Below are 143,719 nucleotides of genomic sequence, written 5' to 3'. Positions count from 1 at the left end.
TCATTGAAACTCCACGAGGTGAGATCTTGCATGGAGCCCCAGACCAAGTGAGACTGACAGTTATTTTGTGTTTCTTCACCTTCTCACCAAGCTGCTTGGCGATGGTCTTCTAGCCCATTCCAGCCTTGTGTAGGTCTACAATCTTGTCCCTGACATCCTTGGACAGCTCTTTGGTCTTGGCCATGGTGGAGAGTTTGGAATCTGATTGATTGATTGCTTCTGTGGACAGGTGTCTTTTATACAGGTAACGAGCTGAGATTAGGAGCACTCCCTTTAAGAGAGTGCTCCTAATCTCAGATTGTTACCTGTATAAAAGACACCTGGAAGCCAGAAATCTTGCTGATTGATAGGGGATCAAATACTTATTTCCCTCATTAACATGTAAATCAATTTATAACTTTTTTGAAATGCGTTTTTCTGGATTTTTTTGTTGTTATTCTGTTTCTCACTGTTAAAATACACCTACCATTAAAATTATAGACTGATCATTTCTTTGTCAGTGGGCAAACGTACAAAATCAGCAGGGGATCAAATACTTTTTTCCCTCACTGTATAAATATATATATATATACACACACACACACACACACACATACACAGCTCTGGAAAAAATTAAGAGACCACTCCAAGTTCAGAAATCAATGTGAAGTGGTCTCTTAATTTTTTCCAGGGCTGTATATACACTCACCTACACACCCCTGCTATTGATAGGATAGCATCTTGCAGTTGATGGAGATTTGTGGGATGCACATCCAGGGCACGAAGCTCCCGTTCCACCACATCCCAAAGATGCTCTATTGGGTTGAGATCTGGTGACTGTGGGGGCCAGTTTAGTACAGTGAACTCATTGTCATGTTCAAGAAACCAATTTGAAATGATTCGACCTTTGTGACATGGTGCATTATCCTGCTGGAAGTAGCCATCAGCTGGATGGGTACATGGTGGTCATAAAGGGATGGACATGGTCAGAAACAATGCTCAGGTAGGCCGTGGCATTTAAACGATGCCCAATTGGCACTAAGGGGCCTAAAGTGTGCCAAGAAAACATCCCCCACACCATTACACCACCACCACCAGCCTGCACAGTGGTAACAAGGCATGATGGATCCATGTTCTCATTCTGTTTACGCCAAATTCTGACTCTACCATCTGAATGTCTCAACAGAAATCGAGACTCATCAGACCAGGCAACATTTTTCCTGTCTTCAACTGTCCAATTTTGGTGAGCTTGTGCAAATTGTAGCCTCTTTTTCCTATTTGTAGTGGAGATGAGTGGTACCCGGTGGGGTCTTCTGCTGTTGTAGCCCATCCGCCTCAAGGTTGTACGTGTTGTGGCTTCACAAATGCTTTGCTGCATACCTCGGTTGTAACGAGTGGTTATTTCAGTCAAAGTTGCTCTTCTATCAGCTTGAATCAGTCGGCCCATTCTCCTCTGACCTCTAGCATCAACAAGGCATTTTCGCCCACAGGACTGCCGCATACTGGATGTTTTTCCCTTTTCACACCATTCTTTGTAAACCCTATAAATGGTCAGGGCCAGAATACAACTGGATTGAGATACAAAACGATTTTTGCAATATTTCAAGAATAACTTTACACAAAGACACAAAATATTAATCCAAACACTATAATAAAAGAAGAATCTGAAATATTAAGACTTCATGGATGAGTAAACATAAACAATAGATGATTTAATAAATATGATTTAACAATTAGGCTACTATTTATCCCGTTACTTTCAATGTTAATTATTTGGATAGATAGGTTGGCATATGTGGCATGTTTACCTGCTGGTTTGCCACTGTGAACCATGTTGGGCCGGGCTAAATACACTGGGACCTGGTTGAGACATTACCCCTCATCAGGAAAACGCAGAGACATCAGTGGCCCAAAGCGAATTAACCCATTAATTAAATTGCTAAATTTTAAACTTGTATAAATAGGTTGGCATATGTGGCTACCTGCTGCTTTGCCAATGAAAGCCACATTGGACCGGGCTCAATACATCTGAATCTGATGGAGAACATGCCCCTCATCAAGAATCCACAGAGACATCATCTTATTGTTTATTGTAGCATATATAAAAGTCCTTATGGTAATGTAATGTCTAAATAAAATGTTGTCCATACACGTTTATCTCTTCGTAATATTTCTTAAAATAAACATATTTCCTTGTACAACCCGGAGTCCCCTTTTTAAAAGACTCATCTTCCCATGCAGATGTGAACAGGAGGACCAATAGACAAGAAGTGCGTCGGGTCTCCAGAGCACTAGATGATCATCCCCAATCTTGTATGGAAAACAAGACATGCTGTCAATTATGCAGCCAGGGAGATCAATAACAGATCAAAGCAGTCAGGAAAGAACCAAACAATATCCTTGTTACATTGTTAATGTAACAAATAGTAATAATAGTAATCATCATAATAATCTGTTACTTTTGCCATGCATCAACTTGGTTTTGTGAAACCGATCACATGATGTGGCTACCGTTGAATGATTGGAAGACCTTTCCCGCGCTGGTGGTGTGTATCGTCATTCCGCGCAGCTGTCAGTTGATGCTGTTTCACTCTGAGATACATTGTAGCCTGACATCTTTAGCTACCACCAAAATACCTACTAATGTGAAGAGGTAAGTTAACAAACAATAACAACATTACTTGTTTGTAAAAATGACACCGTAATCTGTTTAATCAAAACAGATTGTTACGGACTTGTGAGGTAAATATAACCGTAGCCTCGTTAGCCAAGCTGTAGTTCACTTTACCTCAGCTGTTCAGCTTGACATAATCTTCGCAAACTATCTTAAATGGTTAATTCTCACTAAAAATGTGCTTGTTAGCTACATAGTTAGGAAGATCTAAACTAACCCTGAAATACAAATGAAGGTCATTTCAGGATAACTTTCCCAGCAGGCACTCGACATCATTTCAACGTTGTTTCGTGGATGAAATCTAGTTGCGACGTGGATCAACAAGAATACAACTGCTATTCAACCTGGTTTTGGCAACGATTCATCAGTCGCAATATCCTCTCAAACAAATGTATTTCCCCAGTCTGTACTTTTTTCATGGGTGTATTTTGAACCTCCATTTTAATTTAAGCTGGGTGTAAGGAGGAAGGATTTCTCAAGTAAGAGCATATATATTATAGCGATCCTGGCAGGTGTCTGTGTATATGTGCCAGTAGGGCAGCCCAAAGGTGTGGGGGAAGTTGTAAAAGTGTGTATGGAGGGTGGGTGAGTCAGTTTGGGGACTCTGTCTATTTGTATGTGTGCATGAGTGTGAATGTGTGTTACGTGTGGGGCATTGTTGTGTAGGGTTAGGGAGGGATATTTGTGGGTAAGTGTGTCTGTGTGGCTCCCCCTGTCTCGGGGTGGTACAGCCGGAGAGCGGTAATTGGACGGAAGGGAGTCACCAGCTAGGGGAATATATAAGGGCCTGGTGGCGGGTTAGAGTTCGAGGAGAGCGGGAGTTTAATGGAGAGAAACATCTGTGTGTTTAGAGAGAATCTGAGGGGAAAGGGGGAAAGAGAAGTACCTTTGTGCCAGATTAATAAATCACAGTTTTTGTTTTGGAAAAACTCTGTCTCGAGCGCTTTATTTCATTAGCAACCTTTAAAAAGGCGAGGTCGCTACAATATTTTTTGTGTAGGCTATTGAAAGGGTCTTTGCTGCTTGAATGTTTAACTGCTATATACTGTAGAAATTGATGAAGGTATATAATTAGAATTAAGCACATTCCTCTAAAGGAAAAATATTTGTGAGAGCTCATAATTTATATTGCGAACATCGAGGTCGTGTGGCGGCTGTTTGGGTCAGAGTTATGGCCGCAAAAACTGCGCAAAATCACATTTCTTAAGTCAGAGACACCCTTCACACATCCTGTTAATAATTATTATTATTAATATGTTGTGTGAATGGTGTTTCTAAAGATATGACATTTCGCGCAGTTTGTATTATAAATCACAGACATAAGAATTCGACACAAAAATATATTTACAGTGGAATACATTTTTTTAACAATCAACACCCCTTCTCCCCCTCTAAAAATTGTTTGGTCCAGGATCCACTGTCACTACATACACAGTAGCCTATCTTTTTTGTGTTTTAATGCAAGTCTAAAGTAAAGAAACTATGAAAAAGTACATCCTGTAAAACTTGCACCACTAGCACTCAACTGTACTGACTTAGGCGGTATAACAAGTTGAAACAGTTGCTCAGATGTGTTGCAGGATGGTATTAGTATGGCTGTCACAGCGGGGGAGGGGGCTTTTACATGAAGACTTGCGTGAAGAAATGTATTTAACTCCTCCTGTGTGCAGACACTGAAATAACAAACCTGTCTTCAACTCCAGCATCACTTCACACTTGACAACAAGTGGCACAAACTTGATTGTGCACGTTGTGGAGAGAGCAGCTTCTTCTGAGATTTTTCTCTTCAAATTGGCAATAAACGCTCACCGAGATGACTCTTCCCATACCAGATGTCATGATATTATTTTCCGTGAAGTTAAAAAGCCTTGGGTGTTCTGGGTGAAGTTTGGAAACATACAACTTAAAGCTTTTTACGGGTCAATTTTCAAAATCTGTCTATGAGTGCATTCGTACATCAGTGACATTGGGGCTGTCTTTAGACCACCTTGGTGATTTGTGGTCTGTAATGCTGATGTTTGTGTGTCATATACAGGGCCAGTGCCATCAGTAAGTACAACAAAGTTATATTTTAATTTTCTCTTCTACACAATAAAAAATGGATCTCAAATCATATACTATAGAGCAGGGGTTCCCAATGTCTGGTGATAGAGGGCCAATTTCCAGAGGTTACATGGGATGGGGGGACACAGTAGAAAATTAACTACAGATGAAAACTAAATATGTCCCAAATCATACCTTTTTATTTCCTATACATTTCTGTTATGGAACATTTATGAATTTTAATTGTTTTATTATTTCCCCCCAAATTACATTACAGAAAATGTTCAGAAAGTGTAAAAATACAGTAAAGGTTCAGAAAAGGGGTGGATGAAGGTTGGCTTTGGGGGGCCGGACCAAACATGCTCGAAGGCCGCATTTGGCCCCTGTGCCGCACTTTGGGAACCCCTGTTATAGAGTAACTTTGTAGCCATTTTATTAATCAAGGTTTTATATAGTTTCTTCGGATACTTTTGAAATCAGCTTTTTGTACATAATTTAAGCCACTACAAGCTGTATGTGTAGCTTGTAGATGTAGGTGTTTATTTGCCTGACAGCAAAACATGTTGCTGAAAATAACGGTTAATGCCACTTCTAAGATTTATGAGACTGCCCAGCTTGTTTTCTCAAAACATAAATCTTTTTAAAATTTAACAGCCCTCGTTTGTTGATATTTTGTCATTTATTATTGTTGTCAAACCCTCTAGTAATGCCATATTTTCTTAAGAAATGCAGAATTTATGCTGGTTGTATTTGTATTCTTAAGGGAACAGATAAATCCCCTTAAAAAAATAATGTAGGACATGGAGAGAAAATACAGCGAGAGAGTAAATACAAACGATGTGTGTGGCCGTGGATCAGTGGGGGGCAGCAGCTCAAGCCAAAAAAAAGGGCACCCTGTCTGTGGGGGGGGGTTGGGGTTGTAGAAACTGCCAAAGCGCAGTCCAGGGGGCAGGTGCTCGGGAAAAAGGGCATTTTGGAAGTCTTACGGAAAAACGGCATGTGCTCTGCACAGGTTGAGCCTTACCTGTGCACGTGCTTGCAGTGGATATAGGGTAACGCTCCCAAAAGCAACTGTAACAGAATCTGAAAATGAGGAGAATAAGGTACGTTTAATTGTACATTTATTGGTAATTGTTGTAGATACTTTCTTGGGCCTATAGCCAATTTTGATTATTTCAAATGCACTGGACCTGTTGCTAGTATGTCATGGGCCAAGATGACCACTGGCTTAGATGGCTAAGAATCGGTTGAAAGCAGATATGCCATTAGGGTTTACATGTGGGCACCATCCAATTTAATTATTTTGTTGATTTTATCACATAGAAAATGTAGAAGACTCAACAGTAAATTCTGGCATACAGAAAGCACCCCCTTCTTTATTATTTTCCTGCACATTTACCATTAATACAACTTGGTACAACATCTGTAATCAACTTCTATTGGGACAACTGACAACTGTTTGTTTTAAAAGGCCTGCTTAACAGTTCAGATACCGTAAAGTTGACACATCTTTGAGGTCACAGAATGTAACATTGTGGCTTTTTACACTTATATAATTTGTCTCACAGGAGGAATTTATGCCAAAATTGAACCCCCCCAAAAAAAAAAAAATTGCAAAAGATGCATCGAAGTCCATTTGAGTAGAAGTCCAAGTAGAAAGGTTGTTTTTTAAACATGAATTATACATTTGTTAGTGTGTTTCTAACTGCAACACATATGTGCTGCCAATCATCATAAGCCCTGGTTTTCATTATTGCTTTAATGACAAGCATCTACACATTTATTTGTTTTTGTATTACAGAATTCATCCCAGGTGTACACAGATGATGCTGTGTCTAAACAATTGGTGGAAATGCAGGAATTCCTGTTGGAAATTAAAAAGAAAATAGACAATACTGAGAGAAAGTTGTCAGTAGGAAGAAGAGGTAGTGATCCATATTATAAAACAGTCTATTAGCCAGTCGTGTTAAGTTTAGTATACCAAGTCTCATAATTATTTAACTATGAATTTGAAATTTTAATCTGTAATTAAATTAATACATATAATTTAAATTGACATGGTAGTTATTCAAAACAATTTTCCATTGTTGTTCCATCATACTCCTTCATAATGCCACAGATCCAGCACCAACAACAGCAGAGCTTGTGGAAAGATCACCAATGCCAGGGGCTGCAAAGGAAGCACACACCAACTCATCACCCAGCCAGGTAACAAGCTATCAACTTACTCTGTCATTCAATCCAAAAGTTGAATGTGTGTGCAGTCACATTTAAACCAATTCTCCTCCATAAAGAAGAATTGTAGAAACCATCGCCCATAAAGGAGAAAATAGTGTCCAAATCTTTCTGATGGAGTAATAAGAAAATAATAATAGAGAGAACAATTAGTTGTTTATTTCAAACTAACTTATTTTGTTTGTGTGCAATGCTACTGTAGAGCGCAGCTTTTAATGTGCATTAATGAAATGAAAGGTGACAGTCTTTACTGATATCTAATACTAATTGTTTGAGTTAATAATGTCCAAATACTTGCTTTGTATTTTGAATATTCACTGCATCTCACTGTGTGTTGTGATGATAGACAGTTTATAATACTGGGTGAAGTTGAGGATACAGTGTAGGTAGGAGTGTCAAACAAAGGTTCATGGTCAAACCTGACCATAATTAATTTTTCCATTACTGTTTAGGTGACAATTGGACCAGTCACAGCTGAGCAATATGCTCATGTCAATTGGACAGAGCCCAAGGAGGCTACAAAATATCTCCTCCTAGCAGTTTTTGGCAGAAAGACAATTGACATCACATGGCTACACTAGGAAATAAAATGCTTTTGAGGGAAGAGAGGCCAACCCCAATTAGAGCCTGAGAAAGTGTGTGACATCATAAGTGAGTAAACTGGTTTCTAATGGTTGTAAATACACTGACAGGTAACAGCAACCAGGCACAAAGCAAAGCAGTTTTACCACAAACAGCCTAACAATTGTTTCTTGATAACAAACAAATGTGTTAATGTTTGTTCTTCATTATTTCTACATCTCACAGGTTACATCAGAAGTAAATTCAATGCAGACCCAAGCATAATCAACCAAGCCAAAAGTGTTCTGATGAATGCAAAATGGCGAAGAGGACAATAAAATATTACAATGTTGTACAGGCATCTACTGTATATATGTATGTATGTGTGTGTATGTATTTGAACCAAAATTCATGTTTGTTTGTAATACATTTTAGTGTATTTAATTAGAGTCTGGTCTGTTTTGTGCTGCAGCTTGTTTTTCTCAATTAGAGTCTGCGCAAAGTATGACAATACAGAAACAGTTGTTAAATGTTAAATAGTTATATTATGTTACATATTATATACAATTATGTAGTTCGTAAGGTGTTAATGCTTAGTTAATTGCATTCTACAACTGGTCCCATAGGATTGGTTCCACAATTTCAATAGTATTTTTTCGCATCAATATCATATAAGAATTTCCAATAGGAATCTTACAAGAATTTCCAATTACCCACAAGCTAGCTAACTTAGCACCTTGATTTGCTGCTGCTGAAATACATGCTAGGCTACCCTTATATAAAATCTTAACCTTAAATGCAAATGCTAAGAATACTTTTGGAATTGAATTATGATTTATTTGAATAGGGATATGTACCAGACCTAAGCTTAATCATTAAATGTGTTTAACCATCATAATTATATTGAACAAATCCACCTTGCATCGATTAAGAATGGCCCCCCTAAATTGGGTCTGTGCCCTCTCTTGACCACCCCATTCAAAATGTTCTGGACAAGCCACTGTCTGTAGCTGCTGGCCTTAATCTGCACAGCTTTGACAACACTGCTAATATGTCATGGCAATAAAGCATTTTAGTGGAAAAAAATGAACTGAAGGAGAAAGAGGGGGCGAAATGGCATGGAGAGACAGAGTGAAAGATAAAGGGAGAGTGGGATGGGAGAGGGTGACAGGGAGAAAGAGCGCCGCTGCTCCTTTAAAACCCTGAAGGTTAGGCGCAGGCGCGCTGCCTGGGGAAAGTTAGTGGGAAAGTTTTGCGGCAGCGCCGGGCGCAGTGCGCTCAGAGAGAGGGGGCGCAGTGCGGAGGGCGCAGTGTCTGACTGCGGGACCTGCGGATGCAAAACCACTGAAGGATTACAGTATCTCTCGACACCGGAATATAACACACCTGTTGGCAACGCGCACCCAAACCTATTCAAATTCGCTGTAAGTATGGGGGTTATTTTATTATTCAGGGTTGACGATTTTTTTTTTCTGAAACCTCTTCAATGTGTGGTAATTGCGAGAAGAACCTCCAGTACCGATTGAATTGGGTTCGCAGTGTTTAGACTGGGAGTTCTGGGAGGAGGAGCAGGTAGATTCCGACAGAGCCCAGTGCCAGTAATTAGTCATTAAAGGAGAGAAGAGGATAGTTTATGAAAGGTAACACAATTCGCTTAAACCAAAGCACGTCAAAGCACAAACCTCAAATTCAGTTTCGGGAATTTACAATTCCGTGAGTGACCTCCCCTTCTCGCACCCACCCCCACACAAACACAACTATCCATCCAGCTCCTTGTTAAAACGACACCCGGCTATTAAACCCAAAAGATAAAATAGTGTTTGAACCATGGCAAAACTAACTGATCAATTGGCGACTTTTGTTTTGAATACTTCATTTGTAGGATATCTGCACCGTTGTGTGCATTGGGGAAACTAGCCACGGTGCCCTCTGGCGGCTGAGGAGGGGAGAGCGCCGTACGGACTGAACCCCTGGAGCGCAGTGGTAATTAGACCAGGGACAGAAACTGTACTAAATATTAAAACAATAAGTAAATATGTTCCGTAAATATTACTATTACAAAAACATATTACAACAGTCCACATTTGAAAAGATTCGTTAAATGAAATGCGTCGCTTTGCAGCAGCCGGTGTGTTTGACCTGCTGCCGGCGCGGTGGGTAGCCTGCCCGCTGTCACTGCCCGTGTGCTCCTGTGTGTCGACAGGAATAGGTGCGAGCCTCCGTGCTGTGCCTGTACCAACAAGAGCAAAACAGTTTTCTTTCATGCAACTGTAGCAAACCTTATCATCCCGAATGTATAGCAGGCTGCGTTTTTTTCTTATTCCCAAACAAAGTGCTTACTCATGCAATTGCAATTTTATTAACACAGAACGGATCTCGGCTGACTGGAGCAACCCTCCTAATACACGCACACACGTCTCTCTGAACTCTAGCAGCATTGCCCACCTGAACTAACCGCAACCGTCGCCCCTATTTAAGTCCTCGTACCCCGTGACCTCGGCACTGATCCCTGCTAACTATAACACACCCACGCACAACCCCCCCAGTCCCAGATCGCTGGAGTGCAATGTATTAGCAAACAGAAAAGACAGGATGACGGGATGGGGACGGAGAACAGCCACTGTTGGCACTGAGAGCTGTGATCGGGCATGTAGGCTCACTGTTCACTCACACTCAGTGTCGCACAAGTATGGAGCATTATAAGGGTCAAAATTAAATCTTCAATTCATAAATGAATTCGTCAATTAATTCATAAATGAATTCGTCAATTTGTAAATTAATTCGTCAATTCATAAATCAATTCATTAATTTATTGCGCTGTTTGCCAAATGATCTTTCAATTGTTTTGTCCTTCTGGAGGCACCAATCGCACGCAGGGGGCGGGTCCGATCGATGACGCGGTGGTTGTGGGCGTGGCTGCGGGGCTGCTGGACGACTGGTGTTGACCGTATTTAACAGAGTCCGTTTTGACCCGTGATAAGTGCTTTAAAGTTAATGTCCAAAAAGCATATGTAATATAGTGCTGTAACCCCATACACACATTGTTTTATCAATTTATACATTTATTTTAAATGAATTCCAATAATTCAGTCATATAGACTACACCTAATTAGGAAAGTTGTCTGTGTTAGGAGGGTCTTTACTGGTGTAGTGGTTAAGAAACACAGCTGAACCTGAGGTTGTGGGTTCGATTCCACATAGAGGAGAAGTTTTTTACTATGTAGGTGTTGGATGTATATACGTATACAGCTCTAGAAAAAATTAAGAGATCACTCCTAGTTCAGAAATCAATTTTAAGCGGTCTCTTAATTTTTTCCAGAGCTGTATATTTTTTCTTCCAGGAGTTAAATAGAACGAACAATTATAAGGCCATTAATAAGGCTTTTACACAGCTTCTCTTACTTAGAATTGCGTTTCAATAAGAACAACGCTTCAGGCAACATGAATAATAGCGCACAGTGGCGCATTTAGGGGGGTGACACGATGCCATGTTAGTTCACATGTGCATAAATATGGACCTCAAACTCATGTCTGTTGATGTTATTGATCAATTCGGGTGTCACAGCAGGAGACTTGCATTCACTTAGAAACTCCTACATCAGCGGCGCAAACAGCTGATCTCCAGTGCAGACGCGCATGCGCAGCTCCAGTCACAGCGCCACCGGAGTATATTGACCAGCACCAGAAACCGCGTCTAGTTCGCTGCATAATGTTGGTTGATTCGCCAGATTTGTCCCATAGTGATATGTGGTTGTGAAGCAAAGATATATTTGAATCTTCCTAATTTCATGCATTTAATTTTCACAATGTTATGGGGGAGACCCCCGTCATGTCCCCCCCGCCATGTCCTGCCTGCGCCACTGGTAGGAAATGTAATGTAACTTGCTTCATATCACGAGTTAGAGTGGATCAAATTAAATGTTCGAAATCAAAAACAATACATTATTATCATCATTATTATTATGCTGTGTTCAAGCCTTATTAAATTACTTAATATGTAGGTATTTTGTTTTTTTTAAATATCATAATTATATTTAAAAATAAAATCATTACATAAGAAATAATCCCTCCTCTATGTGGAATCGAACCCACAACCTCAGGTTCAGCTGTGTTTCTTAACCACTACACCAGTAAAGACCCTCCTAACACAGACAACTGTCCTAATTAGGTGTAGTCTATATGACTGAATTATTGGAATTCATTTAAAATAAATGTATAAATTGATAAAACAATGTGTGTATGGGGTTACAGCACTATATTACATATGCTTTTTGGACATTAACTTTAAAGCACTTATCACGGGTCAAAACGGACTCTGTTAAATACGGTCAACACCAGTCGTCCAGCAGCCCCGCAGCCACGCCCACAACCACCGCGTCATCGATCGGACCCGCCCCCTGCGTGCGATTGGTGCCTCCAGAAGGACAAAATACGCCCCCTCGAGTGATTGACAAGCATTAAAAAGAAGCTCGTTTGTCAAATGAAATTGAAAGATCATTTGGCAAACAGCGCAATAAATTAATGAATTGATTTATGAATTGATTAATTAATTTACGAATTGACTAATTGATTCATGAATTAATTTACGAATTGATTAATTCTCCATAAGTACGGGCTGTCACCCGGGCAAAAGTGGGGTATGGAGTGCCGTTTGTGCCAAGTGTTCGTCCGTCAATTTGGTAGTTAATTTGGGAAATTCATTCGGAAATTCGTCAATTTGGCCATTCAGCCGGCAGTTTGCCCAGAAATCTGTCAAGTAGTTTATTACTTTGTCCGATTCGTGTGTCAGTTAATCCGTAATTACATTGATCAAATGTGTAATTAATGTGGCTATTAATTAATATAACGGACAAACTTACAAACCAATGAACTTCCAGACGAACAGACTGTCAATCATGCACTGTGCCAAACCCACTTCAGTCTATTAGACACGCCTATTTTAACAATTAAAATTCACAATAACCCAGCGTTCACATCATGTGGGAATTACAGTAGAAACTACTTACTTGGTCGGAGCAACAAGTTGAGAGTGTTCACGCAATGACCTCGAATGAACCCGTTCAGGGTTTTTCACAGACTTTGTTTTGTTTTCGTAATAGGAAAACATATGCACACACATTATAGGATATCATCAGTAGTCATTAGGCATTGAAATAGCTTTGTTAAAAAAAAAAAAATTCACACCTTGTCAGATTACTGTTTTTCTTTAACACACACACACACATGCACAAACTTAAATTAATGAGAAATCCCTTAGAAGAAAACACTTAATGTTTTAATAACACCTTCTTTTTAACAGTGTCAAGTTTTTACACATTTCTGTTAATAACAGTTTGACCGGTTTATTACCGCTGAGGTAGTGAAGAATAGAAATCGTACTTTTTTCTGTAACATATGAAACACCAGTTGTGAATGTTAAACAGTAGTATTAAGCAACAGATTTTCTGTTAAGAGTTTGACTTTTTTAAACTTAGGTACTGAAGAACAAGTCACATTTCTTGTCCTTTTGTTGTCTGTAAAAAGTGAAAAACAGCTCTATTACCATACAGATGTTAAAAAGGCAAATAAAGTATACCCACATCCATCACAATTCACAGTTCTTAAAGTGCAACAAAATATAATTTTGTGCTGTAGGTGATATAATTGTTATTCACTTCTATGTACATTGCAGTCTACACAGACAGGGATTTGAATCTGTTTTTGGATTGGGCAAGGTCGCAGCCAATTATATCACCTACAGCACAAACAGGCTAAACGATACTGCAAATGTTAATTAATATCCAGAGAGAATATTGTAGAATCCCATACCGATATGTTAAACAGCTGTGCTTGCTAAGCAATGTTGCGTTTTGTGATTAACCCGTGTGCTTACAGACCTGTCTCTGCAAGCATAACGGGTTTTGTTATCATACCATGAAGGAAATTTGACTCAACGATAATTTTAATAGCTTAAAATTGTCTGAAGACGATTGTTTACATTTACGGTGTACACAACCGTGTGTGCCACCATGTTTACTTGACGTCATACAACCTCCTCAAAAGGAGAATGAAAACATACAGAAAGATTTTGGTTTTAAACTTTACTGAGTGCAAATTATTGATGCAACACAGCAACTAAACTAAACTAAACTTCTAAATCAAACTCCTGTGTCATTTTTAAGGCAGGCTGGAGAACTCGACTAGAGCTGACTACAGCAGGTGGGGGTTGGCAAGTGTGGATTTGTGAGTGAATGAAAAGTTTGTTATATACAAGAAAAAAACAAGCCAACACAGGAACCTGCAGGCCTGACACTCAGAGAGGGGGGCTGGGTGGGGGACAGGACAGGACAGGATGGGGATGGGGGGGGCAGTGGTGCAGCTTACGGTGTCTGTGTGCCCCATCCCGTCCCCCAGTCTCTGGGAACACAGTGGAGCCACAGCCTGTTCTGACAGGTCCCACACTGTGAGTACTGCAGCATGAATGAAGGGAGGAGCAGCAGGATGCAGACTGGCAGCTGCTGTCACAACACAGACTCTTATCACTCGGACAACAGTAGCTGAGAGAGAGAGAGAGAGAGAGAGAGAGAGAGAGAGAGAGAGAGAGAGAGAGAGAGAGAGAGAGAGAGATACTGTCCAGCTTCTGTGCAGTTACTAGAAACTGATTCCGTTTTTCTGTCCTTTACAGAGACAAGCACTGGGATCTCACAACAAGAGCCAGGTAGAGGACTGACGTTGAGAGACAGGAGCAGAGAGATTGAGAGACGGATACCAGAGAGATACAGACGCACAGATAACGACAGAGATTCAAAGATCAAAAGAAAAGTGAAAGAAAGTGAAAGACACTGTGAGGGAGAGAGAAACTGCGAGAGGAACTGCGGCAGTGGTGGCACTGTGATCAGGAGGATGAGTGCTTTTGGGCACCTCGGCCCTTCGGCATGCTGATCAACGTCACTTTGGGCGCCAAGGACGGCCGCCCATATGGACCTCCTCCTGCCAGCCTGTGCACCAATACCCCCGGCACCATGATCACCATGAACACCCCTCCACACCCCTCGCCCCCGCCCCCGCCACCACCGCCCCCTCTCACTGCCCCGCCCCCACCACCCCCACCACCCCCACCACCTGGGACCCCTCTGTCCCGGCTGGAGGTGAGGCAGCGCTCCAAACTGCGCAGCCTGAACTGGGAGCTGATCCCGCGGGAGCGAGTGGAGGGCCGTCGCAGCGTGTGGAGCGGCCGCGAGGACTGTGCCCTGGACTTGCGCTCGTTGGACGAGCTGTTTGCCCGCACTGACCACCCCCCCCTGGAACGCAGGGCCAGCCTCCACCGCAGCTTGCAAAGCACCACCCTCCTCGAAAACGGGCTGGACAAGGTAATGGCCCCTCTCAGTGAATGGTGGGGTGTATGAGTATGTCTGTGGGCTGCTTATGTTTGTGTGCATGTGTAATTAAGTGTGCATGTGTCATTGTGAAGTAATTGTTTACAAGTCAGACAGAGTGCTATAGTCAGCTTTTCTGTGCATTCCTCTGGGAGCAGAGAACTGGAGTATGTGTGAGATTTTTACAATGTAGTTAGAGAGAGAGAGAGAGAGAGAGAGACGATGGAGGCAAGTCTAGGCCTGACCCGTGAGTAAATGGCAGCAGTCACACAGACATTGGGACAGGGGGTGGGAGTGTGAGTTGCTGGGATGCAATTAACCCCTGCACTGCCACAGAGGATGGAGAGAGGGAGAGGATGTATAATTGTATATTTGCTGTATGTATTGTTCCAGATTGGCCTTTTGATGAGCACTGGACCTGACTATTAATACTTTAGCAACACTGATGTAATTTTATTCATGTCTATAATTGGAATTTAATTTGAGAGAGACTCACTCCATCACCACCCACACTTCTGCCACCAGTTTGAAGTTCTTGCACACCCCTCCTCCCCTGACTCACTTCAGTCAACAGGAGTCTCTCTTTCTCCTCCTCTCTCTTTCTCTCTCCCCATCTGTACCCCCCCCCTCACTAAAAAGGCTGGGGATCACAGGAGGGGGGGTTTTGCACATGGCTGTTGTTTTCCGTTCTACCATGGTGGCTCGGACCCCGGCCGGGTCACACACCTGTTCCTTATCTGTTGGGTAAAGTTCACCAGGAGCAAAACAGTGGGTAAACTGGCCAATTTCCTGCAAGGCGGGGGAAGTGAGCCGCCATGGGAACACTGATGCAATGAGAGTGGATGCCGTGTGCAGTGTAGAATAAATCTGGACTTTTGTTACTATTGGCTGATGCAGGATATGTCTGGTTTAGAGGAGGGGTGGGGGCCAGTGAGGCCCTGTGTTTCAGCCTATGAGCTGTGACAAGCGTCTCTGCAGTGAGAGTCAGACAGGTGAGAGAATTGGGGGGGGGGGGTATTCTCCCATGAGAGCGTGGGGGAGGTTTCCCATTTGGCAATTGCCTAGGATGCCTACCCCCTGCTGATCAGTAAGGGATTCTGGTAAAAAAATATAATAAGTTATAAAATAAAATAAATACAAGTTTCTCTCTGTCTGTAGGTCTCACTTCTGGATGCAAAGCGTAGTATGAATGTGGGAATCTTCCTGCGACAGTTTAAGAGGTAAGAGCTCTGGGTTGAGGGGAAGGAGGGGAGAGATTTGATTTTTAACGAAGCCTTTATTAAACCAAAAACAATTAGTACTAGCTAACATGACAAAACGGAAAACAAGAACCTTAAACCCCACTAGGGGTGGGCGATCTGACGATTTTATATCGTGATTGATCTTGAAGACGTCCACGATCTACTTTTCAAGCGAATCGTAGAGATCGCGATCTTTTATGTCCTCATAATAATGTTAAAACTATAACAACGACTGCCTACTAGATGGCTGTGCTGATTGGCCAAATTATACCACGTGTTTCAATCAGGTGACATATTAGAAAAAAAAATCAACATGAACTAGCAGCATGGCGTATGAGGAGCTGGTGCTCAACATCAGTTGTGTGGCAGTGATTTGGCTATGCACAGTCAGACATTTCTCAGAGAAAAGTTATCTGTAAATTTTGTCGGGTAACGGTCAGCTCTTCCGGAAGTAATACGACAAATCTTTCCAACCACCTGAAAAGGAAACATCCGAAGGAACATGCCGAGAGTGTTTCCCTCAGGTCAGTACAACCCCACTTATCTGTATCTTACGAGGTCCCGAAACAAACAGTAATTGCTGACAGACACATTAGAGCAGTCGAAAACATACGACACAAGCAGCAAATGATGGAAAGAGGTGACGGAGGCGGTCACATTCTACTTATATCATTTGTATCATATTATCTATTGGCTGTAATTGCCACTTGAAGTTGTAACAGAATGTTTATTTTTCAGAATTTGAAAAGTGCACACCTTTGTGTTTATATTTTATTACTGCAATTTCTGAGTACTTTAAGATCTTGTGTTATTTAATGTTTATCTATTGACTGCTGATTGCAACTTTAATACTTAAAATAAAGTTAAACTCAGGCCATTTAATGACCATTTTGACAACTGATTCTTTAATTAATGTTGTGTTTTAAATTGTACAAATAGATAAATCCATAGGAGTGTTCCATTCTGGATAGTACATCTCAAAATTGGGAAGATCGTGATTCAGATCGTGGATCATGATTATGTGTTATAAGATCGTGATATGATTTTTTGGGAAGATCGCCCACCCCTAAACCCCACCCACACACACTTCTCAACCGGACTCCATTATAGTGGCAAAACACAACTCTCCATTAACAATATCACACTGTTCCCCCAACACACCACTGCATCTCAAAACCCCCCAGGTTATTCATCATTTAATAAAATCTCAAATCAGTCCTCACTCGGCACCAGATTAACACCCTAAACACTCCCACTATGTCCTGTTCTGCCCTCCCCTCAACCTTATTTCTCCTGCACAAGTAGATGGCCATCTTAGCCTTCCCATTCAAAACATTTGCCAAATGGCATATGACCGGTTGTTGTCTGTTAAAAGGAAAACCTAAAATAAACCCCTTGATGTTAAAATCCAAATTAAGAGCAGTAAAAACCTGTTTTAAAATGTTAAAAAGAGGAGCGAGTTGAGGGTAGTCACTAAAGCAGTGGAACGCATTTCCTTGCAGCTCGCAGAAAGAACAGAGCGCCGTCACCCCCAGGTTCAGAATTGAGACGAAAGAATTAATGGCCAGGATGGTGTGCATCAGGCACCACTGCAGGTCCCCTGCCACTTGTCTAACGGTGGTTTGTACAGTGCTCTCCAGGCAGGGGCTCGATGGTCAGGGAATAGAGCATCCCTGACAGACAGCAGCAGCCCTGCCTGACCCCACAGCCCACCCTGAAAGGAGCACTCAAGCCACCTTCAGGACACTCTGGATGTCACTGTACAGCACCCGAATCAGAGCTGTATAACCAGGGCTGAACCCAAAGGCCTTCTGTGTGTGCCATAAATAATGGTGCTCAACCTAGTCAAAAGCTTTCTCCTGGTCCAGTGAAATCAGACCAGTATCTAAACCCAATAGTCTAGAGACGCTCAAAACATCCTGAATCAGAGAGAGATTGTAAACTATCGACCTGCCAGGCACACTGGTCAGATTGTATCACTGTCCCCATGACCCCCCGTAGCCAGACCGCCAGAGCCTTGGAGAAAATCTTATGGTCGGCACAGAGCAAGGCCACTGGCCTCCAGTTCTTGATCTCACACAAATCGCCTTTCTTGGGCAGTAAAGCTACCACTGCACTCCTGCAGCTCAGGGGCAGTTCCACCCTCGCCAGGCTCTCCTGCCACACGGTCCGTAGGTTAACCCCCAGCAGAGAACAGAAGCTTTTAAAAAAAACTAAACGTGGAGGCCATCAATGCAGAGTGCAGTTCCTGCAGGGAGAGCTTTCTCTCCAAACTGGCCCTGTCTTCCTCAGAGACCTGTGGCAGCCCAGTGTAAAAAGCCTCTGCCTTGCCTGTGCCCTCTTGCAGCCCACTGGTAAAGAGCTGGGAATAAAACTCCCATGATCTCCTCCTGATGTCCACAGGGCAACGCAGCTCCTATAACCTGTCTCCGAGCGCAAGCAGTAGATCAACTTGCTCTGGACACTTTTCCTCTCCAGGCCAAAGAAAAACTGTGTGAGGGCATCCCTCTGTGACACACCCTGAAACCGTGACCTCACCAATGCCCCCTGTGCCCTTACGCCCAGCAGGTCAGCTAGTGACACCTGTTTTGCCTTGAGAGTCTCAATCCGCTTTCAATCTCCTGTGTATTCCAGTGTGTGCTAGAGCTCCATGATTTCAATCTCCAGATCTCTCACTGACTGGGTGCTGTTCGTAGTGGCATTCAGAGTGTATTGTTGGCAGAACTGACAAATCTACGCCAAAGAGCTAAAACTCCCTTTCTGTGCTTTCCAACTCTGCCAAAAACTCTCCAAGCACTTAATAAAAAGGGACTCTTTTAATAAAACTGTATTAAAACACCAATAAGCACAGTGAGATCTAACTGACTGAATAAAAACATTACATTAAACTAAGTAATGATCAGAGAAGCCAACTGGGACAATAAAACAGGACCTAAAAACACTAAAATGGTGTTTAAAACAATAAATCCTATCCAGCCTTGCAAGAGAGAGGGAGTTACCTCTGACCTGTGCCCATGTGTCGCGCATTAGTGAAACTCTCTCCACACGTCACACAGGTCATATTTTCCAATCAAGCCTCTCAGCAGCATTTTAGACCAGGCATGTGGCTCTATATGCTTCTGATCAAAATTGTCTTCTGCTGTACAGTTAAAATCCCCTCCTAAAAACAAATACTCATCATCAGGGCAACTCTCAGTTGTTGATCTAAGAGTTTTAGAAACGCCATTCTCTCTCTTGCATCTGTAGGTGCATATACATTAATAAAAGTCAAGCATGTACCCTAAGTGTTTGCTCCGACTGTAATCTCCCTGTAAAAACTTCCACTGTTTCACAGGACAGTGGTTTAACATTTTTACTAAATAAAATAGCTACACCACCACTCACAGAAGACTTGTTACTAAAATAAATATCACCATCCCATTCTTTTCTCTAATCTACCTCATTGTCTACAGTGCTGTGCGTTTCCTGAAGAAACATGATGTTCAGGTGCTTCTGTCTGGCCATTTCATAAAAAGCAGCCCTCTTAGCTCCCTGCCGCCCTCCGTTTAAATTCAGACTCCTGAATTTAAAACACACCATTGAAAATATAATAAAACAACAAAAAACAAACCGATAAAATGCAGATGCTACATTAAGGCTGTTACACATTGTTAGGCTCTAGGTGGTTCTTTGCACTGTCCCTGAGTTTTGCAAGTACGTTCTTCAGACTCCACCTCTCCTGATCCGTGAAGCCCTCCTGCCCCGAGCCCTTTCTACTCAGGAACTGCATGGAGCTCATGAACAGCTTCACGTCAGGGAAGGACTCCTCCACAGCCACCCACTTCTTCCCCTCTGTACCCCTGGTCAGCCCTGTCGCTCTGCACCGTGTCTCCCTCTACCACACCAGCCACCAGACTCTCACTCCCCTCTGCTACTGCACCCTCTACCTGTTAGCTCCTTCCCGCAGGGTCAATCGGCTTGCCCTGCCCCACTCCTGGCGAGCTGCCCTGGACACATCCTGGTCTCTCACGGCACTCGGCCCTGCTTCCTGCGAGCTCGTCTGAGCTGCCGCTCCGCCTTATCTCCCTGCACAGTCTCTGCGGTCTGCCTCCTCTGCCAAATGGGCATCTTGCTCTCTCTGCTCTGGGCAGTTCTTAATAACATGCCCCTTGCTCCCGCAGCGAAAACACTTTATCCCCTCAGTGTTAACAAAAATCACATAATCATGATTGTCAATTTTACACTTGAGGGTGATGTTAAGCTCCTCATTCATGTCCTTTAATACCATGTGCACCTGCCTCCGGAAGGTGACAATGTGCCTGAGCTGTGGGTTCCGAGACCCCAGGGCAATCCTGTGGATGGGCGACATTAGCTGCCCAAACCAGGAGAGCTCTCTGTGCAGCAGCTCATTCCACATGAACGGGGGGGCACATTGGAGATGGTAACTCAACGTACCGGCCGGGCCAGCAGTAACACCGGAGTAAACATGTAATTTACTACCACTCCCTGCTCTACAATCTTATTTACCATGTCAGTCTCGGCCAGAGACAGCACAAGGGCTAGACTCATCTGGGACGCCGATCTTACATTCTTACACCCAACCACTTCTCCCACCGCCAACACACACAGCTCTAGCAGACAGAATACGTCAGGAGTAAACTTGACTCCATGATGCCAAGTCAGTTTTTCAAAATGCGATCCCGGCCATAACGGCCCCAGCAAAAAACCCAGACTCGCCTTAAACTCAGCATAAACAAAAGCAATGAAACAGATACAAACAGTGTAAAAAACATGAAAAGAGAACAGAGAGAAAACAGGCCTGCAGCCACCCGCACTCACTCACTCACAAGCTCCGCCCACTCACTCCCAGCATGCGCTCAGACAGAGATGCCCTTCCTCCTGCAATGCAATAAATATACCCAGATAAGGGACAAATTATTTAATAAAATAATAAATGCCCACTCAATCTTTGATTAAAAAATAAATAAAAATAAATGAAAACTGTCAAGTCCTCCTCAGGGATGGACACACAGCCCCCCTGGCTGCCCAATATGTAGCCACCTGCCACAGCCTGAGGGGCAGAGTGACACACGAACACCAGCTGTAGAGGAAGTTTAAATACTTGTTTGTAATGTATGTCCTTGTATTTCTGTGTTTGAAAACAAATCAAAAAGTAATCTGTAAATAGTAAATCTATTTTCTTTCTTTCTATTAATTTAGTTTTTCTGTAATTTAATACATCTTATAAGGTATTGTGATTTATAATTAATTATTTATTTTCCTTATATGTATGCATGTTCAATTGCTTTGACATTACAAATTTGTTTGTAATGTCAATAAAGCACCTTGAATTTAATTTGAATTGAGAGAGAAAGAGATTAGTCTGTTTCCCTGGAATCTGAGAATCATGCAGGCAGGGGGTGTGGGGGATGCTATTGCTATACAAGTCTGGGTGTTAATATAGGTGAGGGACACAGGTGCTGTTTTTTCTGATCTCTGCATTCCTGTTTGAGCAGCTGCAGCAGGGTTTACAGGGGTCAGAGGTGACAGGTCAGACCTGCTTTGATCCCTGACCTTTCATAGACTGAGGGAGAAGACAGAGATGTCTGTAAATCCCTTAAAGGTTCCCTGTTTAATTTTCTCCATTGCCCTGTTCATGAGCCCTGCTTTGGCAACACTGGTGTAACTTGGTGCAGAGAGGGATAGAAGGGTGGGTGTTGAAGATCTGTTTTTTCTTTTTCTTAAGCCCGACACACCAGCACGTCACATCGTCGTGCCGCTTCAAATTTGATGCGTCATGGATAGTGCCACACCAACGCATCTCACAAGCGTCAATTCCCCTTTCCCTGTGAAAAAAATATCAGTATTCTGAATAAACAATCCAGCTCACTGACCATCGCCTCGGGTAATAGAACATGAGAGAGATAGATATAGATAGATATAGATAGAGATATATAGATATAGCGATTTAGATAGATAAGATATACATAGATATAGATAGATAGATAATGTCTGTGTTTTGGGAAAACAATGAATTGTCAACACATGAGGAGGAGGAAGGGGTGGAGGAGGAAGAAGGAGAAGCACTTTTATTAATCAGCCCTTTATCAAAAAAAAGAAAGAAGATTGTGGGTTCACGAAACGCTGAAAAAGAGAGGAGCTAGTAGAGTATCGCAAACTGATACAAGAACTGAAGTTCGATGACAAAAGTTTTCGGTAGTACTTCAGGATGTCAAAACACCTTTGAGTTACTGCTGGATTTGGTGAAAGAAGACCTGGTGATGCAGTACATGACATACAGGCAGCCTATTGGTCCCAGAGAGACTGGCTATATTGTTTCAGGTAAGAACCTAAAGTACACCGAAATACTTTATCTGTATTTAAAGGTGTTAGATATTTCGTTTATCACTGCATTGTGTGTTCGCCATGAAAATGTGCTTCTAAATTAAGGTTCATTGTCATCATAAAGAGAAAATACAACAAAATCCATTCTTCAACCATGTACTTTCTTTCTATTCTTAAATGATTAACCAAACAAACCAATTGTACAGTGTTGTTAAACATTTTATTTGAGTACCAGTACTTTAAATTAAATCAGAATGTAAAGCAATTTGCATTGTATTATATATTCATTGAATAATAAATAAGTTATACATTAAATTGGCATGGATAATCCTCAGTATAATAATTGTGCTTGCTTTTGTAATGCCTACATTTAATAAAGTTTAGCACTTTTTTTTTGTTATTGAAAAAAATTATAAAAAAAACAGTTTTAAACTTTACAAAAAGTTTACAATGGCAATCCTGGTAATATTCCTCGGAGGATTATCCATGCCCATTTAAAAATAACGTATAACATTTAGTTAATGTATAATAATTAATTAATGTTATGATTAATGTATAACAGTTAGGAAAAGATATACAGTTTATTTATAGGCTATAAGGTATAAACTCTGGCTGGTGGGCAGATTGGTTCTGACCAGGAGATGGATTCTGGAAGCGGGTGATATTGGGATAATCTTTCTTTCCTAATATTAGACGTTGGATACACAACCCATAGGCAACTACGAAAAACAGGTGATTATTAATATTTTCTGGAATATTATTTTTTGGCGGTGGGAGCGGGGACTCAAACTTGGACCTCCCGCACGACAGCAAAGATCTTACCACATAAATAAATTGTCTATTTATTTATATTTAAATTATTATAATAAACTATTTAATACATTTCTCCCACAGTGTACAACATGATACGATAGAAACATAATGCCTGCCGGCGTTTTAAAGTTTTAAAGCGGGAATATTCAGATAAGTCATAAGTGGTCACATCTTAACATTAAAATAAAGTCAACTCACCTGGTATATTAATCTCTGAAGTGATCAGTCTCCAAATATTTTCTCTTTGCTCTGTGTCTGTAAATTGTAGAGGAAGGGTCATATAAAACAGGGAATCTCTGAACACTGTATTATTTTTTCTTCCATTTTTCGAGTCTGACGTCACTCAGGAATGGACTGCCATTGGTCGAGAGCTCAAGCGTCTCTCCAGCGTTGCGTCAAAAATTGCTCTGGGAGAATTTTTGACGCGACCCCTGATGACGCGACACGACGCGCTGGTGTGTCTGGGTCCATAGACATGCATTATATTAAAAATTGAGGCGACGCGACGTGCTGGTGTGTCCCAGGCTTTAGTCTCTCCTGTCAGTGAGTCAGTCACTGTATGAGAAATGGGGAGATGGCGGCAAAAAGTTTTATGAGGAATAATTAGAGAATAGGATTAAATAATAGTGGAAAGTACAGAATATGAGAAGAGGGTGGGAGAGATGTAAGGACTGAGCCCCCACCTGTCTATCTCTCTCTCCCTCCCTCTCTCTCACCCTCTCTCTGTGTGTCAGTGAGTTTCTGGGTGACTTCCAGGTAGCTATGTTTGCTCTGTCTCTCTGTGTTGCCGTCTCTGAGCCTGAGTGTGTGTGTAGGTGTGTGAGTGTGAGAATGTGTGTCAGTGAGTGTGAGTGTTTGAGACTGAAGACAGAAATACATTTTCTTCTAAACTGTGAAAAATATTCCCAAACAACAGACAATTTTATAAGAAAAACCACACAGTACACACAGTAAATATTGTTTATTTACTGAAATATTGTTTCTTTATCATTTCTCTCTTTGAAAAAAGGTTTGACAATACTAATACACTGTTGTCATGCGAATAAAGCAAATTTTATTGAATTGAATTGAGTGTGTGTTTGAGATTGAGTGTGAGTTGATGGTTTCTGTCCTGCAGGGCAGCAACGGAGATAGTGGAGGACATCAGGCAGGGTGTGGTGGGGGTATACGGAGCTGAAAAGTTGAGTGAGCTCTTCAAACTACTGCCACACACAGAGGAGGTAGGATCATACACAGGATCTCATCTCTCCCCTTCTCTCGTCATCTGTCTTCCCTGGTCTCTCCCTGTCCCTTCCTGCCCTGTCTCTCCCTTTCCGCCCACTGTCCCTCACTTGACATTTTTTTTTCTGTCTCTATGTTCTCACTTTTGATTGACTTATTTAAAGAGCTGTGTGTGCATGTCTTGACTGTTTGTCCCTCTGTACCTCTGTGACTGCAGGAGAAGCGGCTGCGGACGTTTCAGGGGGAGCGCAGTCAGCTGGAGGAGGCCGACCTCTTCATGCTGCTAATACTGGAGGTGCCAAGGTACCCCAAACTGTACTGCAGACCCCCAATACACTGTCCTGTACCCCAAGATATTGTCCTTTTATCCAAAACAGAACACCCAGCACCAACATACCCCAGACCCCAGGGTTGTTCAGGACATCTCACCTCTCCTTAAGGGTGATCTGGCAGATGTGGGGGGGTCTCTCACTACTTCCTCCTCCATGCTGTGTCTGCCTGTCTGCCTCCCCTAGTTTATCAGACTTCATCTTATTTATCTCCAGTACTTTATTTATCTCTCTGTCTCTCTCTCTCCAGTGTCCGTCTGAGGCTGGAGGCTCTGATCCTGCAGGAGGAGTTTGACCCCTTGATGACCTCTCTGTGCAGGGAGGCAGGAGTGCTGCGGGAAGCAGCCCAGGGTGAGGCTGGTAGGCGGGGCCTGGTAGTATAGCACAGTATGCTATGTATAGGACCTTATTCACGGTCTCAGCGAAAACTAACTTAGAAGGTATCATTTCTGGAAGTGTGATAAATAAACATGTATCATTGTTGTGTTGTGTTGGACAGCACTGTGGAGTTCAAATCCCGGGTGGGGCAGTGCTGTTGTACCCTTGAGCAAGGTACTTCACTTAGATTGCTCCAGTAAAATGCCCAGCTGTATAAATGGGTACAAATGTAAGTCGCCCTGGAAAAGAGCGTCTGCTAAATGACAAATAATGTAATGTTCCTAGCCATGTGAGTGATTATTATTATGACAACGATAAAGCCCTGTCATTTCACAGATTTCCAGTGGACATACAAAAGAGGAAAACCTGGATTCCCTTTCAAATCAAAAGACAGCCATTACTGAATGGGAAGAGCCTTCTGACCTGCCAATAGGTGAAAACATGTACCAAAGCTGCCCAATAGGTGCCCTGCTGGTAGGAGGAAGACCCGCCCCTGGCATCTGTGAAAAGTCTCCTCCTGACTGCAGCTACCTGCCATTTCTTTTTCACTTTGCCAGTGAAATATGCTTTTGGTTCCGTTTCGATTTACGTAAGTGCAAAAAATGGAGAAGTGTGCTCACCTGCTCTTCGGAGTGTGGATAATTTTTGTAGAACCTCTTTGGGGTGTCATTTACAATTTTATACTCTTCGGAGTCTGGACTACGGTCTTTTATCGAGACCCCCGAAAGGGGCATTTCACTGGTGTTCCGGGTGCCAGGGCAAGCTGCCCTCAGACGATGGGCACGACCTCTGTGTGCGCTGTCTGGGAGACGAACGCGCCCAGCATGCATTGATGGGAGAAGGGGGCTGTGAGCACTGTGCAGCCTTTATGGAGGCCACGCGCCGCAAGAGGGCCAGGAACTCCCCGCCGTTGAGAGCCTCAACAAGCTGCTGCAGCGGAAGCTCTGCCCACCACTCATCTGCAGGCTCAGCTCCACATAGACCCCCCTCCACAGGCCTCTCCGCGACGACAGGTTAGACGACGATCCTCATCCTCCAGGGCTTCACCAGCGAGGGTGAAGTCCGCTTCCCCCTCTCCACCTCCTCATAGGCACTCTCCAGAAGGGAGGGCACGTTCCCCCAGAAGGAGGTCCCCGAGAGCTAGACGATCCCGCTCCAGATCTTGATTGTCCAGACACTCCACTCCCCGAGCTTCACCACGCCATAGGAGACAGGAAGGGGACGGGTTTAGAACAATGCCCCGTTAGTTTGGGGAGGTTAGGGTGCTCCCATCACCCCAGGTCAGACGTTTGGTAAAACGGTGGACTTCTCAATTGAATGGTTGGCTAAGGCGAAGGAGACAGCATCCAAATATGCGGATCTCCAGCAGGCTAGTAGGCATGCCACAACGGCGCCAGTGGGGCTACCAGCAACCCAACAGACAGTGGCCAAGGCCAGGGAAGCCTCAACCAAGACTGCAACAGACCAGTGGCCCGCAGAATGAGCAGCACCACAGAAGCCAGCTGCAAGCAAGAGGAAAGAATAGGCTCTCTTGCTGGTGGCCTAAGGGCAAGGGAGACCCCCAACAGCCTTCTGTGAAGCCACAGGAACATCCCTGAAGGGGCGCGGCCACCATCACCACCCCCACCACCCTCTAATAGACCAACCAGACTCGACCAATGGCAAGCCTGGCTGCGAATGACGATGACCCACAAATACGCCCTCCAATTCTACTCAATTCAGGGGAGCGCTGACCACTCCTGTCGGATATCCAGAAAGGGCAAAAGCTCTGTCACAGGAGATCTCTGTAATGCGGGAAAATCGAGTGATATGACTAGTGGCCGACGAAGACTCTCCAGCAGTCTTCTACTAGGGGTACTTCCCTGGGCCAAAGAAGAACAGAGGCTTTAGGCCCATTCTTTATCTGAGGGGCGTCAACATGTTTCTGAAGAAAATAAACTTCCGAATGTTGACTGTGCAGCGTATCCTCCAGTCCGTCCGGACGGGCGATTGGTTCACGTCAATAGACCTCCGGGACGCCTACTTCCACGTCCCCATCCTCCCAGTGCACAGAAAATGTCTGCGCTTCGCCTTCCAGGGTCAGGCGTATGGGTTTAGTGTCCTGCCGTTCGGCCTCTCACTGTCTCCTCGCACATTCTCAAAATGCATGGAAGAGGCCTTGGCCCCCCTCAGGACAAAGGGGATAAGGATCCTGAATTACCTGGATGACTGGCTGGTGTGCGCAGACTTCAGGCTTCAGGCGGTGGACTGCACTGGGTCTCGCAGTTCACATAGAGAAAAGCTCCCTCGATCCCGCACAGACGGTGGGGTTCTTGGAAATGAAGCTGGACTCTCAGGACATGCTTGCCTACGTATCCAGAGACAGAATCGAGTCCTTGAAGAAATGCCTTGCATAATTCAGAAGGGTAAAATTACAAAAACTGTTGGGGCTGATGGTGGCCATCTCGAATATTCTCCCCCTGGGTCTTCTGCACCTGCACCCATTACAACGCTGGGTGTAATTTGAAAGGGAATGATAGGTAATCATAACAACCCCAGTTCCCTGAAGAAGAAAGACAGCCATTACCCTTTGGGGGTTGCTGGACCAGACAACCTTTCTGATGAAGAAATGTCAGATAGCTGCAGTCAGTAGGAGACTTTTCACAGATGCCGGGGGCGGGTCTTCCTCCTGCCAGCAGGGCCCCTCTTGGGCAGCTTTGGTACATGTTTTCACTGATTGCCAGGTCAGAAGGGTCTTCCCATTCATTAATGGCTGTCTTTCTTTTTCAGGGAACCGGGGTTATGATAATAACCTATCGTTATCACAAAATACCGAGACATTGGACCACTTTTTTGTAGTATTTATTTCAATTGGTATTAATTGGACTTCTTACATTAATTCAACTCTTAAATGATTCAAACAGTGGCTCTCAAAAGTATTCACCCCCTTGGAATATTCAACATTTCATTGTGTTACCACATAAAATCAGTATCGATTTAATCAGGAGTTTTTGTCACTGATCAACACAGAAAATGTCCATAATGCCAAAGTGAAAAATAGAATCTGCAAATTGTTCTAAATTAATTACAAATACAAAACATAAAATAATTGAATGCATAAGTATAAGTATATGCATACAGTATGTTGATCCACTGATCAACACAGAAAATGTTCATGTCAACTGAAGCTTCTGCCATTCATGCCCCAATAAGGGCCCTCTCTTTCAAAGTCACTTAGATCCTTTCCTCTTCCCATCTTGCTCGAAAGTCGAGGTCAACTGGGCCTGCTCAGCATTTCTATACATGCGTAGAGCATAGAGCATGATAAGATATGAATTGCTTAATTGTTTCATGCAGTACACCTCTTTGGAGGCATATTTCCAATGTGCATTTTTATGTTTAGCTCTGATTGTGTGGTGTATCAATTTATTTTGGATGCGATCGGGGTAAAGGGCATTGTAAACTTCACACGTGCTTTTTATAATCGGTTTATTCTTCACTTGGCCTGGAGAATGACAGCGGAAACTGCCGATTCTCCCTTTGCAAATCAATATCATGCACGTAACCCTCATTCCAATCACTGTATTGCTCTTGCTGCTTTGACTTTGAAATTCTCCTATTCTCTTTCTCTGTCAGAGCTGTTCAACTGTCAAGAGTTGCACTTTATTCTACGTCTTGTCCTCAAAGCCGGGAACTACATGAATGCTGTAAGTCATTCTGTCAGTCTGTGATGAGTAAGTGTGAGATGGTGTAGAAGGGGCTGCAGTGCAGGCAGCTTCATTAATGTCCATTTAATTTTACTGCAGGAGGTAATAAACTCCAACTGTCTGCAGAGAGAGTGGGGATGCAGAGTGTGTATCTGTGTTGTGTCCTCTGTGTGTGTTGAGGTGGGGGGGTGCATGTCTGTGTCATTCTCTGTGTGTCTCTCTGTGTTGATTCATTGTGTGTGTATCTGTGTGTTGACTAATTGTGTCTCTGTCTTTACACACTGTGGGTGTTCTTGCAGGGTGGCTATGCTGGTAATGCGGCTGGGTTCCGGATCGCCTCTCTGCTCCAGTTGGCCGACACCAAGGCCAACCGGCCCGGCATGAACCTGCTGCATTACGTGGCCATGGTAAGACCTGGACTGTACTGAAAAGGACTGGTTTTATCAGACTGTAACTATGTGCATGTGTGTGTGTGTGTGCGTGCATGCGCACGCTGTCTGCCTCAGGCCCTTCTCTGACCATCCCTCCTTTATCCGTCTTTTTGTGGTGCTGCGTGTAGAGACAGGCTATTTGCCCGCACACACACACGCACACACACACACAGAAGGCCAGCGCTAACGTTTTGTGGGACATAGGCAAAACATTTTAGTGGTGCCCATCTTGATGGCGGAGAGAAAAAGTAAAAGACACAAACATTTAAATAGTGCACAGCACAGAAGATGTGTTGCAATTTAACATACACTTCACATGTTGAAGAAATATATTTATTAAAACAAAAAATGTAAATAGTGTACTATGCACCTTGAAATAAAAGCAATAACTAATATTAGTTTTTTTATTTATTTATGTATTTATTTCTTGGCAGACACCCTTATCCATGGCGACATTTTAGCTCTGTACGCCACCACAATGGATTTGAAAGAAAACAATCAAGATGTTCTTTAAGTGAAGACTTTCATCTTTAATTTGAAGGTAGATACATCCAAATTGGGTGAACAGTGTAGGAATTACACCCATTTTTAGGGGCTCAAAAGTAATTGGACAAACTAACATAATCATGAATTAAATGGTGAGTTCAATGACAATGACTGAAGTCTGGAAACCCATAGACCTAGATGCTGGGTTTCTTCCCGGGTGATGCTCTGCCAGGCCTGTACTGCAGCTGTCCTTAGTTTCTGCTTGTTCTTGGGGCGTTTCACCTTCAGTTTTGCCTTCAGCAAGTGAAATGTATGCTCAATTGGATTCAGGTCAGGTGATTGACTTGGCCATTGCACAACATTACACTTCTTCGCCTTAAAGTCTTGGGTTGCTTTCGCAGTATGCTTCTGGTCATTGTCCATCTGCACTGTGAAGCGCTGTCCAATGAGTTTTGAAGCATTTGGCTGAGCAGATAATATAGCCCTAAACACTTCAGAATTCATCCTGCTGCTTTTGTCAGCAGTCACATCATCAATAAATACAAGGCAACCAGTTCTTTGGCAGCCATACATGCCCATGCCATAACATGCTTCACAGATGAGGTGGTATGCTTCGGATCATGAGCAGTTCCTTCCCTTCTCCATACTCTTCTCTTGCCATCATTCATGTACAAGTTGATCTTTGTCTCATCTGTCCATAGGATGTTGTTCAAGAACTGTACAGAGTTCTTTAGATGTTTTTTTGGCAAACTCTAATCTGGTCTTCCTGTTTCTGCGGCTTACCAATGGTAATCTTGATTGTTGACTTTGACACAGATACGCCTACCACCTGGAGGGTGTCCTTGATCTGGCGAACTGTTGTGAAGGGGTTTTTCTACACCAGGGAAATAATTATTCCATCATCCACCACAGTTGTTTTCTGTGGTCTTCCGGGCCTTTTGGTGTTCCTGAGCTCACCAGTGCGATCTTTCTTTTTAAGAATGTACCAAATAGTTGATTTGACCACACCTAATGTTTTTGCTACCTTTCTGATTGGTTTGTTTTGATTTCTCAGCCTAATGATGGCTTTATAATGTGGTTATTTCAGGATATATACGATTATCTCCGACCATAACATTTGCACATAAACTGAGGGCCATTTACGCTATTTACTGGTGTATTTGGGATTGACGTTGTCCTTCTCTGGGGCTGTATACCTCGATTTAAACACCTTCTGATAGGTCTGTTTGAGCAAGTGGGTTGAAAGGACACCATGTGTGCAAGAGCAAAGGCTGAGCTTTGTTTTGATACTAAACATCATGGCTTTACGAACCGGAATGACGTTCTATTATACCATTAAGTGACTGAAGGTACTCTTCAAGAAATGTCCAGTTTATAGCACTTACACAAGTTAAAATGTTTTAGTATCCGAAAACACTGAAAAGTAAAAATCAATTGTATACACCCTTTTGACTACTTTTGACTCCTTAACATTTGGCCTCCTAGTTATCTGCTTACATGGGATATTATGTTGATTTCAAAGCTAACATGTTGTGTGCCAAAGCGCTTAGTTATTTTTTTGGTTAACAAAATATATATATATATATATGTCTTATTTAAGGGGCCCTTTGATATTCTGGGGTCCTAGGCGCCTGTATGTCGGGGTGGCCCTGCACTCACTCACACACAGACACACTGACACTCACACAGGCACAGTGTCATGTATTCACCAATTCACCACCAGAGGTCATCATCACCTGAATTCTAATCCTGTCTCTCACATTCCCTAACACCAAGTGCAATCATCCACTTGACATTCCTCAGCACCATGTGTACTTGCACCATCAACCATTTCCTCCCATTTATCCAGCACTCCCAGCTTCTGTTACCTGCTTCCCCCTGCCCCACATATACACCGATCAACCATAACATTATGACCACCTGCCTAATATTGTGTAGGTCCCCCTTTTGCCGCCAAAACAGCGCTGACCCGTCAAGGCATGGACTCCACTAGACCTCTGAAGGTGTGCTGTGGTATCTGGCACCAAGACATTAGCAGTAGATCCTTTAAGTCCTGTAAGTTGCGAGGTGGGGCCTCCATGGATTGGACTTGTTTGTTCAGCACATCCCACAGATGCTCGATTGGATTGAGATCTGGGGAATTTGGAGGCCAAGTCAACACCTTGAACTTGTGGTTCATCAGACTAGGCCACCTTCTTCCATTGCTCCGTGGTCCAGTTCTGATGCTCACGTGCCCATTGTAGGCACTTTTGGCAGTGGATAGGGGTCAGCATGGGCACCCTGACTGGTCTGTGGCTACGCAGCCCCATACGCAACAAACTGTGATGCACTGTTTGTTCTGACACCTTTCTATCAGCATCAGCATTAACTTTTTCACCAATTTGAGCTACAGTAGCTCGTCTGTTGGATCGGACCACACGGGCCAGCCTTCGCTCCCCACGTGCATCAATGAGCCTTGGCCGCCCATGACCCTGTCGCCGGTTCACCACTTTTCCTTCCTTGGACCACTTTTGATAGGTACTGACCACTGCAGACCGGGAACACCCCACAAGAGCTGCAGTTTTGGAGATGCTCTGACCCAGTTGTCTAGCCATCACAATTTGGCCCTTGTCAAAGTCGCTCAGATCCTTACGCTTGCCCATTTTTCCTGCTTCTAACACATCAACTTTGAGGACAAAATGTTCACTTGCTGCCTAATATATCCCACCCACTGACAGGTGCCATGATAACGAGATTATCAGTGTTATTCACTTCACCTGTCAGTGGTCATAATGTTATGGCTGATAGGTGTATATACCCCTTTGTTCCTCATACACCTTGTGAAGTCTTGTATTCTCTTTGAGCTGCATTACTGCGTGTTACTACCCTGTTATAGTATATTCATGTTTTGACCCTTGCCTCCGTTTGACCTGTTTTTTGGATTTCCTGCCCTACAACTTGTGCCCATGTTTTGACTTTGACCACGTCTCCTGGATCCCATTGCTGACATGACGTGGGGCAGAAACCTTTACCACATTCTGCATATGGGTTTTACCTTCTTCCTGCTGCTCTCCCCAGTCCAGGCCAAATCCACCGATGTAGTTGTCTGAAACAGCAGACATGGGGAAGGAAAACGGCACGTTGTGTGTCGCGCACCCACACAGCCAAGGCCTTTTTTCATGCTATGTTCTACACATTGTCTGGTTGTACAATTACCCCTATCGCTGCTTTGTTGATCTGTGGTCAAATTTGGCAGATCTGGTGTTCCAGCTCCTTGATCTTAAATTTTTCAGGGAGATTTATCCGTTCAAACGGACTTTGCAGTAGTGACACCCCAGCGTCCAATGGCATTTCTCATCCGGTCATTGTTTACTGTAACACGGGGTAGAGCGGTCTTACCTTTTACGGTACAATGGGAGTTGTATTAGTTAAACAAACAATACACAATACAAAACAAAACCCAAACTCCTTGTTGACTCTACCTACACAGTGTAAACCCTCTCTAAACACCAACTGCTAATCAAAATGATAGACAAAAAACAAAACCGCAAACAGATCCAAATCACAAATCCAAAATAATAGTAATAATCCATTATAAGCCAGATGTTCTTTTTACCAAGTCGGCTTCCCACACAATCACGGTTAAATTTGGTCGGGTCGTTGCCAAAGTGGGGTTTGTAAGCCAGTGTATTCATCTACTTTTGTTAGTTTCTCTCTTATTTGCCCTCCTTGTCCTTTCTCCAGCAGATGCAGAGTTGCTCTGCTGGGGTTGCATGCTGGTTTATATAAATATAAATATAGCAATATTTTGTATACTGCCATCGAGTGTGTCCAGGTGGTAACTGCCATGGGGCGTTAAATTCAACACCCCAGATGGAATTAATAGGAGCAGCTCAAACCTTGGCTGCAATTCAGGCCTAAATTGTAACTGTGCATGCTCATAAGCGGTCATAGGAGGGGCACTACCTCCTGGAAGCAGGAAAAGAGGCATCAAATATGCATAACCAACGATTTGGCATGAATCCTTTTTTCTTCCATAAAATGTTCATAAAAAGTCACTTAAGTACAATTAAAAATCACAACTGACACTTGTCCCTCCCTGTCTAACTCCTCTCTCCAGGAGGCAGAGAAGAAAGAGCAGGAGGTCCTCTCCTTCCCCAGCAGACTGAGCCATGTGGGCGCTGCCTCTAGGTGAGTGTCACCCATTGCTGGAGAGGCCTGTCTTCACACACCATCATTGAATCGTCTGATTGCTGAGCCAGGGTCGTCACAATGGCTTGGTGAAACAGACCTCTTGAGCCACAGAGCTGGCAGAGGGAACTGCTCTTACTGGAGTGGGAACGATGGGAAACTGAGGGAAAGGGGTGGGCCATGCCATGGAGACAACAGAGCCACTGAGGGAAACACATGGTGCGGTGGGAGGTGGAGTCATGGCACTCACCAGTCCCGGGGAAGAGGCCTTAGAAAGAAAAATATTACAGTCTGTGGTGAGGGGGGGGCTGGGCGCAGTTTCTCCTCTCTCCCTGTTAACTTGGTGTGATAAGGATACAGTTTTGTGTCCTTCCTCACTGTGCACAGTGGTGCAATTACAACCATGTGGTAGTGCTGTTCTGTGAATGTGACCACTCCCCGCATCGTGCTGGGCACAGGGTTGTTTTGTACGTCTGACCTCATCGCTCCTCGCCCCAGGTTGTGTGAGGACTCTGTGCAGCTGGACCTGGCCAGGCTGCAGAGCAGGGTCGCCGCCCTGCTGGCCGCAGTGCAGACCGAGAGCGAGCTCAGGCAGCATACCCAGCCCTTCCTGGAGGTTAGTGTGGTTCGTTAACCCTGCCCTGCCCTGTACTGCCACACAGAGGCAGTGTGGAGCATTAGCGTTGCAGATCAGCAGAGCACCATGCTGATGATGATGACGATGATGCTTTGTTGCTTTGGCAACACTGCAGACCTGTTTGTCATGCCAATAAAGCACCCTTGAATTTGAATTTTAATTTGATAATTAATCTTTATTTATAGTAGACTTTTCATACAGAATTGAAATACAGGATTTTCAGCAAATTATGCCCCGTTTCCACTGGCAGGCGCGTCCGGACGCTTAAATGGGTGTTTCCACTGGCTAAGTGTCTGGACGCGTCCGGACGCGTGCGTGTTTTGTGGACAGTTAACTTGCTGGTGCTAGACGTGGCCGTAAGCGTCCGTCCCGCCCACTGAGGACATGATTCGCTTTCAGAATTGGAGGTGTGTGCTTGACTTGAGACACAGGGAAGAGATCAGATACATTGTGTCGGAAGATATAATCTCAAGTGCCGTGTGCAATCACGAAGAAATTACAAATTTAATAGCAGCATGGAGTGAAATCCACGTACAGAGACAATGACTGCTTATAGTTAATATCCAAGTGCATTAAAAACGTGGATTTCACAGGACCAGTGCAGTGCCTGACTAGTTAAAAATAAACTGAAGGATAATAATCGGATCGTAGCAGACGATTGTTATTAATATTTTATGAATAACTGGACGGTGTTTCAGGCTGTGGTTTTGTGAATGGTGTGCAGGACAATCCGCAGAGACAGTCAGTGTGAAGGCGAACGCGATTCAGTTAACGTGTGTCCATTTACAAGTGAAATTTATGAATAAATAAATACAGCAGATCTGGGTTTCCCTCTAAAACATTAAGGACTGGTTTAATAAATGCGTCCATAAACGCCATGACTGAGACGTGCACACGTTAGTTAAATTATAACCTGCTTTATTCTGGATGATTAATCGTGAAACGTGTGTATTTTGTTTCAACTGTAACTTGCCCTGGTTAAGGGCATCTGTTAAGTAAATTATAAATAATACGGCAAAAAATATATTGTTTGCAGTTACAAATCTGTAGTAAGAGTAATAAATTAAGGGAGTCACGCTGTGCTGTTTAAAATACATATATACTAGCACAAATGATCACGATAATAATAACAAAACATATTCGCTATTTAGTATTATTGTTGCACATGGAAACGTATTCTTATGAGGACATGCTTGTCTGAATATAATGTTGTCTACACACGTTTAGCTCTTCCTAATATCTCTTAACAGAAACGTGTATTTATTACGCTGTTAAAGCACAAAGAATAAAATAGACACACAAGTCCTCTCCACGTCAGGTTGTGTCGCTCGTAGTGTTTCCTGTCTCTGTTTTTAACACAAACACAAACACAAACCAAACCCACAGTTGCTGCTCCTCCCATCACAGGGACGGACTTCACAGCGGCCTGGTTTTGCAGACATGGCACGACATGGACGCTTAAGCCAGTGGAACCGAGGCATTAGTGATAATAACTGAAGATAAATAGGTAAAAAGGAAATAGGTTAAAAAAAAAAAAAAAAAACAGTACAGGGTTTAAAAGTATTAATCAAAAATATGAAAATATCTGATTACTGAAATTATTAAAAAGAACATTCTTGAAGAGAGAACTCTCATTCTAAGCAGAATGCAGCCCTGGGGTAAATCTGGAGTGTGCATTCTCTGCAGGTGGCCAAGGTGCGGCTGGGGCAGGCGCAGGGCGAGGTGCAGTCCCTGCGGGAGGCCAGCCAGGCCCTGGTGGACTTTTTCTGTGAGGATGGCGACTCCTTCAAGCTGGAGGAGGCCTGCAGAGTCTTCCACTGCTTCTGCCTGCGTTTCCAGAGAGCTGTGCAGGTGCATCTTAGTGTCTGTGTCTGTTATACAATACTTGAAAGCAGCAGTGTGTGTGTGTGTGTGTGTGTGTGTGTGTGTTTGTGTAACTCCACTTTCTCTATTTGCCATCCAGGAAAATGCCCAGCGGGAGCAGCAGGAGCGCCAGCGAGCAGAGAGGGAGGAGAAGCGCCAATCCATCGCCAGCTGCTCAGCACTGGAGGCCGACGGGTGGGGTAGCGGAGGGGGAGATGAGTTGGAGCGCACTCTGGAGCGGAACCTGCGCAATGCCTGGGGGGGGCGCAGCCTGCGGCGGAGACCTGTGTGCTCCCTCGGCCCTGGCCTGGCCTCCCTGCGCCCACACTCTGCCCACAACCTACCAGTCCATACGCCAGCCCCGCACAGACAATCCCCTGACCCCAACCCTGACCCCAACCCTGACCGCAGCACTGGCCCCAAACCCAATCCTGACCACAGCACTGACCCCAAACCCAATGCTGACCGCAGCACTGACCCCAAACCCAACCCCAATTACAGCGATTCTCCTGAGCCAGACAGTGCGGAGCTGCTGCGCCGTGTTGCTGAGAGAGTACTGAGAAGGCAATGCAGCCTGGGAGCCAGCAGCACCAGGGTCAGCAACAGGATTCAGAGACAGACTGCTGAAGACAAAGTACTAGCGACGACTGAGAAATCACAGCCAACAGAGCCCACCCAGCCAGCAAAGACCCAACAGACAAAGGAGGCCCCAGGGCAGCCAGTCTGCTGTGTGCAGCCCTCCGAGCCGGGCGTGGGGGATCGCGGGCGCGTGTGTCCAGAGTACCTACAGGTGGGGGAGACACTGGAGTGCCTGACATTGGTGCCCGGGCTGAAGTCATACGAGAACCTATCTGCGACTGCGCCCCGCCCCACTCCCCCCGCCCCTGCCCGCTGCTCCAAGTGGCAGAGGGAGAGGGAGGCAGAGGGCCTAGAGCGGGGGAGAGGCTGCAGGACCTCCATCAAAGAGCCAGCAGAGGGCATGAGGCACAGAAAGGAGCGGCCCAGGGAGATTGCACTGAAGAGAAGCCTGAGGGAGAGGGGCGGACTGGGGAACCGGGCCAGGGGTGGCACAGCCAGGGTAGACAAGCCCATTCCCACTGCTGAGGTCACAGAAGCCCTGCAAGGTTCCCAGCCGCCCTCGTCTCGCACCCTCTCCCAGCGCACCACTATCCCCACCCTCTCGCGCTCTGGCATTCTGTGGGAGAGGACGGAAGTGGCAGGCCGAGCCAGCGCAGCAATGCGACGGCATGCAGAAAGACCCAAACCAGACAAGGATAGGCTGGGCACCATAGCCACAGAGCCCCTGGGCCATGCCCCCTCACACAGAGGCTCTAGACGGCATGCTGCTGCCCCCCCCAGCACAGAGGTCCCCTCCCGCTCCCTGCAGAGTCCCCCTGCTGGCCCCAGGGTCCGGGCTCAGCATGGCGTCACTGCAGCCAAGCCCAGCAGCGCCGGAACCAGGAGCCCTGTGACCCAGCCCACCAAAACCACCCGTCCCCCCACACAACCCCAGTGGAGATGAGAGCGGGTGTTGCCACCCAACACTGAGACTGCAGCCTCAGGTGTGCACAGGAAAATGTGTTGTTTTTGGGTGTTTATATAAATATATATTTTGTTTTCCTTTAATTTATTTATCTATGGAAGCCCAGACAGTGTCTGCCCTCAGAAACGTCAGTCCCCAGTGCACAGAGGCAGTGATGCAGATGGAGACCCTGGGTGGCCAGTTGACCCATCAAATCTGGAGCACTCTCACCTTCTGGCCTGTGGGGCTCCTGTATGAGCTAGGTCTGAGCAAGCAAGGGGGTGCAGTGCACTCTCACCTCCCTGCAGGAACCCAGCAGCGCAGTCTGTCCAACACAGTGTAATGCCAACACTGTCTCAACAGCTGTCTGTCCGTCTGTCTGTCCATCCATCTGCCTGCTTGTCCTCCTGGGAATGGAGGCAGCGGCTGTGTGCAGCAGCTGTGTCTGCTGGGAGAGAGTTGGTGTTATGAGGGACTGCTGGTAGGGGGGTGGCTGGGCTGATGTTAGAGCTTCTACAAGGAATCCAGAGAGTCAGCAGCTTCAGCATTATGTCCCCCCTACACCCCCCACCCCTCATTACCCCCCAGTCATGTCTCGCTACTGTGTGCCAGCCAGTGTGATTAGCTTTACAGCACCTACACTTACTACCTCCAGCCATTTACTAACTCTGCATCCTCAAACCACCCTCACCTCCCCCTGTTTTCTCAAACATGCACCTTAGCCCCCCTGCAATACTGGTTCCCTCTTCCGGGGTTGTGAGGTTTGGGTGAAGGACAACCACAACCTACTGGCAGGAAGTGGGATTGAGATCCTAATAGTGCTACTCCACACTGCCCCCTACAGTATGCGCTGAAGGAGTTCCAGACTCCCAGGCTGTGTGCTACTGCTCTGTTAGTCCTGCATGTTGTCAGACAGTGAGGCACAGTTGTGGTAGTGCTGTCCACTCCAACCCCTCCTCTGTGTCTTTGTGCACAGAAACAAGAGCAAAGAGGGCTGCCTCCCCACTGAAAACGCACGCACATACACACACACAACCTGTCCCCCTCCTCCCTTCTCATGTTGCAGCTGCTAAGTGCTGATTGGTTGCTGTGTGAGTGGCAGTACAGGGCTCTGACAGACACCTTTGCACTGGGGTTCACATAAAGTATGGAGCGATCATTCGAACTCTAAAGCGACAGACCCATCATCTTTGCTGTGTGGAGAGCTGTGCTATTTCATCATGAACTGGAGGACAAGAGAAAGAGAGCAACATTATATGTGTATGTGATTGGAGTAAAGACACACAAACACAAAGTAATGTTTCCAATCTGTAGAAATGGACACTGCATTGGGGACTGTCCACAAGGGCTGTAGGAATAGAGGAGAGGTGAGGAGGGGGAGGGAGGGTTGTTGTGGAGCAGGGGGAGGGGGAGATTTGCGTTTCTCTCACACTGCCTCCCCCCATCTGTCTCCTAGCCCATGTGTCAGTCGATTCGTACATCTGTATGTCTGTCTTCCAGTACAGTGTCAATTCCTCTTTCTAGTGCACTTTATATAGGTCTTAGAGGTCCAAGGAATTATTTTATTTTATTGCAGATTATTGCTTTGTTTGTAATATACCACGATTGATTAAATAAAAAGTGATTATGTAAAGTTACTTTCATGTGTGCATCTGTGCGTCTATTCCTGTGTGTCTGTGTGTATGTCTGTGTCTGTGTGTGTGTCTCTGCATAACACACTTTCTCACATGTAAGATTTTGGATGTTGATTGTTTATTTTCTCAGGAAGTAAATTAAAGAGACAAAGAGCTTCAATCATAAATGCTCTGCAGTCTATAGGCAGAGGGAGAAAGGGAGGTGAAGGTGGGGGGAGAGGTTGCCTCTTCCTGCTTGGTGTCACATCCTCACTGGCTGGCAGGGCAGTGCTGTTGGATTTTTTGGGTAGGTGGTGTGGGGGTGTGCGGTGGCTGACATCGGCCCAGCATCCACATGTATTTGTTTAGAGGGAGAGCTAATGAGAGCCTGGCGCAAACGGAGAGTGTCTCCTATTGTCCCCTGAGCCCCCTACTACTTCCCTTTCCCTCGCTCTCATCTGTTCACTCTTCCTCTCCAGCTCAGTCATTCATGCTCTTTCATACTTATTCCCCTTCCTTCTCAATTTCTCCCCCCCTCTCGTTTCTTTCCACTGTCTACTGGAGCACTCAGTGCCTGGGAGTGTTGCCATGGAGATGTGAGAGGGGCCCTTTGGCATCCTTTTATGCCTTCTGTGTGTATCTGTAGTTGGGCCAGTGTGTTGTGTGTGTGTTTGTGAGTATGTGTGCATCTTTATTATTAATTAGATCTACAAAACACACAAAAAACAGGAAAGACAATATTATCCCACCTGAGAGAGTCTGGGATCCAGAGAAATGCAATGACCCCTGACCTCTCTAATGCCCTGACCAGCCTTCTGAGGGGCATGAGAAAATTGAGGAATTAGAGAGAGATAATGAAAGTTAGTTCTGTGCTTGATACAAATGTGTATGTATATGTTTATGTATATTAAGATTATTTTATTTATAATTTATATCATTTTTTTGGTTTGTTTTTTGTCCTGTCATTTATTTGATGAAACCCTGTGATTTTTTACCCTTCTATATACGCCGATCAGCCATAACATTATGACCAATGACAGGTGAAGTGAATAACACTGATAATGTCGTTATCATGACACCTGTCAGTGGGTGAGATATATTAGGCAGCAAGTGAACATTTTGTCCTCAAAGTTGATGTGTTAGAAGCAGGAAAAATGGGCAAGCGTAAGGATCTTAGCGACTTTGACAAGGGCCAAATTGTGATGTCTAGACAGCTGGGTCAGAGCATCTCCAAAACTGCAGCTCTTGTGGGGTGTTCCCGGTCTGCAGTGGTCAGTACCTATCAAAAGTGGTCCAAGGAAGGAAAAGCGGTGAACCGGCGACAGGGTCATGGGCGGCCAAGGCTCATTGATGCACGTGGGGAGCGAAGGCTGGCCCGTGTGGTCCGATCCAACAGACGAGCTACTGTAGCTCAAATTGGTGAAAAAGTTAATGCTGATGCTGATAGAAAGGTGTCAGAACAAACAGTGCATCGCAGTTTGTTGCGTATGGGGCTGCGTAGCCGCAGACCAGTCAGGGTGCCCATGCTGACCCCTGTCCACTGCCGAAAGCGCCTACAATGGGCATGTGAGCATCAGAACTGGACCACGGAGCAATGGAAGAAGGTGGCCTGGTCTGATGAATCACAAGTTCAAGGTGTTGACTTGGCCTCCAAATTCCCCATATCTCAATCCAATCGAGCATCTGTGGGATGTGCTGGACAAACAAGTCCAATCCATGGAGGCCCCACCTCGCAACTTACAGGACTTAAAGGATCTGCTGCTAACGTCTTGGTGCCAGATACCACAGCACACCTTCAGAGTCCATGCCTCGACGGGTCAGGGCTGTTTTGGCGGCAAAAGGGGGACCTACACAATATAAGGCAGGTGGTCATAATGTTATGGCTGATCGGTGTATATATACATGATGTTTAATTGCTTTGGCAACACTGCAAATCTGTTAGTCATGCCAATAAACCACCATAAATTGAAATGGAATGAAATTGATAATGAAAGGAATGAGTAAGTAGGAGAGGGTAAGGTAGAGCTAGAGAAGAGAGAGCAGCAGAAAGAGAGAAATGACAGTAGAAGGGAAAGGGAAAAAAAGGTGACAGGCGTGTGTGAGGTCAGTTCAGGATCAGTTGATGTCACTGTACCGGTATACCAGGGGTTCCCAATGTCTGGTGATGGAGGGCCAATTTCTGGAGGTTGCATGGGATGGGGGGGCCGCAGTTGAAAATGAACCACCAATGAAAACTAAATATGTTCCAAATCATACCTTTTTATGAACTTTAATTGTTGTTTTATTTTTATTACATGTGCAATTTGTAACGGAAAATGTTCAGAAACTGTAAAAATATAATAAAGGTTCAGAAAGGGGTGGTTGAAGGTTGGCTTTGGCCGCACCAAACATGCCAAACATGAGGACCGCACATTGGGAACCCCTGCGTTATACAATCAAATATATATTACCCATCATTCTCATGGAGTAGCAATGCTGAAACAGCTACCTCCAGCTAGAGGCAGGCCTGTGTCATGCAGGAGAGCTGAGGCATAGGCTTCTCTGCTCACTGACAGGCCAATTCACACAGCATGAAGCACGATTCAGCCCAGAGCCCAGCCTCATTAGTACCTCTGAGACGTGCTATTACTGTCACAGTGGCTGTGTTGTTCTATTGTTCCCCATATTTCTAGCACTGCAACTGTTACTGTGTTCTAAAACATTTCTGTTGATGTTAAGGTAGTGTACTTTAAAATAATAATAATAATAAAACAAGTTGTGAATAAACTCTTTGTTAGAGTAACTCTGCCTCCAGCTCTGTGCTCTCTGTCTAAAGGCTGTATGCTGGTTTTCTATGGGGAGTCTGGCCACTGCTTAATCAACAGTGGCCCCTGGTGGGGATCTCTCCACACTGGATCACTGCTCGTCTGAAACAAAAGCAGGACCCCAGCAGGAGAGTCCGTAAATAAGATAATACTGTAAAAATAGTACACATAGTACATTAATACATAGAAATATTAATCTATATTTTTATTTTGTCAAGGTGTGATTTGAGAAGTTATTAATTTGGCATTATGTATATTTGTATAGGCCTATTTTGAATTAAATGTATTTTGATTTAATTTATATAAAAAATGTTTTACACCTTTGTTGAGGGCTCGATTTTTTTCGAAATGGAACCAACGGATAACTCCACTTCCCATAATGCTTTGAGCGTATAGCGCCAGGTAAAGATGGCGCGGGGTACAAAAAACTACATTTCCATTCATGCGTTTTCATGTTCTTTTTTTAAAGACTACAACAACCATACTGCAGCGGCGACGCATGCGCAGCCGGTATTTGGGGCAGCTCCCCGGATGCGGGTCTGACTGAACGAAGGGGAGAGCGCGAGTAGTGAGCGAGGCGGCGAGGCGGTGAAAGTTTATATAATTAATTATCTTTTAAAGGGAGGCATTGTCTATTTCCGATCCGGATGTTTCGGAAGCTATCGTCTCTGAATATCAACGGTTTATTCGCTGCTGTTGCGGGACCTGGACCAACACGACTAGCTCAAAGTCTGCCGAGTTAGGCGGAGATTGGAGTCATAATTACTATCTATACGCCATTCTCGGATCGCTGGTTTCGGTTTAGTGTTAAGTTAGTAGTGGGGAAAGTTTTCGAAAAGGAGAACAGGCCTGAGCTGGAAGAGCAGCGTTAGACATGAGTTAGTTACACAGAGGTAACGAAAGTCTCCGAGTCTCTGACTGTCCGGTATATTAACTCCCCCAACTGACTGACTGACTGGCGGAGAAACACAGGCGCTCGGATCGCCCCACGTACAGCAAGATCCCACACTGGTGAGTCGGTTACATTCATCTCACACAATGTTATGCCTATACTTGTAAATAAGAAATATATAAATGTGTCTTCGGTATCTGTCACAGTTCTTGTTTTGTTTAGTTTTAAGTGAAAGTAACTTAGCGAGGCTGGGCCGATGCAGACTGTTATTATATGATATTATGACTGGGGGCTGAGTCAGTTGACACGGAGAGAGAGGCAGGGAGGGAGAGAGAGAGAGAGAGAGGGAGGGAGGGAGGGAGGGAGGTATAGTGGCAAGAATCATTAGCTGACCGTGACTACGGTTGTTAGTTACTAACCCACAACCTGTACATGTTCATCTTCCATTGGGGCTCCGGCGAGTGCTACCTGTCGGCAGAGTGTCAGTGGCTCCTGGTTGCCGTACCTAGGAGTGGGTAGGGGTGTCTGAGGTGGGCAGGGGGCAGGCCTGCAGTCTTAGTGAGGGTGTCACTCTTGTGTGTCGGTGTACGGGGACCTGGATATTGTGCTTCCCTGTCAGCCCAGGGCAGTTCGGCGCAGGTTGATGTTAATAGCGGTGCGACGAGTCGTAGTTCCGAGGTCTGTACAGGTCTGTGAGCCTGTAACACCTGCAGTGTGAAAGTCCACAGTATATGTGGTTAGCGGCCCCGGCCATGCAGGGCACAGGGGAGGTATCGTTGACCTGTCTGATTGGTACTGGCCCTCAAGCGGAGTGAGCGGTAGCGCTGCGTGGACCTGCGCCTGGCCTGTGCGTGCATTGTGCTATTGCGTTCACGCAGAGCTGTGGCTGAGCAAACTACGCATAACGAGCTGCACTGTCATCTGCGATTGTCCAGATGGGTGTGACAGACGTGACCTGTTGAACTGCCGCTGACGGAGATCTGCAGGACCAGGGCAGTGTGGAAGTGTTACAACCCACACGTATGTCACCAAGCGAGGGAATCTGCAAACCAGTGTGTGGACGCGTTTTTGCTGGCCCACACACAGTCTCATGCCAGCCAGCACTCCACTGGGCTGCAGCAGGCCTCCTGAGCTCTTAACTGGTTAAATTAATAAGTTGCTAAACCAAACCAGTTGAAGCCCCCCACTCCATGTTATTACTTGAACATGCTGGATTGTTGCAGATCCAGGAATAATAACCCACAATGACACACACAGGAACATGCATGAACACTTCTTAATTTCTTCTTAATTTGTGTTTGGTTTCAATGCACTTCACATTTGTGGAGTAAAAACAAACCACAAACCCAAATTGAAGCCAAGGGTACAGTTGCTGCCTGTGGGACCCAGGTGCTCCGAGCTGCACTCTGATAAGCACTGCTCCTCCTGCTCCTCAATTATTAATCAGATGTTAAACAGGATGGTCAGATGGTCATTAATGATTTACAGCATCTGTGCTGGTACAGGGAGTGCTCTCTCTCACTCTTTCACTCACTCTCTTTTGCTTGGTCTCGCTCTTTCTCAAAATTCTAATTCACATAGGCTTTATTGGCATGTCAGGAGTACTCCAGCGATGCCAAAGCTTTTAAAACAAGTGTTCTCTCCCTCAGGTGCTGAGAGTCAGGGGAGTGGATGCGGTCAGGATGCAGACCATCAAGTGTGTGGTGGTGGGGGACGGAGCAGTGGGCAAGACCTGCCTGCTGATCTCCTACACCACCAACGCCTTCCCGGAGGAGTACATCCCCACAGTTTTTGACAACTACAGTGCGCAGATGAGCGTCGATGGGCGCACTGTGAGCCTCAACCTGTGGGACACAGCCGGGCAGGAAGAGTATGACCGGCTGCGCACACTGTCCTACCCGCAGACCAATGTCTTCATCATCTGCTTCTCCATTGGCAGCCCCTCCTCACATGCCAATGTCCGGCACAAGTGGCAGCCCGAGGTGTCGCACCACTGCCCCAGCGTGCCTGTCCTGTTGGTGGGCACCAAGTGCGACCTGCGGGCCGACCTGGAGACGGTGAAGAAGCTGAAGGAGCAGGGCCTGGCCCCCACCACCTTCCAGCAGGGCAGTGCACTGGCCAAGCAGATTGGCGCAGTCAAGTACCTGGAGTGCTCAGCGCTGCAGCAGGAGGGGGTGCGCGATGTGTTTGCAGAGGCCGTGCGCGCAGTGCTGAACCCCGTCGCCAAGAAGAACCCCAAGAAGTGCGTATTGTTATAGTGTGTCCAACTGCCGCCATTCCCACCAACCCACACCACTGCCCCAAAACCCTGCAGGAGAGAGCCCAGCTCCAGTGTGTGTGGCCTTCTACTCTTCCTCCGCCAGCCCCCCAAACCAGGACCTGCAGATCTGCCTTCTCCCTCGCTCTCTCTCCCCCCCGCTGAACCTTGTCATTATGCCCTGCTCATGGCTTCCCCTTTTCTGCTTCCCTCTTTTTTTCCTCTTGTTTTTTCAGTTTTTCATTTTTTCTTATTGTGGAAGAATTTGTTTCTGTTCCTAAAGCCTCTGTTCCCCAACAACAACAGAGAGGGAGGAAGAGGGGAGAGGATGGGCAGATAGAGTGAGAGGAAGAGGAGAGGGGTGTCATTTCCCCTCTACTAATTTAGTTTTGATCACTCTTCTGCTCCAGCTGTCCCTCCACACCTCCTTCATGCTTAAGCCTCCTCTTTCTATTGACTGTACTTGCCCCCCCCTCCCAACAACACCAAGCACCAGGGGTGTTGTATATCTTTAGAAAACTAATGATGAAAATTTAAAGAAACAAAGAAGCAATCAAATATCAAAGCAATAAAGACAAGAAGAAAAAACAAGTACAATGAAAGTGGTTAACCAAAAATAATGGATGAATGAAAACAAAGACCTCAATGTAATCACGTCATGCTGTTTCCTGAGTTGGTGGAGGTGGAGGTGGAGGTGGAGGTGGAGGGGGGGGGTGTGGTCCTCAGCTCCCCCATGTGTGTGCACATAACACGGGTGTGAGGCAGATGGAGAGCACCGGGAAACTGGCCTTACAAGGAGGCAGGTGTGCCTCTGACCCCCCCATGGGTTCTCTTGGTTTAGCGTTTCTCTTCCCCTCCAAGCAGATTTGGTCGTCCGGTTGACATGTCTGCGCACAGGGGCCCTTTTGTTGAGTTGCAAGTGTGTGTGTCTGTTGTGTAATTGCATATATATATATATATGCGCACACACACACACACACATACATGCCAGGTTAACTTGCAGTCTGTGTGCCCCATCAGGTCTCCATCACACCTGCTCTGAGACTAACACAGTGGGGGCAGCCAAGCCCTGGGGATGCAGCTGTTAAAACCACTGACACGTAGGTGTGTCATGAGCTGGCCTGGCCTGCAGAACTGCCCCCTGTGTCTGTTTCCTCTCTGGAAGTATTGTGTTCATAGGTCTTTGCAGACACTGAGTCCTTGGTGTGTGAGTGTTAGGGTTCTTGTGGTGTTGGGCAGGGCAATTTTTCTTAATTTCCTGTGTGTAGAATGTTCCGCAGTGTTTTTTTTGTCTGTTTTATTTCACTTCTGATTTCAATGAAATGCAAATGTGCACATCTTTTTTTTTTAATTTTTAAATCCATTACATTTAAATGTGTGGGAATAGTTCTGACAGACTGACAAAGTGCTGACTGGAATACAGACAGACACAGGCACATGGGCCAATTGCTGATAGACCAACTAATGAACCAGGAGCTCCAATGTTGAGGGACAGACAACCACAAACTTGGATGCTGAGGGACTCTGGCATTTGAAACACTCAACCAAAACTGACGCAAAGCTACAGACTGACCTGCTGTGCAGCATTGCTGGAGCGGACAAAGGCAGGGAGAAAAGCACAGTGTTTGAGTATGCAGTTATTCTGTGTTCAGACCCCTTACTCTTCAGGGACTGTGTCACCCTTTCTCCAAGCCAAAGACTCTTCACTGGCAGTCTACCTTCAGAGCAGGGTGGCAAGATGTTGTGCTGTGTGAGCAACTGCTCCCTCTCCTCCCAAAAGAGAAGGAGAAGAAGAGGGAGTGGAGGATAGCATTGCAACTGTTGTGTAACAAAAGCATGGTGCTGTTGAGCAGGTCACTGTCTTCCTGCATTTCCAAAGCACTGGGGACTTATTGATGAATTGCCTTTAAGAATAATCTATAGGAATCTCTCTCTCTCTCTCTCTCTCTCTCTCTTTCTTATCCCACCCCCTTCCCTGCTTTCATTTTCACCCTCCATCTTGGGTGAGTTGGGGGTGTGGAGTGGTGCAGTGTGTGTGTAGCACAGTGAAGAGGGGATGGAGAGAGCTCAGAGTGGGGGGTTAGTGAAGGTTTTTGTTCTCTTCCCATCTGTTCAGTGAGCAGCTCAGCAGGAGGGCTGCAGCCAGAGACAGGAGACACCCCCCCCCCCCCCAAACACACAGCCCAGATCATTGCATAGGTAATGGGGTAGAGCTCAGTGTGATTCCTTCTGCCCAATTCATTAACCAAGCTATTGAATGTAGAGCAGATCTTCCACCAACACTCTCTTGCCCTTAGCCCACCAACATTAGAAAGGAAATTTCCCTGGACAAAGTGGGTTTGGGGCCCAGGTAACACCTGTTGCTGTAGTTTTTAATGTAATCATTTTTAACTCTCCATTGTATATTTAATGACTTCCATATCTGGAGGTCATGTGGGTTGTCATTGCTGGAAGTGCTGGTGGGCATGGAGACTGTCTCTCTGTCTCTGTCTGTCCATCCTGTGTAGCTCAGGTATAGCTTTAGATGGCAAATGCAGATGTTTTAAGGTGTCTGGCCTGTGGAGATAAGTCAGTTTTAATTTTTGTTATAGACAGTATTGTTGGCCATGAGTGTGCAGACTGGGGGAAGCCATTTTGTTGAGCTGCAGCATTCTTACTATGAAATGTGCACAAAGCCAGACCCCATAGCACATTTGAGCATGTATGAGCAAGTTTGTGTGTGCATGCAAGTGTCTGCCTTGCATCAGGAGGGGATGGAGAGCAGTGGTGTGGGTGGCAGGTGGAGCTGTGCAGTCACTCCTTCACAGGGAATGCGTAACATCATCTTCAGGTATTCACTAGTGCCTCACTTAGCAGAGCCCTCTGCGCATTTGGGCAGAGCCCAGTGACTGTTGCCGATCAAACAATGTTTCCACTCTTCATATTCTAGTCACCAGACTTTGCCATGTTACTTTTGTTTGATTCATGTCCGAAATGTTTTCTTTCTTTCTAATTCATTGAATGCATACACACACAGTATAGTATGGTACAGGTTTTGAATTGTTTTTGATACAAGACCATTTGCCACTTTAATGAATCTGTGTTTGTCTGTGTCGGTATTGTGAGTGTTTGTAACACACCCCTCCTCTCCCCTGTATCTCAGTCTGAGCTGCAGAGCTGCTCCTGACACCCTGTGTGAGTCCCGTGCTGTGTGAGTGTTAGCATGTGGACAGGGAGTGGGTAGAGGGGCTGCACTGTGCCACACTGACAGAGGTTAGCTTTAAAATAATAAATCAATGGCTACATGAAGAACTGATGTTTTAAAAATATAGCCAGTTTCAGTTCAATTTTTCTAAACTGACAGTTAGCTGGGTCCTGTTTGTTGTGGCCCAGGCTACAGTCCCTGTATAGGTCAGTGCTGGTATGGGGCAGGGGTGGGGGCTACAGAGCTGGAATGTTGATGCATTTTTTACACATCGGAATTATGCCTTTTCTAATGTGGAGTATGAGAGAGAGAGACTGACTGACTATCTGTCCTTTTTTAAGAATAAATGAGTGAGAGCGAGATGGTGTGTTGCTTTCTTACTGACATGACTGCTATCAGAGTGAGAGGTTGGCTTGGCATCACACAGCCAGAGCCACCCCACTATGCTGTGTGGTACTAAATCTATACACTGGGAACTTCATTTGTAGATTTTTTTTTTTTTTTAACAAAACACAAATTGTATTTGTATAAAAAGAACTAACAGTTAAAAGGTGATTTTTAAATTATGCTAAATAAAATTGTAAAGCTGTAATGACAGGAGTCGAGTGGTGTCCTTGATTTGGAGGCTAGGGCAGTGGCCTTTGAATATTAACCCTGCCACTGTTGCAACATGTTTACATAACGCAGTGCTAGGAAGCCTGTGAGCAGACCGCTGACCACAGACCAGAGAGCAACTAGAACATGAACGACTGTCCTGCTGCTGAGCCCCTGACTGACTGACTGAGGGATATAATTACTACTGCTGTATAGAGATGTCTTCTGCTGAAGAGCTCACTGTACTACAGTGTTGCAGACTCAGACAAGGGTCATTGTTCTACCTCTTCTTAGAAAGGTACAATGGAGTGAGTGAATGTGTGTGAGTGTGCATCTGTCTATTGGGGGCTTTAGGCTTAGGCACACTGACACATACACCATATGACGGATAGACAAGCCACATGGACAGATAAGCAGAATTGCAACACTGAAACAGATTGAGGCAGGGACACGCAAACGCACGCATACCCTGACACGCTTCCTCCTGCCCCCTCCTCGCTCAGACCACAATAAAGAGTTGCTGCTGCCTGTGCTGGGCTGTGTTGCATAACACAGTAACACTGCCAGCACGCCCCACCCCAAAGCCCACAGGTTTGGTGACTTCTGACCAGCCTCACCTACACTGGACACTGGGGCTCAGCTCAGGCTTGCTCTTCTCCTGGGCCTCGTTATATCAGCCTGTATTATTTTGTGGTTAAAGCGCTTCTTACCCTGTGTAATGTTTTACAGTTCCCTGTAGATTTGTCAATTTGCTGAAAGAAGCACTTAAAAACAAGTAAACAAAATCTCAAGATACTAATAGATGTAAAAGATGTAATATTATTGGATGAGTTTTATTTTTTTGGCAGGTTAATATCATTGATTGTTAACCCCACAGCGAGTTCTGTCACTAGTTGTTACCATGATTAAAATCAAAATATGTCAGTCACGTTAGCAGCAGTAGAATGTGCATCAGTGACAGTGCAACGGTATAATAGCAGGAAGGTTAGTGTCTGTGCTACTAAACTAAACAATATGTGCTACTAAATTAGCACTGTATATGTACAGTGGCTCTCAAAATTATTCACCCCCCTTGGACCTTTCCACATTTCACTGTGAAATCTGAAATCTGAATGGAGGTTTTGCCACTGATCAACACAGAAAATGTCCAGCATTTTTTGCCCATTCTTCTTTGCAAAATTGCTCAACCTCCATCAATTATGGGTTTTGACTGCTGGGCCACTCCAGTGTGGCTTTGGCTGTATGTTTGGGGTCATTGTCCTGCTGGAAGATAAGTCGCAGGTCTCTTGCAGACTTCAGCAGGTTTTCTTCCAAGATTTCTCTGTGCTTTGCTGCATCCATTTTCCCCTCTGTCTTCACAAGGTTTCCAGGCCCTGACACAGAGAAGCATCCCCATAGCATGATGCTGCCACCACCACGCTTCAGTGTAGGTATGGTGTCCTCAGGATGATGTGCGCTGTTTAGCTTGCGCCAAACATAGTGCTAGTGTTGAGGCCAAAAAGCTCTATTTTGGTCTCATCAGTCCATAGAATCTTCCTCCACTTGGTCTCAAAGTCTCCCACATGCCTTCTGGCATACTCTAGCTGAGATTTATTGTGACCTTTATTCAACAATGGCTTTAGTTTTGCCAGTCTCCCATAAAGGCCACTTTTGTGAAGCACCCTGGCTATTGTTGCAATATGTCCCAGCACAGCCGTGGAAGACATAGGCCTCTCGGTGCCCTTCTCACTCGGATACTCAGTTTTTGAGGATGGCCTGATCTAGGCAGATTCACAGTTGTGCCATATTCTCTCCATTTCTTAATAATGGATGTGGTCCGGGGGATATTCAATGCCTTGGAAATGTTGTTATATCCTACTAGTGATGTTACATTCCATACCGAAGCCTTGAAGCATGTGTCAAGTACATAGGGCAGTCACCGCTGAAGCCTCGCTTCGAGGCTTGTATTGTTTTCAGAGAAACACATGACCGATGATAAATGAGGCCTCCTTTTCTGTAGAACGACGTGCGCTGAGTGTCGGGCTATATATAAGGAAGCAAAACCCCCCTTACTTTGTGGGTTGTCGTTGGTTGTTGCAAAGAGATTGCAGTGCCGTTATTGAAGATATTTTTTTGGTGGAGTGTCGTTTGTAGTATATTTTTGGAGGAAATAATTCAGATTCAGAATCAGACACTCTCTTCACCAACATACAGGAATTTGTCTTGGTGCAGGTGTCAACAATAATTATAGTAACATAACGAAGAAATTTAAGAATATGTAATATACAAAACACAATTATAAATACAAGAAAGATCAAATGGAAGATATGTGGAATGTACAGTTGAATTATAAATATCAGGAATATGTACAGCTAGAGTGCAAATTGGGTGTTATGTACAGTTAGATATAAATGGGAGATATATACATGTAGCCGGTGCAGTGGGAGCTCCCCGCTCGGGATTCAAACCGCGCACCACAGGCATCACAGTGGCGCCAGCACAACACAGTGTTAAGGCCACTACCTCCCAACGCAGGAGGCTTAAGACTGTACTGATTTACAGGGGATTTGTCACTTGTAATGGGCTAATTAATTTTTACTGAATGAACCCTGTTACATAGTTACAACTGGTCAAAGAGGAGGGATGTGGGAATGGACCTAATTTGTGATGGTTATGGCCTGTGGAAAGAAGCTGTGCAGGTGGCGGTTAGTCTAAGTATATTACTAATTAATACAACAACAAACCTAGCCAAATTATAATTATTACTATAGGTTATGAGTATATTATAAAGTGATATCACAATAATCCTTATTGTTTACAGCAGTAGTACAAGGATACTACATGTCAGTCATGTTTCTGCGTTTATCTATAATGATTTGGCTGCTCTAAATTATTTTTACAAGCAAGTGTACATTGTGTTGGGTGAGGCCACGAGTAATGTGCAATACAGTTGGCTAGAAACATCAGTGCTTCACAAAACCATCACTGTATTCGCTCCGATTCGTGCTTTTGAAGAACCTTATTCCGGATTTGCATGTTCCTTCGTCTTCATTATGTAGACATTGTACTAACCAATTGTGGTACCTCCCAGAGACAGGTGTATTTAACCTGAAATCATGTGATACATCTTAAATGCACTTAATGGTAGACTCCATTCAACTAATTACGTGACTTCCAAAGACAATTGGTTTCACCACAGCTCAATCAGGTGTGTCATAGCAAAGAGGGTGATTACTTATGCATTCAAGTATTTTCTGTTTTGTATTTATAATTAATTTAGAACAATTTGCAGATTGTATTTTTCCCTTTGACATTATGGACATTTTCTGTATTGATCAGTGGCTAAAACTCATGATTAAATCCATTCTGATTTCATGTTGTAACACAATGAAATGTGGAAAAGTCCAAGGGGGTGAATACTTTTGAAAGCCACTGTATCTCACTGTACCTGCTATTTTACACACAGCACTGTCACACCTACAGTGCTCTCAAGAGGAAGGGGATCAGCAATGGCAGACAGGTGGTTATATACTGAACAAAAATATTAATTGGGTGAGATGGACATTAGGCAGTTGGCCAAGCATAGACCACGGAAGTAAAACACCACAGACTTACCTGACTGTAGGTGCTACGCCTGGGGCAAGGGGGGTAGTTCTGTGTCCATGGTTGGCTTGGCCCAGATTTAATAAAAGCCCTTTTTAATGGTTAGGATTTACTTGACAGTGGTTACAGAGGGGGAAGTGGGATTATGTGGAAAAAATGATAATAAACAACAAAAGTTAATTGTAACCTGTCTGTCATGTCATGTGTGCCAACCCTGTGATCCTCTCTGTGTGTAGGGCAGTGGTTCTCAATCCTGGTCCTGGGGAAACCCTGCCCTGCTGTTTTTTGTTCTAACTGAGATCTCAATTATTTCATTTCTAGTAGGGTACTTCATTAAACCATAATTTAACTAATCATCTGCCTAATCTGAGATCATAAATTATTTAAATAGTTCATGTTAAGTATGAAACTGTAGATGAAACTTGAAATCTCAACATTTGTATCAGCTACACAATTTTAAAAGTCAACTGAGGGTTCAATTAATTAATTGAGAGCTTGGTTGGAACAAAAACCACCAGGTTTTTGGACCAGGATTGAGTACCAGTGGTGCAGGGGGAATTGGGTGGAGAGCTGTCGGAGGGTAAGAGGTTGCAGCTCCCCCTGGTGGTAGTAGCATCAGCTGTTACCTTTGTGATAAGAGCAGCCTGGAAACATTTGAACTCAGTTTCCACAAACAGAAAGAAGGAGCCAGGAGAGAGAAGCTGGAGCCAGAGCTCTCAACACTGCAGCCTGAGTCAAACAACACAACTTTCCCCCCACAGAGCAGCCCAGCCCCCATCACCAACTAATGCTCAACATGCACCTGGCACACCGCACCATCCAGGAGCACCAACTTTTATGACCGGGTATATCTTAACCAGGAGGGCATGAAGGCCTTTGCCAAGGTCCTCAAGGACACCACTCTAGGCCGAGAGTCAACCAGTCACCACATTGAAAATAGGGACATTCCCAACCACATGTGGGCACATGGTAGCCCCCAGCCAGTGAGAACACACAGAACCTCACCAACCAGCTCCCCAGCCCCCAGAGCCCAGCCCACTGCATCAGGGCCACAAACCACCAGGAAACCACTAGGAGAGGGGACAGTGGCCTCCAGCACAGGGAACCCAAACACAGTGAAACTTAATGAGATAAGAAAACTCCTCAATATAATCTGCACAAAAATAATGAGTTAAGCGCCCCGTCTGCCTTCCCCAGGCTTCACCTCTCGCTCCAGCTCAGAGGCTTCCTGACGAGGGACATCTCGCAGGCACTTCCCCCAGAGATGGACATCGCTGCCGAGCAGATGCTCGCGCTCCCCCAGACGCAGTAACCCTTCGACGCACTCCACCATGCCGATCTCCGCTCCACAGGAGACGTGGGGTATCTCCTTCCTGAAGAAAAGAGGGGGAAGAATGGCTGAGACCCTGGCTGTGCAGGCGGACAGCGCACAGGCCATATTGGTCCTATACATGGGGCACCTGGCTGAGAGGCTGATGGTGTGCCTATCCCCATAAGAGGCGGAGGAGCTAGAGTTGGTGTTGGCCTACTTGACCGACCTGCTACGCAAGGGAGGTAAGGCTATTGGGAGGTCTCTCGTGGCCATGGTGACAGTCAGACACCATCTCTGACTCACCCAGGCCAAACTGCAGGACACTGAGAAGGCCATGATCCTGGATGCACCAATCACACCTGACCAAACGTTCGAGGAGACGGTCGATCTCAGTATTGAGAACTACGCCAAGGCCAAGGAAACGGCCTCGAAATATGCTGACCTGCAGCAGTAAAAGAGACGGCGCAACAACACCACTGGGCGTACCAGCAACAGCCGGAAATGGCCCAGGCCTACCAGGGGTGGACAAATCACTTCTATGTGTGGTAGTCCAGTGGGCTACCAAAAGGTAAACTATGGTAATCCGTCACAGATTTTGGTAGCCCGCATTTCCATTTAATGCTGCAATAAATAAATTGTAGACAGATGTAATTTCAAGGTGGTAAAAGGTTCAGAAAAGAAAATACCATTGTAACACCCTTGATGAATATAGCCCAGTATTCAACTGTTGTAAGATTATGTTACTGTTAATACATTAACACATACATACAAATGTGCATGTTACATTAACTGGTACTGTACAGTCAAAACTACATGCTATTGGGTGAAATATGGAGTTTGTTTCCTGATTACAAAAGAACCGAGACCTTCCAGTGTCACATTCAAGTTTTCCAAGTGAACTGAACTCGGTTATTTTGCCAAAAGGACTAAGACCACCTCTTGGATGGTCTCAGTTCATTTTGGTTCGGTTCCTTTGATAATCGAAATTTGTTGTTCGCACTCATTCTCCAAATGAACTGAATCGTACTGAATACGAAACAAACCTCTAGTGTGAACGAGCCCTTACTTTACCTTGAATCCTACAAATAATCTGACCAGATCTTTTCACTTATCACTTTTTAATATGGCCATTTAAGTGTTCGACCTCCGTATATATATATATATATATATATATATGTATGTATATATATATGTATATATATATGTATGTATATATATATGTATATATATATATATGTATATATATAGGTATATATATATATACACACACCACGCCACCATATATATATACATATATATATATATATACACACACCATTTGCATGTGTTTTCCCCCCCATTATTTTGTCATTTTGTCATTTAGTGGAGTATTTGGGATTGACACGTTTTTTTGGCCACAAAACTGATTCTCATGATTTCCGGGCCGAACATGCATTCACTTTATGAGTTACAAACATTGCATGTAAACTCCCCCTATGGCATTTGAGTAAACTTACAGTGAGGGAAAAAAGTATCTGATCCCCTGCTGATTTTGTACGTTTGCCCACAGAAAAACGCATTTCAAAAAAGTTATAAATTGATTTGCATGTTAATGAGGGAAATAAGTATTTGACCCCTTCGACTTGGTACTTGGTGGCAAAACCCTTGTTGGCAATCACAGAGGTCAGACATTTCTTGTAGTTGGCCACCAGGTTTGCACACATCTCAGGAGGGATTTTGTCCCACTCCTCTTTGCAGATCCTCTCCAAGTCATTAAGGTTTCAAGGCTGACGTTTGGCAACTCGAACCTTCAGCTCCCTCCACAGATTTTCTATGGGATTAAGGTCTGGAGACTGGCTAGGCCACTCCAGGACCTTAATGTGCTTCTTCTTGAGCCACTCCTTTGTTGCCTTGGCTGTGTGTTTTGGGTCATTGTCATGCTGGAATACCCATCCACGACCCATTTTCAATGCCCTGGCTGAGGGAAGGAGGTTCTCACCCAAGATTTGATGGTACATGGCCCCGTCCATCGTCCCTTTGATGCAGTGCAGTTGTCCTGTCCCCTTAGCAGAAAAACACCCCCAAAGCATAATGTTTCCACCTCCATGTTTGATGGTGGGGATGGTGTTCTTGGGGTCATAGGCAGCATTCCTCCTCCTCCAAACACGGCGAGTTGAGTTGATGCCAAAGAGCTCGATTTTGGTCTCATCCGACCACAACACTGTCACCCAGTTCTCCTCTGAATGATTCAGATGTTAATTGGCAAACTTCAAACGGGCCTGTACATGTGCTTTCTTAAGCAGGGGGACCTTTCGGGCGCTGCAGGATTTCAGTCCTTCACGGCGTAGTGTGTTACCAATTGTTTTCTTGGTGACTATGGTCCCAGCTGCCTTGAGATCATTAACAAGATCCTCCCATGTAGTTCTGGGCTGATTCTTCACCGTTCTCATGATCATTGAAACTCCACGAGGTGAGATCTTGCATGGAGCCCCAGACCGAGGGAGACTGACAGTTATTTTGAGTATCTTCCATTTGCGAATAATCGTACCAACTGTTGTCACCTTCTCACCAAGCTGCTTGGCGATGGTCTTGTAGCCCATTCCAGCCTTGTGTAGGTCTACAGTCTTGTCCGTGACATCCTTGGACAGCTCTTTGGTCTTGGCCATGGTGGAGAGTTTGGAATCTGATTGATTGATTGCTTCTGTGGACAGGTGTCTTTTATACAGGTAACGAGCTGAGATTAGGAGCACTGAGTGCTCCTGGGAGCCAGAAATCTTGCTGATTGATAGGGGATCAAATACTTATTTCACTCATTAACATGCAAATTTATAACTTTTTTCTCTTATATTTCTCTTATAACTTTTGTCTCTCACTGTTAAAATACACCTACCATTAAAATGATAGACTGATCATTTCTTTGTCAGTGGGCAAACGTACAAAATCAGCAGGGGATCAAATACTTTTTTCCCTCACTGTATATATACGTTAGTTATTTCCTCTTATGTATTAGTATATACATTTATTTGAGACTAACTCCAGTAATTGAATCATATACAACTGATGAGAGCTAATAAGGTACCCATGAAGCCTTAGCTGTTTCATACCACATATCCCACAATTCATAAACTCACCACCAGGGGTCTTCATCACCCGAATACTAAACCCTCACATTCCCCAGCAATCAGCCACTTTACATTCCTCTGCACCATGCACACCTGCTCTATCATCCTCAAACTCCCATTGAACCAGCACTCTCCTTCACTGCCCTCTGGTACACATATAAATGCCTCTGTGACTCCCATTTAATGCTAAGTCTTGTCTTCTGTCCAGTTGCCCTTCTCAGTATTCTTCTTTGTTAGGTATTGCCTGTTTACGGCCTCCACGTGTAACTCAACCACCGATTCCCAGATTCTCCCTACCAGTCTGTTTGCCTGATCATTGCTGGCCTTATCAACCACGGCTTTTGGATTTTCCTGGACATTACTGTTTGCTGGCATTGACCCCAGCCTGTTCCTGACGACCTCACTCAGTACCTGGGTTACCCTCCACGGCAGTGCTTCGTTACACCATTTTACTGGATCCCAGATGCCCAGATGCCTGTGAATAGCGGTGTTAACCCCAGTCTGCCCCCCTCCGTCTCCCACCATGGTTGGGGATAGGAGTGGATCGTTGTCCCACTGGTCCATCACCGGGGTCGGTTCTGGCATCCATGGCCTCTTTGAGGGACCTGCAGACACCCGCCTGGCCTCCCTCTCAGCGTCAGTGGGGGATCCCTTCAGGTCACCTGATCTGGCTCAAGATTTCCCCTTGAGTCAGTTTGGCCCTTGGTGTGAACTATAATTAACTAGTTCATGAATTAACTAGACTCCAAGTTTTAAATTAACAAGTAGAGAGTGAGGGGGACAGGTGGAAATAGTTAGGAGAGAGTGCAGGTAAATCCAGGTGAAAATGCATGATGTTGGCGTGCTCTTGGCAGAGAAACAATAAATCAATCCCACATACCAATACTAAGGGAAAAGTGAATGGAAAAGCATTGCGGTGGTAGGGACTGAATTAAATGTAATACACAAATTGCATCGCAGTGCGTCTGTGTTTACACCATGGCTCTGTGTGAAGAGTGCTAAAATTAAATACAATGTAGGGGCAGAGATTGTATGTGATTAGCCTATGGGGGTGGGATTATGGGCATGGATAACCCCAGAGTTGAACTGATTGGTAATCGCAGCCCAATGAAACTTCCACAGCTCCTTCTATTGACATGCAAAATATGTCTGAATCAGTAGCAGATTTGTTGTGAGAAGTAGCAGAACATGTTTCTTTTTCATTAAGTTTAGTTAATTTAACTTTGCTGGAGCATGTCAAGTCCAGGTTTGCCAACCATACATTTGAGGTTTTACTGTCATGCCATATTTTTTACTGACACCCCTATTTTGGACTTAAAAAAGTGTGAAAATAAAATGTATATACACACCTTATTGCAGGTATGGTGAACCTTTTTTGAATCGAGTGCCTGGTATACTTTGCTAAGTGCAAAAGGGTGCCAAAGATAAATTTGTTATATAAAAGTTTATACAGGGACTAAATGGCACTTTTTGTAAACAATATATATATATATATATATATATATATATATATACACTCACCTAAAGGATTATTAGGAACACCATACTAATACTGTGTTTGACCCCCTTTCGCCTTCAGAACTGCCTTAATTCTACGTGGCATTGATTCAACAAGGTGCTGAAAGCATTCTTTAGAAATGTTGGCCCATATTGATAGGATAGCATCTTGCAGTTGATGGAGATTTGTGGGATGCACATCCAGGGCACGAAGCTCCCGTTCCACCACATCCCAAAGATGCTCTATTGGGTTGAGATCTGGTGACTGTGTGACTGTAAATGCATTGAAGCAACTGCCATGTGATTGGTTGGTTAGATAATTGCATTAATGAGAAATTGAACAGGTGTTCCTAATAATCCTTTAGGTGAGTGTATATATATATATATATATATATATATATATATATATATATATATAATTTGTTGTAATTAAGTTATTAAGCAAACTGCAATACAGAAACAAATAAAAAAATATGGACAGATAGATCCCACCCACACACATCCACTGCCAACCTCCCCCCACCTTGAACCCACCTCCCTCTGTAGTCTGGAGCAAATGCAGCTGCATTAATAGGAGTCTGCTGCAGAATATGAAGCTGAATGAAGCGAGGCACATATTCTTCCCAAAAACGATTATAAATATGCAGGTTCCATTTTTGCTCACAGATTGCCAATGTACAAATATAAAAAGCAATAGTAATAGCTCTTCACTAGCTCAATCATTTTTGGAATATGTCCCTTTTTATTTTGGATAATGAGAATCTTTAATCCTCATTCAAATTAAATAAATCAATCTTAATTGTATATAGTGGAACACCATGCCAAAGCATATCTCAACATTAAAGAATACAGATTAAGTGCATCATACAATGACTACATCATTTAAATGTTGCAGTATTGCTACAGTGCAGTCAAATGCATGAATCACATTTCATCGCGCATTAAGTTTGAGGATTATAATGCTAAAGTACATTTAAAAACCCCATAAAAATCACAATCTACCCCCAAAACAAAGTCCCACAGGTTCTCTCATTGCCCTGTCGTTACAAAAAGTAGAAGTTTGTTAATTTGGCTCATTTGTAACCCTTCATATTGTTTTGTGTTTTGTTTGCACTTGCACTCAATCGTTACCAAAGCACCTTCGTTTCTTTCAACGTATATTTACTTAATAATATCTACTGCTTTTACATTTTGTAAAATAACTAAAACTGTTAGATTAATATACATTATGTGACGCTTATGTTTTAAGACAAAAATAATGCAGTGGTATCAATCTACCGTGAGTATGAGTGTGCACAAATGTACTCTACACATCAAAGGCATAATTTACAGCTTTCTTTTGCCAACTTTATGAAGTTTTTAAATTGTCGGAATGTTAAATATGAATGTTTGTGGCCATGTGATACAGGAGATACCGGAAAACAAAATGCTTTCCCCCGCCGTGTTCAACAGACATGTCCATTGCTGACCACAATTTTCTTTATTTTCAGTAGTTGTAAATCAGCGCATCACGTTGCATTTGTAAATGATTCACATTCGCAACATCCTGTAAACTGAGGTCACAAAAAGCAAAATTAGGCTCCTTCACTCGTCCCCTAAGGTGTTGGGACACCCGTTAAGATGGCGACCACAGTACTTCCGCCCCGCAAGCGAAGGGGCGAGGCCCGGATCTGAGAAAGCAGCCCTACACCGCTCAACCCCCTTTGCACATGCGCACTGGCCTGCCTCTTGCCGCATTGCTGCCGCGGGCTGATACACAATTCTGCCTAGCGCCTAACCACACTGGGGCTCTGCCACCAACACATCCGCGCAAGAGTATTTTTGCAATAACTTGAGATGCAGGGATTCTTGTGTTTCCCTCCCTATAACAATAATGTTTATACACTTTATAAATAATCCAAGACTCTGTGTGGAACTTTATGGCCTTTAAGTCTAGAATTTCACATTGTCCTTCGTGAGGTCTATTTGTACGACTTGAAGTAGTCCCAGTTGGTGCCGCCATTTCAGGATAGCCTAGGCGCTTTTTTGTCGATTCGAGTGATGCATATGTAAAGTTTATCGAAATAGACGAGGGAAGAGCGAGTTTTCCATATCAACAGAGAATAAAAAACAGCAAACGGGCAAAGCGGTGTACTTCGTTTAATTGGGAAATCTAGACAACGCGTTGTGTTGGTTAAAGAGTGTGTAGTAACTATTCAAGACCGTAGCACAAAGCAGGACTGACATCGCCGTCCTGTTTCTGTATTCATAATAATAGATTATCAGTTCCAATTACGGCTGCATACGTTGTTTTTTTTTGTTTTTGTTTTTTTTAAATTATTAAAAAACCATTACTCGATTTCTCTGAGTATAAATTATATTTTTTTAACATTTATTTCGTGCTAAAGTTACAAACGTGGATATGGCGAGTTCCGTTGGAAACGTGGCTGACAGTACAGGTAAATATTGATTTTTTTCATTTTTCTGTTTACTAATGTTTTTTTATTTATGTACAAAAACACCAAGTGCCTACGGCCAAGACAAAGGTGATTCTCCATCTGTAAACTTACATCTTAGATTATGATGTAGTAAGCTAACCAGTCTCTAAATTAGCAGTTTATTTACAGACGACTGCCCACCTTGCAGCACTGATGCTTCAGACGGGCGGACGACTTTAAATATTAACAATATGGTCTAATTTTTAGGGCTTAGAATGACGAAAATAGGTGTTGCGTCTCAGAACAAACGTTACTAAACTCCTACAACAGCTGCATCTAAATACTCCAATACCCTGTCTTGTGCTAATTAAAAAAATGATCTGTAGTAGTTTGCCGAGGTTGTTAGTTTTCTTGGTAAAATCTAGGTTTTATTAGTGGATCTATGAAATAAAATGATTGAGTCGAGGCCTTTACTCGGGTGGAAGCTGGCCGTATAGTGTTGGGAGAGGAGACTGTAGTTCTATAAACTCGGCTGAGGATTTTGAATACAATCATTTAACATACACGGAAAGAGAGCGCTATAGTTGTGTTACATTTAAATGCTTTGCTTATGTAGCCTACACGTCATTGTGTCTCGGTGTACAGGCAGTTTACCACGTTAGCTACACCCTGAACCCTGTTTGGGGTTACTGCCGTTCATGTTGTAACAGTGACGTGTTTATAAAATGCATGCCAGCATTATTGTGCAGTGCTTTAATGACACCTGCTGTTATAATGAATTAATACAACATTAAACTCCACAACAACCCACCGCCTACTCTGTTATTTAGCTCGTTGCCCGTGGCCGGCGGGCTTTGTCCCATGTGTGCCCAGACCAGGTTGGGGGGTTTGGATATACCCCTAGGCGTGTCTAGGCGGTGTGGGTGACCGCAGCAGCGACTGGCCGCGACCAGCAGGAAATTTCCTCCCGTTTACACCGTGCAGCTGCAGGGCTTTACTGCATTCACAACCGCCACTGAAACAGGCTGTTATATTAAAGTAATAACGATTATTTTCTCTTAACGCCTTTTGTGCTCAGACACATTTATTGAGCAGCGATATCTAAGGTGACATTTTACAACACAATTCCACAGAGAAGTAAAATGGCCTACAGTGCAGTACACGGATTAAAACCCTCGCTGTGTGCACAGGCGCTGTCTAGGATATTACGGGATGATGTTTAACACGTGATTCGTGTGCAGTGTGAAAACTATTAAATATACGAAGTCTGAAGTCGGGTGGTGATGCCATCTATTATGCCTACACAAAACAGCAACTTTAGACCACGTGTTTTCGGTCCGATGTTAGATAAGTGGCCACAACCATAAGGTCTACTATTTAAGTGGTAAACGTGTTTAATTTTCCCAGCTCTGTGGTTAGTCTTATTATGCATTATTGCACAATTAGCAATTGAAAGACTAGTGTTAGGTGCACAGCTTTAAATCTGTACGCTCTGAGGCCGTTCATCGTACCTGGTTTAACTAAATCAGGCTCATCAGCCGGATTCAGTTAATCGGATTATTTCAATCAAGCTGTCTCCTATGGCAGATTTACTCCACTGGACTTTAAGCTTGCTATGAGGAACGGAAAAAGCCAGATTTACGATAAATTATCCTGAAAGTTATCTGGCCGAGGAACGGGGCCCTGGGCTTTGTTTGATTTTCAAACTTGTAAACTCTCCCACTATCCCAGCCCGGATTGGAAGGACCGTGTTTGATCCACCCATATTTTATATTCACCTCCCATCCTTCAGTTATTTTTATTCCTATCTTGATCATTTTATTTTGTTCCCAGCCTTGGACATTTCTATATATTGTTTTACAGTTCACAGTGCATCTTTTAATTACCTATATTAAAATATGGTTTTGTAGTGTTTGGCTAGGAAAAATCATATTTAAAATAATTGTAAAAATAAAAGCAATACATGTTTGTGAGATGTGTAAGTATTTAAGGTTATATTATATTGTATTTTTCACTACCATCAGTCTTTTCATAACAACCTATCTAAAGGTATAATCTTCTTGAACTTCAAGTAGTCATTAAAACTTGATAATGTTCTCATAACAGCTTTTCTCTACATAGTCTGTCAGGAGGGGTTTTCAGGTAAAAATTGGCACAGAGAACATCAATATTATATTCCATTGTGTATTGTGTACAGTCTTGAAAAGTTAATGGTTAAATTAGGTCTCTAGTTCTTAATGTCTTCAGTTGCATAAGTATTCCTGTGTGGCTGACTGAACTGTCTGCTGTAAAATATTCTGCACAGTGCAGTGAGTACACCATACAAATCATGCTCAGTGGAGCATGTTAGTTTCAAGTAAATTACAATTTAAGAATTAGGAAGAAACAGTCAGCCTGGTAGAGTATCATGTCATGTAGAGTGCTTTTCATTAACACCTCCAGAACTTCCACTCATTTATAAGTCTATTTTTAACACTGAAACAGGTTTTTGTTTAAAATGTCATGCATCATTTGTATTTTTTTAATCTTTTTTTGCATTTGCTGCTATTTTTCTTATTTTTTTTCAGTTCATTTTTTGTTTTGGTTTTAAGTTTGTCCATTTGTTCTAACGCTTTGTTTTCCCCCTGGGTTTGTGTTGGTGACTGCTCCAGAACCGACAAAACGTATGCTTTCCTTCCAAGGGTTGGCAGAGCTGGCTCACCGAGAGTACCAGTCTGGAGACTTCGAGGCGGCCGAGCGCCATTGCATGCAGCTGTGGCGGCAGGAGCCGGACAACACTGGGGTGCTGCTGCTGCTCTCCTCCATTCACTTCCAGTGCCGCCGACTGGACAGGTGAGAGCAGGTCTCAGTGTGCTGCTGGATTACTGCATTTCTGCGTTACAACACTCTACTGCACTGCGCTGAGCTGATGGAGTACACCAGGGCCCTGAACCCTACTGTATGGAACTTACACACTAGGGCGATATCAACCAAAATCAGTATTGCAATAAGTGGACCCAATTACCTCAATAACAATATGTATCGCAATAACTTTGTGTTAAAAAAAGGCTGAGTATAGTTGTGCCATATTCCAATGCAGTTAAGACATTCTGCTAACTAAATTAGTGTAATTAACATTAAGAAGTACAGAGGACAGTGCATAATCAACTGCATTAAACATCTGAAAGTTACAAGTAATATATAAATGAAACACAAATGAAGCTTGAATTAACTGGGCCCACTGTACTGCTAACCTGCCCTTATACTGTTGTAAAGGCTGTAATCAGCTTACCAACTCACAAGTCACTGGCAAGGAAAACCAACCGGTTTTACAGATAATTTGAGACATTTAAAAAATGCTGCCTCCAGTACTGAAGTCTCTTATCTTATTGCAAAAATAGAGGGATACAAAAGTTCGGGCTAGGGCTGTGTGAAATCGCCAGAAATAAATATTGTGATAAATGACCACATTAACCTTGATCACAATAAATCCGCAATAAGGTTATGCATGAAAAAAGTATGTGTATAATTGTGCTATTTTTCATTGAAGTTAGAACCTTTGCAAACTTAATCAGTGTAACAAAAAAAAAAAGAACAATGCAAAATCATATATATATATATATATATATATATATATATATAGAATGTGTGTGTATGTATGTGTATATATATAAACATTACTGAAAATAAAATACAATGGTTTCACATCTATTGTTTCTGAAAATAAATAAAACTACAAATAAATATATTCTAATCAAATTAGGTCCATTTTTATCAAAAATAATGGGGTCTACTCTTCAGCCTGTTCTTATGCTGTTGTTGATGTTGTTACTCTTAAGTTTTTGGCAAGAAAAACCAACATGTTAACCTTTTCTGGTTTTAATGAGGATCGTAGGCATGTAACAATGTTACCTCCCGTAATGAAGACTCTCTCAGAGGGGGAGCTTGTGGCTCAAATACACAAGTACTTCCATGCTAGTTGGCTCAATTTCCATTTTAATCGTAAAACATTTGTTACTGGGTTTAAAACGCACATTAAAAAAAATCACATATAAATCCCACGCACTGAATGTCTGCTCGGCTCTGCGCTGTGAGATCCCAGCGAGCCGGGACACTGTAAACAGACTGACTGAGAACTCGGCAAAAAGGCTCAAAAATGGATGAGCACAGCTCTTATTTCAACGCTTATAGCAAAAATATCTTGGAGGTATGGCCAAAAACAACTATCAACATGTAATATAGACAAACGCATGAATCTATCATATAAGTGTCTGCTTGGTGCTGATTGATTTACCTTTTGAAAACATGAGGTAAAGGGAATTAATGTTTTTTTTTTTGTATTTCTACTTAACTGTTTATCTAGCACCAACACCCCCATTTTGTTGAAACCCTCTACTTTAAATTGAGTGACAGTGTATGGGTCCAATCACAGTGGTTCTCGGAGACTTTTGCCTAAAAGAAGGGGAGCAACCAACATTTTTGGTGCTGCCTGGCGGAGCAAATTGCTCCTGCAGTGCAACAACAGACACGTGATCATCAGGATGGGCGTTTAAGTTACCGGTAGGAGGGGGATAAAAACAAGTGAACAAGATTAATGTTTGAAATGAGGTCTTAAATACTTGTATTTTTACATACATTAGGTATATTGATGTTTGCACCTGTACGATTGATTTAATAGCGAGTTATAATCATAAGAGACAGTGATATTACAGCTGCACTCAGTTTGGTCTCCCATCGAGTCCGAACATTACACACTCAGAGTTGCGACCTCTACTAGTGTTGTGTGAGGATGTTTTGTTACCGCATATACCGTGGTATGGAACATTTAGGAGGTAGATTATTAAATATCACGGTAACAATACATTTGAGGTAAATCGCCCAACCCTATTACACACTGCTGGGTTACATCACTGTACTCTGCTACACTGCTATACATTGTGAGGTTACAACACTGCTGGATCACACCACACACTTTACTGAAACTCAGCTGTACTGTACTTCTAGGTCACAATACACATTGCATTGTATTGTAACTGAGTTGTACTGTATGCTACTGTTGTATAAAACCCTAGCATTACTGGGCCTGCATAGTGTGCTTCTGTACTAGACTCTGTGCTGTAATGGCACAACAGTATTAAGGCAGTCTGTAATGCCTGCACTGTCCTGGGTGCTGAACTGTGCTGCTTAGTTGAGGGCTGCACTGTATTGTTGTGCTGTCTTTGCTAGGGTTGCGTTGTGTTGGGTTCTCTGCTGCAGTAAAGGGAAGTAGGTGATACGGTCGCAGTGTGATCCACATATGGGTTCTGCAAAGCTCATGCTTACTGAAGATGCTGGTTTCCTCGTGTTGAATGATTGAGCTGGGCCAAACCATAGCGCTGTGGCACAGGCTGCTTTCCTGGGCTGTCCAGGGAGCTGAATCTCCAGCGCTGCACAACACCACTGCCTTCACTATCTCTCTTCTTTCTCTGTCTCATTTTATGCCTGATACCTTTTACTCTTCCTGTGCTCTCTAATACCCCATTCACACATATTAGGCCGGCCCTGGGCCGCCTCAAATTTAGGCCGTCTTTTTTCAGACACCCCGTTCACACTTGCAGTTTTAGGAGGCCTAAGTGCGTTCACATATGCGGGCGAAAAGCCGGCCTAAACTAAATGCATGCTGGGAATAAACAAATCTGCTCAAACAAACCAGTGACGCAGGACATTAGGTTTGCTTACAGGTGTATGCACTGTATTTATAATCACAACTTATTAATATCGATTGGCTATTGTTCGGTTCTATATTTTATTTGAAAGTAATCTTAACACTTTGCAGCCGAAGCTTTCTAAAATAATTAAAAATGTGCTGGTTCAATGGGGAATCTAATTAATATATTTCCCTTTTCAAATGTCTTTCTTCGGTTCTGCAAGTCTAAAAGTGCCGTTATACAATTCATCCGAAAGCGAAGCACCTTTATTAGGACATCCGCATTCAATCACAAGAAATCGTGTGCATTAGTGTGCAATCGTATGCATCGAAAGCAGCCTCTGTGACGCGTCTATAGTTTTATCAGACAGCAGCGCTGTGCACTTCTGCGGTTTCTGTTTTAACTTTATCTTCATCCACATTGTAAACAGCGCTTTCATTTCTGCATCGTCCCAGTTTTTACCTCTAACGCTGGCATTTGTGATTGTACTGCTCGGCTCAATATAACTGCATTTCGGATTGCATAGTAAATAACTGGTCTCGTATTAAAATGCACTGATTTGAATGGAAACCTGCTTCGGTTAAATTTATATTGTTTTAATGCAAAATTCGGATAATTAATAAAGTTATGGTCCCGTTCACAATTTCACAATGCAATTTCCACGTGTAAAATGCATACTGTTAAATTTCAGACTTCAATCATACTTAGTACAAGAACAAACAATAGCAAGTTTACCAGCTACACACTTATTTTAATCGACCGAGTAGTTTGAACTGTTAACATTATGACTCATTACTTAGCCTAGACTTTAATAATATATATGAAGATGTGAGCTAGTGAAATGTAATGGTACATTTAAGGCTATAGATCGATATGACATTCAAACAATACAGAGACAATACTGTGTCCTGCAGCGGTGCAGCTGTTGTTGCCCGTGTTTAGTCTGCCTTTAATCCGTGTCTATCAGACACGCAGTCACTGGGGGCGGGGCTTGAGTTGCGTCACACGCTGACGCTTTTCGAAAGATTTAGGCCGGGTCGAAAAGCGGGACTAGTTTTGACCCAGCCCAGGGCCGGCCTAAATCTCAAGTGTGAACGGGGTCTTCATATCTGCTGCATTTCCATTCTTTGTTTATTTTCCTTCTTCCAGCTTTCTCTTCTCCCCCCTCCCTCCAACCAGTGAAGGTCTTCTCTCTCTGCAGGGTGTTGGTTGGCTATGCTGAGCTTTGGCTGTTTGGCCGAGTTTCTTGGATTGTTGTTTATTGCGTCTTTTTCCATCCCCAGGCTCTGTACTGACAGTGTTGTGAAATCACTCGGGCTTTTCATGAGGCAGCAGTCCAAACACAGTCGGCCTACTGGCCGTGGTGTGATTAGTTTCCTGATAAGCATAAGTGTGGTCTCTGAGCGCTCTCCCTCCTCTGCAGGTCGGCTCACTTTAGCACCCTGGCCATCAAGCAGAACCCCATGCTGGCTGAGGCCTACTCCAACCTGGGTAACGTGTACAAGGAACGTGGGCAGCTGCAGGAGGCCATTGAGCACTACCGCCATGCCCTGCGGCTCAAGCCCGACTTCATCGATGGCTACATCAACCTGGCTGCCGCGCTGGTGGCAGCTGGAGACATGGAGGGTGCCGTGCAGGCCTATGTGTCTGCCCTGCAGTACAACCCGGTGAGTCGCTGGTCATATGCAGGTTTTGGTTTGGATGGCTGAAATGCATGCTGGCGAACGAACTGTTGCCCCTGTTCTACTACCATTCTTACCATTCCATGGGACTTAGCAGTAGGACTCTTTCTGTGTTGTGTTTTAGCAAATTACCGATTCAAAACAGAACAAGAAATCAAAACTTAAAGCCCTGTCTTATGCACTGTATGTCTGTCGCAGGATCTATATTGTGTGCGCAGTGACCTGGGGAACCTTCTCAAAGCTCTCGGGCGTCTGGAAGAGGCCAAGGTAGGTCCTTCTTCATCATTGCTGGCACTTCCGTTTTGTCTCCATTTATTTTTCAATTTTGTTTTTATTTCAGAATTTTTTATTTTTGTATTAAAACAAACCCACTCTCAGCCTGGTGCCCCCCTTCAATCCTCATCTACATCCTCCTCTCTCTCGCCGCCCCCACCCCCCCCACCTTGCCATCTTTTGCGTGTCAGAGATTTGGCTCTGTTCTGGTTGGCTACACCCGTTCTTCCCAGCAGTTTCTTTTGCCCAACACTCCGTGTGCGTGTTGGCGTCCCTAGGGCTAAGCCCTGAGCTCCAGTCTGTCCCCTGTCACTTCAGAGCCCCACCTCTTCCTCTGTGTCTCTCCCTGTGCTCAGGAAGGGCTGAGAGAGGAACCCCCCCAGCACTGCCTTTCTACAGACAAGGGGCATGCTTTGAGGGGCCTTACTAATTATTAAGGCTTTACTCTAAGGCTGGTGGTGTGATGCCTTTTCCCCTGTGGAAAGCTAACCATCAGAATTTTGTATGTTTTTTATATATATATATATATATATTAATATATACATACATTATCTATCTATCTATCATATATATATATATATATATATATATTTTTTTTAATTTAAAACAATTTAAAAGTAGAATAGTCTCCCTCCTCTTTCTCCTTGTCCCCCCCCCCCCCCCCCCTTTTACCCAGATCTTGTCACTTCACCCTGGCTTGACACTGTTGAGGAGGGTGTTTCCAGACCGGAAGAAAGGCTGAATTCTAAAATAAAAACACACAATTAAGATAAATAGTAAATGGGGACAAAAATAAATATCTAAGTAGAACTTAATTGTGCTTGTGATCTCCTGGAGGGCAAGTGTTGGCTCGGCCTTGAGAGAATAAATGGACTGATGAAGTTAGTAATATTTGCTATAACAGGAATAAGATGGCTTCTAGCCCATGCTTCTCCGTTCTTTAATTTACTCTTTAAAAAAATAAAAATAAATAAACAACCACTTAAACCACTTATTCCACAATCTCCCATTCCCTTCCTTCCTGGCCCCCTCCCTCCCTTAACCAAATTGTGCACACGGCGCAAGAACAGAGAGCAGCTGTCTGGCTCTGCATAGGCTGTGGGATTGGCTGAAGGTCCTATCCATTGCAGTCGGTCGCTGTATATTCTCCTTTCTTGCTGGTTACAAGCCATCTTATTCCCTGCCTCAGGGAGGAGGAGCGGGGAAGAGCGCGAGGGTACTGGCCCCCCTGCTCTGTCGCTCCGAGTCCCACGCGCCTGCTCAGGACAGGTGGAGTTTGCGCGCGATGGAGCTGTCTGCCTGACTCGCTGCACAGAGACGCTCAGGGCTTGCCTCGCTTCGGTCAGCCCTGTACGCTCATGGCGCACTGCCTTAATGCCACCACTGGCCTCACAATCCTCAGAAAACGATCGCCATGCCCCTGCATTCACCAAACAACCCAACCTCTGTCAGCACTCTGCACTGCACACCTTTCTCCCTATCAGCCCTAGTGAAATTAAGGAAATCCTCCCCTAACAATGTGCTAGTGCAACAGTGATCTTAAAGCAGGTTGGGAGAATTTATAATGTTGTCAATCTGAAGTCCCCCGTGCACCATTTGTGGATTTCAAGTGTCTGAATCCTGCAACACTGCCCCTACCCCGGCTGCGCCAGGCATACAGCTCGCACACTGCACTCCACGGCACGCAGCCAGTTGCTGGTATAGTGAGACAGAGCGCGCGCAGCAGCAGTGTTGACCTCTTTATTTCAGAGCTCTGGAGGCTTCTAGATACACAGATTAAATACAAGATCTTTTTTTTTCTATCCATTGGCCAGGATTCAGCCAAACAGGACAGGATAAAGAGAGCGAGGTATTTAACATGAACAAAAAAAGCAGAAAAAAAAAAAGAATTTAAATTTTTTTTTTTCCTTTCCTTTCCCAGTATGCGACGATCGATTTATTTTTGTATTACTCATTATTCCTAATTATATGTAATCAGTTCATTTGGGGAAGGTCAAGCCAGCTACCCCCCCTTCCTTTTCTTGTGTAGGACAGAAATTTAGAGAAGGTGGAATGGGGTTTGATTTTTAAAACCAGCAAATTCAAAGAATAGAAATTCAACACCGACAAAAGCCTTTCTTCCCTCCTGCCCCTTATTCTGAGCTTTTGCCCCTGATTCAGAAACAGTAAAACAAAATCCTTTTACTGCATGAGTGGAAAGTCAAAGCAGGCTGTTTTTTTTTGTTTTTTTTGTTTTGTTTTATATACATAAACTAGTTCCAGGACTACTTTACTTTTTTTTTTGTTGTTGATTTCCATAGAAAGAGAATGTACTGTTTGCAGACTCTTACTAACGCTCTTGTTTTCTTATTTTGTCTCTTTTGGTTTTTACCACTGATATTGTTATTTAGAAGGTTTCAGGTGGGTGACTATTCCTGCGTAGGTGCCTCGCGGAATGGAACGCTAGGGCAGCATCAGTCCTCACCTCTTCTTCCAGCCGCGGCCGCCCCCGACAAAGTCGAAAAATATGGTAACGGGTTTGTAACTGCAACCAAAAGAAACAGACACACTACACTCCATACTTGAGTACTTCTGTCTTGTGGTTTCCATAAAAAGATAATGGAAGAAAAGTCATTTTAAAAGAAAAGAAAAAGAAAGTTATTATATTTTACTCTTTAAATGACAAACCAGTACGGATTGGGTTTTCCTCTAAGCAAACAGAGACAGACAAGTAAGAACCTTCTAACTCTCCTGCTTGTTAATTATTTTTTTTCCTTTTTTTGTTTTTCTTTATCGTTTGGTTTTTTCTTCTTGGTTCGGAATTGCAGCGTTCTGCTGAGCAGGTGATGCGCCGTGAGTCTGCAGTAGCGCAGGGGCTGCGCAGCGAAACGACCCCATGAGGTCAGGCACGCGCGCGCTTGCGACTCCATCCATCCCCCCACCCCCCCACCCCCCCTCCCCCCGGCAAGTTGGCCGCAGACCACCACCCTCTCCCCTGGCCCCTGCCAGTGTGTCACCCAGTGGCCCCCCATGCCAACACAGGATCCCATTGGCCAGTCTCAACGCACCCCCCCTTGCAGTACTATACATTGTGCGTTCCCATTGCCCCATGGTAGAGCACTCTTACTCGTGCCCAGTCCATAGTGCCCTGTCCCTTGAGCTCGGGAGGTACAGAGAGTGTGTCACCCTGGTCTGTGGAGCCTGGCCCAGTCTGCGGTCTGCGCGCAACGCCGGAGATGGCGCCAGCGTAGCGGCCCTTAGCGTGGTCTGCGCAGCGAGCGACAGCGGCACAGAGGTGGGCGCCGGCGTTGGTTTTTTTTTGCGCACGCATTACAGGGACCTTTACCCACACGCAGCCACTGCCATTCGAGGTTGTGAGAACGCCAGGCACACACCAGCAGCCACGCCACTTATGCACTGCTGCCCGAACGCTATTGAAATTCAACCAAAGTTAGCACACTTGGGTACTGGACTTTACCAGCATGTCAGGGCTGATCAGGTGAGGTGAAGGTGCTGGAGTTAAGCATAGACCTTCAGACAGTAATGTTAGTAGTGTAGAGGGTCCACATATGTAAAGACTTGGGATTGCTTCAGTCAACCGAGTGTCTGCTGGATCCGTAGGAGGTTAACGACTCCCAACGGCTTCCCCCCAGGAGTGTGGGGGGTTTGGAGGTGTGGGAGAAGCCAGGGCGCAGACTTATGTCAGGGAGTGGCAGGCAGCTTTCCCTTGGCTCCCTCCATAACTGAAACATGGTGGCCTGTGTGTGGGTGCGGGTCGGATCCGCGCAGCGCAGGGAAAAGCAAGCGGCTTAGCGTGGCAGAGACTGGCGCAGGCGAGCCCATGCTGCAGACTCACCTTTTGTCTTGGTAGAGGATGAACACTAATGTCTCTCTCTGCTTTTTTTTTTTTCTTTTTTCTTCCTTTTTTATTCAATCTTCGTTTGTTTTTATTTTATTTTTTGTTTGTTTGTGTTTTATTTTTATTTATTTTACAAATCTACCTTACCCTCTACCCCTTCCCCATCACCTCCCGTTCTCTGCCTCGTCCTCTCCTGGTTTCATTGTTAACCCTTTCAAGGCCTGTTACCTGAAAGCCATCGAGACGCAACCCAACTTTGCAGTGGCTTGGAGTAACCTGGGTTGTGTGTTCAATGCCCAGGGGGAGATCTGGCTGGCTATTCACCACTTTGAGAAGGTGAGTGACTGCAGACCAGCTGCACAACATTCCTCCATTGTTAATGTGCTAGTGAGGAGCACTGCCCCTGCTGTTTAGCTTTTGCAGTGCAGTTTGATTGTTTGATTATATTTAGTGCTGCAACAAATCACTATTTTGATAATTGATTCATCTGTCGATTACTACTTCGATTAATCTGATTAATTTTTTTTAATAATTCAGCATTAAATGAAAGTGTTTTATTCAAAGAACTAAAGTTGTGTTTTTCCTCATCTTGCACAATGCTCTCTTTAAAACAACTTGAGAAGGAAGTTTTAAAACCAATAGAAATCGTAAATCGTTTAATTTCATTAAACGATGCTGATCTGTTAAGATACAACCAAAATGTTGCAATGGACAAATTGTTTTAATTTATCATTACAGTTATTGTTTTCCTAGTAAGTACTTTCGATGTGGTTTGTATATCTGTATCGATATCAGAAGAAATAACTCCTGAATAAAGTCCTGTTATCTAGTGACCCCCATAAATATACCCCAGAGCGGTCAAATCCTCTGAAAACAAGACCGGGTTGATACGCAAGTTACCACAATACTTTAACTAATACGAACTCAGATTAGCCGTGAGGTTGATCTGCACTAATTAACCTCGAGGCTGTTTCGTTTTATACAAGATATAGGTTTATTTAAAAAAAAAATGTAAACGGACAACATGTATTTGCAAAGATGGGATAGAGACCAGCAGAGTGCATAATATTAAAAGTAAGAGTGAGGGGAGATCTATCCATTACTTGAGTTTTGACTGGAGGCACAAAACATGTAAAATAACGCTACCCGTTCCTACAATTTAGATTTCATACACAACTAGGTTTTATCTAATTGTGATTTACCTAATTCTTGACTAGTACATAAAATATACTACCTTTGTGGTTTACTGAGATTCAGTTATGCAGCCATTCTATAGTGTGGAGGGCTGGCAGACTGCGTCGACTTGAGGAAGGTTGCAGAGCTTTCAGGTTTTTGGTGGAGAAGTCTTCCTGCATTTCGTCTCCTTGATTTCTTCTCCCAGGTTGTTCCACTCCAAATTGCTAGTTTTAGCTTTCTATTTTTATACGTTTAAGACAAAGATTCTAATCTCTTTCCTTCCAAACTTCTGATCGGTCAGGTTTGGGATAATAAAATTGAAATTTGAATCGAAACAGTCTTTGCCATTCCTTCCCCCTTGATTCCTACAGAATGTGTATTGGGGGTGTGATGGCTTTGAGGAATGTGAAAATGCTTCAGATGTTACCTAGACTTTCTAACTCTCTATATTGTCAAGTTTTAGTTCTATCAAATACATTTTCAAGTCCCTCAGTTGATACCAAACAAGCCAGGTTTTTTCTGGTAATGTTACATTTTAGTCTTCTTGGAATTCCAGGAGGGGCTGGTCTGATGCCCATGTCAGTGCAGGATAAATTAGGTTCTGTGAATTGTTCTCTAGCGAGACGCAGACCAGATACATTTTGCCATGTCCTTTTGGATGACGGACTACAAATGACGTGTCAGGTCTAGTGTGCCACGGTCTTTACTTGAGTTGTCATCATGGCTCCAATGGGTTTTCTCTTCAGGTGTTCATACATCATTGTTGTGCTCCTGCACCATATGGGACTTCAGCTTTGCACATTATCCAGCAAACTCTTCTTTGAAGTGTTCAATGTAAAGTGCTCCCATACTTCAAAAGACTTGCATGACTTTCCACGGGTGTAGTTGCAGCCTCCGCCATCTTTCAATTTTTGTTTGTAGCTGCGCTCCAGGTAGACCCAACATATCGACAATTAATTTCTTTGCTAATGATTTTTTTTTATAATTGACGTTATCGATTAGTTGTTGCAGCCCTAATTATATTGCATTGTTATATTATACTTATGCCATCGATCTGTTAGTCTTCAAGTTCCTGTAACAAGGTTTTTAAAAGCCCTCGGAAGATGGCCAATTTGAAATCTAAACTGCAAACGGTTAGGATTCAAGGACAATAGATTGTTCGGCATTCAGAAGGCTTTACAGTGTGGTTGCTGCCAACTTTCTCCTGTTAGGTGACTGGTTTATATTGAAAAGTGTTTTAAACTGTTTGGGCTGTGCTGTGTTGTTCCAGGCTGTGACTCTGGATCCTAATTTTCTGGATGCCTACATTAACCTGGGCAACGTCCTGAAGGAGGCTCGCATCTTTGACAGGTAGGACCATCGGATTGGTTTTGATCAGCGCGTGGGGTGTTGGGTGAATGTGGTAGAATTAGCCTAACCCTGACTGATCTGGACGGGGCTATAAAGGAAGTGCAGTGCTGGGTCAGGGCAGCTCTGTGTACTCTTATTCTTTGACCCTGGCTCCACAACAGTAACCTGCAGTAACCTGGGTTGTTCCCTTCCTCTCTCCCCACAGGGCTGTGGCAGCCTACTTGCGAGCCCTGAGCCTGAGTCCGAACCACGCAGTCGTCCATGGCAACCTGGCCTGCGTGTACTACGAGCAGGGCCTGATTGACCTGGCCATCGACACGTACCGCCGTGCCATCGAGCTGCAGCCCCACTTCCCTGATGCCTACTGCAATCTAGCCAACGCCCTGAAGGAGAAGGGCAATGTAAGAAACTACACGGTGTGTGTGTGTGCGACCAGACCGCTCCGCGTGCACCCCGTACATTGTTGTGTGTGTTTATTTTTCTTGCAAACTCTTGTGCCTCTGTGCACTGGTGTGATCAGACCACCCCCTTGAAACTTGAAAAGTCATGAAAGTCTGGAATTTTACTAGTAGTAGTACAGGAGTATTAAATTCATTTTTCGTTTTTTAAGGCCTTGAAAGGTCTTAAATATGAACGATTTATTATTATTAAAAAAATAAAAAGATCACGCGTTCGGAAAACTGCCAGTGTTTTGCAAATGTAATTGTAAATGAAAACCATACAACCACCAAACTCGGAAATATAGGTTAGCAATGCACATAAATGTTCAAAACTTAGATACTGACTATAAAGCGACTACATAACTGACAACTTATTAACACTAGAACCACCGACATTTCATACTAAATACAACCTCTGCACTGAACAACACTGAGTTGGATAAAACTTAATAGTTTTACATATGAACATAACACATAAAAGTTTAGGTTACCAAAAACTGAAAAATAATTTACATTTCAGAGTTATATATACTGTTACTACACCCTCTTAAGCATTATTTGGCAGTGTTACGCACCGCTCCTGCGCATAGAAGTTACACTGTATTCCTACAATGTGCACATCGTTTGAAAGCTTATTCTCTTGGCTACCAGCACGTTTCATTCTCAAGACACAGCCCGGGGGGTAAACGCACAGTTGGCTCTGGCGGGGTGGGGGTCTCATTCAGATGATCAGTTGCTTCTACCAAAACATGGATGGTCTTGTTTTTTATTCCTACTGGGGGGGGCCGTAAATGCGGGACAGAAAAATCCCACATTTTGTCATGGGATACCAAACACTTGGCAAACAACACAACAGTGAAGAGTACACTTGGGATTAAAGAAGCACACGGATTTGGTGCTCTTTTAAGGGTACCAGAGGGGTTTGTCAGCTTAAGGGGTTACATTTTATTAAAACTATTCCATGATTTCTTTTCTATTGCCAATTGTTTATTTGTTCAAAGCTTTAATTTCAGAGTGCATTGAGACATTAAACTGTACATTTCAATAAAAACTGGAAAAAGTGAGGTGTTCTGTTGACCGCTAGTGTACATAAACAAGAAAACGAATACAATATTTTTGCAATAAACTGTGTAAACTGGTATATAAATCGGTATGCACATTTCTTGGAAGACTTATACAATTAGAAAACGAAACATAAATAACTAGTCATAAAAATAGCATAAAACTGAAATGACCTCTTGTGCAACATGAAAGCACTCCATCTGTATTAGAGCTGTGTACATCAATGCAGAAAACAAGCTTTTACAGTGCCCTACACCTAATACAAAATAATTAACATTCATGATCAAACAGGTCAAAGTATTGATCCACATGAATTCCAAGGAAAGTTAGAAACTTGCTGAGCCTATCAGGACAGGCAGATGAGAACTATATCTGGTCGGGTCAAATCTGCTCATAAAATAAATACAGGGTTCCCACGGTCATGGAAAATCCTGGAGAAGTCATGGAAAATTACCAAAATATAAAAAGTCATGGACAGGGTTTGTACAGGTGCTTGAAATCCTTGAAAATGCTTTAATTTGAAGGTGTTATTTTTCAATGTTGTGAAAGTGCTTGAATTTTGTTAATGTAATTTAGTTTGCTAATTACTGTCATAATCTAATTAAATTAATTAACGGGATATAGTTTGAGAGCCGCGGCTAGTACATCTCCTGTTTGATCTGTCGGTGTGTTTTGATGTGGCTGTGATTGTGAGCCGCTGAGTGAAGGGAACGAGAGACGGCGCAGGCATCAGCGTCCAGTGTCTGCCTCCCGGCATATTTGCTACATTTTCATAAGTGGTTCAAAAACGTGAAATATAAACTATGGGTAAAACAAGGTCCAAATCCATGGACAGCATATTGCAAGGTCAACAACCAGGGTCTCCATCAGGTCAATCGCGAGCTACCAGTAGCATGCGGGACACCCATGAGTAGCTCACAAAACAATTTTGTAAATACTTGCATGCATTTAGACAGGGCTGGCTCGTTCATTGAGCAAGTGTGCTTAACCGCACTGGACGAGAAGATGTGGGTACGGCGCCGTCTCCAAGTTTACAAAGCTGTTAAAACTTGGGTCACATCATGTCCCACCTCCTAAAGGCAAGTAACCAATCGTAAGCATCATATATGTTCTGTCCCTGGAGCAGTTCTGTCCTAACAGAGTTGGCTTCCAAAACCTCGCTTCCTTGATTAGGTAATTTACTACTGCTTGAAGGCGTGACTAAGCTGAGTGACAGTTCAGAGAGCCATTGACAGGGTCGAATTATTTTAAAGAAAAAGCTGGTAGAAAGTAATATTGACTTTTGGAAACCTTGTGAAAGCAGCTATTGGCTGAAGATCTTCATCAGGAAATCATGAAATTAGTTAAATATATCGGATCAATCTTACATGTTTGTAAAGGAAATGCTGACGATAACACTGTTAAACTCAGACTCCACACTTGCAACTCGGCTAAGTATAAAATAGTTTTGCATTGGCGGTATAGATTCGGCAGTAGCATACCACTCCAGAATAGCAGTGTAGGAAACACTGTTCCAAATAATCCATTTGTAAATGCATGTTTCAGTAGTGTTTTCATTATACTTTTTGGTTAGTGTTTTATTTTCTATTATTATTGCAGACATTTAGCAGGCTCCTTTTCCTTTATCCAAGGTGATCCACAGGGTATACCAAAACATAAAATACAATGCACTATAGAAACACTACACTGCAACAACTTCATTACAATACCAAATTCAGTCACATTCAACCGTGAACTTAAAAAATAATTTAAATATAAATGAAAATAGACAAATATGCTAGCGGACTGAAGAGGACAATTCAGAAATAAGATAAAGTCTGTAATTTTGATGTTGAAAAAGTGTAACAACCCTGTTTACAATGGGGCTGTGTGTGACCAGTCCACTGGTCCCATTAAACCAACAACTGGGTGAGCAATGAATTAGGCAGTGTTAACATTTCCCAGTTTCTATGTTGCTGCTAATTCAGACAGATCTTTAAACCCTACTGGACTGCGTCCCACGGGGGCTCTAACTGGTGCTGGAGAACCCATGGCCTGGCCTGTTTGCTCTTGCTCTTACTTTAGCACTGACTCCCCTGTTACTGCATTGCTTCATCTGCTTCAAGTCTCCGTTAGTTGCATTGGCGCCACAGCAGCGGTGTTTCTACAGCCGCAGTTTCCGGGAGGTGATACAGGGATCCCGGCTGGAATACGAAGCCAGTAGGTGATGTACTCCAGGGCAAGGAGTGACAGAAACATGCACCAAGCTGAGAGATTTAAACCACAGCAGAGAAAAATCAATCAATCAATAAAACTTATGACTGATTTAAGCTTTTCTTTTTTTTCGATTTAGATGAGAGAGCTCTGCTATAGTGTTACTACCTGGAGTATACATATTTCCCTCCCTCGCTCTCCCTCCTCTGTGTACGTGAGTGGGGCCATGATGCCAGTGTGCTGTGTGTCTGCAGGTGTCAGAGGCAGAGGAGTGCTACAACACGGCGCTCCGGCTGTGCCCCACGCACGCCGACTCGCTCAACAACCTGGCCAACATCAAGAGGGAGCAGGGCAACATCGAGGAGGCTGTACAGCTGTACCGGAAGGCCCTGGAGGTGAGACTGTGCACTCACCTTGGAGAGGCCGAGCTGATGACGCGCCAATGCATTTGCCCAATTAGTCTGTCTGACTAGTCTGTAGCTGGTGTTCATGGAGAAGCTGTTTTGTCTGTGTATTGTAGATTTCATACTCCATTGAAGCCTGTTTTTGGTGGTGAGACAACATAGTGAAACCAATAGAGAGATTTACTTGATTTACTCCATATCTCTCTCTTCCCCCCCACTCCCCTGACATACAGGTGTTCCCGGAGTTTGCAGCGGCTCACTCAAACTTGGCCAGCGTGTTGCAGCAACAGGGCAAACTGCAGGAGGCGCTTATGCACTACAAGGAGGCCATAAGGTATTGCTGAATTATCTTGTGGTTGATAATGTCTGTATTAAAGCTAGATGTTTTCAGTGTATACACCCCTATCTCACCTTATATTAGTTGAGCTCTCCTATTGTCCCCAGAGCATCAGTGCAAAGACCGATACCGACTACAGCCCTGATACGGGGTCATCGTTTCCTTGTTTTTGTTCTTGTTAATTTTTTGGCAGACAGTGACCTAAAACCAGTACAAAAGCCATAGCCTTAACCTAGAGGAAGAGCTAGGGGGTTTGGGGTTGTAGGGTGTGTTGTGACTGGTCCCCTCTATTTGCCGCCTGCAGGATCAGCCCCACGTTTGCAGATGCCTACTCCAACATGGGCAACACATTGAAGGAGATGCAGGACGTGCAGGGGGCGCTGCAGTGCTACACACGTGCCATCCAGATCAACCCTGCCTTTGCCGATGCGCATAGCAACCTGGCCTCCATCCACAAGGTACTGCAGCACTGCCCTGTGCACTCTGGGTAGCCGGTGTGCCATTCTGCTCCAACTTACCCAGTTTTTTTTTTTTTTTCCATCTTGGTTTTCTTGTCTGTTGGAGTTTATTTTTCAGGCATCGCGCTCCCTGGAGTATGTGTAGGCTTTAGTTTGCTTTGTGGTCTGTCCTTTCCAAGTTTATTTTGATAAAAATTGATATTAAAAAATCTTTCAGGACTCGGGCAACATACCAGAAGCGATTGCATCTTATCGCACGGCCCTGAAGCTGAAGCCGGACTTCCCCGATGCCTACTGCAACTTGGCTCATTGCCTGCAGGTAAGCTCCGCAAGCAGACATGGTGGTGCTCTTGCCCTCACTTTTAGTGCACCCTGCCCCACATTGCACCGCCCTCATTCTCTGTACACCCTGCCTTCTGTGTTGTTCACTCCTCTTCTGCTCCCACTGCAGATTGTGTGCGACTGGACAGACTATGATGAGCGCATGAAGAAGCTGGTGAGCATCGTGGCTGACCAGCTGGACAAGAACCGGCTGCCCTCGGTGCACCCCCACCACAGCATGCTGTACCCGCTGTCCCACGGCTTCCGCAAGGCCATTGCCGAGCGTCATGGCAACCTATGTCTGGACAAGGTAGGGCGAACTCCCCACCCCCCAAGAGTGGCACAGGCATATATCATACAAAGTCCTGGTAAATGGGGATAATGCATTTTTTTGTCATGCCACTTCATTGTCTGTGAACCACGTGCTTCAGTGCTAAAGAACTACCTGTAGTTGTCTGCCACAGTGTGGGGCCATCTCAGCCTGACACTGATGTCATCAGTGGCATCCCAGGTGGGTTTGCTAGACTTGTCAGTGGCAGCACACCACAGCTGTTGACCTCCCTACTGACCGGTATTGTTCCTTGCATCCAGATCAACGTCCTGCACAAGCCACCTTATGAGCACCCCAAGGACCTGAAGGCCAGTGGGGGGCGCCTGCGCATTGGCTACGTCAGCTCAGACTTTGGGAACCATCCCACCTCACACCTTATGCAGTCCATCCCTGGCATGCACAACTCAGAGAGGTTTGAGGTGAGAGAGGGGCAGAGAAAGAATAAGAAGGCATACACACAGAGGGGGAGAGATTCAGAGAGCTGCAATTGAGAGTATAGAAAAGACCTGCCAACCTCATGCTATGCATTTTCAGTTGGTAATATGTGGGTATACTTTTATCAGAGATGATTTGCAATAATGCATTATACGTATTTTGCTTATCATGTATGTATGTTGACTGTACTAGAAATTGTTGCATCTAACGTCAGTACCAGCCTTAGGACATGGGAAACAAGATAAAATAACCAATCAGGTTTTGATTTTACAGAGTTTCCTGCAGAAATTTGCATAGGTAAGGTGGTCTCATACTGAATCGTTGAGTCGGGAGGATCGCCCATTGTCGGGGTTATTTGCAGATGGGGTTTTGCAATGGCGAACGGGGGGGGGGAGAGCGTGCTTTTTTTTTTTTTTTTTTTTAAACCGAAGGATGGTTTGAAGCTTCTTTGGTGCTTATTTGCATAATGTATTGATGTCGTCACATTAGCTACTAATGTAAAGGCATCCAGAACACGGTAACATTAACATTTGAGCACGTGAAAATTGCATTGTGAAATTGTGAACGGGACCAGGTAACTTTATTAATTATCCGAATTTTGCATTAAAACGATATAAATTTAACCGAAGCAGGTTTTCATTCAAATCAAGTGCATTTTAAAACTACACCAGCTGTTCACCATCCAATCCGAAACGCGATTATATTGAGCTGAGCAGTACAATCACAAATGCTGGCTTTGGAGGAAACAACTGGGACGATGCAGAAATTAAAGCGCTGTTTACAATGTGGATGGACGATGAAGTTAAAACTGAAACCGCAGGAAGTGTGCAGTGCTGCTGTCTGAGGATATCACTATAGACGCATCGCAGAGGCTTCTTTCGATGCATACGATTGCATACTAATGCACACGATTTCTTGTGATTTTATGCAGATGTCCTAATAAATGTGCTTTGCTTTCGGGTTAATTGTATAACAGCACTTTTAGACTTGCAGAACCGAAGATAGATATTTGAAAAGGGAAATAGATTTCCAATTGTACCAGCACATTTTAAATTATTTTAGAAAGCTTTGGCTGCAAAGGGTTAAGATTACTTTCAAAGAAAATATAGAACCGGACAACAGCCTATATACATCAATATTAATTAATTAATTAATAAGTTGTGATTATAAATACATCGCATACACCTGTAAGCAGACCTAATGTCCTGCGTCACTGGTTTGTTTGAGCAGATTTGTTTACTTCCCGGCATGCATTTCGGTTAGGCCGCCTTTTTGCCCGCATATGTGAACGCACTTAGGCCTCCTAAAACCGCAAATGTGTACGGGGTGTCTGGAAAAAAACACAACAGTAGTGGCTTATATCAACCACGAAGGGGGCTTGCACTCCCCTATACCACATCGTTTGGCGTGCAGGTTTCTCCTATGGGTGCAGGACAATCTCTGATCAATAATGGCAATACAGCTGCCAGGTGTGTCCAACAAAATGGCAGACATTCTCTCCTCGGGAGGTCCGGACAGCCAGAATGGAGATTGAACAAAATTTGCAGAAGTTGGGATGAGCGTGAGTTAACCTCTTCTGACCTCTGTGGTTCTCACTGGAGACAGGAGGGGGCCCCCTAGGTGTGGTCGCTATTGCTCATCCGTGGCCTCAGGAGCTGCTGTATGTCCTCCCCCACTGACACTTCTACTGACACTGGAGAGGATTTGCCAGGAAGGAGCTCACATACTCCTGATTGTCCCCCGGTGGCCAAGACAGTTGTGGTTCGTAACACTAGCGCAGATGCTCATTGCAGAACCCTGGCATCTCCCAATACGCAAGGAATTGCTCAGTTGTGCAGTTGTGGGTCTGGCCCCTGAAAGGCAGCCGGCTAATGTCTATGGGACTGTCAGATAATGTTGTGGAAACGCTACAGTCGGCCAGAGCCCAGTATACTTAAAAGTGGTTAGCCTTCCAAAACCGGTGCCTAGCCCGACACGTGGATCCAGTGTTTGTGCTTCGTTGACTATCCTGTGCTTCCTGCAGCAGATGCTATAGGAAGGGAAAACTGCATCCACCCTGAAAGTGTATCTGGCTGCTAATTCACCTTGCCACGATAAAAATTGACAGTGTCTCCCCAGGAGTTCACTTCGGGCGCGCAACGGTTGAGACCACCAGTAAAGGACACAATTCCTGCCTGGTGGACGCGATCCGGCTCTCCTATGAGGCTGCTAAAGTCCCCATGCCTGAACACATCTTAGCACACTCAACAAGGGGACAGGCCACCCAGTGGGCTCTCTTTCATGGTGCCTCATTGAAGATCTGTGTAATGCTGAGACCTGGTCTGGTCAACAGACCTTCATGGGGTTCTGCTGTCTCAACGTGGTGGACTGGCTGCACTCTACCCTTGGTACTCGGGTATAGTCTTCCCATTTGGTAATGGCTGTCTTTCGATTTGAAAGGAAACGTTAGGTTATCATCATGGCCTTGGTTTCCAGAAAAAGAAAGACTGCCATTACCCTTCAGTGGTCGCTCGGCCAGACAACCGTCTTGACGAAGAAATGGCAGCCAGCAGCTGCTGCCAGGAGGAGACTTTTCACAGACACAAGGGGTGGGTCTTCCTCCTGCCAGCAGTGCTCCTATGGGGCAGCTTTGGTACATGTTTTCACTGATTGGCAGGTCAGAAGGCTCTTCCAGTTCAGTAATGGCTGTCTTTTCAGGGAATTAGGGTTATGATGATAACCTATTGTTTTGTTTTAACAGTAAATACAAACATACTACACAACTGACTATTTTCTGTACTTTTTGTACTGTGTATTTTTTATTGGGTATCGGTTAAAAAGGTTTAATCTATTCTAAGGTAAACGAACAATCCTAGCTAATCACATACAATTTTTTTTTACAGTAGCATGGAGTAGCATTTAACTGTTAATACTGCATAAAAAGGTTGGCAGGTTCGAGTATTTTTTGAGGGAGAGAATTATGGGTAGTGAGAGAGTACCTTTTTGTTATAAATCAATTTTGCCCTGCATGTTAAAATCCAATCAGAATTTCAGGGCAACTGTCTGTCACCAAGACAACGCCAAGAAGAACAGGACTTTTCTTGTGTACTCACAGTCCAATGTTTTCTGTAAGACACAGATCCCTCTCGTCACACTAATCCCCTTGCCCTGCTGCTTCTCTCCAGGTGTTCTGCTATGCACTCAGCCCTGACGACGGCACTAACTTCCGAGTGAAGGTGATGGCTGAGGCTAACCACTTCACAGACCTGTCCCAGGTAAGTCCCCCTCCCCCTCATGTGTGATCTGGTCACACCTGGTGTCATCCTGACCCCTCAGGTTGTAGATGGGCCTTGGCATGAAGAATCTGCTTGTCTCTAGGCATTGGGCTGCTCTTAAAAGTAAGTTTTAAGTTCTTGTTAACCAGAGGAAAGAGAAGACTTCCATCAGTGTTACTTTTTGCATTCTAATGTCAAATTTGTAATCTATATTTCCGTTTACTTATCTTTTCCCTCCTCTCACTGTCCTGACATCAGTGTGTTGCGCTCCCTGTGCAATAGCAGCAGTTAGACAGTGCAACCCTATAATTTTCTCTTCTCCTGTCTCTCAGATCCCTTGCAATGGAAAGGCTGCCGACCGGATCCACCAGGATGGTGTCCACATCCTGGTCAACATGAATGGCTACACCAAGGGGGCACGCAACGAGCTGTTTGCCCTGCGGGCTGCACCTATCCAGGTATGGCACCTTCCCAAGATGGACTGTGAGACTATCCTCCCAATAGTTCTCTACTTGGGTTTCCTTTTAATTGATTCCATACATTTAATAATCATAAGCTTATTCAACTATATTTAATTTAATTCACCTGTTATTAGGTATATTTGTTGCATGGTCTCCGACTCATTACACCCTGATGATGGCTTTTTGGATGAAACGTTGTGCTTTACTGTGTTTTTGCTTTGCTTAGATTTTACTTTTGAGTGCAAAATGATTGTGTGGCTTTCTTTTCTCCTTCGTTGATTGGGACTTTGTTCCATCAGATTGCATCTCTGAAATGTCTGTGTGTGCATCCTCTCTGCACACAGTGGCTTATAGAAGTCTCTGTATTTGACTCTTCTCTCCCCCTTTCCTCTCTTTCAGGCGATGTGGTTGGGTTACCCTGGCACCAGTGGGGCACCCTTCATGGATTACATCATCTCTGACAAGGAGACTTCCCCACTGGATGTGGCGGAGCAGTACTCGGAGAAGCTGGCTTACATGCCCAACACCTTCTTTATTGGAGACCACGCTAACATGTTCCCCCACCTCAAGGTAGGAGCACCCATCCCACTGTCCACCACGATCACCCCCTTCTATTTTCAGAGAGAAAATATTAGGGCTGTCTTAGAAGGTTTGAAGGTTCATTCAGTAACCAGAACTTCTGAAGTTTTTCTAAATGTTCGGTTAGTCACGTGACAATCGCATCAAAACATTTTTTATAATTGGCGTTTGCATTGCGTGCTGAGCCAGTGAACACCGTCGTCTTCCGAGAGGTGCAAAGCCGATTAAAACATTAAAACGCGTTGTTGAACATTTGTTAATAATATGCAACAGTCTGTGGTGCTCCACAGCTGCAGTTTGGGTCATTGGCCTGACCCCAGTGAACAAGGTTGACCACAGAGCGATCCTGTCCTATCTTAAAACGGTTAATCGTTGACCACAGGCGACGTGGTAGATTGAAGTCAGGGAGGCAAACAGACGGCTCAGCTACGAAGGATCAGTTCACGGCATCTGTTGTGGACCACTCTGTGCTCCATGTCAAATTAGCTCTCGTCCTCTGGCATCTGATTTAACCAGACTAGCCATCTTGAAGTTAGGCAGACTATTGGGTGTGAAATGGAGTCCACATAAATTGGCAATCGGTCATCCGTACGGATCTTTGCCAAAAGCTTGACCGTTGCTACCTGTCAACGGAGGTGTGGTGGTGAAATGTTGCTGAGTACGGACAGCCATGGTAGTGGAGTAGAGGGGGGTTCCAGTATTATTAATATTGCAGACATTCACTGCACAATAGATCTACAAGCATATAATTAACTGTGCTTGTATGCTTGTATATATATGATATATTTAAATGATCACTGTAAAAAATTGCCAATTTTTTTTATTACAATATCATTAGTAGAAAAGTAGATCTATAGTTTTTTTTTTTTTGTGCAACCAAAAGAGAATATAATTATGATTGTGTATTTACATGATTACCGTAAACAAAATACAAAGTTAACATTTATTCATTACAATTAAAGAATTAGAAAGATCAAGCACTAGAATAAGCTTTTTCAGACTTGCACAGCAACAAACACACCAGTAAATCAACTAAGTGAGAGAAAGATGCACAGATACCTTCGCTGGGGCGGAGTGTAATTTAGTACTTGCGCAAAGCGAAATAAAAACACACACACAATACCTGAGTTTCTGAAATTAGGTCTTTGTTTAACCCAAACAAAACAAATCAATCTATCCACTGCAAAATATATACAAAATGTTGATTGGATTGGGTAGGCCTTTGGCTAATTTTGTTTTATTTTTGTCATTTTGGTATTGTTTCTGTATAGAGTGATAAACCTGGTATCAATGTAAAAATTCTGGTATTGTGACAACACTGTTTATTTGTAGTTTTATTCTTGTTAGAAAACTACTTAAATATGTACCCTTAAGTCAATTGTTCTTTTAATTAGATGTATGAGTAAGGTGCTCTTTAAGTGGAAGGTTAACGTGTCACACAAGTAAAATCAAATACCTGCACATAAACCACATGCTTGTGGACATTTTATTTTATTTATATGGATTTCCAGTAAAGTCCTATACACTAGTAGCTAATGTGACATCATTATGCAATTTGGCACCAACACCTTCCTTCTGTAATGTGTTCCAAACCTTGATTGATTACAATTGACCCTTTGGGACAGCCCTAGAAAAGATCAAAACAAACGTATCTGTTGGGTGGCATTGCTTCACTAGCTGGTGTCAGTCTGTCCATATGACTAGTGATGTCCTCCTTTTTATGTATCATCTTTTTGTATTGTTCCGGTGCAGAAGAAGGCAGTGATCGACTTCAAGTCCAACGGGCACATCTTTGACAATCGCATCGTGCTGAACGGCATCGACCTTAAGGCTTTTCTGGACAGCCTGCCTGACGTCAAGGTGGTGAAGGTGAGTGGGGAGTGGGGGGGGTGTGGTGGGGCATGTCCTGTAACAATCTGGAATGTAAACATTAATGAACAGTAGGTCAGGTGAGTGGCACTGTTTGCTAATGCAAGATTGCAAGTCTTTATTTTATGGGTAAGTGTGACTGGAGTGATAAATTTGGGCCAGTGCTCTGCAATCTTGTGTTTTTTGTGCCTTAAGTTTCCAGTTAAGATGGTTTTGTATATTGTTCCCCATTACTGTTCTAAAAATTCAGCCAATAAAGACTACACTGAATGAATTGCTGTGATAGTCAGTGACCAACTTTTCTCCCTCCCTCCCTCCCTCTCATAGCTGAAGTGTGATGGGCAGGAGAACTCAGACAGTAACTCAGCCCTGTCAATGCCCGTCATCCCCATGAACACAGCAGCTGAGGCCATCATCAACATGATCAACCAGGGCCAGATCCAGGTCACCATCAACGGCTTCACTGTGAGCAATGGGCTGGCCACCACACAGGTATGCCCCACTGCCACAGTGTCCCTCTATGCAGGTCCCTCTGTGCCTCAGCTCCATTTAAATTAATTTCAAGTGGAGAAAAGCTTTCCTGTTTTTACTCTTGCTGCTTTTTTGAGAAAAATGGCAACAAATGATTGGCAGTGATCAAGATTGAACTTTTTTTTGCGTACACGATTTATACTTTTTTTAAAGCATGCCTGAAACTTGAGCTTTCCCATAATTTAAAGCTGCGGAGATTGGGCTCAATACCCAGGGCTGCAGCCATGTTGCCTGTGTGTAGGAGGGTGCCCTGAGGCATCTCCCTGCACGGACGCTTCTCAGTGTCATCCTCAGTGGACAAACCTGTATTGTTGCAAATGGACTGAGAAGAATCCCATTCAATAGCTTTACTGATGCTTGTGTACCTGTCTCCAAGCCTCCCCCATCTCACCCATTTCTCTCATGCCTCTCGCCCTCCCTCCTGTTTGTGCAGATCAATAACAAGGCAGCAACAGGGGAGGAGGTACCGCGAACCATCATTGTGACGACGCGCTCACAATACGGACTCCCTGAGGACGCCATCGTCTACTGCAACTTCAACCAGCTCTACAAGATCGACCCCCCCACGCTGCAGATGTGGGCCAATGTGAGTGCCTCATCCCATCTGCAGCCAGGCACACAGATGCATTTCAATTTTAATACACAGCTTTGCTCAGAAGTATTCACCCCTTTCATTTGGAAGTGTTATTGGGACTAATTTATTTATATTCTATAAAGCACAAGATCAGTGACTTTTCCACTCAAAGCTGGACGCTTATCCACCCTGAGAAAATGGGCACATATCCCTGCTGACTGCAGAGGGGGTATGAACCCTGGATTTCTGTGAATGTTGATTGCTGAAAGCAAATCACTGTGAAGCCCTTTCAGTCACGCTGTGTGCGATTGTGTACACCACTTCCATCAGCCGTGTAATCTCACTTTTCCATTGTCTTTGTGTCTCTGTCTTTCAGATCCTGAAGCGTGTGCCCAACAGTGTGCTGTGGCTGCTGCGGTTCCCAGCAGTGGGTGAGCCCAACATCCAGCAGTACGCTCAGAGCATGGGCCTACCTGCCAGCCGCATTGTGTTCTCACCCGTGGCGCCCAAGGAGGAGCATGTGCGCCGTGGGCAGCTGGCTGATGTATGCCTGGACACACCTCTCTGCAACGGCCACACCACTGGCATGGACGTTCTCTGGGCCGGTACCCCCATGGTCACGATGCCAGGTACACTATCTACCTCGTGTCCTGCCTGTTCTAGGGTACTACCAGAGCAAACTGCTTCTCCCTGTCTCTGGGCTGGCCTGTTCTCTTCCTTTTAGTACTGGAGAGATGCACAGTCCTGTGGGTGTCAGAGGAAGGCTGGTTAAACTTGCTGATTTAGACCTGTGTCCTCAAGAGCTGGGATGTGGAGAACCTGAAAGAGCTGCATGGTGTCTGGATACTGTTTTGTTGTTGATGATCGATGCTCACATGCATGCAGCTGTTCAGCCTACAGATTATCATTTGGTTTGCGTTTCACGTAATTGTGAGCCCCTCTGACTGTCTGAATTTGTATTAAATTTTTCCTCTACAGGCGAGACTCTGGCATCGCGAGTGGCCGCCTCCCAGCTCACCTGCCTGGGTTGCACTGAGCTGATAGCCATGAACCGTCAGGACTATGAGGATGTGGCTGTCAAGCTGGGCACTGACATGGAATTGTGAGTCCCTCTCTGTTGTTTTTATTCCTGTAGGCTCTTCTTATCCTGACTCTTGGTCATCAGTCAGTCTCAGTCGGCCTGTTTGGTTGTGCCCCACTTGAGTCCTCTTGCCCAGACTAAACCCCCTTTCTTTTTCAGCCTGAAGAAAATCCGAGCGAAAGTGTGGAAGCAGCGCATCTGCAGTCCACTGTTCAATACCAAGCAGTACACCATGGACCTGGAGAAGCTGTACCTGCAGATGTGGGAGCACTACGCCACGGGGGGCAAGCCTGAGCACCTGTTCAAACTGCAGGCCCTGGAGAGCAGCGAGACCGCCTGAGCCGAACCCCTGCCAGCCCCCCAGCTCCCCCAAAATCTCTCCATCCCCTAAGCCTGAACACCCCACCACCTGGCCCTGGCGCTGCCTCCCCCCTCCCCCTCATCCTGTGCTGTCTCTGTGGAAGGGACTCCCCACTGTGCTAGAGCCCTTTGCAGCAGGACATGCTCCCTCTGTGGCTGCAGGACACAAGGGAACTTACTGGTTTCTGAGGAGACCGACTTACTCTAGCGCTGCCGTGGGGGTGTTGCTGTGGGTGTACTGGACTGGGTGAGGTTCTGCGTGAGTTCTACACACTGAATTCCCCCCACTTTTTTTTTTTTTTTTTTTTTTTTTTTTTCCCCTCTTTATTTTAATAATGGAAGTATACTCTTGGGTCAGGGGCAGCAGGGAGCAATGAGCCACAGCTAAGGATGGACACAGACCACAAAGTTATTGTAAATATTCAGCTTTAATGTCTCTCTCTCGTCTTTCCTAAATCCCCCCTTAACCTTTCCAATGCCACCCTTCTCAGTCTCTCCCTCATTTGGTCAGGGAGTAATGAGCTGCAGTGTGCTGGGAATGAAGGGGCAGTAGAAATGTGCTTGCCTGCTCTCTCGCGATGCTTAGAACTTCTTCTGGTCTGTACTCCACTTTGTATGAAGTCGGCGCAGCCTGCCTCTGCAGTGTTGACAGCCAGTCTTCGCCTCTACAGACAGCCACACATAGGCAGTGGTGGGGGGCGATGGGCAGGTGGGGAAAGGAAGAGGGTTGTGAATATCAAAGATAAGAACAAAACTTTTTTGTGTGAGTTTTAAGTGGTATGCCAGGTATCTGTGTTTTCCGGACCATCTCTCCCTCCTTACCTCTCCTCCACTGAGCAGATGTACTAATAGTAAAGCAGACTCCAGTCTGCTGGCTGTGCGAATACCTGTGTGCAGGTAGTTGGGGCCTCGTTGACTCATGGCTTGCCAAATGACCCCCTCCCCCCCACACACTGTTGGGGTTTTTAGGTCTTTGTTCTTATATTAGGATAGGCGCAGGTAAGTATTGTTTTCAGGTTTGTTTGTATTTTCTCTCTCCAGAGTGTGTGCGCATGCGCGTGTGTGTGTGTATATATATATATATATATATATATATATCACACACGCAGCATACACAAGAATACATTTGTGTTGCGCTGCGCCTCACAGGAATACTTACAGAGTCTGACAAACTCCTGGTCTGAGAGAGAACATCTCTGCTGGTGGTTTACAGATCATGGTTTGTCTCTTTATTTCCTTATTTTTCTTGTCTTCCGGTTTGTTTTTTGTTACTCGATAAAGGTGTTTATATTGCAGGTTTGGTCTTATTTTTGATTATTTTCTTGCTGGTTGGATGTAAAGTGGTGTTGGGGGGGGGAGGGAGTTAAGGATGTGGGGGTTTGGCCACTTCATCTCTTGAGCTGCATTTGCATTCAGGCTGGATGTTGACTCTTCTGGTCTTTTTACATTACCTTTAGCACATTACCAATATGAACTGATCTCTGTGGAGTCGATCAGGCTTGTGTTACAAAGGAATCTGCCTTTAGCTGCCCGCAGGGTAACAATCATAATTATTGTATTGGGAGTAGCCTTGGGCCCAGTGCTGTCCGAGGTTAGCTGCTATCCAAGTTATAGCATAGCATCCTTAAAGAAGAATCTTTAACATTGGGTCTGTAGTGTCCTACACTGGAGTATGTGATCTGCAGTGAGGTAGCTGGGTGATTCGACTGAGGGGACTCTGTGGGAAGGGTCTGACTTGCCTATTTATCTTGTCTAGACTACATGCTGCTCTGTGCTGTGGGCCGGTCCCCTCAGTGAGCTTTGTCCATATAGTGTTTGTATTAGGGAGGCAGTGATGGGCAGGCTTTGTCTGCAGGTCCCGAGTCTTCTGATCATGATCAGGGTTGTGGGTGTAATTTATTGTTTCTCTCCACAGTTTTTCTTCCTGCAATGACTAATTTTTCCTTTTAGAAATCGATCACATTTTATTTTTTCATTCTTGTTATCAGCCAGCCAGCCAGCGGGGCTGAGCTGTGTTGACCATACAGAAATGTAACAACATCTCTGGAACATTTAAAAGAGATGGAAGAAATGCAAAAGAAATGGGTTTTCCTGTGTCAGTCTTTGATTTAAATAAATAAATAAACAAACAGATTGTGACAGCCATGTGTCCCTTCTGTAGCTCTGTTTGAGTGGCTCCTTTGCTGGCTGGGTTGCTGCAGGTCTCTTCCCGAGGATGGCGGTCAGTCAGCATCTGTAAATAAAGTTGGCAAAAACCTTCTGCAGTGTGTCCGTCTCTTTCTGTGCTGTCTTCACACAGCACTCTTACCCTCCCTGACCCACTGCTGTCTGCTCATCCCCAGGCTGGGGTGTGCACTGTGGAATGTGTGAAACTTTTAAATTTGTTTTAATCAAGTAGTAAAAACTAACATTTAAAAACCCCTTGTGAAATAAATGTTCCCTTTCCTCTGCTATTTTGACTTTTCATCTTCATAAAAATAATGCTTGCAATCTACACCATGTTATTTCCTGTTATATGCTTTGCCACCATCTCGAACACATTTTAACTTTATAATTTCTAATGGTCTAAGTCTTCACAAGAACACATTTCAGTGTTATCAATTATATATAAATCGGTATTTTGAAGTTTACCATCTGTTGACCTCACAGCCACTTCCATAGCTCATGGTGCAGGTGCTGTAAATTCAGGCAGACATTGCACAACAGCCCCAGGGGCCGTTAGCGGCAACATATAATACATACGCAATATCTAATGTAATATCTATATAGCCAGTGTCGTGTGACACTTTTGTGCCGCTAGATTGCAGACTGGAGTCTGCGTGTGACGTCACGGCAGACGGATCGTGCACAGCTCTGGCAGTGGAGCTGCAGTCTGGAGCAGAGCACCATGCACTCGGTGCTGAGAGAAGTCAGGCTTAATCACAGAAGTTAATGCAATCGAAGTTCCCTTCGTGCTGCACCAGGTTCATACTTTACAATGTAATCGGAAAATAGGCCATTTAATCAGTTCATATCAGATTGAGTAGCTTTACGACCCTTTAATAATCTTTCAGTAGTAGGATGTTTTATTCCTGCTCATTGTTGGGACACTTAAGGGTTAAATACTAACATACTGATCAAATTAATTACAACTTTTCCTTTTTGTACAATATTATATTTACACTGGTTTCAAATCTACATTAAATTTGTGATTTGAAAGAAATACACGTAACAATTTTTGTATATATTATGGATTTCCTTACCAGGTGTGTAACTTACAAATGCACATAATACTTGAAAATTAAGTTATAATGTGCACCGATCAGCCATAACATTATGACCACTGACAGGTGAAGTGAATAACACTGATAATCTCATTATCATGGCACCTGTCAGTGGGTGGGATATATTAGGCAGCAAGTGAACATTTTGTCCTCAAAGTTGATGTGTTAGAAGCAGGAAAAATGGGCAAGCGTAAGGATCTGAGCGACTTTGACAAGGGCCAAATTGTGATGGCTAGACGACTGGGTCAGAGCATCTCCAAAACTGCAGCTCTTGTGGGGTGTTCCCGGTGTGCAGTGGTCAGTACCTATCAAAAGTGCTCCAAGGAAGGAAAAGCGGTGAACCGGTGACAGGGTCATGGGCGGCCAAGGCTCATTGATGCACGTGGGGATCGAAGGCTGGCCCGTGTGGTCCGATCCAACAGACGAGCTACTGTAGCTCAAATTGCTGAAAAAGTGAATGCTGGTTCTGATAGAAAGGTGTCAGAACACAGTGCATCGCAGTTTGTTTCGTATGGGGCTGCGTAGCCGCAGACCAGTCAGGGTGCCCATGCTGACCCCTGCCCACTGCCGAAAGCACCTACAATGGGCACGTGAGCATCAGAACTGGACCACGGAGCAATGGAGGAAGGTGGCCTGGTCTGATGAATCACGAGTTCAAGGTGTTGACTTGGCCTCCAAATTCCCCAGATCTCAATCCAATCGAGCATCTGTGGGATGTGCTGGACAAACAAGTTCGATCCATGGAGGCCCCACCTCGCAACTTACAGGACTTAAAGGATCTGCTGGTAACGTCTTGGTGCCAGATACCACAGCACACCTTCAGAGGTCTAGTGGAGTCCATGCCTCGATGGGTCAGGGCTGTTTTGGCAGCAAAAGGGGGACCTACACAATATTAGGCAGGTGGTCCTAATGTTATGGCTGATCAGTGTAAATGTACACCACTAAAACATGCATATTATTTCATTGTTGAACTGACAAGCTTTAAAATATGATATTTATGTTGTGCTTTGCCATATCTAGCATGAAATTCATAACATCCTTCATGACATAGCACGATGGGTCGAATGGTCTCCTCTCGTTCGTAAACTTCCGTTTGTAAACTTTCATGAGTCGAGGCCGATTCACACCCCCTGACTAGGTGGCGCTGCCCATGCACTTTCTCTGTCTCTGGGTGATTTACGCGTCTTCGTCACACATCGCTCGGTTATTGTTTTGCGCGGGTGTGCACACTTTGCAGCCGGTGGATGCGTGACCCGGTGACGTCTGTTCCGGCTGCGTTCATGCCGACGCCGACCATGGACAGTTTCGTTGCAGAGTCTGCGAAAAGTCTGCGCAGACTCTGCAAAGTATGCGTGTCGTGAAGGCGGCCAGTGTCTTCACGTCTAGTAATTGATTTTGAATACAGCCTATGAGCGTTTACGTGAAGAGGAAGTGATGTAAGCACTGTTTCCGGTGATGCCAAGTTTGAATGTTCTTTAAATTAAAGGATAGCGACGAAGAGAGATACAGCACCAGGGCAATACAAGCGCGAATTTCTCATAATAACGACAAGAATACGAATAAAAATAAGAGCAACGATAATAATCCATTGTGCGGACAGACACCACCCAGGACGAAGTTTAAAAGGTACGTTAATACTGGGATTTTAATTTAATGTAGCTATGCTTGTATTTGACACCAGTCGCTCAAAGCGCAGCTCAGTATTGTGTGCTAGCAGTACCGTTACACTCCGAGGCAGCGCAATCAAACCACATCGACCATGCAGATATCCCACTATTCCCCGGCCGACTGAAACACAGATCAGTACCGTCTCAGCCAGGGTTGTGCTTACAGTGCTAATCGTTTCTACAGCAGGGTCCCCAGGCCTGGTCCAGGAGAGCTACAGTACAGCAGGGGTCTCCCGCCAGGTCCTGTAGAACCACAGTTTTCTTTCCCTTTTCTAGTGAGTTTGTGCATCTGTCTGCCATTTTTTGCCCAGTGCAGTGAAGCTGAGGAGTACGTCCTGCCTGCGCCCGTGTATCCTGTACTGTGTTGGGTGTTGGCTTGCCAGCAGAGGGGCAGCGATGAATGTTGAGACTCGGGACCTGTTCCTGCGTGTGGCCGGGAAGCAGGGCTGGTTGGTGCCAGGAGGACTGGACTCTGCAGAGGAGGAGGTAAAGCCCCACTGCTGGGAAGTCGGGTCTGTGGGCTTGTAAAACCTGAACTGCTCTGCACAATATAAACAGTCCTCTTCACTAGCAGTCTGAAAGCCGTCTCTGCAGGAGGTCACTTTGATTTCCCATTTGCGCAATGCGCAGACCTCTCTACATGCACACATCTCTTTAATAGAACTATGTTGTGTGGCACTGAACTACAGAACCCAATAAATTAAGGGATTAACCTGGCCCCTTGTGTGTAGCTGCTCAGGAGCATCGGTGCGGGAGGCTGCACGCCGCTGAGGGTGATGGGCTCCAATGGGGAGGAGGGTGACCCTAGCACCCCCAAGGCAGAGTGCCACCCCACCCAGCTGCTGCTGTCAGACAGTGAGTGGGAAGGCTCCTCGGGGAAGGAGAACTGCAAGGCGGTATGCTGGCAGAACCGAACCCAGCTAGACTCCAGCGATGATGACTTCGACCAGTGTGAGTGGACAGCACCGACCAGCTGACTGCACTTGTCTGTCTGTGTGTGCTCTGTGTTGCCTACCTCTGACTTTCTGTGTTTCTAATAGTCTTGATAGAGAAGGCCACGCCCAGGACTATACCCCAACGGGAGCGTCGTCGCCCACTGAACACACATAGGTTGGTACGATGTGGTGGGCGCAGGGTGCAGGTGCAGAGGGTGGGTGTCCAGAGCAATGTGACCTGTATGTGAGAGGAGCCCAGCGTTCTAATTATCTTTCGTCTGCAGTCCCAGAGTCCAGGTGCTGAGCTCTGACAGTGACAGCTTCGAGGACTGTAAGTACCCCTGGGTGTGGGTCAGGGCTCAGGTTACTTACTAGGATGGGTTTATTAGAAATCAGGAATTATGTATTGTATTGAATCTCTCTCTCTCTCTCTCTCTCTCTCTCTCTCTCACACACACACACTCGCTCTATCCTCCTCTACTCTCGATCTTCCCATATTGGCGCTCTCTCTGTAGTCCTGAGCCGTGTGCGGACACCGAAGTCAAAGCCTCATGTGTCACTAGGGAACAGCAGCGATGACAGGTGACTGTGCATGTGTGAGTGTGCATTTGTCTTTTGTATTACTTATAGTTTGTGTTGTATGTTCTGTAATGTGTATTGTATCTGAGTTTGTCAGTGTTTGTGTCCTATGTGGTGCAGTGGTGTTTGCAGTGCTGTATTCAGTGGTTCTGTAATGATTTAGTGCAGTAATGCTGAACTCCTCCCCCCTCACAGCCTGAGGCACTTCATTGTGAATAGCTGCTCCTCTGATGAAGACTTTGCCCCTGACAGGAGGAAGAAGCAGTTAACCTCTGCCAAAGGTGAGCACAGCTTGCCAGAAGTTCAGCAACACATGAATTTAAGTGCATCCTAATTACAGTGTTTGCCAACTGTATGCCACTAACACTAAAACAGGGCTCCAGACTGCCCCTAAAACGGTCGCATTTGCGACTGATATTTTTGCTCGGATCGCCGCTGGCGACAATATAAATCTACACGTTATGATTTAAAAATGTGCATGTAAATGTCTTTACTTGCCTGTTCTGAGAGGAGTAGGCTATCACATAAGTTGTTGTGTTGACATAATAAAAAGAGACCCTGCGCTTGAAAGTTTGAGTGAAGAAGAGGGCATGGTGGCCAAGTGGCAAGACGTTGGTCTCGTAAGTTGAGTGAAGAAAAACAAAGCAAAAAAACAGTTTCACCGAGTTGAAGTTCAAGAGTGGAAAAGAAAAGCATGGAGAAAGCATATCAAAAGAAAAATATCGGACTTTTTCAAATCTCAATCCTCATCTCTGTCAAGCACCAACGCTGATGGCACACCTGCATGCTCCAGTTGTGCTAGCATGCTTGAGATGGAAAACGACGGAGACACCCGAGTACAATACCCAAGTAAAAGTGCAGAAAGGCATTTAAAAACGTCATGGATTCAAGAGTTTACATGGCTCAGGTACGACCATGGCACACAGACAATGTTTTGTGACTTTTGTTCCAAAGCGGGCAGAGAAATAGTGGGGAAAACAGATTTCATTAGTGGAATGAACCATTTCAAAAAAGAGACTGGGAGAAAACACGGCAATAATCAAAAGCATAAATCTGCTCGTGACCATGTAATCTCAATGAGTGCTCCACAAAAAACACCGTTAGCACATGCGGTGTCTCGTGCATGCGAATTACATGACGAGAGAGAATGGAAGGAGCTAAAATTCAAATTCAACTCTATGATTGCATGTGAAGGGCTGCCCTTCACCAAATTTACCTCTCAGTTATAACTAATGGAAAAAAAATGGACTGAATGTGTGCAGGACTTATGACAATGACACAGTGTGTGCTGAGTTTATAGGATGCATTACAGAGGAGATCAAAGAACAAGCGCTAACAGACACTCCGACAGCTAAATATGTCTATTATCACTGACTGTGGCACAGACGTTTCTGGGAAGGACAACTACAGGCACATTTCTGCAGGTGTAGCAGTGAACCGGTTTATTGGTTTAGCTGAGCTTGAACACTGCTGTGCAAATAGAGTATTAGATAAAATAAAATGCTTGTTTGGTTATACTAAACAAACTGATCATGATTGGTGGCAGCCAGCGTTAACATGGGTGCCTCAGGTGGAGTACGTGCACTCCTAAGGGGAGAAATAGGTGAACACATTCTTTCCTTTCACTGTATGCCACACAGACTGGAATTAGCCATGTTGGGTGTTCAGAAGTCTTCCAATGGTGGAAAAGGTCTATGACTTACTACATCTGGTATGGGAAACATACCATTTCAGCCCCAAAAGCAAGCGTGAGTCGAAAGCCATTGGTATGGAGTTAGGCTGTGCCATACGAACACCTTCTGCAGTGAAGACCCAGCGCTGGTTGCCTCACATTTACCGGAACGCACACATGACAAAGTCAATAAAAAATTTAAAGTGCAAGTTCATTCTTACGTGGCACTTAAAATAATTTGGTGCCTGATATTTTTTCGTATAGGAGCCAATGGCTCCTTAACTGTTTTTTTTTTTTTTTGGTCTGGAGCCCTGTAAAATAACCCAATACTACTCACTTGGGGTATGTATGTATACCAGTAGCAGGAGATGTCAGACTGTCGTATAATCTGATGTCTCAAATCCCTATATGTATTGGGGATATGAAAATGTAAGACCATATCAGTCATCAAAGGCTTGAATAATTGTTGCATGAACATGGAACATTAATTAGGTGAAATGCAGTACAGGATTGTTTTATTATAATAATACTTGGCAGAGGCCCTTCTACAGGATGACTTACAGGTTACGACAGCAATAGGTCCTAGATATTCGCTAAAGGGAGGGGCAAGCACGGTAGATAACAGGAGTTCTAACAATGTATAAGTAAGCAGGAGCATAACGAAGCATAAATTGAAAAATTACAGCAGTGCTGAGTATCTCTGGAGAATAAATTGCAAAATTACAAGTTGTCTGAACAGGTCCCCGTTCCTCATAGGTGGTTTAAGTAATTCAGGCTAACCAGATGTTAGCCGGATTCAATTAATCCGATAGCCTGACTTAAATGACCTTCGTTACTCGAAGCCGAATAAAGGCTAAACTTGTCTCGTTAACTGCATTCCGATTTAATCCAAGTGCATGCGCGTGCTCGTGCTGCCTCACCAGGGAAAATTGCGAAGCACAGAGACACCGAAATGCACTGCAAATGACATCACAACAGAGCAACTTCTGTCAGTCTGACTGAGCAACACCTTCTCATGGAAAGTTTTGAGGAATATAAAGACATTTTCGCAGCTAATTGCAACACTTCTGCTGCTGCCAAGTCCAGAGAGGAAGCATGGGAAAAATCACTTAATTTTTTATTACACAGGCTATGTATTTACCCCAACATAATAATTTCACACGCATCCAATTTAAATCTGTAGGCTTGTAGTAATGGAATGTAGCATGGACTGATAGTGATAGCATCTGAATCAGCCCTCTATTGTCATATTTTGCCATTGTTCTTTTTTTTTTATGTAATACTTTAGTATTATGTTGTACTAATTCATTTGTTTGATTTATAAATTGTTTATTCACCTTTTTAGCCTAATTAACAGGAAAGTATCCCAACATATTGACCTATGAGATTAACACTATTAGATAACTTCATAAAACAAATCTTTATGCAATGATTTCTGACAAATAAGATTATTTCCTTCGCCTTCCTCAAATCTCTGAAACAATGTAGAGTCATGGACAGAGTCTGGGTGCTTGGCTTCAATATTTGAAATGAGGCAGGTGGATTCACAGATCATATGGGAATAAGTGAGGTCAAATCATGGATAATGTACAGTGTTATCCAAAATCTGATACCCTACTGTCTGGAACAGGCATTGTATAATTGCCATTAAAATTGTCATTAACTGTGAAATTATTTCCTGCACACAAAGTCTGCCTCATTTGGTCCTGAGGTGCCTTGATGTGGATCTGACTGTACAGCACCAATTACTTTGTGGATCTCTGCTTAATAATACAGTCTATAATACAATCATTATAGGATTACATATTAATGAATTGCATATAACCTTGTAACGGCAGCTTTGCCGATATTTTGAACCGAGTATAGGAATGCGCCACTAGCAGGAAAGCACAGCCCTGTGCATATAGTCTGTTACTGTCACAGTACAGTGGATTGGTAATGTACAGCTCAAATAGATTAATTAGGTAAATTATACCTTGTCCACCGAATCTATAGTGCTCAAATGGTAAAACATGAATTATGTAAATTACAGTTGTGAGCAAAATTATTCAACCCCCATTGCAAATCAGGTTTATTGTCAAAGTGTACAGACTGTCAGCTGTTTGCAATGAACAAATCAAACAAAAGCAATTGAAATAGCTCAACAAAACGAATGATTCAAGTGGTTTCCCCAAATTCAACTGAAAATGCAACTTATAATGACTTCTCCAGTCTCAAAATTATTCAACCACTTCATGGCAAGCATCTTGCAAACGAGATGCGTAGCCAGACACCAGCTTCTGCGTTCCTGAGGAATCTTAGCCCATTCCTCATGAGCAATGGCCTCCAGTTCAGTAATATTCTTGGGTTTGGGTACTGCAACCGCCGCCTTCAAATCCCACCAGAGATTTTCTATGGGGTTCAAGTCAGGTGACTGTGATGGCCACCATAGAATCTTCCAGGACTTCTTCTGCAACCAAGCCTTGGTGGAATTTGAGGTATGCTTGAGATCATTGTCCTGGTTGAAGGTCAAATGACGCCCAAGCTTCAGCTTCCTCACAGATGGCATGAAGGTTTCTCCTAGAATTTCCTGATACTTTTATGAATCAATCTTGCCTTCCACGCGCTGCAGGTTTCCAGTGCCAGAGGATGCAATGCAGCCCCAGAGCATCACCGAGCCACCACCATGCTTAACTGTGGGATGAGTGTTCTTTTCAGCGTATGCTTCATTCTTCTTCCTCTAGACATACCACTGATCCATCGTGCCGAAAAGTTCCAGTTTTGTTTCATCGCCCCACAGAACAGAATCCCAAAACTTCTGTGACTTAGTTATATGATTTTGAGCATATTGGAGCCGAATTTTTTTGTGCTTTTGGGTCAGTAGTGGTGTACGTCTTGGAGTTCTGCCATGGAAACCTTCTGCATTTAGTACGCGCCTTACTGTGCTCACTGAAACCTCAGTGCCTGTTGCCAACAAGTCTTGTTGCAGGTCTTTTGCAGTCACTCAAGGGTTTTACACAACTTGCCTTCTCAGCCATCTGGTTGCAGCCGTTGATAGCTTGCTTTTTCTGCCCTGTCCAGGTAGTGTAACCACTGTTCCTTTCACTTTCAACTTGCGAACTATGCTTCCAGCAGTGTCTCTAGGAACATTCAGTGCCTTTCGCAATCTTTTTGTATCCTGTTCCTTGTTTGTGCAGGGCGATGATCTCTTCTCTTGACCATTCTTTTGACTATTTGACTATTTCTAACATGCAGTCAAATGTGACACTCAAAAAAAACCCTAGCCAGTTCAGGTATTTCAGTGTTCTAGCTCAAGCACACCTGGTGCACTAATGAAGCCCTTGATTAGTTGCATCAGGTGTGCTTGAGACAACACCTGTTTTGCATATTTGTGCTGTTGTGAGGGATTCTGTTCAGGGGGTTGAATAATTTTGAGACTGGAGATGTCATTATAAATTGCATTTTCAGTTGAATTTAGGGAAACCACTTGAAGCATTTGTTGTGTTTATCTATTTCAATTGCTTTTGTTTGATTTGTTCATTGCAAACAGCTGACAGTCTTTACATTTTGACAATAAACCTGATTTGCAATGAGGGTTGAATAATTTTGCTCACGACTGTATCTTTGCGATCTCTCTGTACTCGTTTCCTACGAAAAGTTGATCTAATGGGGGCCTAGAATGGGGAATGGGGCCTAGATGTCTTGTGAGTAATTACTGGTAGGAGGTCAGGGACTGTGATTACAAATAAAAAAATGAATACACTGAGCACACAGCAGAAAAATCCAGTCTTTAATTTACAAACTAACATATTCAGCTGAAGAGATTTTAAAGAAGAGGCGATGTGTTATGCTTCTATGCTGCAAACTTGACAGCTTTGTCTCAGCTGTTTCAATGCTCAACAAATCCTGGAAAAATAAAACTGATACATAAATAAAATGTACATGTTTTCATTGAACTTTACTTGTCCTGTCTGTCTCCTGCAGATCTCTGCCGTCCCCCCCTCAGCCAGCCTGCGGTCCGCCGCCCCCCCTCCCAATGGGAGTCTCCAGTCTTCATCAGCAACAGCGAGGAGGAGGAGGAGGGTAGTGTTGGGGGTGGGGGTTTGGTAATGAGGAGTACCTGGGTGTCTCAGAAAAGGGGCAACTCCGCAGGGCAGATAGGTAGGCCCATGAAAGATGCTCAGCCCCGGAAGGCAGCGAGCGAGAGAAGGCCGCGCCAAGCCCCCAACCCAGGATGCCACCCAGCCTCGGGCAGCTCTAGTGAGGAGGAGTTTGAGTCACTGCTGGACCGGATCAGGAAAAACCACAGCCTAGGCACCAGCGTCTCCCACACCCCCCTCACCTCTGCAGGTCAGCCCATTTCCACATTTCTCTTTCTCTCTATATTGTCAGTCTCTCTCTGCACTGTCCATCTCTTTTTCTCTCTGTTAGAGCCAAGGAGCTCGCTGTCCAAGCCCAGTGTCCTGCCAGAGCAGGTGCCGAGAGGTCGTCACAGGGTGCAGCCGAAGGTGACCCCTGGTCAGACAGCGGTCAGTCGGCCGTCAGGAAGCCACACCAAGCCCCGGCCTCCCAACAGTAGCAGGTACACATTGTAGAGTGCCTTGCTACTGAAAGAATGCGTGTGTGTTGATCTGCAGTGACTGACTATGGTGCGTGTCTGTGTGTGATGGTCGAGCGTCGCAGTGTAAACCAGCCTTAAATCTGGAGTAACAGTGCTGTGTTTGTGTGTTGCAGAGTGGCGGTGTGCCAGACTCCTGGCTGTTTCCTGCAGGCACTGTCTGACCTCACCTCTCACTATGCCAAGAACTTCAAGCAGCATCGGGAGGAGCTGAGCAGCAAGCTGTACCAGCTCTATAACAGCACAGTGTTTGACAGCAAGGTAACCCAGAGATGCGCAGACACACTGTCAGTGTACACAGACATGCACTGTCCAATGTAAACCCACGCACTTGTGCACTGTCCACTGTACACACACACACACACACACACGTGTGCAAGAACTGCAGCCTGGATCTCCTACACCCTCCTCACCTGTGCAGGTCAGCCCATCTGCATTGCCCGTCTCTCGCTGTCTTTGCACTGTCCATCTCTCTTTTTCTCTCTTAGAGCCGAGGAGCACACGCACTGTACACTTACTCGCACACACAGACTGATTAGTTGATTTGCACTTACAAGCAACAAAGACACTGCCTGACTCTCTCTCTCTTATGCAAGTGCACACACTGACTGTGGACTGTGTGTGTGTACCCATCTGTGTTCTCAGTTCTGCTCTCTCCCACAGTTGCCCAGCTCCATGTCACTCTCCTGGAACAAGAAGATGCGCAAGACGGCGGGGTACTGCGTGTCAGGGATGGAGCGTGGTCCGGGGGGACAGCGCTATGCACGCATCGAGCTTTCTGAGAAAGTGTGCGACTCAGCAGGTACGTGGTTGGCTGGGGGGAGACTATTGTCTAGAATTATGATCAATACTGACTTGCAGCCCTTTGTACTAGGCCGCAGTGTGGTCAAAATGCATTAGCTGTTACCCCAAGAAAGGAAACTTTCTTGCAAATTAATTGAGAGGCAGTCCAGTATTGAAATACGTGCGTGGGTAGGAGCTTTTAGTCCTGTAGGGGCTGTACTGAACAGGGGAGCAGCACAGAGGACATCTAGTGGCCACAGTGTGTCTGCTCCCACTAAACCTCCTTGGTAGTTTGCCAGAGTGAAAGCAGGTGGGGATGTAGAGAGACCCACATGTCCTGACTGAATGACGGACTGCAGTCCTCCAGATCTAAGGCAGCCCTGCACTGTAGAATAGTGAGTATCTGATTGCCCTTCCTTTCATCTGCTCTGACCCCCCTTTCTCCACCACCAGAGCGGCTGAGGGACACGCTAGTCCATGAGATGTGTCATGCAGCCACCTGGCTGGTGCATGGGGTGCGCGACGGGCATGGACGCTTCTGGCAGCTGTTTGCCCGCAAGGCTGTGCTGGCACACCCTGAGCTGCCCGTGGTCACCCGCTGCCACTCCTACCAGATCAACTACAAGTACCAGTACAAGTGCAGCCGCTGCCAGAACACGTGAGTCTTGTCTGTTCTGTGTGTTCTTGTCTGTGTGTGCTTGCGTGCGTTTGAATCGGAGTGTGTGTGTGTGTGTGTGTGTGCACGTGTGTCTGTGGACAAGAGGGACACTGAAGATAATTTCCTCCCTATATTGTTTCTTTCCCTCCCTCTGCCTCTCTCTCACCATCACACCTACACGCACACTTACTCTCTCTCCCTCCCCTCCCTTGATTTCTGCAGGATTGGCCGTCACTCTAAGTCTCTAGACACTGGACGCTTTGTGTGCGCACTCTGTACAGGTCAGCTGGTGCTGGTAACGCCGTCGCGCACGCGAGGCCCCACCCCCTTCGCCACATTTGTGAAGGAGCACTACAGCACCACACGGCAGGAGCTGGGGCAGAAAGGGTCACAGGCTCACGCAGAGGTCATGCGCAAACTCAGTGCAGACTTTGCTGCCCAGACACGCCTGACTGAGTCCTGAGTGCACACCACACCACACCACACCACACATGCGCAGATATATTTGATTTAAAACAGTACAGACATACACATACAAAGACGCACATGGACTATAACTTACACTCTAACACACATTCAGAACACAAACGCACAATAGTACACAGACTGACGCAAAGTAATGTACAGCGCTCCTCAGCATACACTGTTTAGACAGTGAAATATGCAGGACGAACCCTGAGGTACAATGTAGACTGACCTTCTGTTCCACTGCCAAGCTGTGCCCAGAGGCAGGGTCTGTGCCCATGTGTGTCTTTGTTTTTTTTAGTTTTTATGATTGCCCAGTCTACCTGTTCTGTTTGTTGGTCTTGTGTTGTCTTTCTGCTCCAGTGCTGCTGTGCTAATGCACTGCATGTCCCTGTGTCAGGGAACAATTTTTGTAATGATAAATATCAATAAAGATCTCTAGACTTTTTGTATTATTTTTTTTTATTTTGGGGGTCTAATGCAGTAGTTTTCATAGCTAGTCCCCAGAGAATTGTGATTAAATTGTGATTTGGACTCGAATCACATTTTTGAGGACTTCAGCCTTGACTTGGCAAATATAAGAATACTTGACTCGACTTTGACCATGATCTTGAGGTTCAGCTTGCTGATGTGCGCTGTATTAGTGATAGGGCTGTGCGATATGACGATCTATATCGTATGACGATAGAAAAACGTCTATCGTTTCATATTATGCTGTATCGTTTATGTCGTGGTGTCGCAAATTGCACTCTTTACGGCAGTATTTTTCGCCATTTGGACACTCCGCGGTTGCCGGGGGCGGCAAGAAATGTGCATCAGAAACACAGACAGACATGAGGAGAGAGACCTGACACACAATAACCAACATAACCAAGAGATACTTTAATGCGCAAGCGCACACAGTCCGCCCTGCTCTCATCGCCAGGCTGAACTCGATCTGCAAGCAGCACCCATGACAATACACGATCGCACCCCCACCCCCGCTAATTTAGAAGGATATAATTTGTAAAAAATTAAAGAATAAGTTTGTTTGCATTTTAATAAATTGGAAAGCAATGCAAACAGATGCAGAAAGTTTCATTAGATGGTGAAGTGGTATAACAGCTTTTAAAATTATTATAACTATTTAGTATTAACACGTGCTGTACCGGTAAGTAGAATCGAAATGCGGCACTCGGAGAAGAATGTCTCTGTTTAGCAGATGTTAATGTGCCACTGTAAAGCCGGCTGTGGTAAATATAACTGAATCTGTACCATTTTACAGCATGTGTTGCTTGATTACTATCACATAACAATAACACAAGTAATAGTAAATCATGTGTGTATATATATATATATATATATATATATATATATATATATATATATATATATATATATATATATATATATATATATATATCCCATAACATAACACACATAATAGTAATCACACACCACTTGCACTGTTATATGTTGCATTCTGCATATATTTACCATGACAGCCTGCATGTAGTATTTGTTAGTTTTGCATATTTAATGATTAAATAAAGAATTGTTGTTTAAATGTCTTTGATCTTATTTTGTAGCTTGATTGGATAAAAACAAGGCATATCGAGGTATTTATCGTGTATCGCCCAAACTTCCAAAAATATCGAGATACCATTTTTAAGTCATATCGCCAGGCCTAATTAGTGATCTTGACGAATTGGTCAATTAGTCCATTAGAGAGGTGGTGTGCATTAGAAGAGCAGGAAAGTGTAGAAAACAGCTGGGTTACAGTTAGGGCTGTCTTCGAAGGTTTGGAGGCTGAATGAACCTCCGAAGGTTTGTCACGTGACAGTTGCATCGATTTTCTTCTCTTGTTGATAGAAATTGACAATGTTGGAATACTGTAGCATGCCACCGCACACAGTAAAGGGTTAAAAGGCGTTGCGGTGTGGAGGAGCGTAGGTAGAGGGGATAAAAAGTGAAGGGAGGCGGAAGAACGAGTCTATGTGTGTTTGTGTTCAGTCCCTGAGACCTGTACTGCACTAATAATTAAACGAGTTCTTGTTGCACGTGCAGGGATGAGGTGGGTCGACTGCTGGGAACCCCCCGCAAGCATTATAATAGTAAACCACAGATGTCCCATTATCTAAATTAAAACATTTGATTTGCATACTCCCCATTACTTATTACTGTTCAATACCATCATAAAGACATTGGACCAGATTACATTTAAAAAAATATATGATTACAGTAATAAAGTTTCAGTATGCCTGTGGCACCACTGCATTATTCTGCGTGTTATTTCTTTATCCACGATATTTACAGCAAAGTGTTGTGTAATATAATGGAAATGTAAAGCAAAACAAATGTTTTGACAAAAATTTGCTGATTTTTCGACTTGTGTTTTTTCTTCCTAAATGCACAGAATACTAAAAGCAACACACTGGAGATGATTCTGTGTTTACCTGTATGAAAGTTTAACATTGTACGTACTATGGAATACTGTGGGATGTACTATGGTACATGTTTCTGTACCATTGTACTGTATGGTACCATGTGTAACATGTACCATGGTATACTATTTTGTTACATTACTATATAGTACTATGGTACAATGTATAACATGTACCATATTAAAGTACCTTGAATACCAAAGGTGTTAATGTACACATGATACATGTCCAAGCCAGGTGGATCAAGGGACCAAAACTATTCTGTCAAGCGGTGCATTCACAAAAAGCGATTTACACCACACTTAATTGTTTAAGATGTTTTTTTGATGTTATGCACTCTCTCAAAATTAACTTAGTTATTAATATTAATTATTAATAAACCAGATATTAATATATTGTAATATTAATAAAGGGTTGACAAATACCTTGATAATGTTAAGTTTCACTGGTCACCAAGTTTAAATCACTGGTATAAAGTTAAGTGATAATTCAGAGGTCATTTTGTTGCTTTTGATGTACACACCATTTGATGTACACAGAATCTGATCAAAATCTGACGTCAGATTCTGACTTCATATAACATTATTATATCAATCATATCAATGTTGCACGTCTGACTTAATTAAACAATGCTATTAGTACACCACTTGCAGTATATAATTGAAAAAACGCAAGGCTTTTGTAGAAAGAATGTGAACCCAAGTCATACTTTATTTAATACAATTTTGCATTAACAGTAAAATTAACAATAAAAGCAAAATAAAAACATGTAATTTAGCTAAGCCAGTGGTTCTGAACCCTGATCCTGGAGAACCCCCTACCCATTCTGTTTCTTATTCCAATTGAGCTCTCGATTTAATTAATTTAACTAATAATCTGAGCCTTCCAATAATTTTAAACAGGGTTAAGGATAATGTTATACAAAACGTGAATTGGAACATTTTATAAGATATAGGCCTACAATTTAAAAAGTCACATTTATGTAAATTATTACTCCAATGAAAGTGTTTGATTAAATAACCTGAAATCTCAGAAATCAGAATTCTGACTCTGAAGAAACAATATTCCCAAAATCATTACCATTATTACTGTCATGTCCTCATACTTTCTCCACATCACTCTGTCTGCTTGTTCATGAACATCACTTCTGTTTCTGAGGACTGCAACTGTGTCTTATTGTTCCTCAGTGCTGCTACTGACTTCAGCAAGCGCTCTGACTTCAGCATGACATTTTCTTCCTCGTTTCATACAGTGAGGGAAAAAAGTATTTGATCCCCTGCTGATGTTGTACGTTTGCCCACTGATAAAGAAATGATCAGTCTATAATTTTAATGGTAGGTGTATTTTAACAGTGAGAGACAGAATAACAACAATAAAATCCAGAAAAACGCATTTCAAAAAAGTTATAAATTGATTTGCATGTTAATGAGGGAAATAAGTATTTGACCCCTTCGACTTAGTACTTGGTGGCAAAACCCTTGTTGGCAATCACAGAGGTCAGATGTTTCTTGTAGTTGGCCACCAGGTTTGCACACATCTCAGGAGGGATTTTGTCCCACTCCTCTTTGCAGATCCTCTCCAAGTCATTAAGGTTTCGAGGCTGACGTTTGGCAACTCGAACCTTCAGCTCCCTCCACAGATTTTCTATGGGATTAAGGTCTGGAGACTGGGTAGGCCACTCCAGGACCTTAATGTGCTTCTTCTTGAGCCACTCCTTTGTTGCCTTGGCTGTGTGTTTTGGGTCATTGTCATGCTGGAATACCCATCCACGACCCATTTTCAATGCCTTGGCTGAGGGAAGGAGGTTCTCACCCAAGATTTGACGGTACATGGCCCCGTCCATCGTCCCTTTGATGCGGTGCAGTTGTCCTGTCCCCTTAGCCGAAAAACACCCCCAAAGCATAATGTTTCCACCTCCATGTTTGACGGTGGGGATGGTGTTCTTGGGGTCATTCCTCCTCCTCCAAACACGGCGAGTTGAGTTGATGCCAAAGAGCTCGATTTTGGTCTCATCTGACCACAACACTTTCACCCTGTTCTCCTCTAAATCATTCAGATGTTCATTGGCAAACTTCAGACGGGCCTGTACATGTGCTTTCTTGAGCAGGGGGACCTTGCGGGCGCTGCAGGATTTCAGTCCTTCACGGCGTAGTGTGTTACCAATTGTTTTCTTGGTGACTATGGTCCCAGCTGCCTTGAGATCATTAAAAAGATCCTCCCGTGTAGTTCTGGGCTGATTCCTCACCGTTCTCGTGATCATTGAAACTCCACGAGGTGAGATCTTGCATGGAGCCCCAGACTGAGGGAGACTGACAGTTATTTTGTGTTTCTTCCATTTGCGAATAATCGCACCAACTGTTGTCACCTTCTCACCAAGCTGCTTGGCGCTGGTCTTGTAGCCTATTCCAGCCTTGTGTAGGTCTACAATCTTGTCCCTGACATCCTTGGACAGCTCCTTGGTCTTGGCCATGGTGGAGAGTTTGGAATCTGATTGATTGAGTGAGTGCTTCTGTGGACAGGTGTCTTTAATACAGGTAACGAGCTGAGATTAATCCCAGCTCGTTACCTGTATAAAAGATACCTGGGAGCCAGAAATCTTGCTGATTGATAGGGGATCAAATACTTATTTCCCTCATTAACATGCAAATCAATTTATAACTTTTTTGAAATGCGTTTTTCTGGATTTTTTTGTTGTTATTCTGTCTCTCACTGTTAAAATACATCTACCATTAAAATTATAGACTGATAATTTCTTTGTCAGTGGGCAAACGTACAAAATCAGCAGGGGATCAAATACTTTTTTCCCTCACTGTATATGCCATTTTTCAGTTTCATGTGGGGGAACAATGCAAATATAAGGTTTTTTTTGTCACTGGAAAATCTGGTCATGTTAATTTTTGATTGCATTCCGAATATGATCAGTGATAAACACATTTTAAACTACACCAACTGACCTATTCAAGATTCAGTATTCTTGTCACAAATTAATTAATACAACAACTTAACCTATAAGACCTGGATCCAGTTGCATTAAAGCCATAATCTAGACTTAAAATTTACTTCAAAACGACATTTCCCCATCATGCTTTAAATAGAATGTAGTTTTGAAGCGAGTGGATTTAAAATCATGCTTGGGATTTAATTATGCAACCGGCTACTAGTTATCCTGTTTATAAAAGGGATACAAAAATGCATTAAAAAAAACAAATCCTTTTTTATTATAATGATTCTTTTCTGTATTCTTAAGCTTTGGAGAAAAAAAAGTGTGGACCGGACAATGTAAAACTCGAGGTTTTCAACACAACAAAAAATACAATATACTACAATTGTATCTTGGTCAGGATAAATTATTAGCTTATATATGCTGTGAGTATTGTTATTGTGATGAGCCAGGCCATATTAACTTTGGTCTGAGGATTGTGACCAATAGCAGGATGCTGTTATTGTGAAAAAATGGGATAAAAGTAATGCTCAGAAGGTATGTGGACTGTTATTTGTGCCTGCGCCAAGCTCTGATTGGCTAAATTGGCAGTTTATTATTGGAAAATTAGCCAAGTCAAGTCAGCCGTTAAAGTATTAGCAATTGGTAATTAAGTACAACACTTAAGGTGTAAAACTGTGAAATAATATGTCAGAATGGTTTTTATTACCCATAAGACTGTGCTGATTTAACTGGCTTACAGTACTGTGCGATGAGTGTGGGGGTGTCATAACAACACAGAGACGACATACTTTGGTTGCCCGACGTCGCGACTCAAATACAACCAAAAAACAACATTATCATAATGTTGTGTGCCCAGTGGATAGGTACATTTTTTGTTTAATCTGATAAATACCGTTTGTACAAAGTGGGAATATTTCTCAACATTATTCTCCATTAGTCTGGCTGTCAGTGTCACACAGTTACGGTGGCCCTGAAGTGCAAAACACAAATGCAAAATGAAAACCGCAATTGCAAAAAGAAAAACACAAAAACAAAAAGCATTTGATATTCCATTTCTTTTAAATTCATGTATGTTCAGTGTATCTGGGCACATATCTTTTACACAGCCCCTTGGTGAGAAGACCACATAGAAAAACCCTAAAACAGTCAAGATTTCTAGACATTTCTCATTATTAGATGTTACTAAGTAGCTCTGTGTGAAGAAAATACTACCCACAGCCCCCACCGCTTCTACAGATATGTATCTCTCAGCACATTCAGCTCTAAAGGGGTTCTGGGAACATCACCTCAAAATGTAAAATAACCCGTCCAGCTGTGAGGCCGGACAAATTCAACATCAACAAATGTGCAGAAGTGCAAGGTATTGCATGCAGGCAATACAAATGTTCACTATAATTACACCATGGGAGGAATCGAACTATGACATGCATGAGAGACCTAGGAGTTTATGTGGACTCATCCAAACAATGTGGGGAAGCAGTAAAAAAAGACAAACAAAATGCTAGCGTATATTGTCCTGCCCACCAAAGTCAAAACAGCAGAGTCCTTGACCTCCTTCCGGCGCTTACTCAAGATGCATCTTTTCCGACAGTACTTGTAATATTAGTCCTCTATCCCTGCTAGATAGCACTTCACAGTTTTTATTATGCTTCGTGCGTTCTTGATTGTTTTCCTCCTTGCTCCCTTTCCCGTAGCCCTTGACTGTGACCCTACATCTTGACAGCACTTAGCTTTCACCGTCCAGGATGTAGGAAGTCACTTACTGTACTTGTGTAAATTGTAAATTGGAATTTGTAAAATGTAAAATGTATTTTGAATTGCTGTTTTAGCCAAATTGAATTTGTAATGATTGATGCCTTGTACTTCTCTGTATTTTTGCACTTTGTTTGCACTTATGTTGTCAGTCGCCCTGGATAAGGGCGTCTGCCAAGAAATGAAAATAATAATAATAATAATAATAATAATAATTGGAAGAGATCTAACAGCAATCTCAAGAACAGTTTTAGAAAAGTTAAGAAGTACAAGCACTTGTATGCAGACCAGACAGGAGAGAAAGATAACAGGGTCCGCATGTGCTGTAGCACATCAACACTGTGACCTCATTCACAAACGCACAGGGTAAGACGTGCTGTTCTTTACACCTACAGCAACGTCAAACCTTGTTCATCATTTAAAATCTCACAAAGGCAAATGGGGGGCTATGTATAAAAAGGTCTGTAATTCCAACACGGATCATGGTACATGGATCTAAATACCTAAAAAAGGTTAAGTCTTATGAATTCAACTAAGCAATTTTGTTAAATTCAAGGCAATAAACATATACAAATTAATAAAATAAATAAAATATATTTATACTTTATTAGTACGACTTGAAGACCTGGAAGCCTCAATGTAGGACTTGGGACTTGACTCAAGTATTTTCTATCATTACTTAAGATTTGACCCGAGACTCAAGGGTTGAGACTTGACTCTGATTGCAAAACAATGACTTGGACCCATGTCTGTCCGTCCCCCAGGGCCACAGTGCTTGGATTTCAGTGCTTTTCTAGTGTTTAATCTGGACCTCAATAACTCAATAAAAAAATTTTAATTAATTTATTAAGTAGCTTGAAAATCTGTTGGTGTTTGCACAGTAACAGATCTGAAGAGATGGTTTTAGGACACAATAGAGGATTGGGATTGTGGCAGGCTTGCATGTGGGTTTCTGTATTGAGTTTTCCACTGGCAAAGATCTCGAGAGAATTACCCTACCATCTTCCGATTTATGGTATGCATTTTTCCAAGTAGGAGTATGAGAGTTGGGATGGAAATAACACATATTTCAATCCATCCATCCATTTTCTAAACCGCTTGTCCTGGTGAGGGTCACGGTGGAAGCATACTAAGTAGGGTGGGCCAGACCTCCCTTTCCCCAGCATCAGCTTCCAGCTCCTCCTGGGGGAATCCCATGCATTCCCAGTCCAGCCAGGAAATATAATCCATCCAGCATGCCTGGTAAAGCTGCTAAGATAGCCTCCCAGGGGGACATCCTTACCAGATGCCCAAACCACCTCAACTGGCTCCTCTTGAACCACAGAAGTAGCAACTCTACTCTGAGGCTCTCCCAGATTATTGAGCTCCTCACCCTATCCTGAAGGGTGAGTCCAGCAATGAGGCGAAATCTCATTTCCGACGCTTGTACCCGCGATCTCATCCTTTCAGTCATTACCCACTATTCATGACCATAGGATGGGGATGTAGATTGACAATAACAAAATAATGAATAATACTTAAACAAAGGAATTTGATTGGGCATGCTTCGTTCTGTCTCTGTCCTCTTCTCTGTGCGTGTGTACATGGCTGCACAGACTCGGTGGACAGAGATGAGGGCCCACACAGGGATGGGCTATGTTACTAGGTGCTCCTTTGCAAATATTGACAACTGATTCATTGCTGCAAATTTCCGTGTTGATGACGTTAGAAAGAAAGAAAATAAAAAACATTTTAAAAAGCATCAACAGCTGCAAAGTCAACCTATGTCCATTGCGCTGCGAGACTACCATGGTTACAGAGGGGGCATCCATTGTTGGAGTGTGATGCGTCTCTGTGACACCAGAGGAATGGGCAGAGAGCGGTGAGGGAGTGTGGTGTTGACACTGCCCCGCTCTCACTGCTACTGAGCACTTGGGCACCAGGCCTGGCACACAGCACAGACTGCAGTGACCACTTGTACTCCTGTACACCACGTGCAGCTCAGGGCATTTCAATGTGGGTGAGTATTTAAAAATCACAGACCTTGCCTGTGTTGAGTAACCAAGCTAACTTTTCTCAGTCTCCTCCATTATGGTGCTGGTTATGTGTGTAAAATCTGCCCTCAGCTAATGGGGGCTGAGCTGCAGTGCCACTTTGATAAAGGACCGTTACTGCTTATGTGTTGCCCCCAGGAACAGGCCCACAGTGTGGCCACAGGGAAATCGTGGTGTCTGTGTGCATGCACGCGCGTATCTGTGTGTGTGCACATGTCGTTGTCTCTGTGTGTGTGTGTGTGCATGTGCACATGTCTGTGTCTCTGTGTGTATGTGCATGTGGGTGTGTATTGCAGGCTATAGGGTGGTGCAATGCATCTGTCCTGGAGAGCCCTGACCTGCTGAACAGCCAGTTGTTCTACAGGCTGATGCTGGGCTCCTGTTGCTTGAGCTACACTGTGAACATGCTGCTGAGCATGCTGCTTTTCATTTTGTCTCAGCTGTCTTGTCCAATGCTGCTGGGACTCTGTGGTTAAGACAGCAGGAGGCAGGGTCAGTGTGTACATGTAAACAGCAGCTGTATCCAAACGGGAAGGAAGAGGAAGGGAAACCATTAACAGGAAGGCCTGATTGAAATCATGCCCACTACGAACACAACATTCCTAATGGTGACCTCCTTGCCCAGCACACCTGCCTGGAGAAAAAACAATGAGGACACTCAGACACATCCCCCTGCCCCCCTGCATTATCAGGTGTCCTTATTACACCAGTGTTGCTGGAGCCTAGACTGCTTTCACAGCTCTCCCTTTATTCAGCTGATACCAGGCCCAGACCACTCTTGGATTCATTAGTTAAGACCCTGTGACCCAATTTCCCCCTCAGACGAATATTTCGTTTTTTTGGTTTATTTGCATTTTTTTATTATTTGTTTAAATACAAGATCGAGATACAATCACACAGCTGTACAAAAAACATTTCAGAACACACAGCAAGGTAGATAAAGAAGTGATGGAAAGAGAGAGAGAGAGAGATACAGAGAGAAGTCCAGATACAAATAGAAAACACTGACCACATGATCACATCAGGTACTGGGCTCGGCTGGCGGGGGGGGACAAGGTGAGTGGGGGGGGGGGGTGGTCCCTGACGGCTGGACCCCCTCAGTGGTTCTCATTGCCAGGCTTGGCTTCTTTTCTGACTTCTCAAAAGTCATCCGGAGAATAATAAACAGTAATGAAAAGAATAACAACACTTACAATCATTTTAACTGTAGGCCAGAGCTTCACATGCTTAGCCCCACATTATAGGTCCGGGAGCAGGATATGTGGGGAAAGACAGTAAAGGCAGAACTAAAGCCAGCTCTTTGGCACGGTTTGGTTAGACTAGAAACTGGGAACCACAGAGTATTTTTTTTTGCTCCACCAAGACCATTTTCTTAAAAATAAATAATAATATTAGTGCTGTAGAGCGATAAGTCTGACAGTCAGCCTGGCGCCTGGTGTGAATGGATTCTTTACTCATTAAGCACTGGACACTGGCTGGGAGAGAAGGAGATGGGGAGGGGGAATGGGGGCTCTGTACACAGTTTGAGGTGTGGAATGGTTCAGTCAGGGAGTGGTCCTATATTGCCCCCCCTCACTCCCCTCCGGCCCTCAGTATAGGCTTGTCTTCTTCATGATGCGCAGGAACTCCTGCTCGCTGACCTCCCCGTCCCCATCGCGGTCCGCCTCCTCGATCATCTCCTGCAGTGGATAAGACACAGGGACAGCCCTGTCATACACTATATTATTATAATAATAATAATATTAATTTATCCACGGTATATAATGAGCTCCACCAATATACAATACAACAAATGACCGCACATACAAGCAGGACGCACTGTGGCACTCAGCAGGCGCAGGACAAGGAGCCAGCAAGTTGGAGCAGTGTGTGTAGGAGAGTGGGTAGGAGTCCCAGCGTGTGTGTTTAGAGTCCATGTGGAAGCACTGCTGAGGGGCAGGGTGGTGTGTATTGGGGTCCCAGTGTACACAGTGCTGAGTGCAGATTATGTTGGTGTCCCAGTGTGTGCAGTGCTGAGGGAAGTGTGCGTTGGGTCCCAGTGTGCGCTGTGCTGAGGGCACTGTGTAAGCGGTGTGTCGGCCGTGTGTCGCACCTGCAGCTCCTCATCGGTTAAGTTCTCTCCCAGCTCCTTAGCCACGCGCTTCAGGTTGCGGAAGGAGATCTTTCCTGTCTCGTCATCATCGAACAACCGGAAAGCCTTCAGGATCTCCTCCTTAGAGTCCTTCTCTGCCTGGGACATGGCAGAGCACAGCCTCACACAGAGACCCCAACACACACACACACACACACAAACATACAGCACAGCCTCACACATGAAGCACACAGCTGTAACATCGACAATGGTATTTCCAGCCTGCAGGTGAGCAGGTAGAGACAGACAGACAGACAGACAGATACACAGACAGACAACCACACCACTCCAACACTAACAGGCAAGCCAAACTCGTAACATGTCTAGTTCAAAGCCCCCCATCCCCCCTGTGCTGCAGTGTGTTACCATCTTCTGCGTCATGATGGCCAGGAAGTCGCTGAAGTTGATCTTGCCTGTTCCATCCTTATCGATCTCCGTGGTCATCCTCTTGATCTCTTCCTTTTTCGGCTCAAAGCCCAACGCCCTCATTGCCACCTGCAGAGACAACACAGCACAGAGTGACACAGTAGAGGAAACAGTACAGCAGTGTGACACTACAGCGTACAGCACAGCATGACACTGGGGTTGGGTCAATACCTTGAGCTCCTTGACGTCGATGTGTCCGGCACCATCAGTGTCAAACAGCTCGAAGGCCTCGCGGATCTCCTGCCGCAGCTCCTCCGTCAACTCGGGCTTCGGGCCCGGCCTCTTCCTCGCAGCCGTCGCTCCCAGAGACGGCTTCTTATAGCTGGAAGCCTGGGGAAGGTGTTTGGGGGGGGAAGTGTGCATGGAGGACAGATTTTTCATTTGAGGGAGTTTAGAGAAGAGTGTTGGGGGGGGGTGCTTGTGAGTGATTTGTTTGGAGTGAGGTCAGGGAGGAAGCAGGGTTAGGAATAAGGGGAAGGGGAAGAGTCAGGGATAGACTACAACAGAGCACAAGACATTGCTGATACAGCACTGCTGAACTCCTGTGAAGTGCAAATTCCTGCTCTGATCACTGATCAATACCACACCGGCCGATTGACTCGAGTGATTTATTTACATTTAAGTTATTTATCATCTATTTATTTCTCCAGACTATTCAATTACTGATAAACAATAACCTCAAAATAAATTAACTGCGCATGCAGGAATTAGTACTTGTATTCATGCAATACAATAGGGAGCTGAACACGTCTCGTTGATTGCACCTTGCTTGTTTTATACTATAGACTGGTGTATGCAGGTTGTACTGGCCTACGATGTGCAGATCGGCCACGACAACCTGTGACAGCGCAGCCATTCGCTACTGGACACACAGGGGTGCACAGGCGCGTTATAATAATAATCGTGCAAAACACACGGGGCGCATAAACAACGCATACAGAAAAAAAGACATCCAGAGCCTTACAGATTCATAATAATACTCTTTGAAATCAATTGTCCCCTATGCTACAACGTCTTCCGCATGGGGAGCCTGCTGTAGCATATTCAGCAAGCTTTACCAAGGCATCTTGCGCGTGTGGGAGGGGGCGTATGAACACTGCATCTGGAGGACACTTCATTACATTTTTTTTAAGCATCAAATCTTGCTGCAGCAGAAATAACACTCACCATGACTACTACACAGCGCAGAGCGAATGACAAGCAGCCCGGGAGTGACAGCGACAACCCCGGCCTCGGACACCTCAGTGCGAGCGCTCAGCCCAGCTCGGCTTTCTGCGAGGAAGGGGCGGGACTGCGGCACTGCGATTGGCCGGGCCATTCACCTGCCTCGCCCATTCCTCTGTCCTGATTGGAACAATGTCTAAATAAACACGTTGGACAAACGACTCTTCACAGTCAGGATTGGTCAGCGCAATTCAGCCGTCACTTTGGCTCTTCCCCTCTCGAAACTACAAGGCTTTATAATTGGTTGTTGGTTCACCACCAGTCTTTCCCGTACAAGCCTATGCAGGCGTTTCTTTGGAGATCCCCGTGCTATTGGCTCAACCGCTGTGGGCTCACGACTGTGCAATAGCGGCTCCTCCAATGGCAGGCGGAGTGGCTCATCTGATTGTGGCTCTATGTTCCAGCGGGTGACAACCGACTCATTCATTTGCAACAGCTCTGACGGTGAGTATAGATAATAATGATGATATACAAAACGTATAGTTATTATTACTTGTACGTGTCTTAGGTGCTCATTTTCAATTCTCGCTTGTAGCTGAGCTCTGTATTTTAAAATGGTAAAATTAGTTTTGCTGTTTACTGTCAGTGTAGAATTAAGTTTTCAGTTTATTGTACTGAATGTATAGTAGTGATTCAAGTCTTGGTATATACGCTTATTACGTAAGCTTTTTATATTATTTATTTCGTAGCACATGCCCTTACCCAGAGGCGAATATGTGTGTGTATATATACACCGATCAGCCATAACATTATGACCACTGACAGGTGAAGTGAATAACACTGATAATCTCGTTATCATGGCACCTGTCAGTGGGTGGGATATATTAGACAGCAAGTGAACATTTTGTCCTCAAAGTTGATGTGTTAGAAGCAGGAAAAATGGGCAAGTGTAAGGATCTGAGCGACTTTGACAAGGGCCAAATTGTGATGTCTAGACGACTGGGTCAGAGCATCTCCAAAACTGCAGCTCTTGTGGGGTGTTCCCGGTCTGCAGTGGTCAGTACCTATCAAAAGTGGTCCAAGGAAGGAAAAGTGGTGAACCGGCGACAGGGTCATGGGCGGCCAAGGCTCATTGATGCACGTGGGGAGCGAAGGCTGGCCCGTGTCGTCCGATCCAACAGACGAGCTACTGTAGCTCAAATTGCTGAAAAAGTTAATGCTGGTTCTGATAGAAAGGTGTCAGAACACACAGTGCATCGAAGTTTGTTGCGTATGGGGCTGCGTAGCCGCAGACCAGTCAGGGTGCCCATGCTGACCCCTGCCCACTGCCGAAAGCACCTACAATGGGCATGTGAGCATCAGAACTGGACCACGGAGCAATGGAAGAAGGTGGCCTAGTCTGATGAATCATTTTTTCTTTTACATATTTTACATTATGGGAAGAAGGCAAGCTGGCAGAGGCAGTGTGATGCTTTGGGCAATGTTCTGCTGGGAAACCTTTGGTCCTGCCATTCATGTGGATGTTACTTTGACACGTACCATCTACCTAAGCATTGTTGCAGACCATGTACACCCTTTCATTGAAATGGTATTCCCTGATGGCATTGGCCTCTTTCTTGGTGCCAGATACCACAGCACACCTTCAGAGGTCTAATGGAGTTCATGCCTCAACGGGTCAGGGCTGTTTTGGCGGCAAAAGGGGGACCTACACAATATTAGGCAGGTGGTCATAATGTTATGGCTGATCCGTGTATTTATATATATATATATATATATATATATATATATATATAAATACATAAATACATAAATACATTACACTCACAGCTGAAGTAGTAGGTTAGGTTAGGAGTAGTATGCATCAGTGTTATAATATACACTCACCTAAAGGATTATTAGGAACACCTGTTCAATTTCTCATTAATGCAATTATCTAACCAACCAATCACATGGCAGTTGCTTCAATGCATTTAGGGGTGTGGTCCTGGTCAAGACAATCTCCTGAACTCCAAACTGAATGTCTGAATGGGAAAGAAAGGTGATTTAAGCAATTTTGAGCGTGGCATGGTTGTTGGTGCCAGACGGGCCGGTCTGAGTATTTCACAATCTGCTCAGTTACTGGGATTTTCACGCACAACCAATTCTAGGGTTTACAAAGAATGGTGTGAAAAGGGAAAAACATCCAGTATGCGGCAGTCCTGTGGGCGAAAATGCCCTGTTGATGCTAGAGGTCAGAGGAGAATGGGCCGACTGATTCAAGCTGATAGAAGAGCAACTTTGACTGAAATAACCACTCGTTACAACCGAGGTATGCAGCAAAGCATTTGTGAAACCACAACACGTACAACATTGAGGCGGATGGGCTACAACAGCAGAAGACCCCACCGGGTACCACTCATCTCCACTACAAATAGGAAAAAGAGGCTACAATTTGCACAAGCTCACCAAAATTGGACAGTTGAAGACTGGAAAAATGTTGCCTGGTCTGATGAGTCTCGATTTCTGTTGAGACATTCAGATGGTAGAGTCAGAATTTGGGATAAACAGAATGAGAACATGGATCCATCATGCCTGTGCAGGCTGGTGGTGGTGGTGTAATGGTGTGGGGAATGTTTTCTTGGCACACTTTAGGCCCCTTAGTGCCAATTGGGCATCGTTTAAATGCCACGGCCTACCTGAGCATTGTTTCTGACCATGTCCATCCCTTTATGACCACCATGTACCCATCCTCTGATGGCTACTTCCAGCAGGAAAATGCACCATGTCACAAAGGTCGAATCATTTCAAATTGGTTTCTTGAACATGACAATGAGTTCACTGTACTAAACTGGCCCCCACAGTCACCAGATCTCAACCCAATAGAGCATCTTTGGGATGTGGTGGAACGGGAGCTTCGTGCCCTGGATGTGCATCCCACAAATCTCCATCAACTGCAAGATGCTATCCAATCAATATGGGCCAACATTTCTAAAGAATGCTTTCAGCGCCTTGTTGAATCAATGCCACGTAGAATTAAGGCAGTTCTGAAGGCGAAAGGGGGTCAAACACAGTATTAGTATGGTGTTCCTAATAATCCTTTAGGTGAGTGTATAACCAGTAGTATAATAATAGCACAGGTAGGTTAGTGTCTCTGGTATACTTGTTATTATAAATATAGGTCCATCAGTGATACTATAGTATGTTCATTAAACCCCCCACCCGCCTTTGATACAGGAATATAGTTACTATCAAAATTCCTTTAAGTATTCCAACTGATAATGACATTTCAATAATTATTCTTGTGGAATCTCTCTGTCTCTCTTCCCCTGCTCCCTTCCGTCCTGTAAAATCATTATATTGTTTCTTCATGTTGTTTTGAATCAGGTGTCAGTGTGTCTCTCCAGTCCTGATTGGGTTACTTCATTGTTACAGCAGCATCCAGCTCCTCTCTCTCTCTCTCTCTCTCCTTCCAACTGAGCTTAGCCATGACGACACGCAACAGACCGGTGAGTTAAAAACATTTTTGAATTTATATTGATAAATGATGCAACCCAGAGTACCCCCTCACAGCCATGCTGGCGCCTCTCTCATTGTGTGCATGCAACTCTTTCAGTGTGTGTGTGTTTGTGTGTGGGTGACTCTGTCAGTGTTTGTGTGTGCGGATGACTCTGTCAGTGTGTGTGTGTGTGTGCGCGCAAGCGGGCGACTCTGTCAGTGCGTGTGTGTGCGGGCGACTGTCGGTATGTGCATGTTTCTCTGTACATGTGCATCTGTGTGTCACTTCCCTGTGACCCTGTCTGTCCACAGATCAGCCGGCACTGTGCGGTGATTGGGGGCTCTGGTTTCCTGGGGCGCCACTTGGTGGAGCGGCTGCTGCAGCGCGGGTACAAAGTCAGCGTCTTTGATCTGCGCCAGGCGTACCAGCTGCCCGGGGTCACCTTCCACCTGGGCGACCTCTGTGACAAGAAGGTGAGGCTGGGCATGGAGCATAGACATAGTGTTGATCAACAATTGCAGTGCCATATGATGTTGTGCACAGCCTGTTGTTTTGGGTCCATGTTGCCATGTTGTTTAGTCTGCTGTCCTGTCTCCCAGGCTCTGCTGCCAGCCCTGGAGGGCGTCAGTGTGGTGTTCCACTGCGCCTCGCCCCCCCCCGCCTGTGACGACCGTGCTCTCTTCCATCGCGTCAACGTGAAAGGCACCAGCACCATGCTGGACGCCTGCAGGGAGGCAGGGGTGCAGGTAGGGGGTGCCAGAGAGCCACATACTCATAGCACCTTACTACACTGAGATGTCAGAAATGTCCACCGATCAGCCATAACATTATGACCACCTGCCTAATATTGTGTAGGTCCCCCAAAACAGCCCTGACCCATCGAGGCATGGACTCCACTAGACCTCTGAAGGTGTACTGTGGTATCTGGCACCAAGACATTAGCAGCAGATCCTTTAAGTCCTGTAAGTTGTGAGGTGGGGCCTCCATGGATCGGACTTGTTTGTCCAGCACATCCCACAGTTGCTCGATTGGATTGAGATCTGGGGAATTTGGAGGGCAAGTCAACACCTTGAACTCGTGATTCATCAGACCAGGCCACCTTCTTCCATTGCTCTGTGGTCCAGTTCTGATGCTCACGTGCCCATTGTAGGCGCTTTCGGCAGTGCATGGGCACCCTGACTGGTCTGCGGCTGTGCAGCCCCATACGCAACAAACTGCGATGAACTGTGTGTTCTGACACCTTTCTATCAGAACCAGCATTAACTTTTTCAGCAATTTGAGCTACAGTAGCTCGTCTGTTGGATCGGACCACACGGGCCAGCCTTCGCTCCCCACGTGCATCAATGAGCCTTGGCCGCCCATGACCCTGTCACCGGTTCACCGCTTTTCCTTCCTTGGAGCACTTTTGATAGGTACTGACCACTGCAGACCGGGAACACCCCACAAGAGCTGCAGTTTCGGAGATGCTCTAACCCAGTCGTCTAGCCATCACAATTTGGCCCTTGTCAAAGTCGCTTAGATCCTTACGCTTGCCCATTTTTCCTGCTTCTAACAAATCAACTTTGAGGACAAAATGTTCACTTGCTGCCTAATATATCCCACCCTCTGACAGGTGCCCAGTGGTCATAATGTTATGGCTGATCAGTGTATGTGCAAGAGTATGTCTGTGGGAGGTTGTCCTTGTTCACTGCTTGCTCTATATTTAGAGACTGGTCCTGACCAGCAGTGCCAGCGTGGTTTTCCAGGGCAGTGACATCAGGAACGGCAGCGAGGACCTGCCCTACGCCCGCCGGCCCCTGGACAGCTATACTCACACCAAGATCCTGCAAGAGAAGGTATGGCACACACAAGCACATACACACACAGTCACACTCATACACACACTCATAAGCACTACATACATATTACACACTCTCATTTGCTCTCTGTCCCTGTCTCTCTCTATCGCTCTCTTTCTGTTCTCTCAGTTGGTTCTGGAGGCCAATGACCCGGGTCAGGGGCTACGGACCGTGGCGATACGGCCTCACGGGATCTTCGGCCCACGGGACCCCCAGCTGGTCCCCATCCTGGTGGACTCAGCCCGGAGAGGGAAGATGAAATTCATCATCGGGTCAGTACCCTACATGATTGGCCTGACAGTCTGCTACATTGATACTGACTGATGCACAGTGACTGATAGAAGTGACTGACTCTCCTCCCCTTTCTGTCAGTGATGGGACAAACCTGGTTGACTTCACCTTTGTGGAGAACGTGGTTCATGGACACATCCTTGCTGCTGAACGCCTGGACACTAACTCCTCACTGTGTGGCCAGGTGAGACAGGGTTCTAAACTAACATTTTCCACTAGTGGCACTGGTGCTACTAACACTTTCAGTTGGTGGCACCAGCACGAGTTGGTCACACAAATTTTTTGCCGACGATAATGAACGAACTGGTTGTCCCCCGTTATGTACCTGCATTCCATATAGAACCAGGATAATGACTAGCCATCTTTAACATTGATTCGGATAGATATACTCAGACTTAAGGTTAAATAAAGTGTAAATTTATTTGTTGCAGAAGTCAGTCTGGCATGTGATGTTATGAAACATGGCAACGTTGTGTGTTAGCTGGGTTCTCGCAGCTCAGAGAATGACTGTAATTACACATCTCAATTCGTTTATTTGACAGAAAAGGTATTTTCCATACAAGTAATATATATTTGTTTCAATATGTTGAATAATAAAAAGTTGCTCCACTTAGTTCTTTAACTGTCCGCTTTAAAACTTGATGTTTCAGAAAATGGCAACATAAGAGAATCATGAGAGAATGTATTATACTATTATTAGACTGGATGGTTATATTTGAAGAATATACTACTTGAGGCCCAGGAGAAATTTGTACCAAAACATTGCAAATTGAGGACCAAAACTAATGCAAATAGCCTTTTTCAATACAATAACGGCAAGAGGTCATTAAAGGAAGAAGTGAAACGGGTAAAAGCTAAAAATTGAAGAATCTTAGAAAACAAACAAATGTATCAAATGTTCTAAATTAGTATTTTACATAGGTGTTTACAAAGGAGAAAACGAATAACATGCCACAGGTTAACAACCAGTCCAGTCAAACACTAAAAGAGATCAGGATAAATGAGGAGGATGTACTGAAGGGACTAGCAGAATTAAAAACAAACAAATCACCTGGGCCAGATGGTATATTTCCAACAGTACTTAAATAAATGAGGGACGTTATTTATAGACCATTAACTAAAATATTCCAAATAACACTTAGAACAGGGGATGCACCAACTGACTGGAAGACAGCAAATATCATACCAATCCACAAGAAAGGGGACAACACTGAGCCAGGAAATTATAGACCAATCAGTCTCACCTGCATCACTTGTATAATGTTGGAAAAAAACATTAGACAGAAAATAGATGAGCATCTTAATGAAAACCATATTCTTGGAGATAGTCAACATGGGTTTAGACGAGGCAGATCATGTCTTACCAATTTACTAGAATTTTTGAACATGCAACTGCAGCTGTAGATCATGTGAAAGCATAAGATATGATATACTTAGATTCTCAAAAAGCTTTTGATAAGGTTCCACACCAAAGACTGATCCTCAAATTGGAATCTGCAGGCATTCAGGGTAATGTAAGTAGATGGATTATGAACTGGCTGATGTATAGGAAACAGAGGGTGTCGATCAGAGGAGTTGCTTCTAACTGGAGTGAGGTTGTTAGTGGAGTTCCACAGGGATCAGTACTAGGGCCTTTCCTTTTTCTAATCTATATTAATGATCTGGACTCTGGGATAAATAGCAAACTTGTCAAATGTGCAGATGATACTAAAATAGGTGGCTCAGCAGATACAATCTCGGCTTCACAGGTTATTCAAATGAACTTAGGTAATATTCAGTTGTGGGCTGACACCTGGCAGATGAAATTCAATGTGGACAAGTGCAAGGTATTACATGCGGTTAACAAAAATGTCCACTATAATTACACTATGGGAGGAATCGAACTAGATGAAGTAACCTAAGAAAAAGAACTAGGAGTTTATTTGGACTCCTCACTTTCTCCATCCAAACAATGTGGGGAAGCAATAAAGAAGGCAAACGAAATGCTAGGGTATATTGTCAAAAGTGTAGAATTGAGAACAAGGGCAGTAATGTTAAGACTGTACAATGCAATAGTTAGAGCTCATCTGGATACTGTGTACAGTTCTGGGCTCCACACTTCAAGAAAGATATCACTGCTCTAGAGTCCGTTCAGAGGAGAGCAACCAGACTTATTCCAGGTCTGAAGGGAATGTCCTACTGAGACACTGAGGGAACTGAACCTTTTCACCCTGGAACAGAGGAGACTACGTGGGGACTTGATTCAAGTCTTCAAAATCATGAAGGGCATTGACCACATCAAACCAGAGGAGGATCAGCAGGGCCACACGGACCCGGGGACACAAATGGAAATTGGGTTTCAAGGCTTTCAAGACGGAACACAGGAGACACTTCTTCACACAGAGAGTTGTTACAATCTGAAACAAACTCCCCAGCGATGTGGTTGAAGCCGACAATTTGGGAATATTCAGAAATAGACTGGATAGGATCCTTGGACCACTTAGTTAGTAATGGACACCAAAACGAGCATGATGGGTCTTATGGCCTCCTCTCATTTGTAAACTTATGTTCTTATTTGAAGAAGACATGCGAGTTCATGTGCCAGAGTTACTGCAGCTATAAAAGCATCTTCAAAGAGTTTTTTTCAGAGACAGGTGCTATGGAAATGTGTTGATGCTACAGCTGTGAACAACCTGACAATTTTTTTTAGTTTATATAGCAGAAGCAGGTTATTAAGCACAGCCTTCTATGAAAAAGCCAGTTTTTAACTGTGTTGAGAGTGTGTCACCGCATGAGGTGGTATACCATTTACTGGCACAGCCCTATTCAGTCTATCATCCAAAAATGAATGTGACCAGCTAAACCAATACAAAATTGGTATCACACTACCAGAATAAAGGGTGGCAAATGCAAGTGATTTGGTCGCAGTTTAGTACCCTGCGAGACACTGCACACTGAGTGCACTGACACTGGACAATCAGTGTTTTGTGTTTGCACAGCGTGGGTCAGTGTTTTGTGTGTGCGTGCTCTGTCTTAACCCAACATTGTCCCAATGACGTTGGCCTGATGTCATCGTGCCCACGTTGCCCCGATGTTCAAAACGACGTCGGTCTAACGTTGGTCCATCCATGTTTTGACCTGTAAATGTTAATCCCCAAAATGTTCCTTCGCTGTCCTCGTCCTGTACCCCTCATTGTTTTCAAAACCCGTTCTTGATCTTGTAGAAATATATTGCAGAAGAGCAGAACTACAATCACACTTTGTCAATGCTTCATTTTCTCTCTCCCTGGTGAGGCACGAATGCGGGAAACTTGAGAAAGTATTTCAAAAATTTGTATGATCCAATAGACTCAGTTATTTAAGAAGGTGACGTATTATACATTGTAGCAGGTTGGGCGGCCGGTCACAAGAAAGGGCAGTATATAGGCGGGATCTGGTCTTGAAACACACAGTAGGGAGGCAGGCAGAGGGTACAAAACATGCTCTCTGTTTTATTTCTTCCCTCAATGGCAGTGTCAGTGTCAAAACAAGCAAAACAAAACCTAGCTCTGTTCAAGCGCTAACTAAACTTAAACAATCCCTAACTACAAACAAACATTACTAACAATAATAACAGTAAATGCCCTGGTCTGCAGAGCCGAACACCGGGCAGACAGAAGTACAACAGGGGTAAGGCAGGTTCCTAATCAACGTCTGTAATCAATGTTCGTTACCTGTGGGAGGTTGTCTGACAGTCCGGGGTTCAGGAGGGAGAATGGTCCAGGTCCAGGAAAAGGGTCGCAAGCCAGTGAATCTATCAACTGTGACCTTCACTACTCCTTCTTCTTCTTGCCCTGGTCTGTTTCCTGGTTCCTTTTATAGGGGAAGTGGTGGGCAGGGCTATGGCCATCAGGAGCCCTGCTGGCTTCTGGGGTTTGGAGTCTTGGAGGAGATGTTTTGTAGTCTCCTCCACTGAAAGACCCGCCCTGACCCCAGCCTTGCCTCTCACACTGCTACAACATGTTCAACAGAACAAAGCCTAATTAGATAACGCATTTAATATTAAATAAGTAAATGTGCATTAGCCACTTGGAGAATTACGTATCCCCAGATCAAGACACAACAGTAAGATCGTATAGTTCATGAAATGACAAATGTCTGATCGCTTCTCAATGACTGAGTTCCTGAACTGAACCACAGGAATCCTCTGGACACATCTTGGCTCAATTGTAAACAGAAAAACAAAAAATAACTGTAAACTACAAGGTATTCAATAAATACAAGCCATTTTAATTCTTATACAGTGAGGGGAAAAAGTATTTGATCCCCTGCTGATTTTATAAGTTTGCCCACTGACAAAGAAATGATCAGTCTATAAGTTTAATGGTAGGTGTATTTTAACAGTGAGAGACAGAATAACAACAAAAAAATCCAGAAAAACACAAAAAAGTTATAAATTGATTTACATGTTAATGAGTGAAATAAGTATTTGATCCCCTATCAATCAGCAAGATTTCTGGCTCCCAGGTGTCATTCTCATGCTCCTAATCTCAGCTCGTTACCTTTATAAAAGACACCTGTCCACAGAAGCAATCAATCAGTCAGATTCCAAACTCTCCACCATGGCCAAGACCAAAGAGCTGTCCAAGGATGTCAGGGACAAGATTGTAGACCTACACAAGGCTGGAATGGGCTACAAGACCATCGCCAAGCAGCTTGGTGAGAAGGTGACAACAGTTGGTGCGATTATTCGCAAATGGAAGAAACACAAAATAACTGTCAGTCTCCCTCGGTCTGGGGCTCCATGCAAGGTCTCACCTCGTGGAGTTTCAATGATCATGAAAACGGTGAGGAATCGGCCCAGAACTACACGGGAGGATCTTGGTAACAATTGGTAACACACTACGCCATGAAGGACTGAAATCCTGCAGCGCCCGCAAGGTCCTGCTGCTCAAGAAAGCACATGTACAGGCGCGTCTGAAATTTGCCAATGAACATCTGAATGATTCAGAGGAGAACTGGGTGAAAGTGTTGTGGTCAGATGAGACCAAAATCAAGCTCTTTGGCATCAACTCAACTCGCCGTGTTTGGAGGAGGAGGAATGACCCCAAGAACACCATCCCCACCGTCAAACATGGAGGTGGAAACATTATGCTTTGGGGGTGTTTTTCTGCTAAGGGGACAGGACAACTGCACCGCATCAAAGGGACGATGGACGGGGCCATGTACCGTCAAATCTTGGGTGAGAACCTCCTTCCCTCAGCCAGGGCATTGAAAATGGGTCGTGGATGGGTATTCCAGCATGACAATGACCCAAAACACACAGCCAAGGCAACAAAGGAGTGGCTCAAGAAGAAGCACATTAAGGTCCTGGAGTGGCCTAGCCATAGAAAATCTGTGGAGGGAGCTGAAGGTTCGAGTTGCCAAATGTCAGCCTTGAAACCTTAATGACTTGGAGAGGATCTGCAAAGAGGAGTGGGACAAAATCCCTCCTGAGATGTGTGCAAACCTGGTGGCCAACTACAAGAAATGTCTGACCTCTGTGATTGCTAACAAGGGTTTTGCCACCAAGTACCAAGTCGAAGAGGTCAAATACTTATTTCCCTCATTAACATGCAAATCAATTTATAACTTTTTTGAAATGCGTTTTTCTGGATTTTGTTGTTGTTATTCTGTCTCTCACTGTTAAAATACACCTACCATTAAAATTATAGACTGATCATTTCTTTGTCAGTGGGCAAACGTACAAAATCAGCAGGGGATCAAATACTTTTTCCCCTCACTGTAACTGTAATCTTCTCAGTATTCAGCACTTTTTAAATATGAGTTATAAGTTCCTTTCTGTCCTTTAGCCATTAAGTTACATTCGTGGCTAATTCAGTGTCTTCTTAGGAATACAAACAAAAAAACTCTTTTCTGTGGCATCGTCACACACTATAATGTGAAGAAAATGTGAACACTTCTGTTTTTCACTTCTGACAAATTAGTTACAAATTTAAATACATTTGCTACATAATGACTTAACCCACTGGCTATATATTGTCATTTAAATTAACTTTAAACCATTCTGCAATACAGAAAATTAATAGCCTATCAGATGATATTTTAAAACTGATATTTTGAAAACAACCACAGTCATACATACAACCTGTTACTTCAGACAATTAAATATTCTACTTTTCATTACATTTAAACAGTACATTTAAACATTTTAATATTAGTCGTGAAGTGAACTTACATTCCAGCGCACTCTTTGGTCTGACGTCATCTGAGGACACGCCTTTTCGCAGTATAGTCTCGAGGAAGAGTGCTCAAGCGCTTTCAAATTATGAAGCTGGGAACATTTTTGACAGTATCAAACATAGTTATAATTATTATTATTCATACATATAATATTTTAAAGTTGTATAGGTTCATTTAGTAAAACAAGTCGCATCTGTCGGCATTTAGTCGGACATGAACCATCTCGCCGACCATAACTGCTGCCCGACCATGCCAACCATATGCCGACATCGGCTATACGTCAACCCCCCGACCATACTGCTGTCCGACCATGCCAACCATATGCTATACGCCGACGTCGGCTACCCCCCCCCAACCGTGAATGTTGTCTAAGCATGCCAACCATATGCCGACGTCGGGCCAACATCCTTTGATATCTGGGTCGGTATGAGACTGTATAAGGTGCTTGCGGTGCACAGGTTAACTTAAATGGATGGGTTTCAATAATTAATTTACAAATTATTTTTAAAAACCTCACAGCTCGAAAATTAGTATTGGTTGGTCAGAGCGTTGAATGATCTTGCCCGATTATATGCTAGTAGAACTACGCCGAACTGCACCAAGCTGCGTCATATTTTGATGAGTAGAGAAACTTTCAGTTGTTGAGCGTGAGTAAAGTGTGTGAAATTGCTTATAGATGGTCTATTGTGATAAACTATTGAATGTTTCAAAATGCCTGGATGATGTAAATTTTAATTTGACATGGCAAGGGATATAAAGGTTGGCTGCAAGAGGATAAAAAAAACAAAACAGAAGGCATGGTGTCAGTTTTTCCAGAAAAGCATCGATATAGAAATATGGGTGAGTCGGCACTCAAAAGATGAGACATTAATAATTGAATTGATAATTTTGGTACACCATCCCCTGTCAAATTTAGAGACTTTGTTTCCAGTGATCAGGTTGATGTGCTTTTACATGATTGCATGGCTAGTAATGAATCACAATTAATTAATAAACTGTGCCAAAGTTTTACGCAGGTGTGAAAAAATGCTGTAAAGTAAGAATGTTTTCAAATAGACATGTTACTAGATTATATTTATCAATTAACTAAATGCAAAGTGAGTGAACAGAAAAATAATCTACATCAAATCAATATTTGGTGTGATCACCCTTTGCCTTCAAAACCGCATCAATTCTTCTGGGTACACTTGCACACAGTTTTTGAAGGAACTCGGCAGGTAGGTTGGCCCAAACATCTTGGAGAACTAACCACAGTTCTTCTGTGGATTTAGGCACCTTAATTTGTTTCTCTCTCTTTGTGTAATCCCAGACATACTTGATGATGTTGAGATCAGGGCTCTGTGGGGGCCATAGCATCACTTCCAGGACTCTTCTTCTTTACACTGAAAATTTTTCTTAATGACTTTCGCTGTATGTTTGGGGTGGTTGTCGTGCTGCAGAAAAAAATTGGGGCCAATCAGATGCCTGGGAGAGATCTTGCTGATGCAGTGTAACTACCTTGTGTCTTGTTGCTGTGCTCAGTCTTGCCATGGTGTATGACTTTTGCCAGTAAACTGTCTTCAGCAGCCTCACCTTGTTAGCTGAGTTTGGCAGTTCCTCACCCAGTTTTATTCCTCCTACACAGCTGTTTGTGTTTCAGTTAATGTTTGTGTTTCAACCTATATATTGAATTGATGATCATTAGCACCTGTCTGGTATAATTGTTTAATCATACACCTGACTATATGCCTACAAAATCCCTGACTTTGTGCAAGTGTACCTAGAACAATTGATGCTGTTTTGAAGGCAAAGGTTGGCCATACCAAATATGGATTTGATGTAGATTTTTCTTCTGTTCACTCACTTTGCATTTAGTTAATTGATAAATATAATCTATTAATGTGTCTATTTTTGAAAGAATTCTTACTTTACAGCATTTTTTCACACCTGCCTAAAACTTTGGCACAGTACTGTATATACATCATGTATTGTTTTGAGCTATATCGGGTAAAAGATGTTGAAACAAAAATTTAGTATTTTCCCTGGTTAACAGATTATTCACCTCACAGCGATGGGTTTTATTTTACCAAGAAACACAGCTTAAAAACTTGCTCTAGATAGAAGTCACCTTCTTTACCACCACCTGTCAAGAAGAAGGAAAACTGGATATCGCTAAAGTTTGTCAGCTTGTGTTTATAACTATAAACGATTAACATAGATTAATTTAGCATAACTATTTAAATGTATTAATGCATTATGTACTTCACCTTGGGTAGATTGTAATAATACATACCAATCATTTTAAAATGTAGATAGTTAATTAATAACTTGTTATACCTGTCAGCTACAGTTCCTTTGTTCACCACCAGAGGTCATCCTCCCCTGAATACTATCCCTACAATCATCCAATTAACATTCCTACATACCATGTGTACTTGTCCTAATAACCCTCTGCACTCATTGGTTCTACCTCTCCCCACCAGCTCCATTGACTCCACTCTGCCCTGCACTTAAACCCCTATTTGTGCTTCAGTCACTGCTAAGTCTTGTCTCTTTCATTGTAGCATTTCTAAGCACTACGTCTGGCTGTTGACTTCCTTGTGTTCTTGACTGCCTGCCTTTGCTTTTTGATCACCCCTTTGGATTGCCCGTTTGTGTTATCCAATGACCCCTGGACTACAAACCCTGCAATCAGTCTGAGGCATGAAACAGGCCTAGCTGATATCCCCTCCCCCCTTCCCTGCAGGCATACCACATCACCAACGATGAGCCGGTGCTATTCTGGGAGTTCCTGTCGCAGGTGCTGCACGGGCTGGGATACGAGGTGCCCCGATATCGGCTGCCCTACAGTCTGGTGTACGGGCTGGCGCTGCTGCTCTGGCTGCTTACCCTGCTCCTGCGCCCCCTGCTTGACCTGCGACCCACCTTCACCCCCATGCGTGTGGCGCTGGCGGGCACTCACCACTACTACAGCTGTGCCCGTGCCAAGAGGGACCTGGGATACAAACCCCTGGTCAGCCTGGAGGAGGGCATCGCCAGGACCGTGCAAAGCTACCCAGAGCTGCACAAGGAAGCTGCTGCACACCACTGACACCCTGGAGAGAGTGTGTGAGAGTGTGTGCATGTGAGATTGTATACTCTGAACAGATGTTTAGCAGGACTTTGTATCAAGAAAAAGAGAACGCACCCCTTGGGATTTTTAATATTATAATCAATCTTCTCTTGAATTGTTTCAGCTTTCTAACATCATATATACTTTGATCTGTCTGTCTGTGTAAAGCAAGGCATTGGGGGCATTTTGCCAGAGCAGCGGCTATACTGTATAGGAAGGTGGAAGAACCAAATTACTGGAATCTGCTGACTGTTTGTGATCCAGCTGCAATAAAAAAATTGCTTAAAACATAAAAGAGAGAGTTACTTACAATGATGATTGGAATCTGAGATGTAGTGCTGCTTCTTTTGTATTGTGGTCTGAAAGGGTGGTGGGGTGGTGCCGGGCAGTTGCAGGTGTCCAGTCTGTGAGCTCTCTGAACAAGAATTCCTGCAGTGAAGGGCTGGTTTTCAGAGCCAAATTTTCCTGTGTTGTCAGAGGTCTGAGGTGTTGGAATTTGATGTCTGTACCCAAGCAATAGAAGTTCTGGAGGTGTTGACGGTGTATTTTACTAGCGTGCAGAATTATGATACTCCAGCTGTCTGTCTCTCAAGAGGGCTGTATCCAAATTGGCAGGGCCTGTCTGTCCGCATTTCTCACTGTCCACCTGCACAGTCCAGTCCTCTCTCACCTTCTGTCTGTCTGTGTTGTCTCTTAATCTGCAGCTTCAAAACAGTAATAAAGGAAAGGTCCAATTATTTTCATTTTAAATGCTGATAGTGACTCTGAGAACCAATCTCACCACCCCACCATCCTCTTCACCCCCCTTCTCACCATCCCTGGGCTTTATTGTACTTGACTGATGAAAATCAGATGGTTAAAAAAACATGAACATAAAATATTTGCATATTTTACATTTTTATTTGTATTTAATTATTAGTAGTAATCAGAAGCGGTTACATTGTAGGCTGTTATTATTTTGCATTGTTGCGAGCTATTGATCAGTGTATCTGTGTGTGTCTGGCACTGTCTTTGTCTGTACTCAGATATTAAGTGGCCATTAATTGTGCTATTAGCAGTCCTGCCTGGGAGGGAGGGCCATCCTGACAGCCTTGTGTCATTCAATGCAACGCAGGTGTGTACTGTCTACAGGTGGAGTATTTAACAGCCCCCTGGACCTCTGCGCCAGCAGTCAGCACCAGCAGCCTTCAGTGCCCCCCTTCCGAAGGGCCAGAATTGTAAAGGGCAGGGACTCTAACTGTGGGACTCCCGCCAGGAGACGAGACACAGCAACAACAGGCAGCCATGACGATCTCTCCGATTCCAGTCCTGATCTCTCCTTCCTCTCTGCGTGTATCTGCACACTGTTGCCTCCCTAATCCCTCTAACCTCATCTCTCTGCCTTCCCCCTCCTCCTCCCCCACCTCTACTCCACTCTCTGGATTTCCTCGCTCTCACCAAGACATGGATCTCCCCTGAGAACTCAACCACCCCTGCTGCCCTATCCTCTCTGTTTCTCCTGTCCCACTCGCCCATGTCTTACCGTGCGGGGAGGAGGTGCAGGGCTCCTGCTGTCCCCTTCTCTCCTCTATCACAACTAACAGCTTTGATTTCCATTCAGTGGAACTCACCTCTCCCTCTCACCTATTCCTTCTAGTTCTCTACTGTCCTCCTGGTCCACTCGCTTCCTTCCAGGATGAACTCGACTTTCTTCTCTCCTCCCTCCCATCGCTGTCCTCACCTACCATCCTCCAACCTCCAAACTCTCTAACCCCTCCCACTCTGCCAGATTTCTTCCCCTCCTCCACTCTTTTAACTTCTCTCTCCCCCGACTCACAGGGCAGGCCGCCAACTAGACCTCATCTTCTCTAGAGGCTGCTCCCCTTTGACGCTCTCTGTGACACCCCTGGACATCTCAGACCACCACTCCTTCTACCTTTTTCTCCCCTCCCTCCACACCACACCACACCCACTCCCTCTGTCACCTTCCGCCATAATCTCCACTCCATCTCCCTCTCCACCCTTGCCTCCACTGCTTTCACTCTTTTACCTTCCATTGGTTGTTTTTCCAATCTGTCTGTTAACTGCTACCTCCTCTTTGTTCTACTCCCTCACCTCCTCCCTTGACTCTCTGTCCTCTCACGTCTCATCCTGTCCGTCCCTCCCCTCCTCAGCCTTGGATCTCTTCCGTTCTGTGCTCAACCCGATCCAGTCTGCACGCCGCTGAACAGAAGTGGAAGAGGTCCAAACTCCCAGCTGCCCTTGAACTCTACCGCTGTCTACTGTACACATTCTCCTCCTCACTCACCTCAGCCAAGAAGTCTTACTTTCAATCACTCTTTGAATCCTCTGTCAACAACCCCCACAAACTCTTCTCCTCCCTCCTCACCCCCCACCACGTCCTCCTCCCTCGTCTCTCACTGCAGATGATTTTGCCTCCTTCTCCTCCAAGATCACAGACATCTGCAAGCTTATCAACATTCCCGTCTCCTCTCCCATGCCGCCCAAGTCTTGCACTGATCAAGATTCCTTTTCTTCATTCTCACCTCTTCCAGACTTCCTCTCTTCTCCTAGGTCACAAACCCACAACGTATGCCCTGGACCCTCTCTCTACTCGCCTCCTCCAAGCGACTACCCCTGATCTACTCCCCTTCATCTCCTCGCTCCTCAACTCCTCACTCCTCTCTGGCTTTTTCCCCTCTGCATTTACACAAACTGCTGTCATCCCACTCCTCAAGAAACCTACCCTTGACCTCAGCTCTCAGAACTACCGCCATCTCCCTACTCCCCTTCCTCTCAAAGACCCTCGAGTGTGCTGTTCACCACCAGCTCTGTGCATTTCTTTCCCATCACTCACTCCTTTATCCTCTGCAATTCGGCTTCCGCACAGCTCACTCCACTGAGACTGCTCTCCTGGCAGTCACTGACTCCCTCAGCTGTGCTCGGACGCCTACCTCTCCTCAGTCCTCATCCTCCTTGTTCTCTCTGCAGCTTTTGACACCATCGATCACTCCATCCTCCTCTCCTGCCTTGCTGACCTTGGAATCTCAGGGACTGCTCTCACCTGGTTCTTCTCCTACCTCAATGAGCGGACCTACCAAGTGACATGGCGAGGCTCCTCATCCACCCCCCAGCCTCCCCTCCTATTCTCTCTCTACATTCGCTCCCTGGGCCCCCTCATCGCATCCCATGGTTTCTCTTACCATTTTTATGCAGATGATGCCTAGATCTTCCTGTCTTTCCCCTCCTGACCCTCTCATCCCCTCTCGCATCTCTTCCTGTTTGTCTGCTATCTCCACATGGATGCACTCACACCACCTCAATCTCAGCCTCTCCAAATCTGATCTCCTCCTTTTCCCCACTCTTCCTCACCTTCTGCTGACCTCTCCATCTCATTCCCCTTGGAAACTACGACACTCTCTCCCTCTTCTTCTGCTAAGAACCTAGGAGTCACCCTCGATCCTGGCCGACCTGCCTGCAACAACTACCCGTCCGTTCCAGCTCATCCAGAACTCTGCGGCTCGTCTGGTAGTCTCTCTCCCCCGATTCGCACACGCTACTCCACTGCTCCGCTCCCTCCACTGGCTCCCGATACGGGCAACCATTCAGTTCAAGACATTGAGCCTCACCTACCACTGTCTCGACCACACTGCACCAAGCTACCTTCAGTACCTCGTCTCTCCATACATCCCCTCCAGAATGCTGCGGTCTTCTGGTGCCAGAAGACTAACTCTGCCTCCTCTCCACTCCCCTCCCTCCAGAGCCGCTCCTTCTCATCCCTAGCCCCAAGTGGTGGAACGACCTTCCACCAAAGTCAAAACAGCCTCTCCTCTCAGAAGAAGTCGCTGACCTTCTTCTGGTGATTTACTCAAGACACATCTTTTCAGACTGTACTTGTAATTTGGTATTTCATTCTCTTATACAACGTTTTGTCATATTCTTGCCTTTGCATTAATAGCACTTGTATTGTTTATTCCCCTATGCTCCCTCTCCCTTTAGTTCTTAACATTTTGTCTGCACTTATCAGCTTTTACAAGCTAGGATGTAAGACCTTTTATATTGCTTACTGTATCTCCTATACACTTGTGTAAATTCTAAATTTGTAAAATGTATTATGCCTGCATTGCACTGTATTATTGCACTTTGTATTGCTCTGATATTTTGTAAGTCACCCTGAACAGGGGCGTCTGCTAATAAATAAATAATGATAACTGTAATTATATAAGATTTTAAAACAAATATGAATAACAATAATGATCCTCATAACAGAGGGAAGTTTGTTTGCAGTCTGTGCTATGGCCAGTGACTGTAGATCCTCATCTGTACTGTGCTCTGAGACTGGAGAATCTTGCACAGATTAATCAGTTGGGAGTGGGCCACAGACATTCAGACAGACAGCCTACTGACATTCCTGTGATTTTTTTTTTGGGGGGATACCTGACATTCCCTGAACAATGGAGACAATCACCCAGAGCCAGCAGGGGGAGGAGATGAACTGGTCTGACAGGTTTGGAGAGTGACAGGTAGCCAATGGTGATTCGAATAAGTAAATGTATGCTGTGTAGCAGAAATCTGTAAGGGCAGCGACAGCCAGCAGGGACAGCCTGGGCCCAGACTGACCTGTGAGGAGCAGGTGCATGGACCAGCACTCCTGCACACCACACACACACTTTTGCACATACATACTCCCATATTTACACACAAATATGGTTTTGCTTTGTTTTCTATGGTGCATTGGCCATTCATTTCCTCTAAATGGATTAGAATGATTGTTTTGTTTTCTTCAATAGTTTTTTTTTTTGTCTAATGTATTATCCGTTCCAGTTGACAATGCACCAGACTGTTTTCTTGGTTTCCTTTTCACTTGAGTTTGTTTTGCATTAATGTTTCATTTTAATGCATTTATTTAATGTTGAGGTTTTTTTCTCTTTGTTCTGAATATGATATATTTCAGCATTTTAACGTTTTAGAAATGATTTTAAAAAGTATTAAACATTTGTATGTTATTATTTATAATGTAAAACATAAAATAGTATTTACACAAATATGTGCCCACATACATGTTGAGAAGCACAGACTCTATGTCCCTCTCTATCTATCCTTTTGTCACTCTTTCTCTCTGTCTCTCTCAATTCAATTAATTAAAAAAAAACATTCTTTTCATAATTAAGCTACCTTAGTTTTGCCAAAGCATCGGCACACAGGTCCAATGATCAGGAATAGGATGATGAGAAACATTGAGGAACTGTCCCTCTCTCTGTCTGTGTGCTGGGTGGGAGCAGGTTGCTGTGCTGTTGTGAAATCTCAATGCAGGCAGACAGGTCTGTTCACTGGAATTGCCATGAAGATAACAACTCCTATTGTGTGTGTGGGCGTGTGTGTATGTGAGAGAGACAGTGTGAGTGTGTGTGAATGAGTGTTTGTGTCTGTCTGTATGTGTTTGTGTGAGCGCACTGTATGACTTTGTCTGCCTGGCCAGATCTGATCCTGATTCTGCTCAGCAGAGAATTGGCTTGGGAAGCTGTGGGAATCTTCACTGGCCCAGTGAGGCCAGCAGGGCCCAGCACTCAGGGTAGTGTGTGTCTCACGCTCCAGTGACTCACAGCTCTCACTGAGGGTGTGGCAGGCAGGCTGGTGGTGTCAGTGTGTGGAGAGGATTCTGTTTTTAATGGAGAAGTATTTTACATTACAAAGATAAAAACATACAAAATTTTAATACTTATGATTAATTTTTTTTTTAAACAAATCTAAAATCACTTAAAACTTTTAAAAATCTTAATGTGATTATAACAACCGAAATACCAAATAACTTAAAATATAATTGTGCAATAAATCAATCAAAACAATAAACTTGTGATTAAAGGGCAAAACTGCCAAATGAAACACAATTAAACAAAATGGTCAAATGCATTGAAATTAACTGAAAATGCACCAGATAAAAAAACAAAAAAACAATTAAAACAATAAAATAAAGACATAACCGAAAAACAGTCAATGCATTTGGCAAAGAAACAAACCAAAACAACCAAGTGGATTTAAAATGAACACGTTTAATTAAAAACATTTAAAATTCATTTTTAAAAGCAAGCATTTCTCTATAAAAGGTTAAAAGATCTCAGACTCGGGCTCCAGCAGGGGGAAATGGCTGTCCCCGGAGGTGGGGTTCCATCATGAGATCCTAAGCTCCCCCAGATCTTGAAGATGCCAGTTCTTGAAGGCTTCCTCCTTGCCCCTCTGATGGACCTCCAGATTGACGTAGTCCCTGACTAGGACCATGCCCCTCCGCGTGATGACAACTGGGTCCAGCTCCTGCTTGTTAAACAGACAGATGTTCCGTCCCTCCCACAGGGCCTGTTTCACTGTGCAGACGACACGCCACCAGCACCTCAAGGTAGGAGATGTCAATCCTTTAGCTGGTCCATAGAGGATCTGCTGGTCCTTGTGCTCCAGCCATGGATCTTTCTTTGGACCTTAGATAAGGCTTCCTCCCAGCTCCGGATGCCCGTGTTGGTCCCGGCGATCATGATCCCCAGAACCTTGATGGACGGCTTGACAGGGGACAACCCTGTCGAACCCCCGACCAGACCGGGAATGGTTCGGTCAGGTGGCGATTCATGAGGACCCTGCTGCTTAGGCCGCTGTAAATGATCTTGAGCGAGCGAGACCCATCCTCTCCATAACTAGCTGCAGGTATTCATGGCCCACTCTATCGAAGGCCTTCTCCTGGTCCAGGCTAATAAGGACCAGGGGAAGCCTTCTCTCATTCGAGTAGGCCACGACATCCCTGAGCAGCATGGCGTTGTCGGCCGCCGATCTCCCCCAGGCACCACAGACCTGGTCGGGACCCACGACTTGAGGGAGTGGCCGCTGCAGCCGGAGCGTAAGTGCTTTGGTCAGTATCTTGTAGTTGGTGCACAGAAGGCTGACCAGCCGCCAGTTCTTCAGATCCTTCGGAACTCCCTTCTTATGAAGAAGAGAGAGAATGCTCTTCCTCATAGAAGGGGCCAGTCTACCCTCTCTGTACACCGACCCCAAGACCTGGGCCAGATCTTCCCTAAGCACCTCCCAAAAGATCTTATAGAATTCAGCAGGGATCCCATCGGGACCCGGTGTCCTTCCAGAGTTAAGACTCTTTATCACCTGGGAGAGTTCCATGGTGGTGTTCTCTGGATCCTCCTCCGCCTCCTCGTCCCCCTCGTTGTGGGACTCCAACAGGGACAGAAAGTGATGGATCAGATTTTGATCCACCACCTTCTGATCATACAACTCCCTGTAGAAGTCCCGCACCACTGTCTCAACAGCCTCTCTGCCCTCCACCTTCTGCCCTGAGGAGTCCATCATGGAGGACATTGCAGGCCGCCTCTCCTTCGTTTTCTTGAAGAAGAAGCGGCTGCACTTCTCATCGTTCTCCATGATGCGGACCCTGGAAAGGACCTTGATCTTCTCTTGCTCCTCCCGATAGAGGGCGGAGAGACTCAGTTTGACCCGGGCTACCTCCTCAGCCAGGTCGAAGCCTCTGAGCTGTAGAAGGCTCAGGCACTGGAGGCGGCTGTTCAGATGGGAATAACTTGCCCGCCTTTCGCGAGCTTTCCATTTCCCTAGCTAAATGAAGTAGCCCTTGGTTCTACTCTTCACCATCTCCCACCACTCTATGGGAGAATCAAAAAGGTCCTTCAGGGTCCTCCACTCCTCGAGGTGTCTGCTAAAGGTCTTTACAAAATGAGGGTCATCGAGCAGAGAGGTGTTGAGCTTCCAGACCCCAGGCCCCGACTCCCGTGTGCTCAGAATGAGCCTGTGGTCTGAAAAGAAGACCGCCTCCGAAGATATGGCAGTCCTCTCCAGTGGCTTACTGAGGAGGACGAGATCTATCCTAAAGAAGGAGGAGCCAGAAGAACTCACCCAGGTGAATAAGGGGACCAGATCCCGACCTGCGTCGCAGAGTTCAAAGTCCTCTATGAACGCAGCGAGATCCCTGCTGGATATATCGTTGCAGGGCTTACTCTGGTCTACATCCCTCAGAGCACAGTTGAAATCACCTGAAATGATAACTGGTAAGGTGCCGATCAGGAGCGGGCGTAGCTGAGGGAAAAAGAGGACTCTCTCTCTGGCTGGTGGGGGCATAAACGTTGACCAGCCTCAATACAGCCCCCTTGTATTTAAAGTCGAGGCTGGTCAACCTGCCCGCCTCTATCACCCTAAATTTTTTGGACTCAATGAAGGGGTTCTTCAGGAGTACTGCAATCCCGTCCACTCAGGACACAAAAGATTCACCTAGGGTCCAAGTGTCCCCGGAGATCTTTATATTCCTTTTGGAACGGGATGCCGCACTCCTGTAAACAAATGATGTCCGCCTTTATTCCAGCCAGAGAGTTTAAAACATTGGCCCTCTTTTTCACCTCAGCAATGCTCCTCACATTTATAGATATAATCACTAAAGCCATAGTGGCAGTGAGGGCAATTACCCGCTCCCTAACAATCATGTAAATAAACCTTCCTCTTCCCCACTTCTCTCTTCTCCCTCACCTAGCTTAGCGCTCGCACCCATCATTTCAACCATTTGCCTCACCGCTTGATCCTCTAGGAAGTCAGGGGGGTGCTCGGGTCCCGTCACCCTGTAAGGCTGGTGAAACTCCACTGGCCTCAGGGCTCGTGGTGCTGGAGGTTCTCCCTGGATCCCTTGCAGCCAAGGCCCGACGAGCAGATGGCAGAGCAGAGGCCTTGTGTACGACCGAGGAGACAGCTGGATAGATCCCGCTAGTTGATCTTATAACTAGTGGGGGGGAAGGTGGTCTCTCCCTTCCTGACTGTCTGCCGCCACAGGCCTCCACCCCCAGCGCCAGCAACTCTTGCGGCCCTAAGGTCTGTTTGACGCTGTTTATCCTCTCCTGAGGACCTGAGGCTCTCGCACTACTACCAGGAGGGCATACCTATCCCCTCCCCTGAGAGAGTCTAGGGTGTGGGGCAGGAGGGATGTTACTATTTGGGACCCGGTCTTCCACCAGGCTGCCCACAGGGGGAAGTGGAGAAGGCCCACAACTCTCTGCTCCAGATTCGGAGAGAGGCGTATAAAACTGAGGGGGAGAAGTCTTGGCTGCAGGGAGGAAGCCAGCGGGCGGCGGGGGGGAACTAGCAGAATTAACTCGCTTACTCATCACACCCCCCCCCACTCGCTCTCCTTCCCCTTCTCCTCTTTCCAACCACAAATGTCCAATTCTCCCCCTGTGCCTCCACTTCCAACCCTGAGTCGGAGTGGGAGCCTATAAGACTCCTGAGGACTGTTTCCTCTCTCCCTTGGAGGAGCCTCATTTTGTTTTTCTTCCTCTCCACTCCCCCGAGGGCCTGCGCCCTATTTGCATAGGAGGAGGGACAATTCCTAAAAATGTACCCTCCCCCACCGCACAGGTTGCAGGCCCTCTCCTGCTTGCAGGCCCTGGTCTGATGTTCCCCGCCGCAGACCTTGCACTTAATAACTGTGCAGGCTGCGGCTAAATGACCCAGGGCCCCGCAGTTCCTACAAAGCTTGAGCATGCCATGGTAGAAGACAAGCCCCCTGTTTGCACCTAATACTACGGTGCTTGGCAGGTGGCGTACTCCGCCGATGGCGGCCACTTCCACCTGCAGGCGCACCTGCCACCGTCGAGCACTGGTCCAAACCCCATCCTCATCATTGACTCTCTTACTCTCAGAAAGGATCTCACAGTGTCTCTTCAGCCATACCTCTACATCGTATTCTGCCACTGCTTCATTATAAATCTGAATAGTAACGATTTTGATCTCTCTATCGGTCGTTGACTACAAAGTCACTCAGGGGCATACAATCTTTTTTCTCTCTATAAATATTCCAGAAACTCTCCAGCACTTGAGGGTTCTTAAAACTCACCTCAAACACGTCCCTAGGTCCAGGCAGTTTCACCACGCAGTTCAGCTCAGAAGGGGCGAAGCCCAGGCCCCTCTGCAGCATGGACCTGCTAAACTCCAGCCAGGTGAGGGCCGCGGTCTCGCCTCCAGCCTCTCGTCTGAGGCACACCGCATTATGGCACCTCACTCCGGCCGTTCGCTGGGCCATGCTGCACGTTCCTACCTGGGAAAGGGTCCAGAGGCTCTCAATCTGGAGGTCGGGGCAAGGCCACCTGGCTGGGGAGCTGCAGGGCTTTTACAGGGAGCAGGCCTTGCGGGGAGAAGTCCAGGCCCTGGCTGTAGGAGGCCTCCCTCAGGGATGTTCGCCGATCGGTCTGGTTGGTCCCTGGGATATGAGGCCTCTCCTGGATCCTGGCTAGTGTCGTCAGCGGGGAGCAGTCCTGGTCAGGCCGTCTCTGGGTAGATGGTTGGCCAGGCTTCTGGTTGGGACCCACTCCGTGAGGAGTCCACCGACTCCTCTGGCTAGGTCCCTTGTTGGTCCAGGTCCGTCCCGATCTCCTCGTGCCTTGGCCTCCGGACCACTCCAAGGACCCAGGACTCTGCAGCTCTGTCAACTGGAATCTACCCGTCTTGTCTGGTCTGGCCTGGTAGTACAGCTCCCTGCAAACAGAAGAAAAAAGACTGTCAGAATACAGTGCCCCCTGCTGGACAAAGGTTTCTCTCGCAATGAAGGGAAACCCGAGTCCAAGATGTGTGTGGAGAGGATTCTTAGTTTTTTGAGTCTGTGTCTCAGTGAGTGGGTTTGTTGCAGCTCACCAAGTCCAGGTCAGACAGTGTTTGTGTTGTCCACACTGTGGGAACAACAACCTGGCAGACAACAGTGTTTATTATTATTATTATTATTATTATTATTATTATTGCTATTTAATGATTTAATTGGCAAATATTTGGCACATATATTTGCAGGTCAGCAGGTCAGCTACTCCTCCTGTGAGGCAATGAGGGGGTGTACCTTTAGCGGGTGCTGTAAGCCAGAGGCACTGAAGAGGTGTACCTATAGGAGGCCTGTCAGAGGATGTTTGAGATTGTACTGTACACACTGAGCGCAGGTTTATGTTTATATATACATAATCTATTTGCCAATAAGGACTTCAGAAGCTTCATAATCCACAGCCCACAGAAAACCCCCCAACCCCCACCTCGTTTCTGCCAGTAGCTACTCAATCCCAGAATCCCTTCCACTAACCTCTCTGAGGAGCCCTGAGGCGTGGCTTTACCTACTTGACAGCATAATTCCATACTGTGTGTGTGTTTTGTTAAAACTATCATAACAATACCGATCACTTCTACCACCCTATTCCTCCAGCTCACGAGTTCTGTTGAAACTCGCAGAAATAATCTGCTTGGTGTGTCTCCAGTGCCCACAGACAGCCAGGGAGCCCCAGCCCCAGGAAACTCATACTGTCACCTGCACCTGTTACTGGTCTGTGAAAGAATCTCTCTCTTTCTTTCTGCTGTGTCTCGGGGAATGTGAGGAATGTGTCCCCTCCCTGGAGCAAGACAGAGAGAGAGAGAGAGAGATCAGGTTTTCCTGGGTTGTTGATGGTATTTGTTCTGT

General features: G+C 44.6%; 6 protein-coding genes across 11 annotated transcripts; 5 read left to right on the top strand and 1 right to left on the bottom strand.

Annotated features, from left to right (window-relative positions):
• Positions 1 to 8,748: 8,748 nt before the first annotated feature.
• fhdc2 (FH2 domain containing 2) lies at positions 8,749 to 39,585 on the top strand. The gene is made up of 12 exons (XM_066715375.1): positions 8,749 to 8,916; positions 14,157 to 14,841; positions 16,006 to 16,067; positions 24,343 to 24,445; positions 24,664 to 24,749; positions 25,026 to 25,126; positions 28,769 to 28,839; positions 29,139 to 29,246; positions 33,856 to 33,926; positions 34,425 to 34,542; positions 36,250 to 36,414; positions 36,527 to 39,585. Exons 2-12 carry the CDS (start codon positions 14,407 to 14,409, stop codon positions 37,946 to 37,948), a joined length of 2,742 nt encoding a protein of 913 aa, XP_066571472.1. The 5' UTR covers positions 8,749 to 8,916; positions 14,157 to 14,406; the 3' UTR covers positions 37,949 to 39,585.
• A 3,299-nt stretch (positions 39,586 to 42,884) lies between these two features.
• Positions 42,885 to 49,295, top strand: LOC136760107 (rho-related GTP-binding protein RhoG). The gene is made up of 2 exons (XM_066715374.1): positions 42,885 to 43,376; positions 44,907 to 49,295. The coding sequence occupies exon 2, from the start codon at positions 44,940 to 44,942 to the stop codon at positions 45,513 to 45,515; it is 576 nt and encodes a 191-aa protein (XP_066571471.1). The 5' UTR covers positions 42,885 to 43,376; positions 44,907 to 44,939; the 3' UTR covers positions 45,516 to 49,295.
• An 11,471-nt stretch (positions 49,296 to 60,766) lies between these two features.
• Positions 60,767 to 92,017, top strand: LOC136760106 (UDP-N-acetylglucosamine--peptide N-acetylglucosaminyltransferase 110 kDa subunit). Of its 5 annotated transcripts, none has more exons than XM_066715372.1 (22): positions 60,767 to 61,222; positions 63,883 to 64,033; positions 68,291 to 68,534; positions 68,748 to 68,816; positions 72,880 to 72,996; positions 75,107 to 75,186; positions 75,392 to 75,587; positions 79,136 to 79,276; positions 79,519 to 79,619; positions 79,927 to 80,080; positions 80,298 to 80,399; positions 80,532 to 80,711; positions 80,993 to 81,151; positions 84,332 to 84,421; positions 84,754 to 84,879; positions 85,282 to 85,452; positions 87,214 to 87,330; positions 87,658 to 87,822; positions 88,295 to 88,447; positions 88,812 to 89,064; positions 89,414 to 89,537; positions 89,676 to 92,017. In XM_066715372.1, exons 1-22 carry the CDS (start codon positions 61,186 to 61,188, stop codon positions 89,854 to 89,856), a joined length of 3,111 nt encoding a protein of 1,036 aa, XP_066571469.1. In that variant the 5' UTR covers positions 60,767 to 61,185; the 3' UTR covers positions 89,857 to 92,017. The 5 variants fall into 5 exon arrangements, with proteins under 5 accessions (XP_066571469.1, XP_066571468.1, XP_066571467.1 ...); XM_066715371.1 differs by having other exon boundaries at positions 75,392 to 75,602; XM_066715370.1 differs by having other exon boundaries at positions 63,853 to 64,033.
• Positions 92,018 to 94,368: 2,351 nt separating this feature from the next.
• Positions 94,369 to 104,943, top strand: gcna (germ cell nuclear acidic peptidase). The gene is made up of 13 exons (XM_066715368.1): positions 94,369 to 94,765; positions 95,118 to 95,292; positions 95,538 to 95,757; positions 95,847 to 95,916; positions 96,026 to 96,072; positions 96,257 to 96,323; positions 96,516 to 96,601; positions 101,956 to 102,321; positions 102,403 to 102,553; positions 102,706 to 102,850; positions 103,253 to 103,391; positions 103,826 to 104,030; positions 104,253 to 104,943. Exons 1-13 carry the CDS (start codon positions 94,608 to 94,610, stop codon positions 104,491 to 104,493), a joined length of 2,070 nt encoding a protein of 689 aa, XP_066571465.1. The 5' UTR covers positions 94,369 to 94,607; the 3' UTR covers positions 104,494 to 104,943.
• A 9,533-nt stretch (positions 104,944 to 114,476) lies between these two features.
• On the bottom strand, positions 114,477 to 117,481 carry cetn2 (centrin, EF-hand protein, 2). The gene is made up of 5 exons (XM_066715367.1): positions 117,372 to 117,481; positions 116,376 to 116,534; positions 116,145 to 116,273; positions 115,740 to 115,877; positions 114,477 to 115,326 (listed from the first exon to the last, which is right to left on the bottom strand). The coding sequence occupies exons 1-5, from the start codon at positions 117,372 to 117,374 to the stop codon at positions 115,237 to 115,239; spliced, it is 519 nt and encodes a 172-aa protein (XP_066571464.1). The 5' UTR covers positions 117,375 to 117,481; the 3' UTR covers positions 114,477 to 115,236.
• Positions 117,482 to 117,606: 125 nt separating this feature from the next.
• On the top strand, positions 117,607 to 133,038 carry nsdhl (NAD(P) dependent 3-beta-hydroxysteroid dehydrogenase NSDHL). Of its 2 annotated transcripts, none has more exons than XM_066715365.1 (8): positions 117,607 to 117,872; positions 120,732 to 120,853; positions 121,155 to 121,316; positions 121,443 to 121,589; positions 122,550 to 122,678; positions 122,811 to 122,953; positions 123,054 to 123,156; positions 131,899 to 133,038. In XM_066715365.1, the coding sequence occupies exons 2-8, from the start codon at positions 120,833 to 120,835 to the stop codon at positions 132,241 to 132,243; spliced, it is 1,050 nt and encodes a 349-aa protein (XP_066571462.1). In that variant the 5' UTR covers positions 117,607 to 117,872; positions 120,732 to 120,832; the 3' UTR covers positions 132,244 to 133,038. The 2 variants fall into 2 exon arrangements, with proteins under 2 accessions (XP_066571462.1, XP_066571463.1); XM_066715366.1 differs by having other exon boundaries at positions 117,654 to 117,872; positions 120,780 to 120,853.
• The last annotated feature ends 10,681 nt before the right edge of the window (positions 133,039 to 143,719 follow it).

Source organism: Amia ocellicauda, chromosome 10 (genome assembly GCF_036373705.1).
Source record: "Amia ocellicauda isolate fAmiCal2 chromosome 10, fAmiCal2.hap1, whole genome shotgun sequence".
NCBI lineage: Eukaryota > Metazoa > Chordata > Actinopteri > Amiiformes > Amiidae > Amia > Amia ocellicauda.
This window is presented reverse-complemented; position numbering and strand designations above follow the sequence as displayed.

Bases quoted from the DNA above. Each gene is read 5' to 3' on its own strand.
- fhdc2 (XM_066715375.1), top strand. From the start codon at position 14,407: ATGCTGATCAACGTCACTTTGGGCGCCAAGGACGGCCGCCCATATGGA. The intron at 28,840-29,138 runs GTAAGTCATTCT...GTGTTCTTGCAG, and splicing joins CCGGGAACTACATGAATGCT to GGTGGCTATGCTGGTAATGC. The intron at 29,247-33,855 runs GTAAGACCTGGA...TCCTCTCTCCAG, and splicing joins TGCTGCATTACGTGGCCATG to GAGGCAGAGAAGAAAGAGCA.
- LOC136760107 (XM_066715374.1), top strand. From the start codon at position 44,940: ATGCAGACCATCAAGTGTGTGGTGGTGGGGGACGGAGCAGTGGGCAAG.
- LOC136760106 (XM_066715369.1), top strand. From the start codon at position 61,186: ATGGCGAGTTCCGTTGGAAACGTGGCTGACAGTACAG. The intron at 79,277-79,518 runs GTGAGACTGTGC...CCTGACATACAG, and splicing joins TGTACCGGAAGGCCCTGGAG to GTGTTCCCGGAGTTTGCAGC. The intron at 89,065-89,413 runs GTACACTATCTA...TTTCCTCTACAG, and splicing joins CCCCATGGTCACGATGCCAG to GCGAGACTCTGGCATCGCGA.
- gcna (XM_066715368.1), top strand. From the start codon at position 94,608: ATGTTCTTTAAATTAAAGGATAGCGACGAAGAGAGATACAGCACCAGG. The intron at 102,554-102,705 runs GTACACATTGTA...TGTGTGTTGCAG, and splicing joins CGGCCTCCCAACAGTAGCAG to AGTGGCGGTGTGCCAGACTC. The intron at 104,031-104,252 runs GTGAGTCTTGTC...TGATTTCTGCAG, and splicing joins TGCAGCCGCTGCCAGAACAC to GATTGGCCGTCACTCTAAGT.
- cetn2 (XM_066715367.1), bottom strand. The intron at 115,878-116,144 runs GTAACACACTGC...GCCATGTCCCAG, and splicing joins CCATCATGACGCAGAAGATG to GCAGAGAAGGACTCTAAGGA. The intron at 115,327-115,739 runs GTGCGACACACG...TATCCACTGCAG, and splicing joins TAACCGATGAGGAGCTGCAG to GAGATGATCGAGGAGGCGGA.
- nsdhl (XM_066715366.1), top strand. From the start codon at position 117,824: ATGTTCCAGCGGGTGACAACCGACTCATTCATTTGCAACAGCTCTGAC. The intron at 117,873-120,779 runs GTGAGTATAGAT...TCATTGTTACAG, and splicing joins CATTTGCAACAGCTCTGACG to CAGCATCCAGCTCCTCTCTC. The intron at 122,954-123,053 runs GTCAGTACCCTA...CCTTTCTGTCAG, and splicing joins AAGATGAAATTCATCATCGG to TGATGGGACAAACCTGGTTG.